This window comes from Macaca fascicularis, chromosome 19, assembly GCF_037993035.2.
Source record: "Macaca fascicularis isolate 582-1 chromosome 19, T2T-MFA8v1.1".
NCBI lineage: Eukaryota > Metazoa > Chordata > Mammalia > Primates > Cercopithecidae > Macaca > Macaca fascicularis.
Window position 1 is genome coordinate 63,955,284 of NC_088393.1, and position 132,030 is coordinate 64,087,313.

A 132,030-nucleotide genomic window follows, 5' to 3' on the forward strand; every position below is an offset into this window, starting at 1 on the left:
TCTGTCTCACACACACTCTCACATGCACACACACTGTCTCACACACATCCTCTCTCACACACTGTCTCTCTCACACTCACACTCACACACAGTCTCTCACACTCTGTCTCACACACACTCTCACATGCACACACACTGTCTCACACACATTCTCTCTCACACACTGTCTCTGTCTTGAACACTCTCACACACACACATGCATTCTCTCTGTCTCTCACACACACACTGTCTCTGTCTTGCACATTCTTTCTCACACACACACTCTCACACACGCACTCTCTCTGTCTCTCACACACACTGTCTCTGTGTTGCACATTCTTTCACACACACACTCTCACACACATGCACTCTCTGTCTCTCTCACACACTGTCTCTGTTTTGCACGTTCTCACACACACTCTCTCACACACATGCACTCTCTCTGTCTCTCTCTCATACACACAGTCTCTGTCTTGCACATTCTTTCTCACACACTCTCTCCCACACACATGCACTCTCTCTGTCTCTCTCTCTCTCACACACACACACACACACATACACTAATTGCTCCGGGACAGCCAGCTGAAGGCTGTTAGCATCCGGGCACCCTGAGCGCAGGTGTGTGGGGGCAAGGCAGCCTCTTGGCAGCAGCAGCACCTGTAAATGGTGCACACAGGTGCAGAAAAGTGCCTGTTCCCTGGGGCTGGTCGTTCAGAGCCGGTTGCTGCCAATAGGCAGCAGCAACATCACGGGCTCAGCGCTCCCCAAGGATTATCGCCTCGTGGGCACGGAGCTGGGCGTGGCCGCCTTTTTTCTGTGATTGCCAGTTGGCCCAGCGCAGGACCTGCTCTTGGAGGCGAGGTGTGAAGTTGGTGAGTATTCCTCTTGTCTTGCTCCTTGTCCTTCCCGCTTTTGTTCTCCACTGCTGATTAGAACTTGCATATTGAGCTTACTAGGCGCCCCCACCCTCTCCCTTTTGGCTGCTCAAAGCCCGGGACCAAAGGGTTCCTCGAAAGAACAAAGTCCAGTTACCCCATTTTGCTGTAAAGATCTTCTCCTAAAACCTCATATTTACTTGGGATATTTAGGTAAGTCTCTCGTCCTTTCCAGACATTTGGTCTAAAATACAGTACAGAGGGCTGGGCACAGTGGCTCATACCTGTAAACCCAGCACTTCAGGAGGCCGAGGCAGGTGGATCATCTGAGGTCAGGAGTTCAAGACCAACCTGGCCAACATGGTGAAATCCTTGTCTCTAATAAAAATACAAAAATGAGCCGGGCGTGGTGGCAGGCGCCTATAATCCCACCTTCTAGGGAGGCTGAGGAAGGAGAATTGCTTGAACCCAGGAGGCAGAGGTTGCAGTGAGCCAGGGTCACGCCACTGCACTCTAGACTGGGTGACAGAGTGAGACTCCATCTCAAAAATAAATAGAATACAGAGTGGGGGTACTGCGACTTGAATGTCAGGGTTAGCAAATGTGTGCATTTAGTAGGAGTCTGGGGTGGGGGGTGTTACGGTGCTAATTGTGCTAATAATATGTTAACTGTAACTTAGTTACTGAAATGCCGTATAATTCTGACAGTGTTGTTTGTCCTGTTTACCAAGGGAGGAAGCTGAGCCCCAGAGAAATTAAATGTCTTGCCTGGGGCAGAAAGCGGCAAATCAATATTCAAAACTGGGTCTGAGACTTCCAGCCCTGTAATCTTAACTGCTTCTTATCATTCAGGACACCTGCGTAGAAAGGTGTGGTGGGAGAGGTCGGTCTGTAGAAAAAGCATAGCGACAAAGTGCGAGCTTAGGGAAGTCACTCATCCTCAGAAAATAACCTCAACCAGCAGCTTTCCTTTACCTCCTTCCGGCTGTAATCCTGCCTGGACTTGAAAAACTTCTCCCCAACTCCTCACCCACCTGACTTCACTCAGGAGAAAGTGACCATGCCTATCCCAAATTAATCCCTACACCATCCAGTCATCTTTCTCTGGGGCTTGATTAATCAGTTCAAGGGAAATACAGGGCGTTATCATCCCGTATGCATTAATGCACCTTCCCCTAAAACAGAGCAACCCAGTCAACATCACAGAACCTCAGCTTCGAACTCTGGAGTGAGGACGGCGATGCCCTTTGTATATTAATACGCCATGTAAGGCCGGGCGTGGTGGCTCACGCCTGTAACCCAGCACTGTGGGAGGTAGAGGCGGGCAGATTACCTGAGGTCAGGAGTTCGAGACCTGCCTGGCCAACATGGTGAAACTCCGCCTCTACTGAAAAAAAAAAAAAATTAGCTGAGTGTGGTGGACACCTGTAATCCCAGCTGCTCGGGAGGCTGAGGCAGGAGAATTGCTTGAACCTGGGAGGTGGAGGTTGCAGTGAGCTGAGATCACGCCACTGCACTTCAGCCTGGGCGACAGAGCAAGACTCCATGTCAAGAAGAAAAACTGTATCTGCTACATAAAGTTGAAATGAAATGCTTTGAGTCACCTAAGGCAGGATATAGACAAGAGTCTTTGTCATCTTGCTGCTTCTACCTTTATTCTCAGCTCTGAACGTATGAACTTGCTCAATCACCTCACCCTAAAAATAAAATCACCGTCCCCAGACCACACTCATTTCCTTACCCGCCCCTGAGGTTTTTGTTGGTTTTGACAGCCCTGGTTCACTTCTTGGTCCTCCAGCCCCTTCAAAGGATTGTGCAGTGTGGTAAGGCAAATGTTTAATTCAAATTATGTATATATAGAAGTGTTGACATATGACAGTCCGAAATTCATTCTCTCTTAAATAACCTTCCCCTCTTAATTTCATTGCCTGCATTGAGAGTCTTTGTCTTGTGTGTTTTGCTTTCAATTTCCATGTATCCAGGTGCTTTTTGTTAACTTAGAAGGGGTAGGAAAACCTAGAAAATGTTAATTGTTCTGTGGTTAGGATGTTAGCTTTTAAACAGGTGCTCAGAAATAAGTATTTTTCCGTTTACCAATGACCAACATGGTCCCTAAATATTTATAGGAATGTGTAGAAAAGCTTATTTTCTTGCTATGGTTCTATTTGGAGCAACACAGCACATAAACTTCAATGTTCTATCAGTGTTCACGTGTACCTAGGTTTTTGGCCTTCCATGAATGGGTACTGGTAAGAATACCTCTATTGTTTTGGTGAAATTCCTTTATGTCTACTTAGCTTCTACTAAAATGATTTTTTAATGGGAGGTACTTTTTAGTATTAATTTGGTGATTTGGGTTTTTTTGTGTGTGTGTGTGTGTGTGTGTGTTTTAAGATGGAGTCTCCGTCTGTCACCCAGGCTGGAGTACAGTTGCACAATCTCGGCTCACTGCAACCTTCACCTCCCGGATTCAAGCGATTCTCCTGCCTCAGCCTCCTGAGTAGCTGGGATTGCAGGTGCCCACAACCAAGCCTGGCTAATTTTTGTATTTTTAGTAGAGACTAGGTTTCACCATGTTGGCAGCGCTGGTCTCGAACTCCTGACCCAGGTGATCCACCCACTTCAGGCTCCCAAAGTTCTGGGATGTCAGGCATGAGCCACCGCGCCCAGCCTTTTTCAGTATTAATTTGAAAGCAGCAATACGAGAAGATGTGGTGTGAAGTGTGTCCTTCCCTGCCCCTCTTAGTGTCTCCTCCCTATTTTCTGCTCCTCACCCAAAGGCGTTGTGCGCGTGTGTGTGGTGTTGAGAGCCTTACAGGTGGGGCACCTTTCTGTGCTGATCCTTGTGCATTTTTAAGGACGCAGGGTACGTTGGTGCTTAAATTAATCCACCTGTTATTAACCGACTCCTAAATGGTCTTCGGTCTTGCTGCTTTACACAAGGCTGGGTCTAATATTTACAATTAAAATGGGTAAAGATTGCCAAAGTACCGTCCAAAAGGATGGCATGCATTTACACTTCCACTAATGTAGGAGCACGTTTTCCTTCACCCATCACAAAGCAGGGTCCAGTCATGCATTGTGGACATTGTCAGCCTCACATGTCAAACGTGGTACATCATTTTGACTATCAGTAATAACATTTTTTTTAAAGTACATTTAAGAGTCATATGCTGTTTTTCTCTTTTTCTTTTTTTTCTTTTATTTTCCTTTTTTTTTTTTTTTGGACAGTGTCTTACTCTATGTCCAGGCTGGAGTGCAGTGGCACGATCTTGGCTCACTGCAACCTCTGCCTCCCGGGTTCAAGCAATTCTCCTGCCTCAGCCTTCTGAGTAGCTAGGATTACAGGCATGTGCCACCACACCCAGCTAATTTTTGTATTTTTAGTAGAGATGGGGTTTCACCATGTTGGCCAGGCTGGTCTCGAATTCCTGACCTAAGGTGATCCACCTGCCTCAGGGTCCCAAAGTGCTGGGATTGCAAAAGTCATATGCAGGTTTTTAACTCTTCAAAATCCTTCTAATAGGCTAGGCACAGTGGCTCATGCCTATAATCCCAGCACTTTGGGAGGCTGAGGCAGGTGGATCATCTGAGGTCAGAGGTTCAAGACCAGCCTGACCAACATGGCGAAACCCCCCCCCCAATAAAAATATACAAATTAGCCGGGCGTGGTTGTGGCTGTCTGTAATCCCAGCTACTGGGGAGGCTGAGGCAGGAGAATCACTTGAACCCAGGAGGGGTGAAGGTTGCAGTGAGCCGAGATCACACCACTGTACTCTAGCCTGGGCAACAAAAGCAAAACTCCATCTCAAAAAAAAAAAAAAAGAAAAATTATTTTAATATACTGAGCTATTCATCATTATCATGGGTCGGAAGAGCTGTTTACATAATGCATTCTTTGTCATAGTCTCAAATTTGCAGCAGTTTTTTCAAGGGGACTTGAAAGATTTGTTTGTTTTTCTGGAGGGAGGAGGGCACTGTATTGAATTAATCTGTCATCTTGTCTCTTTTATACCATTCGATTGAGACCTTCTATTCCATTTGCTCATTATTTGGGGGCTAAATGTAAAGTAGGAATTCATGGACATAAATATTTCAAAATTTAGCACATCTGTGTGCAGCCCCAGGAAATGGTGACCTTCTGTCTTCGATGTTGAAGTCCAGCCTGGACATCAACAGAGTGAATAACATTTTTTAGAGTTCTCTTGTCGGGTTTTGGCTTTTCACAGAAATAGTTTCTTGTCCTGACAAAAATATCGGCAGGACTTCTTGGATGACATTATGCTGATGGAGGATCGTTGGTGTGCTGGGAGTCTGCCTCTGCCTCACCATCAAGCTTTTCATCTAGCAGCAGTATTTTAAGGCCCTCAAAACAGATATGCCACTTTTCTAAATTACGCACGTTTTTTACCTCTATAGTTGCTGTTCATTTGATCTCATGTTTAACTGGTTATTAGATTTTGTGTGAGATTTTTATAGTTATATTTGTTACCAGCCCAGTTTAATAACTGCATATAATTTAAAATTGTTCAAGTAATTTACGAGGCATACATACCTACATACAAATGTTAATTTTCACCCTTGTTCCACTTTTATACCTCTTCTTTAGCTGATTGTTTTCCTAGCAAATATAAATTAGGTAAATATAAATAATAGTGAAATGTCAAATATAAAGAATAGTGGAGAGAATACAAAACTGAAGTGCTGACAGCTAACATTCTTTTTTTACCTTTTAGTTTTGGGGGTATATGTGAAGGTTTGTTACATGTACACTTGTTTGTTACACAGGTAAACTTATGTAATGGGGGTTTGTTGTACAGACTGTTTGATCACCCAGGTATTAAGCCCAGTACCTAATAGTTATTTTTTTTCTGCTGCTCACCCTCCTCCCACCCTCCACCCTCAAGTAGACCCCATTATCTGTTATTCCTCTCTTTGTGTCCAAGTGTTCTGATTGAGCTCCTACTTGTGAGGACATGTAGTATTTGGTTTTCTGTTCCTGTCTTAGTTTGCTCTGCATGATGGCCTCCAGTTCCATCCATGTTCCCACGAAAGACATCTCATTCCTTTTTATGGCTGCATAGTGTTCCATGGTGTACATGTACCACGTTTTCTTTATCCAGTCTGCCCTTGATGGGCATTTAGGTTGACTCCACGTCTTCGCTATTGTGAACAGTGCTGCAGCGAACATTCGCACGCATGTGTGTTGATGATAGAATGCTTTATATTCTTCTTAGTATATATATCCAGTAATGGGATTGCTGGGTCCAATGCTACTTCTGCTTTTAGCTCTTTGAGGAATCTCCACACTGCTTTCCACAATGGCTGAACTGGTTTATACTCCCATCAACACTGTGTAAGCATTACCTTTTTTCCCACAACCTCAGCAGCATCTGTTTTTTGACTTTTTGATAATGACAGCTAACATTCTTACGGGTTTCCCTGTAGGGCTTGTGTGTCAAATCCAGTCCTTTGCAAATAAAGATTTATTGGAACATAGCTTTTCTCCTTTGTTGACAAATTGTCTGCAACTACTTTCATAACACAGGAACAGCTAAGCAGTGGTGGCAGAGAGCAAATGGCCCCCAAATCCTAAGATGCCTGGCTCCTTTCGGGAGATTTGCTGACCCCTGATCTTTGTCAAAAATATGTATTTGCTGCAGTTTTTCCTTTATTTTAGTTGACACATAGCTGTACATATTTTTTTTTTTTTTTTTTTTTGAGATGGATTCTCACTCTTGTTGCCCAGGCTGGGGTGCAGTGGCGCAATCTCGGCTCACCACAACCTCCGCCTCCCAGGTTCAAGCGATTCTCCCGCCTCAGCCTCCAGAGTAACTGGGATTACAGGCGCCTGCCACCATGCTTGGCTAATTGTGTATTTTTAGTAGAAAGGGGGTTTCTCTGTGTTGATCAGGCTGGTCTCGAACTCCCGACCTCAGGTGATTGACCCGCCTCAGCCTCCCAAAGTGCTGGGATTACAGACATGAGCCACCGTGCTCGGCCCGAGAGTGATATTTTGATACCTGTATACAGTGTGTCATGATCAAATCAGGGGACTTAGCATATTCATCACCCAAACATTTGTGGTGTTAACACTCAATCCTCCCTTCTAGCTTCTTGAGGATAGACAATCAGTTATGGTTCACCATATTCACCTGCAGTGCTGCAGAGTGCCTGCACCTGTTTCTCCCGTCTACCTGTAATCTCAGCACCCATGAGCCATCCTCCCCTGCCCCTCCCCTGCCCCTCCCCTGCCCCTCCCCTGCCCCTCCCCTGCCCCTCCCCTGCCCCTCCCCTGCCCCTCCCCTGCCCCTCCCCTGCCCCTCCCCTGCCCCTCCCCTGCCCCTCCCCTGCCCCTCCCCTGCCCAGCCTTAATACACACAATTATATCCCCTACTTCCATGGTCCCATTCGCTCAGTTTAACTCCCACATATGAGTAAAATATATGCAGTATTTAATTTTCCATGCCTGATTTATTTTGCTTCACATAATGAACTACAGACTCATCCATATTTTCACAAATGGCAGGATTTTTTGAAGGCTGAATCGTGTTCCCTTGTGTGTGTACCGCATTCTCTTGATCCGTTTGTCTGTTGATGGACAGGTAGATTGCGTATCTTAGCTATTGTGAATAGTGGGGATGGTAAACGTGGGAGTGCAGACGGGCTTTTGATACACTTCGGGTAAATCACCAGATCACTGGATCATACGGTATTAATGTATTTTCAGGTTTTTGAGACAACTATTTTCCACAAAGGCTGTGCTAATTTACATTTCCACCAACCGTGGAGAGGAGCTGCTTTCTCCGCATCGTTGCCAGCATTTATTTTTGGTCTTTTTTGATAATAGCCATTCTAACTAGAGGGAAATGCAAATCAAAACCACAGTGAGGTTGTGATGATGAGCAATGCTGAATCTTTTTTCATCTGTTGGTCTTTTGAGAGATGTCTGTTCAGGTTTTGGCTCACATTTTTAATGGATTACTTGGAGTTTTGCTATACAGTTGTTTGAGTTCCTCTTATATTCTGGGTATTAGTCCCTTGCCAGATGATTATTTTGCAAATATTTTCTCCCATTCTGCAGGTTTTTTCTTTTTTTTTGGGGGGGGGGGTGGGCAGAGTCTTGCTCTCACCCAGGCTGTAGTGCAGTGGCGCGGTCTCGGCTCACTGCAACCTCTGACCCCCTAGTTCAAGCGATTCTCTTGCCTCAGCCTCCCCAGTAGCTGGAATTTCAGGCACGTACCACCACACCCAGCTAATTTTTGTATTTTTAGTAGAATTGGGGTTTCACCATGTTGGCCAGGATGGTCTCGATCTCATCACCTCATGATCCACCTGCCTGGGCCTCCCAAAGTGCTGGGGTTACAGGCGTGAGCCATCGTGCCCGGCCAGGTTGTCTCTTACTCTTGGACCATTTCCTTTGCTATACAGAAGCTCTTTAGTTGGATGTAGTCCCATTGGTCTATTTTTGCTTTTGTTGCCTGTCCTTTTGAAGTCTTAGCCACAAAATATTCCCCTCTACTAGTATTCAGAAGAGATTTCCCTGTGTTTTCTTCTGCTAGTTTTATTGTTTCAAGTCTTGTGTTTCAGTGCTTAATCTGTCTTGAGTTGATTTTTGTATATGGTGAGAGACGGGGGTCTAGTTTCATTCTGCCTATGGTTATCCAGTTTTCTCAGTACCACTTAATGAACAGAGCATGCTTTCCCTAATCTTGGTGCCTTTGAAAATGAGTTGGATAAGTTCATGTCCTTTGTAGGGACATGGATGAAGCTGGAAACCATCATTGTGAGCAAACTATCGCAAGGACAGAAAACCAAACACCGCATGTTCCCACTCACAGGTGGGAATTGAACAATGAGAACGCTTGGACACATGGCAGGGAACATCACACACTGGGGCCTGTCGTAGGGTAGGGAGATGGGGGAGGGATAGTATTAGGAGAAATACCTAATGCAAATGGTGAGTTAATGGGTGCAGCAAACCAACATGGCACATGTATACATATGTAACAAACCTGCATGTTGTGCACATGTACCCTAGAACTTAAAGTATATTAAAAAATTTAAATATTAAAATATTCTAACAAATCCTGAGCAATATATTAAAGAAATGAGTTGGCTGTAAATACATGGATTTCTGAGTTCTGTATTCCATTGGTCTACATCTGTTTTCATGACAGTGCCACGCTGTTTTGGTTACTATAGCTTTGTGGTAGTATATTTTGAAGTCAGGTAATATACCTCCAACTTTGTTCTTTTGCTCAAAATTGGGCTATTTGGGATCTTTTGTGGTTCTATACAAATCTTAGGATTGTTTTTCTATTTCTGTGAAGAATGTCATTGATGTTTTGATAGGGATTGCATTGAATCTGTAGATTGCTTTGGGTAGGATGGTCATTTTAACAACATTCTTCTAATCCATGAGCAGTAGATGTCTCCATTTTTATGTTCCCTCTTCAATTTTTTTCAGTATTCTGTGGTTTTTTACTATAGATATTTCTTACCTCCTTAGTTAAATGTATTTCTAGGTATTTTTTGCAGCTATTATAAAGGACAATGCTTTCTTTTTCAGCTAGTTCATTATTGGTGTGTAGAAAGGCTACTGTTTTTTATGTTGATTTTTGCATCATACTGAGTTCATTTATTATGCAAAAACTTGCATCATACTGAAAAATTTATCCAAAAATCGGCATTCTTTGTATGTTGATTCTGCAACTTTACTGAATTCATTTATCAGTTCTCGGTCTTTTGGTGAAGTCTGTAGGCTTTTCTAAATGTAAGATTATATTGCCTGCAAACAAGAACAATTTGACTTCTTCTCCAATTTTGATGCCCTTTTTCTTCCCTAATTGCTCCGGCTAGGACTTCCAGTACTGTGTTAAATAGGAGTGGTAGAAGTAGGCACCCTGTGTGCCAGTTCTTAGAGGAAAGGCTTTCTTCTTTTCCACATTCAGTATAATGCTAGCTGTGGGTTTGTCATATATGGCCTTTATTGTTCTGAGTTATGCTGCTTCTGTGTTTTGCCATAAAGGGATGTTGAATTTTTTTTCTTTCTTCATCTTTTTTATATATACTTTAAGTTCTAGGGTACATGTGTGCAACGTGCAGGTTTGTTTCATATGTATACATGTGCCATGTTGGTTTGCTGCACTCATTAACTCATCATTTACATTAGGTGTATCTCCTAGTGCTATCCCTCCCCACTTCCCCCACCCCACGACAGGCCCCAGTGTGTGATGTTTCCCTTCCTGTGTTCAAGTGATCTCATTGTTCAATTCCCATCTATGAGTGAGAACATGCAGTGTTTGGTTTTCTGTTCTTGTGATAGTTTGCTGAGAATGATGGTTTCCAGCTGCATCCATGTCCCTACAAAGGACATGAACTCATCCTTTTTTATGGCTGCATAGTATTCCATGGTGTATATGTGCCACATTTTCTTAATGCACTCTATCATTGATGGACATTTGGGTTGGTTCCAAGTCTTTGCTATTATGAATAGTGCCACAATAAATATACGTGTGCATGTGTCTTTATAGCAGCATGATTTATAATCCTTTGGGTATATACCCAGTAATGGGATGGCTGGATCAAATGGTATTTCTAGTTCTAGATCCTTGAGGAATCGCCACACTGTCTTCCACAGTGGTTGAACTAGTTTACAGTCTCACCAACAGTGTAAAAGTGTTCCTATTTCTCCACATCCTCTCCAGCACCTGTTGTTTCCTGACTTCTTAAATGATCACCATTCTAACTGGTGTGAGATGGTATCTCATTGTGGTTTTGATTAGCATTTCTCTGGCCAGTGATGATGAGCATTTTTTCACGTGTCTGTCGGCTGCATAAATGTCATCTTTTGAGAAGTGTCTGTTCATATTCTTCACCCACTTTTTGATGGGGTTTTTTTCTTGTAAATGTTTTTTTCTTGTAAACATTGAATTTTATCAAATGCTTTCTCTGCATGTCTTGATGATCGTGTGGTTTTTGTCCTTCATTCTGCTGATGAACCATCCTTGAGTCCCTGAGATGAATCCCACTTGATCATGGGGAATGATCTTTTTGATGTGTTCTTAGATTTGGTTAGCTAGAATTTTGTCAAAGATTTTTGCATCTATGTTCATGAGAGATACTGGCCTGTAGTTTTTGTGTGTGTGTCCTTGTCTAGTTTTGGTATCAGGACAGTGCTTGGTTCATAGAATCAGGAAGAATTCCCTTCCCTTCAATTCTCGGAATAGTTTGAGAAGAATTGGTATGAGTTCTGTAAAAGTTTAAAAGATAGCTGGGCAAGGTGGCTCATGCCTGTAATCCCAGCACTCTGGGAGGCCAAGGTGGGCAGATTACTTCAGGACAGGAGTTCGAGACCAGCCTAGCCAAGATGGTAAAAGTCTATCTCTACCAAAAATACCAAAACACCAAAAATTTTGGTTAAAATACCAAAAAATTAGCTGGGTATGGTAGTGGACACCTGTAATTCCAGCTACTTGGGAGGCTGGGGCAGCAGGATCACCTGAGCCCAGAAGGCAGCAGTTGCAGTGAGCTGAGACTGCACCACTGGACTCCAGCCTGGGTGACAGAGTGACGCTCTATCTCAAAAAAAAAAAAAAAAAAAAAAAAAAAAAAAATATATATATATATATATATATATATATATATAAATTTGAAGGATATCTAGTCCTAAGTTGTAAAGTGTTTCTGTTGATACTATTTATACATCCATTGAAGCTATATTGTTTTATTCTCTGAATGTTGGAGGTAGAGGGGCAGGAAGTACTATCTACTCTTACAAACAGTTTTATTATAATCAAAATAGTCAAAACAACCACAGTAGCACACACACACAAAGAAACAAAACATCTTTCCCCGAGGGTAGGTGGGTTAATGAAAACCTTTCCTCTTTTAATGAAATGAAGTAGGAATTACAAAGATTGGATTAGATTTATCTTATCTCAGTCCTGAATTTCAGACATTCTAAAATTAGAAAAATATAAGAAACCAGGTGTGGTGGTATGCACCTGTAGTCCCAGCTACTTGGGAGTCTGAGGCAGGAAGATCACTTGAGCCCAGGAGTTCAAGGCTATGGCGAGCTATGACAGTCACTGCACTCCAGCCTGGGGGACAGAGTTGAGACCCTGTCTCTAAAAGTATATATGAGACCAGGTGTGGTGGCTCATACCTGTAATCCCAGCACTTTGGGAAGCTGAGGTGGGCGAGTCACAGGGTCAGGAGTTTGAGACCAGCCTGGTCAACCTAGTAAAATCCCGTCTCTACTAGAAATACAAAAAATTAGCCTGGCGTAGTGGCAGGTGCCTGTAATCCCAGCTACTTGGGAGACTGAGGCAGGAGAATTGCTTCAACCCAGGAGGCGGAGGTTGCAGTGAGTTGAGATTGTGCCACTGTACTCCAGCCCGGAAAACAATGCGAGACCATCTCAAAACATATATGTGTGTATATATATATATACACACACACTTTAGTCTCACCCGCAGATTGACAAATCGAAGCAATCCTAAATCCACTTTTATTTTTAATTGACAATAATTGTATATATTTGCGGGGAACAATGTGATGTTCTGATATATGTATATACTGCAGAAAAAAAACTAACATGTCCATCGCCTTAGTTACTTTTTGTGGTGAGGATGTTTAAAATCTACTTTTAGCAATTTTGGAGTGTATATTAATACATCTTTTCTTGAATTCCATGGCAGGTTAAATACATCATTATTAACTCTAGTTGCCATGCTGTGCAGGGGATCCCTAAAACTCATTTCTCTGATCTAACTGAAACTTGATTGTATCTTTTCATCAACATTTCCTTTTTCCCCATTTTCCCCCCAGTCTGGCAACCACCATTCTACCCTCTGCTGCTATGAATTTGATTGTTTTAGAATCCGCATAATTGAGATCCTACTAAATCTTTTTTTTTTTTTCTGGGGGTGGGGCGGGGGGAGGCGGACAGAGTTTTGCTCTTGTTGCCTAAGCTGGAGTGCAATGCCACAATCTCGGCTCACTGCAACCTCTGCCTCCCGGGTTCAAGTGATTCTCCTGCCTTAGTCTCCCGAGTAGCTGGGGTTACAGGTGCATGCCACCATGCCTGGCTAATTTTTTGTATTTTTAGTAGAAATGGGGTTTTACCATGTTAGCCAGGCTGGTCTCGAACTCCTGACCTCAGGTGATCTGCCTTCCTCGGCAGTAGCGTCTTAAGCCTAAGTACTTGTGTGCTGTAACATACTGTTCTGCTCAGGACATCTCGGTCTGTCGGGTAGCTTTAGAGCAGGTGGTGGTCAGGGTTCCCATGCATGTTCTGTGCCAGCCCTTCTGCCTCACTTGTTGCTTCACTGAAACCCCACAGTAATCCTTGAAGAGGCAGGTACTCTGATTTCCAGCTTCCAGAGGAGAGCCCAGCCTTAGATGTTCAGGTACTTTCCATGGGGATGTATGATGAAGGTTGCAGAAGGACTTGAACTTGGAGCTGTTGCTCTGCTCTGCGGATCACTACAGGAGGCATCGACAGCCTCTTAGAGTTGAGTTACCTATGAGGAAAGCAACCCTCAGCCTTGGTACCGTGACACGTGGATCTAATTCCCTGCCTTAGCTGCTGTTGGCTGCAATGTTATTAGCAATCCGTTGTGGCAGAACGCTCCCCGCGGTAGAAAGAAAAAGAATTCAGGAAAAAGCCATATTCGCTCCTCCAGGAAGTTGGTCAACCCATGACAGTTGTCCAGGGACTGTCACCTCGCCACTCGTTTCAGTGACAGTTGTCCAGGGACTGCCACCTCTCCACTCTTCAATGACAGTTGTCCAGGCACTGCCACCTCTCCACTCTTCTCAGTGACAGTTGTCCAGGCACTGCCACCTCTCCACTCTTCAATGACAGCTGTCCAGGGACTGCCACCTGTCCACTCTTTTCAGTGACAGTTCTCCAGGGACTGCCACCTCTCCACTCTTTTCAGTGACAGTTGTCCAGGGACTGCCACCTCTCCACTCTTTTCAGTGACAGTTGTCCAGGGACTGCCACCTGTCCACTCATTTCAGTGGCAGTTCTCCAGGGACTGTCACCTCTCCATTCTTTTCAGTGACAGTTCTCCAGGGAATGCCACCTGTCCACTCTTTTCAGTGACACTTGTCCACGGACTGTCACCTCTCCACTCATTTCAGTAACAGTTGTCCAGGGAATACCATGTCTCCACTCTTTTCAGTGACAGTTGTCCAGGGACTGTCACCTCCATTCTTTTCAGAGGCCCTTCCCCTAAAGAGGGTATTTGTGATAACCTGTTTCCTGCGCCTCGGGAAAACGTGTACCCACAGGTATCGCCTCATCTTGTAAAGCAAATTATTAAATCAGAACAGGGTTAGAAATAGTCAAACCTGGTGGGGTGCGGTGGCTCACACCTGTAATCCTAGCACTTTGGGAAGCTAGTGGATCACGAGGTCAAGAGATCTAGACTATCCTGGCCAACATGGTGAACCCTGTCTCTACTAAAAACACAAATTAGCTGGGTGTGGTGGTGCACACCTGTAATCCCAGCTACTCAGGAGGCTGAGGCAGGAGAATCGCTTGAACCTGGGAGGCACAGGTTGCAGTGGGCCGAGATTGCGCAAGTGCACTCCAGCCTGGTGACAGAGCGAGACCCCGTCTAAAAAAAAAAAAAAAAGAAAAGAAAAAATTCAAATTTGGCTGGGTGCAGTAGTTCAAGCCTGCAATCCCAACACTTTGGGAGGCCAGGGCAAGAGGATTGCTTGAACCCAGGAGTTTGAAACCAGTCTGGGCAACATAGTGAGACGTTGTCTCTACTTAAAAAAACAAACAAACAAACAAAAAAAGCTGGTGCAGTGACAGCAAGTCTGTGGTCCCAGCTACTAGAAAGGCTGAGGCAGGAAGATTGCTTTAGCCCAGGAGTTGAAGGCTGCAGTGAGCTCTGTCTGCACCGCTGTACTCCTGCCTGGGCAACAGCAAGACTCAGTCAGGAAAAAAAAAAAGGAAAAAAACCCCTCATTGAATAGATTTTAGCTACCATGACATCTCTAGGCTCTTGTCTCCCATCTCTACCCTCCTTTAAATATTTTCTTCTGTGTGTTTTATAAGTTATCTTCTGACTCTCCTAATTAATTGAAGTAATCTCAGCAAGCCCATCTTAAAACTTTCCCATGGAAAGAACTGTAGGCAGAAGGAAAGACAGGGGCTAACTACTGGGGACGAGTTTGTCCCTGCAGGTGAGGGAGTATAAAGCAGGTGCCCTAAGTGAGCAGAGCAAAAAATCAGTGTTAAGAGAACCTGCCCCCCTGAAGGCTGATTTTTTCCCTTGGTGGATGGTTCCAGGTCCAGGGAGGTGACTTGACAGGACCTTACTGCGTATCTGCAAGTGTAGCTCAAAAACTATAAATGCACAGATGTCAAGCAAGGGTGACCTCACACCAATACTGCCCCTCAGAAAATGACAAGCTGCTGTCTATGTGAGTCTTTAAAATGTTTTACTACGTGGTATTCCTTCGATTGCTTTGTTGTCTACCACAAAGTAATGGTGGGGGCAAACAAGATTTGCTCTAACTGGCCAACCAGTACTGGTTGTCACTATTTATAGAGCTCTTATAATGACAAAGAAATTTGAGAGATTTAGGAATTATTCCTGGGATCTTAAAACTGCTACATTTTGATGTCATCATAGACCAGGCTTCTTGACAACTTAGAGAAGCAATTCATAGCAGAGGTCCTGGATGCTCATCTGTAAAATGAGTTAGCAAATAGGGGTAGAATTGGTCCTGATGGTGACTTACGACGTTAATCTTTCCATGTGCGCGTTAGCCATTTGCGTAGCTTCTTTGGAGAAATGGATATTCAGACCCTTTGCCCATATGAAATTGGATTCTTTGTCTCCCTATTACTGCATGTATATTATCTAGATGTAAATCCCTTATCAGATATGACTTTCAAGTATTTATCAGTTTATTTTTACACCAAGACTGTTTACTGTGTTTATGGAACTCGATGTCAACAGACGTAACAGAAATCAGCTGATGGAAGAATCCTGTAACTGGCTACTAGTAACAGTAGGAATCTATTTGCCAGTGGTTTTTTGTTTGTTTTTTGAGACAGAGTTTGTCTTGTCCAGGCTGGAGTGCCATGGCGCAGTCTCAGCTCACTGCAACCTTCGCCTTCCACATTCAAGCGATTCTTCTGCCTCAGCCTCCTGAGTAGCTGGGGTTACAGGCATATGCCACCACTCCTGGCTAATTTTTTAAAATATATTTTTAATAGAGATGGAGTTTCACCATGTTGGCCAGGCTGGTCTCGAACTCCTGACCTCAAGCGATCCACCTGCCTCGGCCTCCCAAAGTGCTGGCATTTCAGGCGTGAGCCACTGCGCCCGGCCACAGCCAGTGTTTCTGAGTACGACATACTAGCCAAGAGCATCTGTGGCATGCATGTCCAATTTTACTCTAAGATGCTGTTTGGGAACTAAGGGTACAGAAAACAAAATATCCCAGCACTGATGTTCTAGTAACGGGATAAACAGATACTGTGGCAACAAATGCTTCATCCAAGAAGAATTAAAAAGCGAGAAGGCTGCTCATCTAGTGAGGTGACTGACATTAGTTGTATCAACTCTAGGATTTGCTGCAAGATCCTCTTGAATCTTGTCACTCTTTCCACAGGTCCTACTTGCTCCATGTTACCAAAGAATCCACTTTTCCCCCAAAACCTGAGTTCTCAGCCTTGTCTCAAGATGGAAGGAGACAAATCACTCACCTTTTCCAGCTACGGGCTGCAATGGTGTCTCCACGAGCTAGACAAGGAAGAATTTCAGACATTTAAGGAATTACTAAAGAAGAAATCTTCAGAATCGACCACATGCTCTATTCCACAGTTCGAAATCGAGAACGCCAACGTGGAATGCCTGGCACTCCTCTTGCATGAGTATTACGGAGCGTCGCTCGCCTGGGCTACGTCCATTAGCATCTTTGAAAGTATGAACCTACCAACCCTCTCGGAGAAAGCAAGGGATGACATGAAAAGTAAGTGAGACTTGGGGCAAGTCCAGGGCAGGGAAGGTGATTTCAGGTTCTCACGGGAACAGGGGAGGATCATTGTTCAGTAACCGGGTCCACCTCTGCAGTGTGAGTCTGAGCCATGAGAAGGATCTCATTGGTCATTGTCATTGGCTGGAAATTAGTGCAGTCTCTAGCCTGTAAAGTGACGGAGGAGGGAGAAAAATGGGTAGACAACGGCTCCACTCACATGGACTTCCACTGAAGTTAATAGGATTTGAGGTGTAAGTGCTAAGCTTGAGTGGCACTATCACGGGTCTGTCGTGAGACTTTGGGAACGTCTCCTTCTGTTCTAACCCTTGGTTCCCACATCTTGGAACAGGAAATGTGATACTGTGTATGCCATTGCAAAAGTTCAATAATGCAATGAGTTAGAAAGTGGCTAAGAACCTCGTTGGTTGAGAACGCTAATAGTGGTTCGGTGTGAGTTTCACACTTGGCCATGAGATGAAGGACTGAGGTTCCAGGTGCTGATCTAAACCTTGGTCTTTCTTAGACTGTTGGTGTCCATAGTGCAGCAAGAATTCAGATCAGATTCTGTGGTTATTTTAGGGTATTTAGGAGAAAGGTCATTTAGAAAATAGTAGTTCTATGTAACAAACCTGCACGTTATGCACATGTACCCTACAACTTAAAGTATAATAATAATAAATTAAAAAAAAAAAAGACAATAGTAGTTCTTTTTTATCTGGAGAATCCCTTCAACTGTAGACTGAAAACAAATCCCTTGACTGAGCCCCTGAATTGGCCCTACAAATACAGGTGTGGACTGGACGCGGTGGCTCCCAGCTGTAATCCCAGCACTTTGAGAGGCTGAGGTGGGAGGATCACTTGAGGTCAGGAGTTCAAGACCAGCCTGGTCAACATGGCAAAACCCCGTCTCTACTTAAAAATACAAAAAATTAGCCGGGCGTTGTGGCACATGCCTGTCATCCCACCTACTTGGGAGACTGAGGCAGGAGAATCGCTTGAACCCAGAAGGCGGAGGTTGCAGTGAGCTGAGATCATGCCACTGTACTCCAGCCTGGGCAGTGGAGTGAGACTGTCTCAAAAAATGTATATACACATATATACACATATATACGTATATTATATATACACATATACGTATATTATATATACACATATATACGTATATATACACATATATGTATCTATATATACATATATTTATACACACATGTATATGCACATACATATTTATATACATATATTATATATACACACATTTATATGCACACATATACACATATATTTATACACATTTATATACACACATATACATATATTTATACACACATATATACACACATATATACACATATACACATTTGTATATACATATATATTTACATATACACACATACACCCATATATTTATATACAGATATATTTATATACACACATATTTATACACATATATTTATATACACACATATATACACACATATATTTATATACACATATTTATATATACACATACAAATATGCACACATGTATATTTACACACATATATACATATACATGTATATATACATGTATATATATACACATACACACATACACACACATATACACACATACATATATTTATATATACACGTTTATATATACACAGATGTTTATATAGACACACATATATTTATATAGATACACACGTACATTTTTATATATATTTATACACACACAGGTGGCATGCCTGCACATCAGTCACCTGATGCAGCTCAGCAGCGTTCGCTGTAAAGCACTTCAAGAGCTCTGTCTTCTGAACTTGGAAGAGGCCCCGTGTGGAGGGCATGTTGGTATTATTCACAGGAAGAGGGCATAAAAATTAGAGCTGGGGCTTATCAAGTCAGCACTGCAGTGAAACTGTCATGCCCCCCATCTGACTCTCAACCCCACCCAATGAAATGGGTTCCCCGTGGCTGAAGCTGTAGTAGAGGATCTTCCAAGTTACATAACTTGACCAACTTCGTGGGCTAATACGTGACAAAGATGAGATTCGTTGTTAACGTTCATCTACCATGGCATGTGTTTGAATTCTCATATGTCAAGTGTCAGAGAGCTGCAGCTTTCTGTGAGGTAGAGAGAGAAAATGGATGATATAGGCCAGGTAGGGGTGGTTCATGCCTGTAATCCCAGCACTCTGGGAGGCCAAGGTGGGTGGATCATTTGAGGTCAGGAGTTCGAGACCAGCCTGGCCAACATGGTGAAACCCTGTCTCTACTAAAAATATAAAAATTAGCTGGGCATGGTGGCACACTCTAATCCCAGCTCCCTGGGAGGCTGAGGCAGGAGAATCACTTGAACCTGGGGAGGTAGAGATTGCAGTGAGTCAAGATCAAGCCACTGCACTCCAGCCTGGGCAACAGAGTGAGACTCCATATTAAAAAAAAAAAAAAAAAAAAGAAGATGTTATATAAAAATGTCTTATGGCCGGGCAGTGGCTCAGACCTGTAATCCCAGCATTTTGGGAGGCCTAGGTGGGCGGATCACTTGAGGTCAGGATCTTGAGGTCAAGACTAGCCTGGCGAACATGGTGAAATCCCGTCTCTGCTTAAAATACAAAAAATTAGCTGGGCTTGGTGGGCGCCTATAATCCCAGCTACTCAGGCTGAGGCAGGAGAATCGCTTGAACCTGGGAGGTAGAGGTTGCAGTGAGCCAAGATTGTGCTATTGCACTCCAGCCTGGGCGACAGAGTGAGACTCTGTCTTAAAAGGGAGACAGAGAAAACTGTAGTTCCTATTCCAGATTACAGGGAAGTCTAGAGTCACTTCCTAGAAGGAGTGAGCTTTAGGCTTAGACAAAGGAAAAGGAGTTGGCCAAGTTGTCTCAGCACGGGAGAGAAAAACATTCTGAGCATCAAGTAGGGACGTTCCAAAGCCTTTAACGGAGGGCTTGGCTGGGCCACGGAGAAATGAGCAGGAGATAAAGATGGACGGACTAGAAGTCAGATAACATGGCATCTTGAAAATGTTTGCAATAGTAAGTAGAAGCAATTACATAGTTTTAAAGGGGCGGTAGTAGAAATAATCGAACTTTTATTTCAGCACTGTTGCAAAGTGTTGAGTGACCCAGAGGGAGTCGTGGACAGACGTAGGGAGACGAGTCTGAGATCTTTGTCGTGTCCATGAGATAAATAAAGGTGGCTTAGCATAGGGTGATGGCACAGAAAGAAGGAGAAATGGAAGATGCTTCAGAAGTATACAAGACAGTTTTTCAGAACTAAATTCAGAGAGAGAATACAGTGTCCTGGGTGACCCCCAAGTTTCTAGCATGATAAACTGAGTGGATGGGGTTCCATGACCTCACCCCATGGAAGAGATGTTTTGCGAAAAGTAGATTGGGGGGTGGGTAGTCAAGGTTGGATCTTCTATGTTGAAGGCCACCTGTATTTGGGTAACTCATAGTAGACACGTAGTGAGTCATTGACTAAACTGGGTCTGGCATTCAAGACAGGTCTTGAGGCCGGGCGCAGTGGCTCACGCCTGTAATCCCAGCACTTTGGGAGGCCAAGACGGGTGGATCACGAGGTCAGGAGATTGAGACCATCCTGGCTAACACGGTGAAACCCCGTATCTACTAAAAAATACAAAAAAACTAGCCAGGCGTGGTGGCGGGCGCCTGTAGTCCCAGCTACTCAGGAGACTGAGGCAGGAGAATGGCATAAACCCGGGAGGCGGAGCTTACAGTGAGCTGAGATCAGGCCACTGCACTCCAGCCTGGGCGACAGAGCGAGACTCCATCTCAAAAAAAAAAAAAAAAAAAAAAAAAAAAAAAAAAAGACAGGTCTTGAGGACTGAAAAGAAACAATCACTATGATTAACCTCATTGTGTGATTTACCCAAGGCCATCCAGCAAAACTGAGGTCAGAGAATTCTTTATAAACTTCAGCACACTGAAGTGTGCCGCTGCTGGCACAGGAAGGTCTGACTCCGTGGTCTCTGTTATAGGCCAATCATGGAATAAACTGAGATCCTGAGGTTTGGCTTGGTTCCCCTCCATAATTCGGGCACAGGACATTCTTGTTCTTGGCTTGGGTAATTAGAGTGACTTCATTGAGGCCAATCTCCCTTTTTCTTTGTCTTGTAGGACATTCACCAGAAGATCTTGAACCAACAACGACTGGCCAAGGACCAAGCAAGGAAGAAGTGCCAGGTGAGTGGGGTGGAGTTGGGGGAAATAAGATGTGCTTAAAGACACATGGCAGCCAGTTTGCGTCTCTAGGGGTTAGAACCATGACTTCCAGTAGTCCAGTGTCCTTTCTAGTCTCACTACCCTGCCATTAGCTGACCGGATGGGTTCTGAGGACCTGGTAATTCTGGTCTTTCTCTTTCCAAATTCAAGAGTTCTGTGACCTGGGGCCAGGCTCGGTGGCTCATGCCTGTAATCCCAACACTCCGAGGTGGGTGGATCACCTGAGGTCAGGAGTTCCAGACCAGCCTGGCCAACATGGTGAAACCCTGTCTCTACTAAAAATACAAAAAATTTAGCCAGACGTGGTAGCAGGCGCCTGTCATCCCAGCTACTCAGGAGGCTGAGGCAGGAGAATCGCTTGAACCCAGGAGGCAGAGGTTGCGGTGAGCCAAGATCGCACCACTGCACTCCAGCCTGGGTCACAGAACGAGACTCTATCTCAAAAAAAAAAAAAAAAAAAAAGAGTTCTGTGGTCTTAAGGCTTTCTTACAACTTGAGGACTTCCCATCATCTTCAGTTTGGGTAACCTTATGACCCTGCTATGACAAGCTCCTCCCAATAACCCAGTTTGGGGGCTTTGGTGGAAAGAACCAGATAGCATGAAACCAGATTCAATACAATTCCCCAAACATCTGAGCACTGACCACGTGCCAGCCACCACTCTGTGTATTTACAATACATCGTTGGCTGAAGCACACGTGTTCATGAAATTCACACGTTGTGGGACAGGAAAGACAAACCAAAAAACTAAGATGAGATGACACCAGGGAAGGCAAAATACACGGGGAGAAAGGCAGGCTTGTGTAGACAACATACATCCTTCACTGCTACCTGCACCACCACCGTCTTGCTCATCTCCCAGCAGCCAGTGTTGACTGTGAAACCTAATCTGGTTTGGAAGGGGTTGAAACCAACCTCTGTTTGGATGGAGCTTTGCTCAGGCTGTGGGTGGGAAAGATCTATTAAAAGCTAACATCTGAGTAACTGGCATCTGAGTCAGAGGCTCTGAGTCCCAAAGGTTCAGCATTGCTCAGTTTGATGTCAATCCAGGCTTCACAAGGTGAGTGTGACGTGTTATCCTTCATGTGATAAAACTGTGTCTTAGACGGCCGGGTGCGGTGGCTCACGCCTGTAAACCCAGCACTTTGGGAGGCCAAGGCGGGTGGATCGCCCGAGGTTGGGAGTTCAAGACCAGCCTGACCAACATAGAGAAACCCCGTCTCTACTAAAAAAAAAAAAAAAAAAAAAAAGTACAAAATTAGCCGGCATGGTGGCGCATGTTTGTCATCCCAGCTACTCGAGAGGCTGAGGCAGGAGAATCGCTTGAACCCGGGAGGCGGAGGTTGCAGTGAGCTGAGATCGTGCCATTGCACTCCAGCCTGGGCAACCAGAGTGAAACTCCATCTCAAAAACAAAACAAAACAAAACAAAAAACACTGCGTCTTAGGGGTTTTATAAGTTACTGAATGGTGGCTTAGAGATAGCATAAAATAAACACACAGACTAACCTTGACAGTGGGACTGAAACAAACCTGGCAAAAGCCGAGGGTCTTGCTGTCAGCCACATTAAGAAATCCCTCTGAACTCCTCCTGGACACAAGAACTACTGCTTCTCAAGACCCTGTGGATCACGCACTGTGCCAGTGTGTGAGAAGCTCATGCTTCTCAATCCTTTGTGGTAGTGACGGTCATTAGTTGTCCGGTGAGACCCAGAAGCTCAGTGGCACGCTAAAATCTCACATGGTTACATTGAGGCAGGGCGGGCTTGTGCCGGAAAGACCTGACTCCAGGTGTTACCTATGTGCAAAGGTTAAGGCCATCAGAGACAGACACGCTACCCTCAAGAAGCTTACGTCATAGGGGGTCACAAGCTTTCGTCATCACTAATTGGCTGGGTATGGAAAGATGTCCCTCGAAGGTTGGGCACGGTGGCTCATGCCTGTGATCCCAGCACTTTGGGAGGCCGAGGTGGGTGGATCACCGGAGGGTGGGAGTTTGAGACCAGCCTGATCAACATGGGGAAACCCCGTCTCTACTAAAATTACAAAAAGAAAAGAAAATAGTCAGACGTGGTGGCACATGCCTGTAATCCCAGCTACTTGGGAAGTTGAGGCAGGAGAATCACTTGAACCTGGGAGGTAGAGGTTGTGGTGAGCCAAGATTGTGCCACTGCACTCCAGCCTGGGCAACAAGAGGTTAACTCCATCTGGGAGGGAGTTAAAACTAAGCCAACCTAATAAATGCAGCTGTTTATCAAGCTATAGAATCAAATGTATATGCATATAATAGTATATTATTTGGCATAAAAAGGAATGATGTGACTGGACAAGGTGGCTCACACCTGTGATCCCAGCACTTTGGGAGGCTGAGGCAGGCAGATCGCTTGAACCCAGGAGTTTGAGACCAACCTGGGCAATGTAGCAAGACCCCATGTCTACAAAAATTGAAATCGGCCAGGTGTGGGAGTGAGCACCTGTGGTCTCAGCTACTTGGGAGTCTGAGGCAGGAGGATTGCTTGAGTCCAGGGGGCTTTTGAGGCTGCAGTGAGCCATGATTGTGCCACTGTGCTCCAGCCTGGGTGATAAAACGAGACTGTCTTAAAAAAAAGAATATATTAATACATGCTATAAGATGGATGGACCTTGAAGACACTAGGTTAAGTGAAGGAAACCATCACAAAAGGATACGTATTGAATGATTCCATTCATATAAAATGTCTAGAATCAGCAAATCCATTTAAATACTAAAAGTAGATTAGTGGTTGCCTAGGGCTGGGGTGAATGGGGAAACCTAGAGGGTGAGGACTAAGGGCAGGGATTCTCTGAGGGTGATTAAAACATTCTAAAATTGTAGGGATGGTTATAATCTGAATATTCTCAATCACGATTGCACACTTTCAATACATGAATTGTATGGTTTGTGAAATTTGTTTCCATAAATCTATCACAAAACTCTGGAGAAGGCAATAAGATACATCCATCTGAGGTCAGCATTGTACATATGACTCCAAAGCCCAGAGACAGATTTGCCCAAGGGAGATCAGTCGAGAGAAAGTCTGATTTTTTTTTTTCTAGACTGAGATGTCATCTTTGTGTTAGATCTTTTTTCTTTTTCTATTTCTTTCCTTCTCCACCTCCCCACCCCCGCCCACACACACAGTCTCACTCTGTCACTCAGGCTGGAGTGCAATGGTAGGATCTCAGCTCGCTGCAACCTCTGCCTCCTGGGTTCAAGCGATTCTCCTGTCTCAGCCTCCTGAGTAGCTGGGATTACAGGCACCCGCCTCCACGCCCGGCTAATTTTTGTATTTTTAGTAGACAGGGTTTTGCCGTGTTGGCCAGGCTGGTCTCGAACTCCTGACCTCAGGTGATACACCCACCTCAGCCTCCCAAAGTGCTGAGATTACAGGTTTGAGCTACTGCGCCTGGCCTAGATCTTATAAATTCTATATAACTTCAGATTCTTTCATCTCTTATATGACAAATCTATTTAGTCTAATAGATCAAATGTATTATGATGCTCACAACATAGCTCCTAATGGAAATCCACCCCCACAAGGAAAGCTGTTCCTCCCCTAGTGGCTTTTTTTTTTTTTTTTTTTTTGGGACAGTCTTGCTCTGTCACCCAGGCCGGAGTACAGTGGTGTGATCTTGGCTCACTGCAAGCTCCGCCTCTTGGGTTCATGCCATTCTCCTGCCTCAGCCTCCCATGCAGCTGGGACCACAGGCACCTGCCACCACGCCTGACTAATTTTTTTGTATTTTTAGTTTGGGGGGGGGGGGGGCGGGTTCACCGTGTTAGCCAGGATGGTCTCGATCTCCTGACCTCGTGATCCACCCACCTTGGCCTCCCAAAGTGCTGGGATTACAGGCTTGAGCCACCGCACCTGACTTTTTTTTTTCTTTCCAGATAACTAGATGCAGGTTTACATATCATAAAATCTTAAGAATACAGTTCAAGAATTTGTAAACATGAAATAATCACCACAGTCCAGTCTTAGGACTTTTCTATCACCCAAAAAAAATCCTTCAGGAAAGACAAAAGAACAAGGTGGAGAAAATTGTCCTGTTTTATTTTTGCATAATTTGGAATGATCTTAAAATTACTTTCCCTGAACCTGTTACTGTAGTGAATGACACTGACAGACTTCTTTCTAGTGTTAAATCATTCTTGCTTTTCTGGAATACATGTGACATAAGCAGCATTACTTACCTTTGATACACTTCTGGACACAGTTTGCTGATAAATCACTTCGAATTTGGCATCTGTGTTTGAGTGAACCAGTCTGTAATCTCTTCATATACTTTGCTTGCTTTTTTAAAGTTGAGAGAAAACTCACATATCATAAAATTCATCCTAATACAATTCAGTGTTTTATGTATTAACAAGGTTGTGCCACGATCACTGCTATCGAATTTCGGGACATTTTCATCACCCCAGAAAACCACATACCTATTAGCCGTCATCCCCCCACACCCAAGCCCTGGAAATCAGCCATCTACTTGGTGTCTGTGATTTTTGCCTTTTCTGGACCTTCCATATAAATGAAACCGGATGCTTTGTTGTATTTTGCAACTGGCTTCCTTCATTTAACATAATACCTTAAAGATTTGTGAATATCATAGCCTGTTTCAGGACTTCATAACTTTTTATAACTTTTTATGGCTAAACAGTATTCTTGCCAGGCGCAGTGGCTCACGCCTGTAATCCCAGCACTTTGGGAGGCTGAAGTGGGCAGATCAGGAGATCGAGACCATCCTGGCTAACACGGTGAAACTCCATCTCTAATAAAAATACAAAAAATTAGCCTGGTGTGGGGGCAGGCGCCTGTAGTCCCAGCTACTCGGGAGACTGATGCAGGAGAATGGCGTGAACCCGGGACATGGAGCTTGCAGCAAACCCAGATTGTGCCACTGCACTCCAGCCTGGGTGACAGGGTGAGACTCTGCCTAAAAAAAAAAACAGTATTCCATTTATGTATATAAATATACATAAAACACTTCTTGTTTGTTTATCACATGATGGACTGGACATTTGGGGTTTTTTGTTTGTTTGTTTTTGCCATTATGAGTGATGCAGCTATGGATTCTCACGTGTGTGTTTGTGTAGACGTGTTTTCGATTCAGGGAGGTGTATACCTAGGAGTGGAATTGGTGGGTCATATGGCAACTGTGTTTAACTTTTTGAGGAGCTGCCAAACAGTTTTTCTAAAGTGACTGCACCATTTTGCATCCTCACCAACACCTTAATGAAAGCTACAGTAACATTTGCCCCTCTGTTTTTTATTGTAACTATCCTAGTAGGTATGAAATATGCACTGTGGTTTTGATTTGAATCTCCCTAATTATGTTCAGAATCTTTTCATGTGCTAACTGGCCACTTCTGTGTCTTCAGAGAAATGTATATTCAAATCCTTGGTCCATTTTTAACTTTATTATATTGTTGATTTGCAATAATTTACTAAGGTTCTATCCAGATTATATAGAGACATGATTTAAAATATATATTTCCCTGTTCTCTGGATTGTCTTTTCACACTCCTGATGTCCTTTGAAGCATAGCGGGCTTTAATTTTATGAAGATAAATTTATTTCCTTGATTGATTGTGCTTTTGGTGTTATATCTTTAAAAAATTACTTAACCTGGCTGGGCACGGTGGCTCAAGCCTGTAATCCCAGCACTTTGCGAGGCCAAGGCGGTGGATCATGAGGTCAGGATATCCAGACCATCCTGGCCAACATGGTGGAAACCCCATCTCTACAAAAAATTAGCTGGGCATGGTGGCACATGTCTGTAGTCCTAGCTACTTGAGAGGCTGAGGCAGGGGAATCGCTTGAACCTGGGAGGTGGAGGTTGCAGTGAGCTGAGATTACACCATTGCACTCCAGGCTAGTGACAGAGCAACACTCCATCTCAAAAAGAAAAAAAAAAATTGGGCTTAGCCCAAAATCAGAAGGTTTATACCAATATTTCCTCTTAAGGATTTTGTAGTTACAGCTCTTAAAAACATTTAGGTCTTTAAACATTTTGAGCTAATTTTGTATATGGCATGAAGTAGAGGGCTCAACTTCATCCTTTTGTGTGTAGATAACCAGTTCTCCAGCAATATTTATTGAAAACACTATTCTTTCTCATTGTCTATATTCTTGTCTAAAATCATAGATATGTGGGATTACTTTTAAACTTTCAAGTCTATTCCGTTGATCTCTATATCTGACCTTATACCTGAACCACATTGACTTAATTACTGTTGCCTTATAGTTTTGAACTCAAAGTGTGATTCTCCAACTTGACTTCAAGATAGATTGGCTATTCTGGGTCTCTTGAATTTCCATGTGAATTTTAGTATCAATCAGCTTTAAAATTTCTGCAAAAAAGGTAGCTGGGATTTTGATAAGATTGCATTATGTCATGTAGACTAATATTGGGTATATGACACAGTAACAACATTGTCTTCAACCGATGGACACATGGTGGTCTTTCCATTAATTTAGGGTTTTCTTAATTTTTTTTCTGTTATGTTTGGCTTTCAGGATACAAGTCTCTCATTTGTTAAATTTATTCTGAAATATTTTGTTCATGCTATTATAAGTGGAGTTCTTTTTTTTGTTGTTGTTCGTTTGTTTGACAGAGTTTCGCTCTTGTTGCCAAGGATGGAGTGCAGTGGCGTGATCTCGGCTCATTGCAATCTCTTCCTCCTGGGTTCAAGCAAATTTCCTGCCTCGGCCTTCCAGTAGATGGGATTACAGGCACATGCCACTACACCTGGCTAATTTTTTTTGAATGTGTAGTAGAGATGGGGTTTCACCATGTTGGCCAGGCTGGTCTCAAACCCCTGACCTCAAATGATTCACCTGCCTCAGCCTCCCATAGTGCTGGGATTACAGGCATGAGCCACTGTGCCAGGCCAAGTTGTTCATTTTATTTTGTTTACTGCCAGTGTATAGAAATACTTTTGATTTTGAATAGTCTGATCTTGAATCCAGGGCTTATGTTACTGGCACACTCTGCCCTGGCACTGAGCCAGTGGTTCTGTCCTCTAAACTGGTCAGAAAATATGGCAAGGCTAAGTTTATCTGGGGTGACCAACATCTCTGATTTGAATAATATACATAGTATGTTTGTGTTTCTTCTTCTCCCTTCTCTTTTGCAGGAATTTCACAAGCTAAGCGACAAGAGAGTGCCACAGCGGCAGAGACAAAAGAACAAGGTGAAGGAAATAGATTTATTCATTTGTTGCCCTCCTGGAAGAAAGCTGGGTGAGAGAAGTCCATGCAGTTCAAATGACGGGGAAATCTACTTTCCCTTTCTTCATTCTCATTTGTCTCTGGTGTGTCCCTTCCCTAAGAGATCTTGGGATCAGCACCATGGACAGAACCTTGCATGTTCTCTGATTCTTTCCACTACTGTTTTTTGATTTTTAACTGAAAAATAAGAGTTGTGTATATTTATGGGGTCATGAGGTTTCAGTACATGTATATATTGTAGAATGATCAAATCGGAGTAACTAGCGTATCCATCACCTCAAATATTCTTTGTGCTGAGAAAATTTTATTTATTTTGAGATGGAGTTTTGTTCTTGTGGCCCAGGCTGGAGTGCAATGGCGGGATCCTGGCTCATTGCAACATCTGCCTCCCGGGTTCAAGCGATTCTCCTGCCTCAGCCTCACGAGTAGCTGGGGCTACAGGAGTGCACCACCACACCCGGTTAATTTTGTGTTTTTAGTAGACACGGGGTTTCTGCATGTTGGTCAGGCTCGTCTCGAACTCCCGACCTCGTGTGATCTGCCCGCCTCAGCCTCCCAAAGTGCTGGGATTACCAGCTTGAGCCGCCGCACCCAGCCATGCTGAGAACATTTAAAATCCTCTTTTAGCTATTTTGAAATATACATTGTTATTAACCAGTCACCACTGTTGTGCAGTAGAACACCAGAACTTACTCCTCCTGTCTAGCTGTAACTTTGTACCTGTTGACTAATGTTTTCCACCTTTCCCGGTCCACTCTCTGCCCCACCAGCCTCTGGTAACCACCGTTCCACCTTCCAATTCTGAGTTAGATATTTTTAGGTTCCAAATGTCAGATCCTCTGGTACTTCTCTGTGCCTGGCTTACTTCACTTAACATAATGTCCTCTAGGTTCCTCGACGTTGTAGCAAATGACAGAATTTCCTGTGTGTTTGGGCTGAATAACCCATTGTGTATATATACCACATCTTTTTTGTTTTGTTTTGTTTTGAAAGGGATTCTCGCTCTGTCACCCAGGCTGGAATGCAGTGTCACAATCTCAGCTCACCACAACCTCCACCTCCTGGGTTCACACCATGCTCCTGCCTCAGCCTTCTGAGTAGCTGGGACTACAGGCACCCACTACCATGATGCCCGGCTAATTTTTGTATTTTTAGTAGAGACAGGGTTTCACCGTGTTGGCCAGGATGGTCTCAATCTCTTGACCTGGTGATCCACCCACCTCGGCCTCCCAAAATGCTGGCATTACAGGCGTGAGCCACCGTGTCCGGCCAAAATCCTTTTCATTTCTTCAAGGTCGTTAGTTGTGACCCTCTTTCATTCCCGACTGCAGTAATTTTAGCTGTCTGTTTTTTGTTGTTTTTTGTTTGTTTGTTTGTTTGGTCAGTCTGGGTAAAGGTTTGTCAATTTTGTTCTTTTCAAAGAACAAACTGCTGGGTTTGTTTTCTCTATTGTATTTCCATTCTGTATTTTGTTTACTTCTGTTCTTTATTCCCTTTCTCTGTCCATTTTGGGGTTAGTTTGCTGCTCACTAACCCCAAAAGAGGTTCTTTGCTGCTTTAAGGTGGGAAGTTATGTTATATTTCAGATCTTTCTTGGGCATTTATAGCTATAAATTTTCCTTTATGCATGACTCTATACACTGTAAATACTGCTGTGTTTTGTTTCCACTCATTTCAAAGTATTTAATTCCCTTTTGTTTCCCCGCTTTGACCTATTGAGGATCGTATGGCTTCACTTCCATGTATTTGGAAATTTTCAGATTTTTTTACTGATCTCTAATCTTATTTCATTGTGTTAAGAGAGCATACTTTGTATAATTTCAAAGCACATCAACTTGAAACATGTTTTATGCCTGATATGTCTATCTTGGAGAAGGTCTGTTTGCAGTTGAGAAGGGCATATTTTCTGCTTTTGGGTGGAGCGTTCGCTCGATATCTGCCTCCACTGTTTTCCACGTCGGTACATAGCATTACTATATGCCTGGTCATTTACACCAAAAGCTTCAAGTCATTTCTTTTTCTGGTTTGCTTTTGAGATGGAGTCTCACTCTGTCTCCCAGGATGGAGTGCAGTGGCGCAATTTTGGCTCACTGCAACCTCTGCCTCCCAGGTTTAAGCAATTCTGGTGCCTCGACTTCCTAAGTAGCTGTATTTTTTAATATTTCTTTTCTCCACCTTATATCTAGCAAATCAGAAAATCCCATGGTCTCTACCTGTAATATATGACCCATTTGTTCACAGTTCTTCCCATCTGCTGTATTTAAAGGCATTTCATTTGCATCTCAAACGCAATTCATTTGTACATACAATCCATTTTTCATACAATAACCAAGGTGATCTAAAAATTTACATCTGTAACTTTACTCCCATGCTTAAAAATCCTTAAATGGTTTTTATTCTGTTTGTGATTTTTTGAAAAATAGATAATTTTTCTCTAATTTACAAGACAAAGTCCACCCTAATGATTATTCTTTAAAATGGCAAATCTATTCTCATAGATCCTAAGAGGAATTTGTATTTAGCCTCACATGGTAACTATGTCCTGATAAATATATATAGTGGTTATTCTCAGTCAGTGGTAGCTACTATGTGCCAGAGGCTGTGTTATTACTCTACTAAATCATCTCCACAGCAATTCGACAACATAGGTATAATTTCTTTGCTTTTGTAGATGAACATCCAGAAACATGTAACCCCAGTAATTGATGAAGATCTTACAAGTAGTATATGACAATTCACATTTGAATCCTGTGTCTGACTCAAATCCTTAATTCTTTTTTTAAGAGGCAGAGTTTTGCTATATTGCTGAGACTGCAATGCAGTGGCTATCCACAAGCACAACTGTGGCACACTACAGCCTCAAACTGCTGGGCTCGAGTGATCCTCCTGCCTCAGCCTCCCGAGTAGCTGGGACTACAGGCATGTATCACAACATCTGGCTCTAAGATCCTTAATTCTTAACTGTAGGTTTTACCCCTCATTTAATTTTTGTATTCTTATTAATTTTGAGACAGGGTCTTGCTCTGTCACCCAGGCTGGAGTGCAGTGGCATGATCTCAGCTCACTGCAACCTCTGCCTCCCAGGTTCAAGTGATTCTCCTGCCTCAGCCTCCTGAGTAGCTGGGATTACAGGCACATGTCACCATGCCTAGCTAATTTTTGTATTTTTTTTAGTAGAGACTGGGTTTTATCATATTGGTCAGGCTGGTCTTGAACCCCTAACCTCAGGTGATCTGCCCGCCTCGGCCTCCCAAAGTGCTGCGATTACAGGCATGAGCCACCGTGCCCGACCTACCCCTCATTTTAATAACTTGTGCAAGGCTCTCCAAGGAGAAATGAGCCTGGGACTCTCACCCTCAAGCCTTGAGTTAGTACTCATTGTACTAGCACACTCGGTCTTCTAGCTGAGCCAGTGGTTGCCATGCTTTAAACTGGCCAGAAAACTAAATATGGCATGACTGAGCTTATCTTGGGGGTGTCTGACATATCTGATTTGAATAGTAAACACAAGTATGTTGGAATTCATTCTTCTTTTGCAGAAATTTCACAAGCTATGGAACAAGAAGGTGCCACAGCAGCAGAGACAGAAGCACAAGGTGAGGAAAACAGATTTATTCCTTGGTTGCCCTCCTGGAAGAAAGTTGGGTGAAAGAAGTGTAAGTAGTTTAGTTGCAAGGGTATGTAGTTTAGATTGCCTTTCTTCATTCTCATTTGTCTCTGGTGTCAACCCCTTCCCTTCACGCTCTTGATCGGTCCCATGGATAGAGCTACACAAGTTCACTATGGTTATCTACAGTCAGATACTATGAAGCCAAAATTCTAAAGAACCCATAATTCTAGGGGACTCGAGTCAATCACAACTTTGTTTGATGGATGCTAAATATATGGCCAAGAGTAGTCAAGGGCTTTCTTCAAACTTAAGTGGCAGTAATTATTTTCTTAATTCCTTCTATCAACTAATATGTACATGAACACTTGCCTTTGAAGAATTGTGATGGAATTACAGTGGTAAGAAAAACATGTCTTGCCTTCATGACTTTTTTTTTTTTTTTTGAGAAGGAGTCTCGCTCTGTCACCCAAGCTGGAGTGCAGTGGCCTGATCTTGGCTCACTGAAACCTCTGCCTCCCGGGTTCAAGCGATTCTTCTGCCTCAGACTCCCGAGTAGCTGGGATTACAGGTGCACACCACCGTGCCTGGCTGGTTTTTGTATTTTTAGTAGAGATGGGGTTTCACCATATTCGCCAGGCTGGTCTCGAACTCCTGACCTCGTGATCTGCCCGCGTTGGCCTCCCAAAGTGCTGGGATTACATGTGTGAGCCACCGTGCCCGACCTACCCCTCATTTTAATAACTTGTGCAAGGCTCTCCAAGGAGAAATGAGCCTGGGACTCTCACCCTCAAGCCTTGAATTAGTGCTCATTGTACTAGCACACTCGGTCTTCTAGCTGAGCCAGTGGTTGCCATGCTTTAATCTGGCCAGAAAACTAAATATGGCATGACTGAGCTTATCTTGGGGGTGTCTGACATATCTGATTTGAATAATAAACACAAGTATGTTGGAATTCATTCTTCTTTTGCAGAAATTTCACAAGCTATGGAACAAGAAGGTGCCACAGCAGCAGAGACAGAAGCACAAGGTGAGGAAAACAGATTTATTCCTTGGTTGCCCTCCTGGAAGAAAGTTGGGTGAAAGAAGTGTAAGTAGTTTAGTTGCAAGGGTATGTAGTTTAGATTGCCTTTCTTCATTCTCATTTGTCTCTGGTGTCAACCCCTTCCCTTCACGCTTTTGATCAGTCCCATGGATAGAGCTATGCACGTTTACTGTGATTATCTACAGTCAGATACTATGAAGACAAAATTCTAAAGAACCTATAATTCTAGGGGACTCGAGTCAATCACAACTTTGTTTGATGGATGCTAAACATATGGCCAAGAGTAGTCAAGTGCTTTCTTCAAACTGTTTCCTGATTTTCTTTCTACCCTCTCTGACTTCAGAATGTGGAGGTGACAAATGGGACTACAAGAGTCACGTGGTGACCAAATTCGCTGTGAAGGAGGATGTACGTCGTGGTTTTGAAAAAACTGCTGACTGGCCAGAAATGCAAATGTTGGCTGGTGCTTTTAATTCAGACCAATGGGGCTTCCGGCCTCACACAGTGGTTCTACACGGAAAGTCAGGAATTGGGAAATCAGCTCTGGCCAGAAGGATCGTGCTGTGCTGGGCACAAGGTGGACTCTACCAGGGAATGTTCTCCTACGTCTTCTTCCTCCCCGTTAGAGAGATGCAGCAGCAGAAGGAGAGCAGTGTCGCAGAGTTCATCTCCAGGGAATGGCCAGACGCCCAGGCTCCAGTGACGGAGATCATGTCCCGACCGGAAAGGCTGTTGTTCATCATTGATGGTTTCGATGACCTGGGCTCTGTCCTCAACAGTGACACGAAGCTCTGCAAAGACTGGGCTGAGAAGCAGCCCCCATTCATCCTCATCCAGAGTCTGCTGAGGAAAGTCCTGCTCCCTGAGTCCTTCCTGATGGTCACCGTCAGAGACGTGGGCATGGAGAAGCTCAAGTCGGAGGTCGTGTCTCCCCGTTACCTGTTTGTTAGAGGAATCACCACAGAACAAAGAATCCACTTGCTCCTCGAGCGCGGGATCGGTGAGCATCAGAAGACGCAAGGGTTGCGTGCGATAATGAACAACCGTAAGCTGTTCGACCAGTGTCAGGTCCCTGCCGTGGGCTCTCTGATCTGCGTGGCTCTGCAGCTGCAGGACGTGGTGGGGGAGAGCATCGCCCCCTTCGGCCAAACGCTCACAGGCTTGTATGCCGCTTTTGTGTTTCATCAGCTCACCCCTCGAGGCGTGGCCCGGCGCTGCCTCAATCTGGAGGAGAGAGTTGTCCTGAAGCGTTTCTGCCGTATGGCTGTGGAGGGAGTGTGGAACATGAAGTCTGTGTTTGATGGTGACGACCTCATGGTTCACGGACTCGGGGAGTCTGAACTCCGTACTCTGTTTCACATGAATATCCTTCTCCGAGACAGCCACTGCGAGGAGTTCTACACCTTCTTCCACCTCAGTCTCCAGGACTTCTGTGCCGCCTTGTACTACGTGTTAGAGGGGCTGGAGATCGAGCCGGCTCTCTGCCCTCTGTTCGTTGAGAAGACGAAGAGGTCCATGGAGCTTCAACAAGCAGGCTTCCACATCCACTTGCTTTGGATGAAGCGTTTCTTGTTTGGCCTCGTGAGCGAAGACGTAAGGAGGCCACTGGAGGTCCTGCTGGGCTGTCCCGTTCCCCTAGGGGTGAAACAGAAGCTTCTGCACTGGGTGTCTCTGTTGGGTCAGCAGCCCAACGCTGCCGCCCCGGGAGACACCCTGGATGCCTTCCGTTGTCTTTTCGAGACTCAAGACAAAGAGTTTGTTCGCTCGGCATTAAACGGCTTCCAAGAAGTGTGGCTTCCGATTAATCAGAACCTGGACTTGATAGCATCTTCCTTCTGCCTCCAGCACGGTCCGTATCTGCGGAAAATTCGGGTGGATGTCAAAGGGATCTTCCCAAGAGATGAGTTAGCTGAGGCGTGGCCTGTGGTTCCTCAATGGTGAGTACCGCAGGCAATTTTATCCTATGCCTTGTGCTGAGCTCTGTGTCCCTGCTCCTGGGGCTTGACAGGACTTCCAGGGACTTCAAGGTCCCAGATAATTCTTTCAGGATGAATCGCCCAGATGATGTCCAGCTGGCTAAAATGCCAGGACCCGAATCTGGCTCATTGTCCATACCTGGGAAAGGTCTTTCAAAATTCAGGGCCCTGCCGAAGACTCTAAAGGAAAGGATCTGGGGTTGAAACCCAGGAATATGTGGTTTATTTTATTATTTTTGAGACAGAGTCTCACTCTGTTGCCCAGGCTGGAGTGCAGTGGTATGATCTCGGCTCACTGCAAACTCCACCTCCCAGGCTCAAGTGATTCTTCTGCCTCAGCCTCCTGAGTAGCTGGGACTGCAGGCACACACCACCACACCCAGCTAATTTTTGTAATTTTAGTAGAGATGGGATTTTGCCATGTTGGCCAGGCTGGTCTCGAACTCCTGACCTCAGGTGATCCACCGGCCTCAGCCTCCCAAAGTGCTGGGATTACAGGTGTGAGCAAGCTCCTGTCAATGTGATCACTCGGGTTTGTGGACTGCTTGTTTGGTATGGAGTCCAGGGCCGTGCTGTCCAGTAGAGGGTTCTGTGATGGAAATATGCCATGTGCCTTGTCCAGTAAGACAGCCACCAGCCTCATAAGCCTGTTGAGCATCTGAAATGTGGTAAGTGAGACTGTGGAGGTGAAACTTACCTTACACCATTTCAACTCATTTGTATTTTTTTCTTTTTTTGAGACAGAGTCTCACTGTGTTGCCAAGGCCAGAGTACAGTGGCACAATATCAGCTCACTGCAACCTCTGCCTCCCAGGTTCAAGTGATTCTCTTGACTCAGCCTCCCGAGTAGCTGGGATTGTAGGCGGCACCACCACACCTGGCTAACTTTTCTATTTTTTGTACAGATGGGGTTTCACCATGTTGGCCAGTCTGATCTCAAACTCCTGACCTCAGCCTCCCAAAGTGCTGGGATTACAGGCATAAGGCACCGTGCCTGGCCTCGTTTGTATTTAAATAGTCGCACGTAGCTGATGCTTACTGAATAATGCCGGTCTAGAAAACACACTTTTCTGGACCATCTCAACGTCATCCTATGACCCAGAACACAGCAGCGAAGAATGTGGACAGGCTAGGTGGAAGAGGATTGCTCGAGGCCAGGTTTTTGAGACCAGCCTGGGCAACAAAGTAAGACCCTATCCGTGGACAGGCTGGGTGCAGCGGCTCATAAGTGTAATCCCAGCACTTTGGGAGGACGAGGGAAGAGGATTGCTTGAGGCCAGGTTTTTGAGACCAGCCTGGGCAACAAAGTGAGCCCCTGTCTCTATAAGAAAATTTAAAACTAGCCAGGGTGGAGGTGTGTGCCTGTGGTCCCAGCTCATCAGGAGGCTGAGGCAGGGAGATCACTTGAGCCTAGGAACTGAATGCTTCAGTGAGTTATTATCACACCATTTCACTCCAGCTTAGGTGACAGGGTGAGACCCTGTCCCTGGAAAAAAAAAAATGAATAATAAAAAGAATGTGGGGCCGGGCGCAGTGGCTCAAGCCTGTAATCCCAGCACTTTGGGAGGCCGAGACAGGCGGATCATGAGGTCAGGAGATCGAGACCATCCTGGCTAACACGGTGAAACCCCGTCTCTACTAAAAAAATCCAAAAAAAAAATAGCCGGGAGAGGTGGCGGGCGCCTGTAGTCCCAGCTACTTGGGAGGCTGAGGCAGGAGAATGGCGTAAACCCGGGAGGTGGAGCTTGCAGTGAGCTGAGATCGAGCCACTGCACTCCAGCCTGGGAGACAGAGCGAGACTCCGTCTCAAAAAAAATAAATAAAAATTAAAAAAAATAAAAAGAATGTGGACATACGCTGGTGGTCTAGTTGTTAGGAAAGTTTTTTTTTTTAAAGTGAATGTGGCCACCCATCTGCTAATATGTGAAACCCAGGTCTGCTGCTTCCTGGCAGTGTGACCTTGGGCAAGTTACTCTGCTGCTCTGTGCCTCAGTTTCCCCATCTGTAAAACAGGTCATGGCAGCTACCTATCCAGTTGTCAGGAGACGGTATACACAGCCACAGCACTCAGGAACTGGGCCTGGCACTCACTAACAGATGTCAGCTAATGATACTACCAGAGCTAAATGGAGTGCTGGTGTATATGGTACACTGGGCAAACCTGGTTTTGAATTTTAGCTTTGCCACTAACTAGCCCTGTTGCCATTGGCAATATGGCAGAAATGGCATCAGCCTCATGGGTTTAAAACAGCATCAGATTCTCAAGTGGGGCTGGGCATGGTGACTCATGTCTGTAATCCCTGTACTTTGGGAGGCCGAGGCAGGTGGATCCACCTACTACAAAAATTAGCCGGACATGCTGGTAAGTGCCTGTAATGATAGCTACTAGAGAGGCTGAGGCAGGAGAATTGCTGGAACCCAGGAGGAAGAGGTTGCAGTGAGCTGAGATGATGCCACAGCACTCCAGCCTGGGCAACAGAGTCAGACGCTGTCTTAAAAAAAAAAAAAAAAAAAAAAAAAAAAAAAAAAAGGCCGGGTATGGTGGCTCACTCCTGTAATCCCAGCACTTTGGGAGGCCAAGGCAGGTGGATCACCTGAGGTCGGGAGTTCAAGACCAGCCTGACCAACATGGAGAAACCCTGTCTCTACTAAAAATACAAAATTAGCCAGGCATGGTGGCGCATGCCTGTAATCCCAGCTACTCGGGAGGCTGAGGCAGGAGAATCGCTTGAACCCAGGAGGCGGAGGTTGCGGTGAGCCAAGATTATGCCATTGCACTCCAGCCTGGGCAAAAAGAGTGAAACTCCGTCTCAAAAAAAAAAAAAAAACACCTCACATGAAACAGGTCCAGCACAACACCTGGTGTGTGCTAAGGCCTTGATAACATAGCAGCTACCCTTGGTTAGAAAACAATTAAGTACAGATGCTTGCTTTGTGAGAGGAGCTCATGTCAGTGCAGAAAAAGATCAGCTTGGCCGTTATGTTCTTTCCACAATCAGGGGAGTTACAACCTGGGCAATTTGCCTGTAGATTGACTGAAAATGTACACAGCCACAAGGCTAAGCACTGAGATGGGAAATTTACATGTCATAAAAAATCACAGCTACTTGTGTTCACAAACCTCGTGCTACGCTTACCATTCACTTTTTTCTCTTCTTTTTTTTTTTTTTTAAACAGTCTCCCTCTGTTGCCCCAGACTGGAGTGCGGTGGCGTGATCTCAGCTCACTGCAACCTCCATCTCCTGGGTTCAAGCAATTTTCCTGCCTCAACCTCCTGAGTAACTGAGATTACAGATACACACCACCATGCCCCGCTAATTTTTTGCATATTTAGTAGAGACAGGGTTTCACCATGCTGGCCAGGCTGGTCTCAAACGCCTGACCTCAGGTGATCTGTCCACCTTGGCTTCCCAAAGTGCTGGGATTACATGCGTGAGCCATCACGCCTGGCTGTATTCACCTTTTTCTTTGACAAATAATTGTGTGTATTTATGGGGTACACTGTCATAGCTTGGTACATGTATATACACTGTAGAATAATTAAATCAAAATAATACATCTATTATCTTACTCTCTATAAATTTTTGTAGTGAGACTATTTTAAAATTACCCTTTTAGCAATTTTAAGATACACATTATTAATTACAATCACCCTGCTGTGCAGTATGTCACTAAAACTTATTCCTCCTAACTGAAATTTTGTATCCTTTGACCAACATCTCCTGAGTCCCTCCCTCCCAGTCTCTGGTAACCACCATTTCACTGTTTCTGTGAGGTTCATGTTCTTAGATTCTATGTGTAAGGAAGATCAGGCAGTATGTGTCCTTCTGTGTGCCTGGCTTGTTTCACTTAATGTCCTCCAGGGTCATCTATTCACTTTTTTTTTTTTTTTTTGAGACAGAGTCTTGCTCTGTCACCCAGGCTGGAATGCAGTGGCAAGATCTTGGCTCACTGCAATATCTGCCTCCTGGGTTCAAGCAGTTCTGCCTCAGCCTCCTGGGTAGCTGGAATACAGTTGCCCACCACCACACCCGGCTAACTTTTGTATTTTTAGTAGAGACGGGGTTTCACCATGTTGGTCAGGCTGGTCTCAAACTCCTGACCTTGTGATCCTCCCGCCTCAGCCTCCCAAAGTGCTGGGATGACAGGCGTGAGCCACCGCTCCCGGCCTCTGTTTCTTTTATTCTTCAGGGCAAACCCATGAGGTTAGCTCTCTGTTCACACACGTGGGAAGGTACAAACTCAGACAGGAGATGATTGCCAGTGGACGGGAGACTAATGGCTCCAATTTTTAGGTGGACAATACAATATTAACTACAGGCACGACATTGTACAGCAGATCTCTAGAACTTTTTCATCTCACATAACTGACACTTCACAGCCACGGAACAATAATCTCCATCTCCCCGGCTCTCCAGTCACCTGGCAGCCTCCATTCTATTTTCTGTAATTGTAGATATTTCAAAGTAGAATCATGAGCCGAGTGTGGTGGTGGCTCACACCTGTCATCCCAGCACTTTGGGAGGCCGAGGCAGGCAGATCACCTGAGGTCAGGAGTTGGAGACCGGCCTGACCAACATGGTGAAACCCCGTCTCTACTGAAAATACAGAAGTTGGCTGGGCGTGGTGGTGGGCACCTGTAATCTCAGCTACTTGGGAGGCTGAGGCAGGAAAATCACTTGAACTTGGGAGGCAGAGGTTGCAGTGAGCCAAGATCATGCCACTGCATTCCAGCTTGGGCGACAGAGACTCCGTCTCCAAAACAAAGTAGAATCATGCAGTGTTTTTCCTTCTGTGACTGGTATAGCTCACCTAACACAATATCCTCCAGGTTCATCCACGCTGTCAAAAACGGTAGAATGTCTTCCTTTAAGGATCAGTAATACTCTGTTTACGTATGTATAGCATGTTTTTGTTTTTTTGTTTTTGTTTTTTTGAGATGGAGTTTCCCTCTTGTTGCCCAGGCTGGAGTGCAATGGCGCGGTCTCGGCCCACCGCAACCTCTGCCTCCCAGGTGCAAGCGATTCTCCTGCCTCAGCCTCCCGAGGAGCTGGGATTATACACATGAACCACCATGCCTGGCTAATTTTGTATTTTTAGTAGAGACGGGGTTTCTCCACGTTGAGGCTGGTCTCCAACTCCTGACCTCAGGTGATCTGCCCGCCTCGGCCTCACAAAGTGCTGAGATGACAGGCGTGAGCCACCGCGCCTGGCCATATCACATGTTGTTTATCTGTTCATCCATGGATGGACATGTAAGTTTTCCACATCTGAGCTGTTATGAATAATGTCAGAGTGAGCGCGGGAGACCAAATACCTCTTCTGCATCCTGACCTCAGTTCTCCTGGGCTTACACCCAGAGATAGGATTGCTAGGTCCTACAGTAGCTCTATTTTAATATTTTTTAAGGAACCTCTGTGCTGTTTTCCAAAGCTGTTGCACAGTTTTACGTTCAAGTGGAGCTGGAATTGAAGCAAAGACCTGATGTAGGGCCAGGCACGGTGGCTCGCACCTGTAATCTCAGCACTTTGGGAGGCCGAGGCAGGGGCAGGTCATGAGATCAGGAGTTTGAGACCAGTCTGGCCAACATGGTGAAACCCCATCTCTATTAAAAATGCAAAAATTAGCTGCATATGGTGGAGGGCGCCTGTAGTCCCAGCTACTCGGGAGGCTGAGGCAGGAGAATCGCTTGAACCCGGGAGGCAGAAGTTGCAGTGAGCTGAGATCATGCCACTGCACTGCAGCCTGGTGACAGAGTGAGACTCCATCTCAAAAAAAAAAAAAAAAAAGATCTGACTCAGGAGCTGGCAGTTCCTAGTCATGCCTGCATACCCCCTCGGGTATCAATATATCCAGGAGGCAGGGTGGACGCAGGGCTAGTCGTGCAAAGCGTGATGGCAGCCACTAAGTTGCCTCAGAGTCTCTAAAGCTGCCCCGGTCTCACCTCGGTAGCTCAGTCCCTCTCCTCCGACATGTTGCCACGATTGTTCCCCTTAAACTCCATCCCACAAGCCCATATTTCTGTCCCCCCCAACATAGGATGTGCCTTGATAGCTCTGTCCCTCTCTGACATGTTACCACAATTGCTCATATTAAACTCCATCCCACGAGCCCCTGTTTCTATCCCCTGATGTAGGATGCGGGGTAAGACCCTCATGGAGGATCAGTGGGAAGATTTCTGCTCTGTGCTCAGCACCCACCCCAACCTGCGGCAGCTGGACCTGGGCAGCAGCATCCTGACAGAGCGGGCCATGAAGACCCTTTGTGCCAAGCTGAGGCATCCCACCTGCAAGATACAGACCCTGAGGTAAGGCTGCCCACCCCCTGTGAGAGAATCCCTTCCCATGACTCTGTCCCAGCTCTCCCCTACCTCCTGAGAGGAGACCCATCTGAAACCCCTCAAGCTCAGCCTGAGGGCATCAGTGCCACCCAAGGTGTAGGAACCAAGTTCCCAAAAGCACAGAGTGGGGAGTTGCTAAAGACCTTGTGATCGGCCGGGCGCAGTGGCTCACGCCTGTAATCCCAGCATTTTGGGAGGCTGAGGCGGGAGGATCACAAGGTTAGGAGTTCGAGACCAGCCCGGCCAACATGGTGAAACCCCAGCTCTACTAAAAATAAAAAAAAAAATTAGTAGGGCATGGTGGTACGTGCCTGTAATCCCAGCTACTTGAGAGGCTGAGGCAAGGGAATTGCTTGAACCAGTGAGGTGGAGGTTACAGTGAGCCAAAATTGCGCCACTGCGCTCCAGCCTGGGCAACAGAGCAAGACTCTATCTCAAACAAAACAAACAAAAACCTTGTGTTACTGAAGCAGGTTCCTTGACACCAGGTTTGGACGGGTTTGGATGGATTAAGCTCTTCAAGGCAGGGATTGTTAATACTGCTTCATACGCTATTCCCAGTAGCTGGCCCATCACAGGCACTCAGGTATTCGTTGCTTTACAAGGAAATACAATTAGAAATTTGCAAGTTAGAATGGGAGAAGGATGGGAAGGATAAGTGAGGTCACAACAAAACGTCACCAGTGTCACATGCATCTCCCGTTTCCCGTCTCCTGCAGGTTTAGGAACGCACAGATTGCCTCTGGTCTGCAGCACCTCTGGAGAACCCTCATTGCCAACCGTAACCTAAGATCCCTCAATTTGGGAGGCACCCACCTGAAGGAAGAGGATGTAAGGATGGCGTGTGAAGCCTTAAAACACCCAAAATGTTTGTTGGAGTCTTTGAGGTGCGTCTCTGGTAGGGCTTTTGCCTTTTGTTTCTTCGTTTTTGCTTTTGTTGGAAATAATTACAGAAAGAGGCAAAAATTAAAGAGCTGAAAAAGTTTTGGTGGTGGATGGGGGTGATGGTTGCAGGAGTTTAATGCCACTGAATTGCACACCTAAATAATTAAAATAGTCCATTTTCGGTTATAAATACTTTATCACAATAAAAAAAACCCTCAAAGTTTCATTTAAAAATTTTTATGCTTGGGAGGCCGAGGCGGGGACAGATCACAAGGTCAAGAGATCAAGATCATCCTGGCTAACACGGTGAAACCTCGTCTCTACTAAAAATACAAAAAAAAAATTAGCCGGGCGTGGTGGCGGGTGCCTGTAGTCCCAGCTAATCAGGAGGCTAAGGCAGGAGAATGGCCTGAACCTAGGAAGCAGAGCTTGCAGTGAGCCGAGAGGGCACCACTGCACTCCAGCCTGGGTGACAGAGCGAGATTCCATCTCAAAAGAAAAAGAAAAAGAAAAAAATTATGCAGAGGCAAGGTCTCGTTCGGTTGCCCAGTCTGGTCTGTTTTTTTGTTTGTTTGTTTGTTTGTTTGTTTTTGAGACGGAGTCTCGCTCTGTTGCCCAGGCTGGAGTGCAGTGGTGCGATCTCGGCTCACTGCAAGCTCTGCCTACCCGGTTCATGCCATTCTCCTGCCTGAGCCTCCCGAGTAGCTGGGACTACAGGTGCCCGCCACCACGACCGGCTCATTTTTTGTATTTTTCTTTTTTTTTTTTTTTTTAGTAGAGACACAGGGTTTCACCATATTAGCCAGGATGGTCTTGATCTCCTGACCTCATGATCCGTGCACCTCAGCCTCCCAAGGTGCTGGGATTACAGGCGTGAGCCACCATGCCCGGCCTTGACAATGCTCTTACAGTGAAATCAGTGTGGTATGTCGTCGCCTGAGACGGGCTTTGCTCCGTCAGTGCTTGAGATCCACCCAAGCAGTCAAGTGTTCGACATTTTCTTCCTTTCTCTTGGCGACAGCCATTCGATGCTATGAAGTACTGCAGTTGAACCATTCCCCTGTCCAGGGACACGTTGGTTGGTTGGTTGGTTCCGGTTTGGGGCTCTCACTGTGGTTTGCAAGTCCTGGGAAGGTGGTTTGTTCATTAGATTAGCTTGGTCTAGAGATACAACTATTTAATGTTTATGTAGTATTCTTTTCCTTTTTTCTTTTCCTTTTTTTTTTTTTTTTTTTTTGAGACTGAATCTAGCTCAGTTGCTCAGGTTGGTGTGCAGTGGTGTGATCTCAGCTCACTGCAACCTCTGCCTCCCGGGTTCAAGTGATTCTCCTGCCTCAGCCTCCCGAGTAGCTGGGATTACAGGCGTGCCACCACCACACTTGGCTAATTTTTGTATTTTTAGTAGAGATGGGGGTTTTACCATGTTGGCCAGGCTGGACTCGAACTTCTGACCTGAAGTGATCCACCTGCTGCACCCTCCCAAATATTCTGAGACAGACAAGTACAAGCCCTGCTTTGAGCTTTGTTAGTTGGCACATCAACTAACATCAAAGAATAATAAGAATTTGCTTTGCACCGTGTGTGTTTGCCTGGTAGCCAAGGAACTGTACTTTAAAAAGATGTAACCCAGGGAAATTGGCCAAAGCATAGACATCGTCTCAGGACGGAAATGCTGTGCCTGACCTCACGTGGGGTTTATCTGGGAACAGATTGGAGGAAGCTACATGCTCACTCTTTTGCTCACTCTGCACCACAAGTGCAGAGAGCTGGAGCTTGGATTCAAAGAATAAATATACACGTTGTCAGAAAAGATGGATCTAGGCTATTTGGGGCCAAGAAAGGAAAAAGCATTGAAGTCACTTAGGTCCAGTTTCCTGGAAGTCTAATGAATTTCCCTTCTCATAACACACAGGGGCAGGGGTATTGTTCTATTCTCTTCACTCCTGTAGCCCCAGAACCTAGAACTGCTCTATTCCCAACACTTGGCCCGTATTCCCCAAAGTATTTATTGTACAGAGGGATGGGATGATGAGCTAAGTCTCTAAACGGTAGACTTTGACATTGAAAGATGGATTGGGCCACATTGTGAAGGGTTTCCATTCACTGTCACGTTGAGGAGTTGGAACTTTCCTTTATTCAATAATGACAGATGCTTGATTCTGTGTGTAGTACTACGACAAGTTCCTGGGATGTGCTGATGAATGAAACGAGATTCCTGCTCTCCTGATGCTCACAGGCCAGCACAGGGAGAACAAAACAAGACAGAAAGAATGATGTGTGCACACATGGCAGGAGCATGTGTAGGCTTGGAGAGCTCTAAAAGTTCTGCCTAAAATTCAACACAGGCCAGGCACAGTGGTTCACGCCTGTAATCCCAGCACCTTGGGAGGCTGAGGCAGGTGGATCACCTGAGGTCGGGTGTTCAAAACCAGACTTGCCAACATGGTGAAACCCCGTCTCTACTAAAAATACAAAAATTAGCCAGGTGTGGTGGAGGACACCTGTAATCCCAGCTACTCGGGAGGTTGAGGCAGGAGACTTGCTTGAACCCGGGAGGCGGAGGTTACAGTGAGCCAAGACTGAGCCACTGCGCTCCAGCCTGGGTGACGAGAGCAAGACCCTGTCTCAAAAAAAAATAATAATAAAAGGCTGGGGTGCGTTGCTATGAATGTTGAAACAAGGGAGGGAGGTGGGGCAGGCACTGTTTAAGGTGTGGCTTACCCGAAAGGCGACCTTCAAGAGACATGAACGAGAACATGAGCCCCATGAAGACCTGAGGGAGGGGGAAGGAGGGGAGGTTGCAATGGAAGGAATAGCAAATTTTCAGGCCCAGAGGCAGGAGCAGACAGAGTCCGAGGACCAGGAAAATGGCCAGTGCCACTGGCGTGTGCTGAGTAGAGGGGAAATGGGCTGCTTTGGGCGAGAGCTGCGATTGCTTCATGCTGCCTGTCTCTGCAGGCTGGATCGCTGTGGATTGACCCACACCTGTTACCTGAAGATCTCCCAAATCCTTACGGCCTCTCCCAGCCTGAAGTCTCTGAGCCTGGCAGGAAATGAGGTGACAGACCAGGGAGTGACGCCTCTCAGTGATGCCTTGAGGGTCTCCCAGTGCGCCCTGCAGAAGCTGACGTGAGTGCCACTTCCTTTCCACCGGGATTATGGTAACTTCGATTCTCCAGTCATGGTGGGAGGGGAATGAGCAGATGCACAAACAGGGTGAGGAAGGAAGTTGGGACCTCCCGAGACTGCCCCCAGAGTCAGGGCGTAAGAGTGACCTGATAAACATCTGTTCTTGCCGCCAAACTCTAAAGGGGAGATACAAGGTGGAAGCGGGAATCAGTCAGATGGAAATTGAATAATGATCTTCCCTCCTGATAAAGCTCTCTTGGGCGTGAGGCTTATGTGTGCAGCTTACACTGTGGGTTAGTGAGTGCTTGTCCCCATGACTGGAGAGAGATGCCCGCCCACTCAGTCACTCAACGTGGGTGGGGGTCAGGCTCCCCTCTGCCTGGTAAAGTCCAGGCCAGAGCTCATGCATTCTGGGCTTCTGGGCACAGAGAGGCTCAAAAAGGAGGGTCCCAAAATCCCAATCCCACCTCCTCCTCTGGAGACAAGGGAGCCCAGAGCAGGGATGAGCCCAGGCCTGTGGTGTTCTAGCAGAAATGCCTCCAAGTGGAAATGCGAGGGGCGGCAGTTCCGCACCCTGACGCCTAAAGGGATATCACCTTTTTCCTTTTCCGTGTCAGAGTTTTGCTGTTGCCCAGGCTGAGTGCAGTGGTAAGATCCTAGCTCACTGCAGCCTCGACCTCTTGGGCCCAAGCGATCCTCCTGCCTTGTCCTCCCGAAGTTCTAGGACTACAGGTGTGAGTAGTGCCTGGCCCAAAGGACATGACTTGCTTACTGATAACTGATCTAGGGAGGGGGAGGAGAAGCAGCAGCAGAGTTACAGCACCCACTATTCAGTGCTCACTGAGCTGTGCCAAGCACTGCGCTAAAATCCCTCCAACCCTTCCTCGCTGAGTTCTCAGAACAGGTCTACGGAACAGGTGCTGTTGATAACCCAGTTGACAGATGACACAGCTTCGGAAAGGCTGTGTCACTTGTCCCACAGTTGGATGGTGCTTGGATGGTGATGCCGGGAGTCAAGGGTGGGTCTGATTCAGCTGAGCCGCCCAGTGTGGCAGCCAGTATCCACATGTGGCCAGCCAAATCTAAGTTAAATGGGGACGTCAGTTTCCTCATCACACTAGACCCATGTCAAGAACTCAGTACCCATGTGGGGCTAGCAGCTCCCATTCGGGACAGCACAGCTCTAGGTGACCTTTAATCTTAGCTGGATGGCAGTGCTGGTGTCACCAATGAGACATCCAGGCTTAGAGGGTGACGGCGTGAGGCCCCATCACACCCTGAGCTCTCAGTCTTGGGTGTCATATTCTCAACGGGAAGGGGCTTTCACTCCATGTAGCAGACTGTGTCTGGAATCACTTCAGTGCTACATAAAAAGCTGCTTAAATGGCCAGGTGTGGTGGCTCACGCCTGTAATCCCAGTGCTTTGGGAGGCTGAGGCGGGCGGATCACCTGAGGTCAGCAGTTCAAGACCAGCCTGGCCAATGTGGTGAAACCCCATCTCTACTAAAAATACAAAAAAATTAGTTGGGCGTGGTGGAGGGCACCTGTAATCCCAGCTACTCAGGAGGCTGAGGCAGGAGACTGCTTGAACCCAGGAGGCAGAGGTTGCAGTGAGCCAAGGTCATGCCATTGCACTCCAGCCTGGGCAACAAGAGTGAAACTCCGCCTCAAAAAAAAAAAAAAAAAAAAACTTTCTAAGCTTTAAAAAAGCAGACAGAGTATGTAGTTTATGTCTCAGGGTCATGATGTGTTAAATGTACTGTTTTGGGGGGTGGTCTTGCTCTCTGTTTACCCAGCTGGACTACAGTGGCACAATCACAGCTCACTGCAGCCTCTACCTCCCAGGCTCCAGGGATCCTCCTGCCTCAGTTTCCCAAGTAGCTGGGACTACATGCACATCCCACCATGCCCGGCTAATTTTTTTAGAGACAGGGTCTTGCTATGTTGCCCAGGCTGGTCTCAAACTCATGGGCTCAAGCAGTCCTCCCGCCTCAGCCTCTCAAAGTGCTGGGATTACAAACATATAAGCCATGGTGCCTGGCCTAAGTGTACTTTCAAATTGGAAAAATTGGCGCGGTACAGTGGCTCACGACTGTAATCCCAACACTTTGGGAGGCCAAGGCAGGTGGATCACTTGAGGTCAGGAGTGCGAGACCAGCTTCAAGACCAGCATGACCAACACAGTTAAACTCTGTCTCTACTAGAAATACAAAAATTTGCCAGACATGCTGGTGCATGCCTATGATCCCAGCTACTCAGGAGGCTGAGGCAGCAGGAGAATCATTTGAACCTGAGAGGCAGGGATTGCAGTGAGCTGAGATCATGCCACTGCACTCCAGCCTGGGCAACAGAGTGAGATTCTGCCTCAAATAAATAAAAATAAATAAGTAAATAATTGGAAAAATTACTCATTTTGGTAAAGCCTTACATCATGGCCATGTGGGGACCGGAAATGGCCGAGGATCGAGCAGACCCAGGTTGCCCAGCCATTCCCCGTTGTGACTGGCAGATCTAATCACCCACGATACTTAAGAGTATTTTCTTGGGACTGATACACTGGAGTTGAGTTTGCAAGTCGAAGGCACAGAGGATGTGACTTCACCATATTTCTGCAAGGACATGCCAACTGTGGGGGTGATACGTCTTTCCCCTCTTTGCGAAGGAGGGGGAGAGATGGAACTTGAAGAAGGCACCTCATCATGTCCTCTCTGGGGCGCTCTCCTTGCAGACTGGAGGACTGTGGCATCACGGACACGGGTTGCCAGAGTCTGGCCTCAGCCCTCGTCAGCAACCGGAGCTTGACACACCTGTGCCTATCCAACAACGACCTGGGGAACGAAGGTGTGAATCTGCTGTGTCGATCCATGAGGCTTCCCCACTGTAGTCTGCGGAGACTGATGTGAGTCTGGCTTGCTCCCCTGTGAGGACTTCCTAGCTTTCTAACATAGTGTGGTGTAGCTCTCAGCAGAAAGCAGTGGGGTGGGGTGTGGACATCGTCATATGAAGCGACCTAGTATGGGCCGAATTCTGTTCACATCTCCTAGATGTCATCCTTTCTTGGAAAATTCTGTGTCTGCCTTTGTGTTATCTTACAGTGGGAAGTCATTTGTTCAAGGACAGTCAATTCTCATAATTGGAGGTCATCATGTTCTACAAAGTCACCCTTGAGCACTGAACCAGCCAGCACCGAGCCATTGCCCCTGGGAGAGGTACAGGGTTAGCTTCCTGTGAACCTCTACTCACGTTTTCATCAGTCGAAAACTTGGTATTTCTTGTTTCCGTTCAATGGCTTTTACTTGATACACATTGTTCATTCGTTAACATTGAGCGCGTGACCAGCGGCACCGTGACTCGTGCCTGACAAAGCTCACCTGACAGAGGTGATGGAACTCACAGCCTCCCCACCCTCCCCAGCATTGGAGGGTACTTTGGTGCTACGCTAGGTCATTTTAAACAACAGAATTGCAGCGGGGCGCGGTGGCTCACGCTTGTAATCCCAGCACTTTGGGAGGCTGAGGCGGGTGGATCACTTGAGCTCAGGAGTTCAAGACCAGCCTGGCCAACATGGCGAAACCCTGTCTCTACTAAAAATACAAAAAAATTAATCGGGCGTGGTGGTGCATGCCTGTAATCCTAGCTACTCAGGAGGCTGAGGCAGGAGAATCACTTGAACTTGCAAGGTGGAGGTGGTGGTGAGCTGAGATCGCACTATTGAACTCCAGCCTAGGCGACAGCGTGAGATCCCATCACACACAAAAAAAGAAAAGAAAATTGCCCACAAAAAGCACAAAAATCTAACAAACATGGCACTAAAGACCCTCATAAAGGACACTTGTTGACAGTGGAGAGCTGAAATCAGTTCAGCCTCCACTGGGAGCAACATGGGCGCCTGGAGACTCAAGTTCTTTTCTGCTCTGCACACATGCATGTCCAGGAAGGACTGAGCACTCCCGGTGTTGATATGGGGAATTACCAACACATTATAGCAAGTAGGAAAATTCACAAATACAGAATCCATGAATAACGAGGATCAATTGTGTTGATTACTACTGCATTTATTCATTGCTAGTGATAGAGACAAATGCAGTTCTCATTTTATTTTTCCATAAGTTATTGGGGTACAGGTGGTGTTTGGTGACATGAGTCAGTTCTTGTTTTTTGAGACAGACTTGCTCTGTTGTCCAGGTTGGAGTTCAGTGGCACGATCTCAGCTCACTGCAACCTCTGCCTCCCCTCCCAGGTTCAAGCAATTCTCCTGCCTCAGCCTCCCGAGTAAATGAGGATTACAGGCATGCGCCACCATGCCCGGCTAATATTTGTATTTTTAGTTGAGATAGGGTTTTGCCATGTTGTCCAGGCTGGTCTCAAACTCCTGACCTCAGGTGATCTGCCCACCTCGACCTCCCAAAGTGCTGGGATTACAGGCTTGAGACACCATGCCTGGTCAGGTTACATGAGTAAGTTCTTTGTGAGATTTTGGTGCACCCATCACCCGAGCAGTATACACTGCACCCTATTTGTAGTGTTTTATCCCTCATCCCTCTCCCACTCTTCCCCGCCAAGTCCCCAAAGTCCATTGTATCGTTCTTACACTTTTGCATCCTCATAGCTTAGCTCCCACATATCAGTGAAAACATAAAATCTTTGGTTTCCCATTCTTGAGTTACTTCACTTAGAATAATAATCTCCAGTCTCATCCAGGTCACTGCAAATGCTGTTAATTCATTCCTTTTTATGGCTGAGTAGTATTCCATTGTGTGTGTGTGTGTGTGTGTGTGTGTGTGTGTGTGTGTGTGTGAGATATGTATATGTGTGTGTGTGTATATATGTATACACACACACACCATAGTTTCTTTATCCGCTCACTGATATATATGTATACACACACACACACACACACACACACCATAGTTTCTTTATCCACTCATTGATTGATGGGCATTTGGGTTGGTTCCAAGATTTTGCAATTGTAAATTCTGCTACTATAAACGTAAGGGTGCAAGTATCTGTTTCCAATGATGACTTCTTTTTCTCTGGGTGGATACGCAGTAGTGGGATTACTGGATCAAACGGTAGGTCTACTTTTAGTTCTTTTTTTTTTTTTTTTTTTTTTTTTTTTTGAGACGGAGTCTTGCTCTGTCACCCAGGCTGGAGTGCAGTGGCCGGATCTCAGCTCACTGCAAGCTCCGCCTCCCGGGTTTACGCCATTCTCCTGCCTCAGCCTCCCGAGTAGCTGGGACTACAGGCGCCCGCCACCTCGCCCGGCTATTTTTTTGTATTTTTTAGTAGAGACGGGGTTTCACCGTGTTAGCCGGGATCGTCTCTCGATCTCCTGACCTCGTGATCCGCCCATCTCGGCCTCCCAAAGTGCTGGGATTACAGGCTTGAGCCACCGCGCCCGGCCTACTTTTAGTTCTTTAAGGAATCTCCACCCTGTTTTCTACAGCAGCTGGACTAATTTACTTTCCCACCAGCAGTGTAAATGTGTTCCCTGTTCCCCACATCCACCCCAGCATCTGCTGTGTTTTTTTTTATTTTTTGATCATGGCCGTCTTGCAAGGGTGAGGTGGTATCACATTGTGGTTTTGATTTGCATTTCCCTGATTATTAGTGATGTTGAGCATTTTTCATATGTTTGTTGGTCATTTGTCTATCTTGAGAATTGACTATTCATGTCCTTAGCCTACTTTTTGGTGGGATTGTTTTTTTTCTTACTGATTTGAGTTCATTGTAGACTGGATATTAGTCCTTTGTCAGACGTGTAGACTGTGAAGATTTTCTCCCACTCTGTGGGTTGTCTGTTGACTCTGCTGACTGTTCCTTTTGCTGTGCAAAAGCTCTTTAGTTCAATTAAGTCCCAACTACTTATCTTGGTTTTCATTGCATTCACTTTTGGATTCTTGGTCATGAAATCCTTGCCTAAGACAATGTCTCGAAGGGTTTTTCCAATGTTATCCTCTAGAATTTTTAGAGTTTCAGGTCTTAGTTTCAAGTCTTTTTTTTTATTTTTATTTTTTTAAACAGAGTTTTGCTCTTGTCGCCCAGGCTGGAGTGCAATGGCACGATCTCGGCTCACTGCAACCTCTGCCTCCCAGGTTCAAGTGATTCTCCTGCCTCAGCCTCCCCAGTAGCTAGTATTACAGGCACCCATCACCACGCCCAGCTAATTTTCATATTTTTAGTAGAGACGGGGTTTTGCCATGTAGGCCAGGCTGATCTCGAACTCCTGATCTGCCCGCCTCAGCCTCCCAAAGTACTGGGATTACAGCGTGAGCCACCGCACCCGGCCAGGTTTAAGTCTTTAATCCACCTTGAGTTGATTCTTGTATAAGGTGAGAGATGAGGATTCAGTTTCATTCTCCTACATGTGGCTAACCAATTATTTCAGCACCATTTGTCAAAAAGGGTGTCCTTCCCCACTTTAGGTTTTTGTTTGCTTTGTCAAAGATCAGTTGGCTGTAGGTATTTGGGTTTGTTTCTGGGTTCTCTATTCTGTTTCATTGGTCTATGTGCCTATTTTTGTACCAGTACCATGCTGTTTTGGTGACTATGCCTTATAGTTTGAAATCAGGTAGTGTGATACCTCCAGATTTGTTCTTTTTGCTTAGTCTTGCTTTGGCCATGTGGGCTCTTTTTGGTTCCATTTGAATTTTAGAATTGTTTAATTCTGTGAGGAACGATGGTGGTATTGGGATTGCATTGCATTTTGTAGATTGCTTTTGGCAGTATAGTCATTTTCACAATACTGATTCTACCCTTCCACAAGCATGGGCTGTGTTTCCATTTGTTCGTGTTGTCTATTTATTTCAGCAGTGTTTTGTAGTTTTCCTTATAGAGGTCTTTTACCTCCTTGGTTAGGTATATTCCCAAGTTGTGTTGCGTTGTCGTGTTGTGTTTTGTTTTGAAGCTGTTGTAAAAGGGGTTGAGTTCTTGATTTGATTCTCCACTTGGTTGCTGTTGGTATATAGAAGAGCTATTAATTGGTGCACATTAATCTTGTATCCGGAAACTTGAATTCTTTTATCAGTTCTAGGAGCTTTCTGGAGGAGTCCTTAAAGCTTTCAAGGTAAAGGATCATATCGTCAGCCAACAGCGACAGTTTGACTTCACTTTACTGCCTTGGATGCCCTTTCTTTCTCTTGTCTGATTACTCTGGCTAGGACTTCCAGTATTCTGTCGAAGAGGAGTGGTGAGAGTGGGCATCCTTGTCTTTGTTATGCACGTGTCCAAGTGAAGAGACATCCTGAACAGGCTAAGTGTGAGCAGCAGGACTGTTTATTCACTCAGGTGCAAGCGGGCTGAGTCCAAAAAGAGAGTCAGTGAAGGGTGGTGGGATTGGAGCTAGTTTTATAGGTTTAGGGGTAAGCACTGGAAAGTTACAGTTTGGGGCCTTTTATTGTGGGCAGGGGAAGAATGTCACAAGGTACACTGTCACAAGGTGGGAGGGGTCACAGGGCACAATGTCACTAGGTTGATTGATCAGTTAGGGTACAGCATGTTGCAGTGGTAGAATGTTCAAGGCTGGCTAATCGGCTAAGACAGGAGCTAGCTGTTTTTCTTCTTTTGTGGTTTTCCTGTTGTCCTAGACGTTCTGGCTCCAAGAGGCCTTCTGGATGTGTACATGTGGGTCACAGAGGTCACGATGGCTTGACCATGGTACAGCCTGCTCAGAAGACCTCAGTCTTGTTCCGGTTCTCAGAGGGAGTGCTTTCAACTCTTCCCCATTCAGTATTATGTTGCCTGTGGGTTTGTCATAGATGGCTTTTATTACGTTAAGGTACGTCCCTTGTATGCCAACTTGGCTGAGAGTTTTCATCATAAAGGGATGCTGGATTTTGTCGAATGCTTTTTCTGTATCTATTGAAATGATCATGTGATTTTTAATTCTGTTTATGTGGTGTATCACATTTATTGTACATGTTAAACCATCCCTGCTATGAAACCCACTTGATCATGGTGGATTATCTTTTTGATACGTTGTTGGATTCAGTTAGCTAGGATTTTGTTAAGGATTTTAGCATCTGTGTTCATCAAGGATATCAGTTTGTAGTTTTCTTTTTTGGTTATGTCGTTTCCTGGTGTTGGTATTAGGGTGATGCTGACTTCATAGAATGAATTAGGGAGGGTTCTTCCTCTGTCCTGTGGAATAGTGTGAAAAGGATTGGTACCAATTCTGGTACTGATTCTTCTTTGAATGTCTGGTAGAATTCTGTGAATCTGTCTGTTCTTGGACTTTTTTGTTGGTAATTTTTTAATTACCATTTCAATCTCACTGCTTGTTATTGGTCTGTTCAGGATATCTAATTCTTCCTGATGTAAGCTAGGAGGGTTGTATCTTTCTAGGAATTTACCTACTCTTCTAGGTTTTCTAGTTTACATGCATAAAGGTGTTCACAGTAGGCTTGAATTATCTTTTGTATTTCAGTTGTGTCAGTTGTAATATCTCCTGTTTGCTTTCTCAGTGAGGTTATTTGGATTTTCTGTTGTCTTCTTGGTTAATCTTACCAATGGTCTTTGAATTGTATTTATATTTTCGAAGAACCAGCTTTTTGTTTCATTTATCTTTTGTATTTTTTTGTTTCAGTTTCACTTAATTCTGCTCTGATCTTGGTTATTTCCTTTCTTCTGCTGGGTTTGGGTTTGGTTTGTTCTTGTATCTCTAATTCCTTGAGATGTGACCTTCGAGTGTCAGTTTGTGCTCTTTCAGTCTTTTTGATGTAGGTGTTTAGGGCTATGAACTTTCCTGTTAGCACTGCCTTTGCTGTGTCCCAGAGGTTTCAATAGATTGTGTCATCGTTGTTCAGTTTGAAGAATTTTTAAATTTCCATATTTCATTTTTGACCGAATGCTCATTCAGGAGCAGGTTATTTAATTTCCATGTGTTTGCATGGTTTTGAAGGTTCCTTTTGGAGTTGATTTCCAGTTTTATTCCACTGTGGTCTGAGAGAGTGTTTGATATAATTGCAATTTTCTTAAATTTATTGAAGCTCATTCCACGGCCTGTTATGGTCTATCTTGGAGAAAGTTCCATGCACTGTTGATTAGAACGTGTGTCTGCAGTGGTTGGATGAAATGTTCCGTATGAATCTGTTAAGTCCGTTTGTTCCAAAGTATAGTTTAAATCCATTGTTTCTTCGACTTTCTGCCTCATGACCTGTCTAGTGCTGTTAGTGGAGTATTGAAGTCCCCCACTATTATTGTGTTGCTGTCTATCTCACTTTTTAGGTCTATTAGTAATTGTTTTATGAATTTAGGACCTCCAGTGTTGGGCACATATGTTTAAAATTGTGATATTTTCCTGTTGGACAGGCCTTTTAACCGTTATGTAATGTCACTCTTTGTCTCCTTAACTGCTATTGCTTTAAAGTTTGTTTCATCTGATCTAAGAATAGCTACCCCTGCTCGCTTTTGGTGTCCATTTGCATGAAATGCCTTTTTATGTGAGTCTGTATGTGCCAGGTGAGTCTCCTGAAGGCAGCAGATGGTTGGTGAGTTCTTATTTATTCTGCATTCTGTATCTTTTAAGTGGAGCATTTAGGCCGTTTACATTCAATGTTAGGATTGAGATGTGAGGTACTGTTGAAGTCATCGTTCTCTTTGTTGCCTGTGTACCCTGGGTTTTTTTTTTGTTTTTTGTTTCTGCTTTTTAACTTGTATTTTTGTTTTATAGGTCCTGTGTGATTTATGCTTTAAAAGAGGTTCTGTTTTGATGTGTTGCCAGGATTTGTTTCAAGATTTAGAGCTCCTTTTAGTGGAGTCTTGGTAATGACAAATTATCTCAGCATTTGTCTGAAAAAGACTGTATCTTTCCTTCATATAAGATGCTTAGTTTCACTGGATACAAAATTCTTGGCTGATAATTGTTTTGTTTGAGGAGGCTGAAGATAGGGCCCCAATCCCTTCTAGCTTACAGGGTTTCTGTCAAGAAATCTGCTGTTAATCTGATAGGGTTTCCTTCATAGGCTACCTGGTGCTTCTGTCTCACAGCTCTTAAGATTCTTTCCTTCATCTTAGCTTTGGATAACCTGATGACATCGTGCCTAGGTAAAGATCTTTCTGTGATTAATTTCCCGAGTGTTCTTTGTGCTCTTGTATTTGGATGTCTAGGTCTCTAGAAAGGCCAGGGAAGTTTTCCTCAATTATGCACCCAAATATGTTTTCCAGGCCTTTAGAATTCTTTCTGTTCCCAGGAATACCAATTATTCTTAGGTTTGCATTTAACATAATCCCAGACTTCTTGGAGGCTTTGTTCATATTTTCTTATTCTTTTTTTCTTTGTCTTTGTTGGATTGGATTGATTCAAAGACCTTGACTTCAAGCTCTGAATTTTTTTTTTTTTTTTTGAGACAGAGTCTCACTCTGTCACCCAGGCTGGAGTGCAGTGGTAGGATCTCAGCTCACTCCAACCTCTGCCTGCTGGGCTCAAGCGATTCTCCTGCCTCAGCCTCCCAAGTAGCTGGGACTACAGGTGCATGCCACCACATCCAGCTAACTTATTTTTTATTTTATTTATTTATTTATTTTTGAGATGGAGTTTTACTTTTGCTGCCCATGCTGGAGTGCAATGGCGCGATCTCGGCTCACTGCAACCTCCGCCTCCTGGGTTCAAGCAATTCTCCTGCCTCGGCCTCCCGAGTAGCTGGGATTACAGGCATGCACCACCACGCCTGGCTAATTTTTTGTATTTTTAGTAGAGATGGGGTTTCTCCATGTTGGTCAAGCTGGTCTCGAACTTCCAACCTCAGGTGACCCACCTGCCTCAGTCACCCAAAGTGCTGTGATTACAGGCGTGAGCCACCGCGCCCAGCCTGTATTTTTAGTAGAGATAGGGTTTCACCCTGTTGGCCAGGATGGTCTCAATCTCTTGACCTGGTGATCCTCCCGCTTTGGCCTCCCAAAGTGCTGCTGGGATTACAGGTATGAGCCACAGTGCCCAGCCTGAATTTCTTTCTTCTACTTGTTCAATTCTATTGCTGAGACTTTCCAGAGCATTTTGCATTTCTAAAAATGTGTCCAGGCCGGGCGAGGTGGTTCATGCCTGTAATCCCAACACTTTGGGAGGCCGAGGCAGGGGCGGATCACGAGGTCAGGGGATCAAGACCATGGTGAAACCCCGTCTCTACTAAAAATACAAAAAATTAGCCGGGTGCGGTGGTGGGTGCATATAGTCCCAGCTACTCCGGAGGCTGAGGCAGGAGAATGGCATGAACCCAGGAGGTGGAGCTTGCAGTGAGCCGAGATCATGCCACTGCACTCCAGCCTGGGCGACAGAGCAAAACTCTGTCTCAAAAAAAAAAAAAAAATTGTCCAAAGATTCCTGATTTTTTATTGTTTTTTCTTTAAGCTATTTCCTTAAATACTTCTTCCTTCGCCTGTATCATATTTCAGATTTCCTTGCATTGGGCTTCACATTTCTCTAATCCCTCCCTGATTAGCTTAATAACTAACCTCTTGAATTCTTTTTCAGGAAAATCAAGGATGTCGTCTTGGTTTGGATCCATTGCTGGTGAACTAGTGTGATTTTGGGGGGAGGTTAAACAGCCTTGTTTTGTCGTATTACCAGAGTTGGTTTTCCGGTTCCTTCTCATTTGGGTAGGTTCTGTCAGAGGGAAGATCTTAACCTGGCCGGGCGCGGTGGCTCACGCCTGTAATCCCAGCACTTTGGGTAGGCCGAGGTGGGGCGGATCACAAGGTTGGGAGTTCGAGACCATCCTGATCAATATCGTAAAACCCCAACTCTACTAAAAATACAAAAGCTAGCCGGGCGTGGTGGCGCATGCCTGTAATCCCAGCTACTCGGGAGGCTGAGACAGCAGAATTGATTGTGCCCAGGAGGCGGAGGCTGCAGTGAACTGAGAGCTTGCCCCACTGCACTCCAGCCTAGGTAACAGAGCAAGACTCCTCAAAAAAAAAAGAAAGAAAAGAAAAAGAAAACAAATATGACCCCTCCTACACAGAAGCAGACTGGACCTGGGAGCAGAGCAGCAGCTCACTTGAGGTCATGCGGGAGAATGAGTGTCCCGATCTTCTTTCCCGTGTGTGCGCCCACAGGCTGAATCGGTGCAACCTGGACACGGCTGGCTGTGGTTTTCTTGCACTTGCGCTGATGGGTAACGCGTGGCTGACGCACCTGAGCCTTAGCGTGAACCCTGTGGAAGACAACGGCATGAAGCTTCTGTGCGAGGTCATGAGAGAACCATCTTGTCATCTCCAGGACCTGGAGTGAGTTTCCCATGGGTGTTGGGTCAACTCTATCATACGGGGGTCTGGAGTTCCTGAAAGGTCAAGAGATAGGAGCAGGGAGACTGGAACCACAAACTGCTTTCAGGGTGAGCTCTGACACTCGTTCTTCTGACGGCACCCTAGGTAAGTTGAGGTGTGAACACCACGATGAGCACAGGAAGGGCCGATGGAGCCTCATGGGAGGAACCATGAGTTCTGAGTCACCCTTGGTCCCTAAACATTGTCTGTTCCTCAGAGGAAGGCATCTTGCCCTAAGTTCATCTTCAGTTATTTATCTATATGGAGAAGGGAGAGTGCTTGTCTCTTAATCTCCTTCCCTCTGGGGCTCAAATGTCTTCACCCTTTGTGGAAATGTTTCTATTGAAGAGGAATATCCCGTCATTAAACAGACTTTGGAAAAAGTAAAAGAGCTCAGTGAGCAAAAGTCAGTCTTCAGTCTCACAACCATGCAGTCATCCCTGTTAGTGGTTTGAATGTCTTCTGGGGTTCTTTCTTCCTAGATGCAAATGTGCATTTGATGGTTTACAAAGAAAGGATCATAGTAGTCGGCACTTAATGCAACTTAATGCATTCTTTTATTTATTTATTTATTTATTTTATTTATTAATTTATTGACTCCTGCTCTGTTGCCCAGGCTGGAATGCAGTGGCATGATCTCAGCTTACTGCAACCTCCGCATACGGGATTCAAGCAATTCTCCTGCCTCGGCCTCCTGAGTAGCTGGGATTACAGGCATGTGCTGCCATGCCCGGCTAATTTCTGTACTTTTAGTAGAGATAGAGTTTCACCATGTTGGCCAGGCTGGTCTCAAACTCCTGACCTCAGGCAATCCACCTGCTCTGGCCTCCCAAAGTGCTGGGATTACAGGTGTGAGCCACTGCACCCTGCCAAGCACTTAATGCATTCTTAACATGTGGCGGGCAGAGCACTAAATATTTTGTATATCTAACCTCATGTAGTCTCACCACCCCCCATCATATCCAGTGGAGAACTAGAACTCCCAAGAAACCAAAACTTTTGGCACTGGTCTCACATTGCATCTGAGGATATGTCTATTATAATAAACGAAGTATGGTGAGGTATTCCATTGAATGATATATTCTTTAAAAATCTCTGGCCGGATGCAGTGGCTCATGCCTGTAATCTCAGCACTTTGGTAGGCCAAGGTGGGTAGATCACAAGGTCAGGAGATTGAGACAATCCTGGCTAACACGGTGAAACCATGTCTCTACTAAAAATACAAAAAAAATAATAAAAGCCGGGCATGGTGGCAGTCACCTGTAGTCCAGCTACTCAGGAGGCTGAGGCAGGAGAATGGCATGAACCTGGAACCCGGGAGGCGGAGCTTGCAGTGAGCCGAGATGGCACCACTGCACTCCAGCCTGGGCAACAGAGCGAGATTCCGTCTCAAAAAAAAAAAAAAAACCAAAAATCTCCTAAACTTTAAGTCTCCTAAAGCTGGACGCGTACCTTATATCTAGTGTTGCCATCATGAGCATAAATGATTTCATTCTAAACCTTTGCGTACTTGGTGGCATCTGCGTTTTCGTTACAAAGGTAGGATTAATGGTCCATGAGTGAGGTATCGTTTTGAGATCTCTCTCTTCCCAAGAATAAAAGAAAGGACTTTGGTATGGATTCTAGTTCACAAACTTCTGAGTGCCCCCAAGTATTAATTCCACCATTTGTTTGAGTTGTTTCAAGTCCTACTTCTGCATGATGTAGAATCTTAATCTTAGTCAATTAGAGACATTTTTTTTTGAGATGGCATTTAAGTGCTGGAAGGTTATCTGGGTCTCTCCATCACCATTTATCCATGCTGGCACCAAAGACTGGGTCACCCCCACCTGACCTTCAAGGGTTGGCCCTCACAACTGCATCTGGTTTTTTTGTTTTTTTTGTTTTCATTGTTGTTTTGTTTGTTTGGTTTGGTTTTGGTGTGTTTTGTGTTTTGTTTTTGTTTTTTTGAGACAGAGTTTTGCTCTTGTTGCCCAGGCTGGATGCAATGGCATAATCTCAGCTCCCTGCAGCCTCCGTCTCCCGGGTTCAAGCAATTCTCCTGCCTCAGCCTCCCAAGTAGCTTGGATTATAGGCACCTGTCACCATGCCCAACTAATTTTTTGTATTTTTAGTAGAGATGGGGTTTCACCATGTTGGCCAGGCTGGTCTCGAACTCCTGACCTCAGGTGATCCACCCACCTCAGCCTTCCAAAGTGCTGGGATTACAGGTGTGAGTGAGCCACTGCACCCGGCTGCATCCCTCTTTATTCTTGACCCGATGGCTCCTGAAGATGGACCCTCCCAGCCCCAGTGCTATCATTCTACCCTTAGCCTCCCAAGCTAAAGAGACTTGGAGGCCATTTCAGTCAATTCTCCTGCGATAAACCATTCAGATGTTATTTTGGGGGCCACCCACCCATCTTCCCCATTTTCCCCATTTTTCCTAGGAATACAAGCACAAAACTTCCCTTTTTGGATTCTAGACCTATCAGCATTTCAGTAACTTCCGTCCCCTTTTCTCTCTGTCGCGGTTCTGTCAGAGGCTCTCCAATTTCTCCTCCTCCCTGCATTTCCCTCCTCCTCCCCCATGGAGAATCTTGACCTCATCTCCAAGTGGAAGCAAATTGTGATGTGCTCATTTCTTTTAAAGATACCTTCAGCCGGGCCGGATGTGGTGGCGGGCGCCTGTAATCCCAGCTACTCGGGAGGCTGAGGCAGGAGAATCACTTGAACCCAGGAGGTGGAGGTTGCAGTGAGCTGAGATGGTGCCACTGCACTCCAGCCTGGGGGACAGAGTGAGACTTTGTCTTGAAAAAATACAAAATAAGCCAGGCACGGTGGCTCACACCTGTAATCCCAGCACTTTGGGAGGCCGAGGTGAGCAGCTTACCTGAGGTTGGGAGTTTGAGACCAGCATTACCAACATGGAGAAACCCAGTCTCTACTAAAAATACAAAATTTGCCGGGCATAGTGGCGCATGCCTGTAGTCCCAGCTACTCGGGAGGCTGAGGCAGGGAGAATAGCTTGAACCCGGGAGGTGGAGGTTGCAGTGAGCCGAGATCACGCCATTGCCCTCCAGCTTGGGCGACAAGAGCAAAACTCCTTCTCCAAAAAAAAAATAATAATAATTAATTAAAAGAAAAAGATACCTTCAATCACACCAGACACTTCCCCGCCCTCTGCTGTCGTCCCTCTCTGGAGCCAACGGATACCACGTGGTTTAAGCCGTTCACAGGAGTGGACAGAACAGTGGCCCGTCAGGAAGGAATAAAGGAAACTGCAGCTGATGCTGCTGAACCTTCTCCCGCTGCTTCACTTTCCTGGAGAGAAGCAGACCGGCTCTATTTCCCACCTCGTGCAGGTTGGTGAAGTGTCATCTCACCGCCGCGTGCTGTGAGAGTCTGTCCTGTGTGATCTCAAGGAGCAGACACCTGAAGAGCCTGGACCTCACGGACAACGCCCTGGGTGACGGTGGGGTCGCTGCGCTGTGCGAGGGACTGAAGCAGAAGAAGAGCGTTCTGACGAGACTCGGGTAACTTCCTGGGGCGCCTGTTTGCGGGCCGGGCTGGGAGGAGCGGGGGGACCCCAGCGTGAGGTTGCTTGAACAACGATGATGATCTGGTTTCCGTAAGTCCATCAAGTTAGATGGAGGACAACCTTTGCAGCACCACAGATCTGGGTGTGAGTTCCAGCTCGGCTCCTACGGATGAGACGGAGGAAGTGGCAAATGCTTTGGAACAAGGTCTGGAGGTAGAAAATCCTCAGCTGCCCATTGAACGACCCCTGTGTGCTAGTCCTGGTGCTAAGTGGCAGAAGTATGGAAGTGAAAAGACCTTGGTGCTGTAGTGTGAACAGTCTAGAGACAAAGACGGGCAGAAAGCAAGTGATGACCTGAGTGGTCCTTAAAACTTCTTTGAGCATCAGAACCACCCGGGAGCTTGAGACAGAGCTCCAGTATGGTGGACTGTGGTTCAGCCGTAAAAAGGAAAGTGCTGAGGCCGGGCACGGTGGCTCACGCCTGTAACCCCAGCACTTTGGGAGGCTGAGGCGGGTGGATCACTTGAGGTCAGGAGTTCAAGACCAGCTGGACCAACATAGGGAAACCCTGTCTCTACTAAAAATACAAAAATTAGCCGGGCGTGGTGGTATGTGCCTGTAATCCCAGCTACTCAGGAGGCTGAAGTAGGAGAATCGCTTGAACCCGGGAGGTGGAGGTTGCAGTGAGCTGAGACCATGCCACTGCACTCCAGACTGGGTGACAGAGCTAGACTCCGTCTCAAAAAAAAAAAGGAAGTCCTGCTACGTGCCACCACATGGATGAGCCTTGAAAACAAGTCAGCCACGAAAGGTCACATGGTGTATAATTCCATTTGTATAAAATAGTCAAATTCATACAGAAAGTAGAGAGGTTGCCAGGGCTAGAGGGAATGGGAAATAGAAGCGGGGACAGCTAAATGGGTCTGGCGTTTCCTTCTGGGGCGATGGAAATAGTCTGGAAGCTAGTAGAGGTGGCTGCACCGCACTGTGAACTACTCTAAAATGGAATGTTTATTATCACGTGTGAGCACTGACCATCCACTAGTCTTGTATGTATGCTGCTTATAACTCCATGGCACCGGCCAGGGTGGGGCTCACCTTCCTATTGTGTTAAGACGCTTTAATCTGGGCAACCCCCCAACCTTTTTTTTTTTTTTTTTTTTTTTTTTTGCGACAGAGTCTGTCTCTGTCACCCAGGCTGGAGTGCAGTGGCACGATCTCAGCTCACTGCAACCTCCACCTTCCAGGTTCAAGCCTCAGCCTCCTGAGTAGCTGGGGCTACAGGCGCCCGCCACCACGCCCGGCTAATTTTTTTTAATACATGTAGTAGAGACGAGGTTTCACCATGTTAGCCAGGCTGCTTTTAAACTTCTGACCTCAAGTGATCCGCCAGCCTCAGCCTCCCAAGTGCTGGGATGACAGGCGTGAGCCACCGCGCCTGGCCGGGATCCCTTTCCTTCTTGAAGTCACGCATTGTTCGAGGTCACCACGCTTTGATTCTGTCCCCTCAACTTCTTTCTGTGTGGTCATGCCCCTTCTTTTTTTTTTTTTTTTGAGACGGAGTCTAGCTCTGTCGCCCAGGCTGGAGTGCAGTGGCGCGATCTGGGCTCACTGCAAGCTCCACATCCCGGGTTCACGCCATTCTCCTGCCTTAGCCTCCCGAGTAGCTGGGACTACAGGCACCTGCCACCACGCCCGGCTAATGTTTGTATTTTTAGTAGAGATGGGGTTTCACCGTGTTAGCCAGGAAGGTCTCAATCTCCTGACCTCGTGATCCGCCCACCTCAGCCTCCCAAAGTGCTGGGATGACAGGCATGAGCCACCGCGCCCAGCCTGTTTTTCTTTTAAATGTAGTCTCTCCCTTAGCCTTCTGTTCTTGGCTTAGCCTTTTGTTCTTGGGTGTGTCCACCTACAAACACTCCAAGCTTCACTGAACCGCATTCTCCACCCTCTCGGCACCTGCTGTTCGGTAGCTGAGAATCGCAGGATCAAAACAGGCCGTGGCGAGTTGCTGTCCTGTGCAATCGGGTCATGGATATAAACTTGTTTTCCCAGCATTAGTCATCTGGTCCACTCATTTTCCCTACTACCTGAGACAATTTCACAACAATTTCATTCCCTGGAGACGTGTGCACCTACCTTGTTCTTCTGGATGCTTAACAAACGACCCCCACCCCTGCAAATAATATAAAACCATTTACTTTGAAAGCCCTCAACCTTCTCTCAAGAAGCCAACTTTGATCTGCACCAGTACACACAGCTGGGCGTGGTGGCGGGTGCCTGTAGTCCCAGCGACTCGGGAGGCTGAGGCTTGAACCCGGAAGGTGGAGGTTGCAGTGAGCTGAGATCGTGCCACTGTGCTCCAGTCTGGGTGACAGAGACTCTGTCGTGCCAAAAAAAAAAAAAAAAGTTTGGGGGGTGCCCAAATTAAAGCCTCTTAACACAAGAGGAATGTGACCCACCCCCGGTGCCACGGAGAGTTATAAGCAGCATACATACAAGACTAGTGGATGGTCAGTGCTCACACGTAGTAGCAAACATTCCATTCCAGAGCAGTTCACAGTGCGGTGCAGCCACCTCTACTAGCTTCCAGACTATTTCCATCGCCTCAGAAGAATATCCTGTACCCATTTAGCTGTCCCCCTTCTATTTCCCATTCCCTCTAGCCCTGGCAACCTCTCTACTTTCTGTATGAATTTGACTATTTTGGGTATTTTATACAAATGGAATTATATACCATGTGACCTTCTGTGGTTGGCTTCTTCGTTTTCAAGGCTAATCCATGTTGTGGCATATACCAGCACTACTTTTTTTTTTTTTTTTTTTTTTTTTTTTTTTTTTTTTGAGACAGAGTCTAGCTCTGCCACCCAGTCTGGAGTGCAGTGGCATGGTCTCAGCTCACTGCAACCTCCGCCTCCCGGGTTCAAGCGATTCTCCTGCCTCAGCCTCCTGAGTAGCTGGGACTACAGGTACCCACTACCATGCCCGGCTAATTTTTGTATTTTTAGTAGAGACAGGGTTTCCCTATGTCTTTATTTACCCACAATAAATCATGGCCGGGCGTGGTGGTTCATGCTTGTCATCCAAGCACTGTGGGAGGCCAAGGGGGTTGGATCACCTGAAGTCAGGAGTTCGAGACCAGTGTGACCAACATGGCAAAACCCCATGTCTACTAAAAATACAAAAGTTAGCCAGGCTTGGTGGCGGGCACCTGTAATCCCAGCTACTCGGGAGGCTGAGGCAGGAGAATCGCTGGAACCCGGGAGGTAGAGGTTGCAATGAACTGAGATCATACCGCTGCACTCCAGCCTGGGCAACAGAGCGAGACTCCATTTCAAAAAAACAAAAGTATCCCTGCAGTAGTTAGTTTGACCCATGTTAATCAGAGGTTAGTTTCCTCTACGTTGGGAATCCCACAGTCATTTGTGTGCAGCACCTTTCACCATCACGGATATACCTCCCCCTTGCATCTATCCTCAGCCTCCCTACTGGATGTTTTGTCTTTATAAATGCTCAGATATTATTTTAAAAGCAAAATGAAAAACAATCTAATCTCACCATCTAGCCATAGGTGGCTAAAATAACTTGAGCTGCATCTCATTAGCTTTTTACTCTATCATAAGAACTCTGGCTGGGTGCGGTGGCTCATGCCTGTAATCCCAGCACTTTGGGAGGCTGAGGCCGGTGGATCACTTGAGGTCAGGAGTTTGAGAACAGACTGGCCAACATGATGAAACCCCATCTCTACTAAAAACACAGGCGGCCTCCTGTAATCCAGCTACTCAGGAGGCTGAGTCAGGAGAAATGCTTGAACTGAGAAGGTGGAGGTTGCCGTGAGCCGAGATCGTGCCACTGCACCCCAGCCTGAGTGATAGAGCAAGACTCAGTCTCAAAAAAAAAAAAAAAAAAAAAAATCCAAAATGCACAATCTAGAATGATTAGGACGTGTAAAACCTATATAGCTACCACCTAATTTAAACAATGATTAGTATTTTAGTATATCTGGTGAACTATTTTTTTTTTTTTTTTTTTTTTTTTTTTTTTTTTTTTTTTTTTTGAGAAGGAGTCTTGCTCTGTCACCCAGGCTGGAGTGCAGTGGCGTGATCTCAGCTCACTGTAAGCTCCGCCTCCCAGGTTTATGCCATTCTCCTGCCTCAGCCTCCCGAGTAGCTGGGACTACAGGCGCCCGCCACCTCACCCGGCTAGCTTTTTTTTTTGTTTTTTTTTCGTATTTTTTAGTAGAGAACGGGTTTCGCCGTGTTAGCCAGGATGGTCTCAATCTCCTGACCTTGTGATCCGCCCATCTCGGCCTCTCAAAGTGCTGGGATTACAGGCTTGAGCCACCGCGCCTGGCCTCAGGTGAACTATTTCACAGCAACTTACGGATTTTGACATCCTGCCCCAAAATAACCAGCGTGCTCCCCTCAAAATAGGAGAACACTCCTATATAATGCCATTATTTAATGAGGTCCCTTGGCTTTCTGTTGCTCTTAAGGTGAAATTCTAAACCCTTCGTATGACCTACGTGCTCAGCCTCTACTTTCACCACTGTCTGTGGCTCTGCTCTGGCCATCTAGTCATCTTTGTTTCTCAAATGTGTCCCCTTCTTTCCACAAGCACAGTGTAGGGGTGATTTTTTATATCCGTGCATTTGTCAGTGTCTTTCCTGCCTTCTCACCTTTCTTCAGGTGCCGTGTTGCTTTCTCTGCAGGTCTGTGTTCCTTGTTATGTTCCCTCGCAACAGGCACGCTCAGCCTTTCTTTCATTGTCTTCCACAACTATAATTTGAGTTACCCGCCATTTCTCAAAGTGAGAACCAAGCACGGTTGCTTCACCTGGGAACTCGTTAGAAATGCAAATATTTGGCCGGGTGCGGTGGCTCACACCTGTGATTCCAGCACTTTGGGAGGCCGAGGCAGGTGGATCATCTGAGGTCAGGAGTTCAAGACCAGCCTGGCCAACATGATGAAACCCTGTTTCTACTAAAAACACAAAAAAGTAGCCAGGCTTGGTGGCATGTGCCTGTAATCCCAGCTACTCGGGAGGCTGAGGCAGGAGAATCACTTGAACCCCAGAGGTGGAGGTTGCAGGGAGTCGAGATTACACCACTGCACTCCAGCCTGGGCAACAAGAGCGAAACACCATCTCAAAAAAAAAATAAAACAAAAAAACCCCCCAAATATTTGGGTCTTTCATCAGAACAACTAAACCAGAAACTGGGAGGCAGAGCCCACCACTTTGTTTTTTTTCCCAAAGGAAAAGTATCAAGGTGAAATTCGTACGGGTTGAACGAAGGATCCATCATTGATCTTTGGGGTTATTTCCTGGGTGTCCTGACCCTGCAGGTTGAAGGCATGTGGATTGACTTCTGATTGCTGTGAGGCACTCTCCTTGGCCCTTTCTTGCAACCGGCACCTGACCAGTCTAAACCTGGTACAGAATAACTTCAGTCCCGAAGGAATGATGAAGCTGTGTTCGGCCTTTGCCTGTCCCACGTCTAACCTACAAATAATTGGGTAAGTCCCCAGCAATTGCCTTCTGAAACACAGACCTGTTTCTGTTCCAGGCTTGTTAGCTGGTGGAGAAGCAGTTTAGGGGAAAAGTTGAGGTCATGGCTTGAGCAGCCAGATTTTACTCTGTTGGCGAGTGACCAGTACGTTCTGAGTACCATGCTGGATGCTGGAGATACAGGAATACGGGAGATAGAGGCCAGGTTCTAATATCATGGAGCTTCTGGGTGTGTTGGAAAGGGTACAGAACATTATAAATGTTTATGCTGAAAAACTAGAATTGCTGTATGATCCAGCAATCTTCTGAGTATATACCCAAAAGAATTAAAAGCAAGATCTCAGATTTCACACCCATGTTCATAGCGGCATAATTCACAATAACGGCCAAGAGGTGGAAGTAACCCAGGGCATTCATGGATGAAAGGATAAACAGAATGTGGTATACACCTATGATGGAATTGTATTCAGCCTTAAAAGGAAAATTCTGGCTGGGTGCGGTGGCTCAAGCCTGTAATCCCAGCACTTTGGGAGGCTGAGATGGGTGGATCACGAGGTCAGGAGATCGAGACCATCCTGGATAAGATGGTGAAACCCCGTCTCTACTAAAAAATACAAAAAACTAGCCAGGTGAGGTGGCGGGCGCCTGTAATCCCAGCTACTCGGGAGGCTGAGGCAGGAGAATGGCGTAAACCATTTTACTAGCTGAGATCCAGCCACTGCACTCCAGCCTAGGCGACAGAGTGAGACTCTGTTTCAAAAAAAAAAAAAAAAGAAAATTCTGACACATGCTACATGATGGAATCTTGACATGCCAAGTAGAATAAGCCAGTCCTAAAAAGACAAATAATGTAGGATTCTACCTCTATGAGGTATGTAGAAGAGTGAAATTCATAGAAACAGAATGGTGATTTCCAAAGGATTGGGGTGAGAGGTTGGGGAGTTGTGTAACAGGTGCAGAGTTTGTTTTGCAAGATGAAGAATTCTGGTGATAGATGGTTGTGGTGATGGTTGCGGTGATGGTTGCACAGCCATGTGAGTGTACTTAACACCACTGAACAAATTCACCTAGCAGAAAATTTCTTCAGTAGCTCACATACAACATTTCAGCCTCCCCTATTACTCCTTGTACAAGTCTAGAAGGCTGAGTTGATGGAGTTCACAGAAGTTCTTCAGGACCATCTCTTAAGACTAGTAGTTTCTTTCATAAGAAAGTGACAGTTCATTGATGTCTTCAGTGTTTAGTGGTAGAAAACGCATTTGTCATTTAGGACCTCATATTCATAGACAAACAGGAGTTCAGAGATATCCCTGAGCATGAAGGAACACAGTTGTACTTGAAGGGAGTAAAATCTTGAGAAATACATAGCTGGCAGCATTGATAGCCCATTTGAGGTTGGTTGTGGTGTATTTATGTATTTTACTTCAAGTTTTTTGAGATGAAGTCTCACTCTGTTGCCCAGGCTGGAGTGTGGTGATGCGATCTTAGCTCACTGCAACCTCCACCTCCCGGGTTCAAGCAATTCTCCTGCCTCAGCCTCCCGAATGGTGGAGATTATAGTTATGTGCCACCACACCTGGCTAATTTCTACATTTTTAGTAGAGACAGGTTTTCACCATGTTGGCCAGGCTGATCTCAAACTCCTGACCTCATATGATCCACCAGCCTCAGACTCCCAAAGTTCTGAATGACAGGCATGAGCCACCATGCCCGACCTCCTTGTGCTATATTTATAATCAATAGAAAATTTCTCAGTTGAGTAACTGTTTTCCCCAGTATGGTCCAGCTGATGGCAGTTGAGTTTATCCAGGGTTCAAGTTCTAGCACATGGGTATAACCAGGAAGAAGTCAAAAGTGGCTGTGGTAGACCCTGGAATCATAGGAGGAAAGTGAAGACAGGATGGGGAAGATGGATTGAGAAACATGGCTCAATGAATCTGGGAGTCTTGGTGTGGTCAGAACTGTTACAGTGACAAAATGAGCTGAAAAGATGCAGTGCTTTTGAAAGAATGTGTTTGTATCCTTGACTTACAAGGCATGATAGCAGTTGACAAGATCAGTGGTGACTGGGACTTAGTAGTTGAAGTAGGATAGAAGTCAGACCTAGATTTACTGATTGACCTGTTGTGGCTCTGTTTCCCCATCTGTGAAATGGGGGTGGTGCTATGTATCTATTTAAATATGTTTATTTCTCCTCTAGTAGACTGTAAGCTTGGTAAGGGTGGGAACTTTGCCTTGTCCATCCCTATACGGGAAGTCCTCATTTAATGTCATGGATACATTCTTAGAAACTGACTTTAAGCAAAATGACATATAATGAAACCAATGTTTTCTCTTGGTTATGACAATGACTCTGAAGAAAATGACATTCTTTGAGAATCTGCTGTAGTAGTTTTGCTTAAAGTCACTGTTTCCAAGAACCTATCAATGACATTAAGGGAGAACTTACTGTACCTTCCCAAACCCTGTAACAGGACCTGACACAGAGACTCTAAAGAAGGAATTCATGGATGGACTGAAGGATCATGCCTGCATCTTAGGACTGTTGTGAGGAGCAGGTGCCTTTAAAAGCTCAGCGTAGTATCTGACCTGTCCAAGTTTCTTTACAGGCAGAGAATTACTTTTATTCTATAGGGAACATGCTACTGTTATCAAGCAAAAGTGGCTCACTGCCTGATGTGCTAGAGGCCAGTACTGTGACATTGGAGATTTAAGGGGGAGTAAAAGCCCTATACTGCAGGTCAGCTCACAAGGAGACAGGAGTCAAGCTCAAATCTGTCTCCCCATGCTGGCTTCAAGGCAGTATTTCTATTAGAAAAGATTCAGGAAGTAGATTCTGAGATTAGTAGGTGATTAGAAGAAAAGGGGAGGTCTGGAAAGTCCTTGGGCATGTGTAATTATCTATTCATGCTACCTTATGGGTTGCATGTGCCAATTTAGGAAGAGTTAGTATAAAACCTGGTGGAAATTCAGGCTGTGACATCAGCAAGCTCATTCTCTGCAAACTCTAGCCTTGCCATCCTTTTTCTAGCCGATTTCAGCCAGTTCTTTCATAAGTAGAGGGGGGTGGGAGTCTCCATGTTTCAGCAAGCTGTTTCTTTTATTGTCTGCCATCCTGCAAACTCAAGAATTTCTGTTAGTCATTGGTTTCTTTAACTCTTTTAACTACTGTTCCTTAAGAGTACAAGAAAAGGTTTGAGATCCTTGATGAGGCTTCCAGGAATTTTGAGGAAGGGAGAAGAGTCGAAAGCAATGTCTCAGTAGCGAGTCCTCTCTCTGTCTCCCCAGGCTGTGGAAATGGCAGTACCCTGTGCAAATAAAGAAGCTGCTGGAGGAAGTGCAGCTGCTCAAGCCCCAAATTGTAATTGACGGTAGTTGGCATTCTTTTGATGAAGATGACCGGTACTGGTGGAAAAACTGAAGATACGGAAACCTGCCTCACTCACACCCATCTAATGGAGGAACTTTAAATGCTGTTTTCTCAGAGCAAGCCATGCCCCTGGGAGTTCCTTCTCAAAGATGGAGAATGATTTCTGATTCTTATGAAGCCCTCATTGGTAGTGATTCTTTGTTCAATATACCTTGGTTACTGGATTTGAAGGCTGGAGACCTTCAAGTCATAGGACTGAGTATCTGTGAAATGTCAGTCCTACCTCACAGCATACAGAGGGAATGAAATAAACACAGAGCATTTGGAAAAGGTGTCAAGTAGTGGTTTTCTTAACTAGTGAGGATATGGTTTAGGAGCAGAGAGGTTAGGAGGACCTAGATCTTCAAAAGCAGCACCTGAATTTGGGTACCACAACTAGTGGTGTTTTTTTGTTTTTTGTTTTGTTTTGTTTGAGACTGTTTCGCTCTGTCACCCAGGCTGGAGTGCAGTGGGGTGATCTCTGCTCACTGCAAGCTCCACCTCCTGGGTTCATGCCACTCTCCTACCTCAGCCTCCCGAGTAGCTGGGACTACAGGCACCCGCCACCACGCCTGGCTAATTTTCTTGTATTTTTAGTAGAATTGGGGTTTCACGGTGTTAGCCAGGATGGTCTCAATCTCCTGACCTTGTGATCTGCCCACCTCAGCCTCCTGAAGTGCTGGGATTACAGGTGTGAGCCACTGCGCTTGGCCAACTAATTACTGGTTTTTTAAAGCACATACCTGAATACCAAAGGATGGTGTTACTGTCACTCAATATCTGAACGATAAACATAAAGTCTAATTTATTCCTTAGTGTAATGAAAACTTGGTCTATCACAGTCTCTGAGTAAAGCAGACTTCTGATCTTTGTAGGCAGGAATTTGGGGAGGGTACAGAATGAGGCTGAACCTTGAAGGTATAAGGTAGCCTGTGGTTACTCAGGTGAGGCTGATTGGTACAGGTGGGTTCATCAGAGTGCATCCCTTCCTGACTGGATGAATTTCCGATGCAAAGAGCAGCTGTTGGTTGGTTTGTAAAGAAGCATGTTCACTGAGGTAAGTTGTCTTGGATCCATTGAATGGATTTAAACCTGTCTAGGTAGTTACTTATTTACTGTGACTACAGAACCATCAGTCTATTCCTAGAAGAGTGGAAAACTCCTACATTCTTGCCAAAATGTGCTGCTTATTATTTATTGTATTTATTTCTCTCATCCATGATGACGATGATGAATGATGATATCTAACACAGCCCTTACTGTATACCATGCCCTGTCCTAAGCAGTATGAATTACTTATTTGGTCTTTACAACACCTTGGAGGTAAGGATATTTCTTGCTTCCATCTTACAGATGAGGACATTGAGGTACAGAAAATAAACAGTGCACAGCAAGGCCAGGCGCTGTGGCTCACACCTGTAATGCCAGCACTTTGGGAGGCGGAGGCAGGTAGAATACCTGAGGTTGGTGGTTTGAGACCAACTTGGCCAACACGGTGAAACCCCATCTCTACCAAAAATACAAAAATTAGCCCAATGTGGTGGCTCGTGCCTGTAATCTCACCTACTTGGGAGGCTGAGGCAGGAGAATCGCCCAAACCCGGGAGGTAGAGGTTGCAGTGCACCGAGATCATGCCACTGCACTCCAGCCTGAGTGACAGAGTGAGACTCCATCTCAAAAAAAAAAAAAAAAAAAAAAAAAAAACGGATGCACAGCCAGTAAGTAACAGAGCTGCCATTCAGACCCAGGAAATCCGTTTTTGGGGTTCATTCTACTTACTGACATGTTGCCTCTACCATACAACCACCTTCCATGAGCCACTCACTGTACTGTGTGTAAATCTATAACTCCAGCAACCCCTTTCAAACTGGGGAATGTGTTAGCATCATTCCCTGTCAGCATATATTAGACAGGGACTGGCATATGCCCCCTTTTCTGCTCCCATTGCAATGGAGCTGGTAAAGTTTATATCGGTATAGGAGAAACATCAACTCTGCCGTTTGTTCTTGTAAGCATTATTTTCAATGTATGGTTCCTTTGCTGGAATACTTTTTAAATACTTGTGTGTTCTGGGAGTGTTTGTTTAAATACTTAGACATTGGACCAATGTGATGGGGGTTATGAGGTGAATGGGTAGAGTAGTGGGGGAAAAGTTAGCCCTTCAGAATCAGAATATCTGTCTTCAGGATACCTTTTCTCCCACATGGGACACATATCCATCTAACATAAAGACAAGGAGGTCAGGCGGGGTGGCTCACACCTGTAATCCCAGCACTTTGGGAGGCCAAGGTGGGTGGATCCACGAGGTCAGGAGATCAAGATCATCCTGGCTAGCACAGTGAAACCCCATCTCTACTAAAAATACAAAAAATTAGCCAGGCGTGGTGGCGGGCGCCTGTATTCCCAGCTACTTGGGAGGCTGAGGCAGGAGAATGGGGTGAACCTGGGAGGCGGAGCTTGCAGTGAGCTGAGATCATGCTGCTGCACTCCAGCCTGGGCAACAGAGCAAGACTCAGTCTCAAAAAAAAAAAAACCCACCATTAATGTTTGTGTTAACAAAGCATTACTGTGTTAGTCTTGTCTATCACTTTATATATAGCTAAAAATACACAATGTCCTCCTCCTGTGTCTGGTCAACTATCTTGAGCACTGCTGCTACCCCACCCCCAACTGTGACAAATATCCCACTATGTAAAGTTGCAGCCAAAGGGAAGGTCAAAGGGAAAAGCTAAGTTTAGAAACAATGTTTTATTTTTATTTTTTAGAAACATCTCACTATCTTGCTCAGGCTAGTCTTGAACTCTTGGGCTCAAGTGATCCTCCTGCTTCAGCCTCCCAAAGTGCTGCAACTACAGGTGTGAGCCACTGTGCCCAGCTTCAAGTTTTTGATGCTGACCTGTGTTCAAATTCTGGCTGCTTTGAGTGACTTTTGTGACACTATACAAAGATCAACTTCCATGGGCTTTTGATTTATCTGTAAAGTAGGAAAAATTGTACTTACCCTATAGAATTAGTTTCAAGAAGAGCTGAATCTCTGTAAAGCAACTCTAAAGTGGCTGGAGAATTCACTCCATCAATATTTACCTACATGTATTAGTTATCTGTTGCTGTTTACAACATTACCACAAACTCGGCAGTTAAAACTCATGATCTCAGCATTTGAGTCCAGATATGACTCAGCTGGATCCTCTGTCTCAGGGTCTCACAAGGCTGCAGTGAAGGTGTTGACCAGGGCTGTGGTCTCATCTGAGACCCAACCGGGACAAGGACCTCTTCCAAGTTCATGCAGGTCCTGGGAGCATCTATTTTCAGGCTGCTGGACTGAGGGCCTTGGTTTCTCAACTGTCAGCCCCAGGCCATCCCCAGCTCTTTTCTGCTTGGCCTTCTCCATATGACAGATTGCATCTTCAAAGCCAGCAAGACAGTCAGTTGCTCAGCAAGACAGAATCTCATGGCATCACAGAAGTTAGATTCCATCAACCCTGCCGCATCCTGTTTGAATAGAAGTAAGTTATAAGCCCATCCCACACTCGAGGGAAGGGGATCTGGCAAGATGGGAACACCAGGAGGAGGATCATGAAACTGCCTAGAATCTGATGTGCTCCACACTGGCAGAAAGCTGTGTTCTACTCACTGCTGCCTGTTGGAAAAGAGTTTCTTTCTCTTGAGCCTCTTGGCCATCTCCAAAGGTGGAGGACGGAGTTACCCATGTGGTACGACTAGGAGGGAGGAAGTGAACCTTCTAAGTGCTCTTCACAAGCTTCCTGTCTCCAGATGTGTACACACTTTCCTGTTTCATGCAGCAAGCTTTGCTTTGGATGGTATGGGTGGGCAGAAGACTGATTGTAGCAGAGTGCTAGGAAGCTACAGATACAGGCCACCTGCCTCAGTCGTGTGTGTGTGTGGTGGGTTTTTGTTGTTGTTTTTTAAAGGCAGTTTTGCTGTCATCACCCAGGCTGGGGTGCAATGGTAAGATCTAGGTTCACTGCAACCTCTGTCTCCCAGGTTCAAGCAATTCTCATGCCTCAGCCTCCCGAGTAGCTGGGATTACAGGTGCATGCCACCACACCTGGCTAATTTTTGTATTTTTAGTAGCAATGGGGTTTCTCCATGTTGGCCAGGCTGGTCTCAAACTCCTGACCTCAGGCGATCCACCCACCTTATCCTCCCAAAGCACTGGGATTACAGGGGTGAGCGACGATATCCAGCCTGGCCTCAGAACTTTGAAGAATAGGGATGACACCTTGACTTCTACCCAACTCCTTGTTTCTTATTCTAAATTCCAAAAGTAGAGGATGAAGTAATGATTAGTCTGTAGAAACCCTATGTGCTGGCCACTGCCCTCAGGCTGATGGGGCAAGACAAAGATCCCTGTTCTCCTAAAATGTATTACTTTCTAGTGGACAAATATGTGAACTGCAGGTGTCTGACAGCTAAAATGACAGGTTAGCAAGAGACTAGGACTATTCTGTTTTTCTAGACTAGCTATCTTTATGAGGTCTGAGAGAAAAACACTTTTCTGCACTGATGTTTTCTCGTCAAGTTCAGGACATGACATACAATGAGAAAAATGAAAACATCCCCCTTCCTACATAGTTTTTTTAACATTTGTACCACGGGGAGGGAAGAGCGTCAGGAAGGCAAGGGACACGATCCTGGAGGGCAACCGTGGTGAGTCCCAGACCCCACACCGGCCTGGTGCATCACACCATGGGTAGGACAGGTGGCAGCGCTGCCTCCCTGCTGATCTGGGCTCTTGTCATCATCTCTGAAGAAGGACCCTTTCCTCATCCGTGAGTCAATAGAGACTTCACCTCCACCTGCCCGCCACGCTCTGTAGCTGGGGTGTGTGTAGAGCCGCACAAACTCCGATGCTTTAAGCTGCACGGCACAGAACGTCCACCTGAGCTCACTGAGCAGAAGCTTCCTGGGTCGGTGAACCCTGTCGGACACCAACTCCCTGTGCTGCTGGTGAGTTTCCCCTGATGCCCGCTGGGTGGCAGCAGAGCGTCATCTTCCCTGAGACCCTCCTGGGAGCAGGGCGGGCTCCTCCCCACCATCCCCACTGCTGTGGATTTTCTCACGGCAGGCACCGCTGACAGTGGGGTTAGCCACTTCCACATCGGGGTCCCGCCTGTGAGCTGTAGGGTGTTCAGTGACGTCCCTGCTTTTACCTGCTAGGTGCCTTCCCTCCCCCAGTTGTGACAACCAAAAGAGTCTTCAGACACAGCCAGTTGTGACCGGGGCACCTTCCTGAGACCTGCTGGTCCACGTGAAGCATGAAACCCTCCCTCACCAGCACACCCAGTGACTTCCCCTTCCCCTCGCTGGACGCGACTGGTTCGCAGGAAATCCGTGTCAGCAGTGCTCAGAAGGTATCAGCCACGTTTTGGTTCTATTGGAGGTGACCACTGCTTAGCAGACACCCAAGAATGTAGGTTTATTCTTTACCTCTAGCTTTATTCCCCCATTGTCAAAATGGAATCAACCAAGATAATCTGGAGGCCCAGGTGTAAAATGACAATGTGGGTGCTTTGTTCAAAAATTAAGAATTGCAAGATGACTATGAGTCACTATACTGAGCCGGGGCCCTGGATGAAATGCTCAGGCCGCAGACCCAAGCAGCTGGCCTCCATTGCAGCTGATTGGACCAGGAGCCAGCATTTGAAAGACAGCCCGTCTTTAAGCTGCCTAATGACCTGTAGGCCGCCCCTGACCAAGGTAAGAGATGAAGTAGGGTATCCTTGTTCACAACAGCCAAAAGGTCCAGACAACCCACGTGTCTATCAACAGATAAACGGGTAAACAAAATGTGGTCTATCCACACAATGAAATATTATTCGGCCATGAAAAAAGAATGCAGGCTGGGTGCAGTGGCTCATGCCTGTAATCCCAGCACTTAGGGAGGCTGAGTTGGAGGCTCACTTGAGCCCAGGAGTTTGAGACCAGCCTGTGCAACATGGTGAAACCCCATCACTACTAAAAATTAACTAGGTGTGGTGGTACATGCCTGTAGTCCCAGCCCCTTGGGAGGCTGAGGTGGGAGGATCACTTGAGCCTGGTAGGTCAAGGCTGTAGTAAACCGAGATTGTACCACTGTGGTCTCCAGCTTGAGTGACAGAGTGAAACACTGTCTCATTAAAAAAAACCAAACACAAACAAAATATGGGTGCAGTGGCTCATTCCTGTACTTCTAGGACTTCAGGAGGCCGAGGCAGGCAGGTCACCTGAGGTCAGGGGTTCAAGACCAGCCTGGCCAACATGGTGAAACCCCATCTCTACTAAAAATACAAAAATTAGCCCAGGGTGGTAGCATGTGTCTGTAATCCCAGGTACTCAGGAGGCTGAGGCAGCAGAATCACTTGAACTCGGGAGGCGGAGGTTGCAGTGAGCCAAGATCGCACCACTGCACTCCAGCCTGGACAACAGAGTAAGACTCCATCTCAATTTAGAAAAAAGAAAAAAAGGAATATAGTAGAGATACACGCTACAACATGGATCAACCTCGCAAGCATTGTGCTCTGTAAAGAAGCCAGACACAAAAGGCCACTCGTATGATTCCATTGATACGAAATGACCAGAAGAGGCAAATCCACAGAGACACAAGATGAGAGTTTGCCCAGGGCTGGGAGGGGAGGGGGGAATGAGTGAGTGCTCCTGGAGGGGTTTCCTTTTGGAGTGATAGAGGTACAACTATGTGAATATACTAAAGCATCATTTCATTGTACACCTGAAAATGGATGAATTACATGGTTTGTAAAGTATTTTTTAAAAAGCAAAAAAAGATGAATCAGTATAGTTGCCTCCATCCAAGATCTGATTCAGAACTCCTGAGGAAACAAGGAAATAAGGCAGTTAAAAGGCAGGTAATTGGGCTGGAAATTGATCAGACGGTGAAAGTGAAAAAGATGTGGTGTGCGGAGTGGAGAGAGCTCAGGGCTGCACTTTTATGCCGGGGGTGTTATCAGCACAGTATTCAGGGCTTGTGAAGTTTTCATTAACCTGAAAATATAGCAGAAACCTGGCTGGGCGTGGTGGCTCACGCCCATAATCCCAGCAATTTGGGAGGCCAGGGCAGGTGGATGACCTGAGGTCAGGAGTTCAAGATCAGCCTGGCCAATGTGGTGAAACCCCATCTATATCAAAAACAAAAAATCAAGCTGGGTGTGGTAGCAGACGCCTGTAATCCCAGCAGCTTGGGAGACTGAGGCACGAGTGTCACTTGAACCCGGGAGACAGAGGTTGCAGTGAGCCAAGATCATGCCACTGCACTCCAGCCTGGGCAACAGAGTGAGACTGTCTCAACTGGGGAGAGAGCAAACTTCAGGTTCCTGGGCCCCATGGCCAATTCTCATATAGCGGAACCCAGGTGAAGCCTGGGAATATGCATTTTAAAAAGCTTTCCTAAGCCATTCTGATGCAAGTGCTCTTCGGATCACACTCTCAAAGCCAGAACTGCAGAAAGGAAGCTCTGAGTATACCACACGTATTGGTCAGAGAGAATAAGGGCTGGAGGGTGAGGACCAGGAAGCTCTGAGTATACCACACGTATTCGTCAGAGAGAATAAGGGCTGGAGGGTGAGGACCTTGTTTGATGGAGACAGAAAAGAGAAGGAAATTCTGGAGGAGAGGAGCTGAGACAAGTCCTAAGACTCAGGGGTTGGCAATTTTTTTCTGTAAAAGGCCAAATGGGCCAGGTATGGTGGTTCATGCCTATAATCTCAGCACTTTGGGTGGCCAAGGCGGGAGGATCACTTGAGCCCAGGAGTTCAAGACCAGCCTGGGAAATGTAGTGAGACTCTGTCTCTACAAGAAATAAACTTGAAAAAAAATTAGCCAGGCGTGGTAGCGTACACCTATGGTCCCAGCTACTCAGGAGGCTGAGGGGTGAAAATCACTGGACCCCAGGAGGTCAAGACTGCAGTGAACCATGATCGCACCACTGCACTCCAGCCAGGGCAATAGAGTGAGATCCTGTCTCCAAAAAAAAAAAAAAAAAAAAAAGCCAAACAGTAAATATTTTATTGGGGGCCATTTAGTCTCTGTTGTAACTGCTCAACTCTGCTGATGTAAAAGCAAACATAGAAAATACAAAGAAAATTTTGTCACTTGCAACATGGATGAACCTGGAGGATGTTACATTAATGAGCCAGGTATAGTAAGATACAGATGGTCCCTGACTTGTGATGGATTTGACCTTACTTACAATGGTATGAAAGTGACATTCAGTAACAACGGTACTTCGAGTACCCACAGAACCATTCTGTCTTTCAGTATGCAATCAGTCACATGAAATAGTCAACACTTTATTATAAAATGGACTGTGTGTTGGATGAGTTTACCCAACTGGAGGATAATGTAAGCGTTAGGAGCAGGTGCAAGGTAGGCTAGGCTATGTTATGATCTTCTGTGGGTTAAATATATTGAATGCATTTTCCCAGACTGGGCAACATAGATCCCATCTCTTAAAAAAAATTTTTTTTAACTAGCCAGATGTAGTGGTACACACCTGTAGTCCCAGCTACTCGGGAAGCTGAGGCAGGAGGATGGTTTGAGCCCAGGAGATCGAGGTTGCAGTGAGTCATGATTGCACCACTGCACTCCAGTCAGGGCGACAAAGTGAGACACTGTCTCAAAATTTTTTAGGCCAGGTGTGGTGGCTCAAGTCTAATCCCAGCACTTTGGGAGGCAGAGTTGGGTGGATCACTTGAGGTCAGGAGTTTGAGACCAGCCTGGTCAACATGGTGAAACTCTATCAAAACTACAAAAATTAGCCAGGTGTGGTGGCAGGCACCTGTAATCCCAGCTACTCAGGAGGCTGAGGCAGGAGAATTGTTTGAACTCAGGAGGCAGAGGTTGCAGTGAGCCGAGATCACACCACTGCACTCCAGCCTGGGTGACAAGAGTAAGACTCCATCTTAATTTTTTTTTTTTCCAATCTGTATTTTCAACGTATAGTGGGTTTATCAGGACGTAGCCCCATTGTAAGTTGAAAAGCATCTGTATTGTATGATCTCAGTTACATGGAATCTAAAGTCAAACTCACAGAAGCAGAGAGCAGAATGATGGTTTCCAGAGGCTGAAAGTGATGGGGAGGTGGAGCCTGGGGAGGTGTTGGTCAAAGGATATAAATTTTGATGTTACAGGAGGAATAAGTTCAGGAGATCTGTTATTGTACAACATGGTGACTACAGTTACCAGCAAAATGTCATGTACTTGAAACCTGCTAAGTGAGTAGATGTTAAGTGTTTTTTTGTTTTGTTTTGTTGAGACAGGGTCTCCCTATGTTGCCCAGGCTGGTCTTGAACTCCTGGGCTCAAGGGATCCTCCTGCCTCAGCCTCCCAAAGTGCAGGGATTACAGGCATGAGCCACCGCGCCCAGCCCTGATGTTAAATGTTCTTACCACAAAAAAATAAGCATGCAAGGTAATGTACAAATTAATCAGCTCAATTTAGCCATCCCATAATGTATATATATTTCTTTTTTTTATTTTTTTTTTTTTACGGAGTTTCTCTGTCACCCAGGCTGGAGTGCAGTGGCAAGATCTGGGTTCACTGCAACCTCTGCCTCCCAGGTTCAAGTGATTCTCCTGCCTCAGCCTCCTAAGTAGCTGGGATTTCAGGTATTTTTAGTTGAGATGGGGTTTCATCATGTTGGCCAGGCTGGCTGGTCTTGAACTCCTGACCTCAGGTGATCCACCTGCCTCAGCCTCCCAAAGCGCTAGGATTACAGGCGTGAGCCACCGCACCTGGCTGTAAACATATTTCAAAACAGCAGATTGCACACCATAAATATATATAATTTTGTCCATTTAAATTTTTTTTAATTAAAAAAATATAAACGTTTTGAAGAAAACACAAAAGCAAATGGGCTTGGCTGTGTTCTCATGAAATTTTATTCGCAGAAAGAGGCAGCTGGCACAGTTTGGCCTTTGGGGCATTTTGCTGACCCCTGCTGGATATGAGGATCTTGCAGACCGGCTTGTCTGTGTTCCCTGTTTGTCCTGGACTGACTGTGCCACTGTTACCTGCGTTTCTGTAAGGGTTATGAGCTGGGTGCCAGGGATCAGTGGTGCAATTCTGGAAGGGGGCCTCCTGGCAGCTTGAATGGTTGAAGGTACACAGGACTGCTCAGGTTAAGGCCCTAGCCCATCCCCTGGCCAAACCCACCACATTGGACCTGCTTGTCTGTGATGGTAGGTTTTATGTGTCAGCGTGCCTGAGCCACGGGGTTCCCAGATTAAGCATTGTTTCTGGGTGTATCTGGGAGGGTATTTCCAGTTGAGTTTAGGGTCTGAATTTGTGGATTTAGTAATGCAGATTGCCCTCCCTTCTGTGAGTGGACTCATCTCATTTGAGTGTCTGAACAGAACAAAAAGGTGGAGAGGAGGGAGTCATTCACCTTGTTTGCTTCCTGACCGCCTGCCTGTTGGAGTGGGGACACCTATCTTCTCCTTCCCTGGAACTGGGATATGGCACCCTCGGCTCCCCTGGTTCTCAGGCCTTTGGACTCGGACTGGAACCACCCCACAGGCGTTCCTGGTTCTCCAGCTTGCAGACGGCAGATCGTGAGACGACTCAGCCTCCACGATCGTGGGAGCCAAATCTTGTAATAAACCCCCGTCTCTGTTCTGAGAACTGCGTCATCAGTCGTGTGCAAATATCAAGTGTATTTACACACAACTAGATAATACAGCCTACCATACACCTAGCCTATATGGAGAGCGGTGGCATAATCACAGCTCACTGGCAGCCTGGAACTACAGGGCTCAAGCCATCCTCCCACCTCAGCCTCCCAAGCAGCTGGGACTACAGGCGTGTGCCACCATGCCCAGCTAATTAAAAAATAATTATTTTCTAGGCCGGGTGTGGTGGCTCATGCCTGTAATCCCAGCACTTTAGGAGGCCGAGGCAGGTGGATCACCTGAGGTCACAAGTTCGAGACCAGCCTGGCCAACATGGAGAAAACCCTGTCTCGACTATAAATACAAAAAGTAGCTGGGCATGGTGGCACACGCCTGTAGTCCCAGCTACTTCGAAAGCTGAGGGAGGAGAATTGCTTGAACCCGGGAGGCAGAGGTTGCAGTGAGCCGAGATCACACCACTGCACTCCAGCCTGGGTGACAGAGCAAGACTGTGTCTCAAGAAATAATTCTTGGCCGGGCGCGGTGGCTCAAGCCTGTAATCCCAGCACTTTGGGAGGCCGAGACGGGCGGATCACGAAGTCAGGAGATCAAGACCATCCTGGCTAACACGGTGAAACCCCGTCTCTACTAAAAAATATGAAAAACTAGCCGGGCGAGGTGGCGGGCGCCTGTAGTCCCAGCTACTCCAGAGGCTGAGGCAGGAGAATGGCATAAACCCGGGAGGCGGAGCTTGCAGTGAGCCGAGATCATGCCACTGCACTCCAGCCTGGGCGACAGAGCAAGACTCCGTCTCAAAAAAAAAAAAAAAAAATATTATTTTCTGTAGAGATGGGCTCTCGCTATGTTGCACAGGTTGGAGCCTATTTGCTCTTAGAGCCTATTGCTTTTAGGCTACAAACTTCAACAATGTGTTACTGTGCTGAATACTGTAGCAACGGTAACATGACTGTAAGTATTTGTGTATTTAAACATAGAAAAGTTACAACAAAATACAGAAGAAAATATTTTAAGATGGTACACTTATATAGGGCACTTACTGTGAATGAAGTTTGCAGAACTGGAAGCTGCTCTGGGTGAGTCAGTGTGTGAGTGGTGGGTGACGTGAAGGCTGGGATGTTAGTCTACACTGCTGTAGACTTTATAAACACTGCACGCTTAGACTACAATAATCTATAAAATATTTTTCTTTCTTCAAGAATAAATTAGCCTTAGCTTACTGTAACATTTTTACTTTATCAACTTTCATTTATTTATTTTTGAGACAAAGTCTCACTCTGTTGCCCAGGCTGGAGTGCAATGGTGTCATCTCGGCTCACTGAAACCTCCGCCTCCTGGGTTCAAGCGAGATTCTTCTGCCTCAGCAGGTATAGGTGGGTCTACACGCACCTGCCACCATGCCCAGCCAATCTTTGTATTTTTAGTAGAGATGGGGTTTCACCATGTTGGTCAGGCTGGTATGTGCTAGACTTTTATACAACTGGCAGCATAGTTAGCCTGTTGACAGCATCACCACAAACATGTGAGTTGTGCATTGTACTGTGATGTTATAAGGCCTATGACAGCACCAGGTCAAAGACACTTTTCAGCAGCATAGTCTTATGCAACCATCGTGGTCCGTGCAGCCCACTGGAATGTCATGTAGCACGTGACTACACGCACACATACAGAATATTGGTTCTGCTTCTCTGAAGAATCCTGAGGCATTTTTTACACTGGCAGATTGTCATCTAAGCTATAGCAGCAACCAAACATCATGAATGCTTTTTGGGTTCCTAACTGTAGTTGGGAGTCACAAGTGACTTACTGTGGTTAAGCCCCCGAATAAGCTGTCAAGGTTCAGGCTTTGTCGATGATGAGGAGGAAGACCCAGAGCCATCTACCAGTTACCTCTATTTGACAGTCACTTGGCTCAGTTCTTTGGCTTGGGGTGTGTGTGTGAGACAGGCTTGCTCTGTCACCCAGGCTAGAGTGCAGTGGCATGATCTCGGCTCACTGCAACCTCCGCCTCCCAGGTTCAAGCGATTCTCCTGCCTCAGCCTCCCAAGTACCTGTGATTACAGATGCACACCACCACGCCTGGCTAACTTTTGTGTTTTTAGTAAAGACAGGGTTTTGCTGTGTTGGCCAGGCTGGTCTGGAACTCCTGACCTCAGGTGACCTGCCCACCTTGACCTCCCAAAGTGCTGGGATTACAGGCGTGAGCCACCACGCCCGGCCTTTGCTCAGTTCTTTGCGTAAGTTATCTCCTTCAATCTTCAAAGTAAATATGCAAGATAAACATCATTTACCCTCTTTAAAGGACGAAAAGCTGGAGCTCAGAAAAGCTGGTCTGTTGAACAGGATGGTAAGACTAGTACGTTGCTGACTAGGACCCTAAAGTTTTTCCCCTACCACCACCATATACTCTTCATGAGCCATCCTTTCCCAAATAACCCAAACACACACACGTAAAGAAAAAGTGCTTGCTATACAAGCAAGTCCAGCTTCAAGACAAGCCCCAGGCTCCACTCACCGTGCAGAATGCTGGGCCTAAGCTCCTCCTGCGTGGATTGCTGAAGCAATCACCGCACTGGATGCAAAACGAGGCCCGTCTCAAATCAGCTCGTGGTGACTGAGGCAAAGGTGGGAATGGGGAGTGACTGTCTAATGGGTACAAGGTCTCCTTTTCGGATGACAAAAATGTTTTGGAACTAGACAAGAGTGATGGTTCTACAACATTGTGAATGTACCAAAGGCTACTCAATTGTGCACTTTAAAATGGGTTGATTTTGTTATGTGACTTTTACCAGATGAACAAAAGCACTGTCTACATGACACAGACCATGCCTTTACGTGGTATGTTATATAATACACTCTACCACTCTCTATCCAGGACCACGACTTTTCATTATTTCACAGACACTGCAGTTGTCAAGAATCCAGGCGGTGGCAGCAGAAAGCTGACAGACCAGCACTTCCCTACCGGCCCTAAGGAAGGTCCAGAATAAGAAGATTGACCTTGGCCGGGCGCGGTGGCTCAACCCTGTAATCCCAGCACTTTGGGAGGCCGAGACGGGCGGATCATGAGGTCAGGAGATCGAGACCATCCTGGCTAACACAGTGAAACCCCGTCTCTACTAAAAAATACAAAAAAAAAAAACTAGCCGGGCGAGGTGGCGGCGCCTGTAGTCCCAGCTACTCGGGAGGCTGAGGCAGGAGAATGGCGTAGACCTGGGAGGCGGAGCTTGCAGTGAGCTGAGATCTGGCCACTGCACTCCAGCCTGGGCGACAGAGCGAGACTCCGTCTCCAAAAAAAAAAAAAAAAAAAAAAAAAGATTGACCTTGCCCAGTTACAGTGAGCATTTCTGTGTTGCACCAGTCACAGTGGCGAATGCGGCTAAAGAGAGGTGGGAAGATAGAGCCACAGAACCAGATGTGGTCCAGGCAGTGCTTCATCCCACCAGGAATGACAATGCATCTGCAGCTCCCAGAGGGCTGACACCCCAGATCCAACTGCGAGCAATCATCTTTACCCACTCATCCAGAGGAAGGAGGCCAGCGGGGTGCAGAGCCTCAGTGGCTTCAGCCCAGGCTCAGGGCTGAAGTGGAGAAGCATCCAGGCCAGTCCTGGCATTGGTGGAACCAGCTGGGCTGGGGCTTGCCCCTGGGTAAAAGGAACAGGACCTGTCACTGAGACCAGAGAACATAGAACACAGATTCAGGTGAGATGCACAATTGAGGCTCACTTGGTTTCTGAGAACCAGCATGTTGGATAACATCCAGAATCATTATAATCCTTTACCCAATTTTCCCATTTCCCTCCCCAGACACATAATAGGACTGTACTTCCCAGCTCCCTGAAAGTCGGGCATGGCCATGTGCCTTGCTGTGGGGGATGAACTGTGAGCGGAAGAAGCGTGTGTCACTTCTGACTGGGGACTTCAAGAGCAGCACACGATTTGCCAAGTCCCTCTGCTTGGCCATGGCAAACGGCGAGTCCCAGAGAGTTGACAACGTGGAGCAGAGCTCCCCACAACCCACGGCAGGCACGGAACACAAGACAAAATGTTGAGTGCTGTGAGCCCCTGACATGTGGGGGCTGTTTGCTTGCAGCATAACCTGTCCTATCCTGACACGTACTTGGGGATGGGGAACACAAACTCAGATGCCAGGCAGGTGATGTGAGACACAGCATGGGAGAGTGGGTGAGGGCTTGTTCAAACACAGGTGACGGGCTGGGTGTAGCAGCTCATGCCTGTGATCCCAGCCCTCTGGGAGGCTGAGGCGGGACAGATCACCTGAGGTTAGGAGTTCGAGACCAGCCTGGCCAACATGGTGAAACCCCATCTAAAATACAAAACCCCATCTAAAATACTAAAAATACAAAAATCAGGCCAGACGCAGTGACTCACACCTATAATCCTAGCACTTTGGGAGGCCGAGGTGGGTGGGCTACCTGAGGTCAGGAGTTCCAAGACCAGCCTGGCCAACAAGGTGAAACCCTATCTCTACTAAAAATACAAAAAATTACCCGGGCATGGTGGTGGGCGCCTGTAATCCCAGCAACTCGGGAGGCTGAGGCAAGAGAATCGCTTGAACCTGGGAGGCGGAGGTTGCAGTGACCCGAGGTTGCATCACTGCACTCCAGCCTGGGCAAAAGAGAGAAACTCCATTTCAAAAATAAAAATTAAAATGAAATAAGGCAAATACTGAGCTGTTTACCAATCGAGCTGTTCTGTACCTCACTTCCAATTTCTGTACATCTTTCCCTTTTTCATGTCTACAAATCTTCCACCACATGGTTGCACTGGAGTCTCTGAATCAGCTGTGATTCTGGGGGCTGCGTGATTCGTGAATCATTCATTGCTCCATTAAACTCCTTTAAATTTAATTCAGCTATAATTTTTCTTTTATCAGAGAGGAGACGTGTGAGAAACCTTCTCTCTGCCTAATTTTCCTTCCCAGGAAGACGTAGGGAGAAGGCCACCGTCCACACGCTGGGAAGCAACCCTCACCAGACCTACCAGCACCGTGATCTTGGACTTCCAGCCTCCAGAACTGTGAGGAGTGAGTGTCTGTGGTTTAAGACACCCACACTACGGGTATTCTCTTAGAGCAGCCTGAACGGACTAAGCAGGGGTGTCCAAGGGAGAGAATACAGTCATGGGTTCTCAGTTTCTGTTTGTGGTTGGACTAGTAAAGACCCTTCTTCATCCCTCTTTTTCACTTATCACTAGAGACAGAAACTAAAATCCACGGCTTCAGGCTGCTAAAAACCTTAAAACACACAGAACAACAACAAAATAAGGTGGATTGGACAAGCTTGGTCTGTAGCAATATGTTTTATTTGGTTCTCGTGGAGGTATTCCACTGTTTTTCTTTCAACATACTGTTGCTGGCTTGAATCATGGAGGTATTAAGGAATAAAGTCTAATAATCAGGATGTTACATGTTAATAAAACCATCTTGCCAGCTTCTCTATTGGGGGAAAAAAAAAAAAGGCCGGGCACGGTGGTTCAAGCCTGTAATCCCAGCACTTTGGGAGGCCGAGACGGGCGGATCACAAGGTCAGGAGATCGAGACCATCCTGGCTAATCCGGTGAAACCCCGTCTCTACTAAAAAATACAAAAAAACTAGCCGGGCGAGGTGGCGGGCGCCTGTAATCCCAGCTACTCCGGAGGCTGAGGCAGGAGAATGGCGGGAACCTGGGAGGCGGAGCTTGCAGTGAGCTGAGATCCGGCCACTGTACTCCAGCCTGGGCGACAGAGTAAGACTCTGTCTCAAAAAAAAAAAAAAAAAAAGAATCAGGCCAGGTGCAGTAGCTCACGCCTATAATCCCAGCACTTTGGGAGACTGAGGGGGGTGGATCACTTGAGGCCAAGAGTTTGAGACCAGCCTGGCCAACATGGCAAAACCCCATCTCCAAGAAAAATACAAAAAATTAGCCAGGGGTGGTGGCGCACAGGTGTGGTCCCAGCTACTCAGGAGGCTGAGGCACTAGAATTACTTGAACCCGGGAGGCAGACTTTGCAGTGAGCTGAGATCATGCCACTGCACTGCAGCCTGGGTGACAGAGCGATACTCTGCCTCAAGAAATAAATAATGAAAGCTCTGGCATCATTAGGTCTGACTTCTTATGTGACCACAATCAAAGTAAGCTGGAAACGGAGCTCCTTTCTCCTGGGCTACAGTGCTCTGGTTTCCCCACTCTACCATCTCACACTGGCTCCTCTTACTAGCCTGGTGCTCTCTCTGGCCCCGTGGGATGCACTTGTAAACCCAAATTAACCCCATGCACAGAGCTGGGCGCTTGCAGCACAACTCCCTCTTTTGGCTTTAGTTGAAACACTCATTCCAGGCTCCTTGTTTTACAAATGAGGAAATGGGGTTTAGCAAAGAGAAATGAGTTTCCAAACCAGAGGCCAGTGGTTAGGCTGTGCAGCCACCTCTCCTCTCCTCCCTGTGTCAGCAGGGATATTCCAGAGCCTGGTCTGAAACTGCTGAGCTCGAAGGGCTTGGATCCAACAATGCTGATAATGACCACGGTGTGTGGCCTCGTCACTAGGGAACGGCCGAGCTCGGGGGGCTTGGGTCTAACAGTGCTGATGACCACGGCGGTGTGGAATGGTCACTAGGGAACGGTTGGGCTTAGGGGGCTTGGGTCTAACAGTGTTTATCATGACCACGGCGGTGTGGAGTGGTCACTAGGGAGAGAGGCTGGGCTCGAGGGGCTTTGGGGGGCTTGGGTCTAACAATGCTGATGACCGCATTGGTGTAGAATGGTTGGTTACTAGGGAGCAGCTGAGCTTGGGTGGGGGGCTTGGGTCTAACAATGCTGATGACCACAGCGGTGTAGAATGGTTGGTTACTAGGGAGCGGCTGAGCTTGGGGGTGGGGGCCTTGGGTCTAACAATGCTGGTGACCACGTTGGTGTAGAATGGTTGGTTACTAGGGAGCGGCTGAGCTTGGGTGGGGGGCTTGAGTCTATCAATGCTGGTGACCACGTTGGTGTAGAATGGTTGGTTACTAGGGAGCGGCTGAGCTTGGGTGGGGGGCTTGGGTCTATCAATGCTGGTGACCACATTGGTGTAGAATGGTTGGTTACTAGGGAGCGGCTGAGCTTGGGGGTGGGGGGCTTGGGTCTAACAATGCTGGTGACCACAGTGGCGTAGAATGGTTGGTTACTAGGAAGCGGCTGAGCTTGGGGGTGGGGGACTTGGGTCTAACAATGCTGGTGACCACAGTGGTGTAGAATGGTTGGTTACTAGGAAGCGGCTGAGCTTGGGGGTGGGGGACTTGGGTCTATCAATGCTGACCATGACCACGGCTGTGACATGGTCAGTAGGGGGCGCCACATCCCGCTTTCCTACCCTAACCGCCTCCTTCCAGCTCAACTTTCTTCCAGCTGCGGAGCTTTGCATTTGTGGCTGCGTTTGAACAAGTGCTCCTTGCGCCCCGCCCCACAGGGCCTCTCCCCTGCTGGGGCCCCGCCTGCATCGCGCTTCCTGAACTGCCCTTGGAAGTTCCCCTGGTGGCTCAGCTTCTCCCGCCCAGTCGCCAACCACTTACTCGCCCATGTTTATGAGGCACGGACTTGCTGCCAGTGGCTCTGCAAGGCAAGGGGACACGGCGGGGACCTCGACGGGCACAATCTCTGCCCTCACGGGGGGTGGGAGTGGCTGGGAGGGGACACACACAGATGAGGACTCAAGAGACAGAGACTCCAGGGGGTGAGACATGGAGGAAGTCCTGGGCATGGGCAGGTGTGACAGGCAGCTGTGTGGGGGTGGGTCCCAGGGGAGGGAGATCTAGACAGACGTGGGCGAGAGGAAGGGGACCCTCCACCCAGCTCACTTCCTGGTCTGAAGGCCACAGTCTGCATCCCTAAGGGCAGGGACTTGCGTGTCCGCCCTGCTGCATCCCCAGTGCCTGGGGCCCAGTGGGAGGGCGGCTCTGCCAGGTAGCGGACGGTGTCAAAGGAGCTCGGCCTGGGGTCCGACTGTCCTGAGTTTGAATCTGGTTTCTCACTTAGCGTGTGATCTAAAGCGAGTGGCTTCACTTCTCTGAGCTGGCTTGCTTCTCTGTGACTAGCGAGATCCAGCCATGTCTAAACAGTGTGGGTAAAGCCAGGCGGCTGAAACCAGCTTTGCTGTGTCTCGTTTTAAGTCCTGGATAAGTCCCTTCCCCCTGAGCCTACCTCCCCCTCTGTAGAGTGGAGGGTTACGCGAGGTTGTTTTGTTCTGAGACGGAGTCTCACTCTTTTGCCCAGGCTGGAGTACGATGGCGTGATCTCGACTCACTGCAACATGTGCCTCCCAGGTTCAAGTGATTCTCCTGCCTCAGCCTCTAGAGTAGCTGGGATTACAGGTGCCCGCCCCCATGCCCAGCTAATTTTCATATTTGTAGTAGAGACAGGGTTTCACCATGTTGGCCAGGCTGGTCTCAAACTCCTGACCTCAGGTGATCCGCCCACCTTGGCCTCCCAAAGTGCTGGGATTACAGGCATAAGCCACCGTGCCCGGTTTAAAGAGGTATTAATGAAGCACCCAGCACACACTAGCACACGTTAAATCATCACCTTGCTCCCAGGGTCTCGGCTATCAGCCATATCCAAGCCCTCACTGCGGAGAGTAAGTAGGAGACAGTCACTTCATACATTCTTGGGGACGTGGTAAGTGACCTCTGGGGAGGGTGATACAGCCAGATCTGTTGGGATCCAAATGCACATTCCCCTTCCGCCCGCAGTTCCTGCCAGGACAAGCAGCACAAGGTGTGGGTCGGATCGGATTCTTCCTGCTGCATTGCTACAGTAGCAGAAGACTAGAAACAGACAGACTGCACATCACTCAGGAATTAAACACTGTATCTGCACAAAGGAATGCTTTGAAAGCGTTTTTTAAAATAAGAAATGTAGATAGGCAGCCAGGGGCGGTGACTCAGGCCTGTAATCCCAGCACTTTGGGAGGCCAAGGCGAGTGGATCACAAGGTCAGGAGATGGAGACCATGCTGGCTAACACGGTGAAATCCCATCTCTACTAAAAATACAAAAAATTAGCCGGGTGCGATGGCAGGCGCCTGTAGTCCCAGCTACTCGGGAGGCTGAGGCAGGAGAATGGCATGAACCCGGGAGGTGGAGGTTGCAGTGAGCCAAGATCGCGCCACCACACTGCAGCCTGGGTGACAGAGCGAGACTCCATCTCAAAAAAAAAAAAAAACATAGGCCTCTCTCTGGAACAATCATAGGTAGATACATAAACAGGTATAGTTGATAGATACATAGATGATAGCTAAAGATAGATAACAGATACAGTATACAAATAGATTACTGGTAATAGGCGGTGAAGATAGGAAGATCACAGATATGTAATACGGAGGTAGATGATAAATTGTTACATATCTATGTAAGTAGATAATAGATGATACATGATATAGGTAGATAACAGATTATAGATGATTGATAAACATGGATAGATGGTGCAAAGATAGATAATAGATGACTAATACATAAATGATAGCTACATATAGATGACAGATATAGATAATTGATGCATAGATAGAATGACAATAGAAGATAATGGATTGGTATATAAATGATAACATGTAGATAGATAATATAGTTGATATATACATGATACATAAAACATGACGATAGAGATTGATACGTATGCAAGGGGCAGAATAATATGCAATGAATGCTTTCATTTGATAAATTTATTTTATTTATTGAGACAGTTTCGCTCTTGATGCCCAGGCTGGAGTGCAATGGTGCGATCTCAGCTCACCGCAACCTCTGCCTCCCAGGTTCAAGCAATTCTCCTGCCTCAGCCTCCCGAGTAGATGGGATTACAGGCATGTACCATCGTACTTGGCTAATTTTATGTTTTTATTAGGGATGGGGTTTCTCCATGTTGGTCAGGCTGGTCTCGAACTCCCAGCCTCAGGTGATCTCTCCACCTTGGCCTCCCAAAGTGCTGGGATTACAGGCGTGAGCTACCGTGCCCAGCTTGATGAATTTATTTTTAAAACCCACTTGTAGATTCACTGAGTATTTCAAGGGATAATGCAGGGAGAGGAATGAGGAATCTGGGAGTTGAGATTTGGTAAGTAATCTCTTCCTCCAAGTATCCATTACTTTTTTTAAAAAAATCTTATTTGTGACCAGACATCAATCGCTGATCCAAATACCCCTGGCAGAGTCCCCACCAGCCTGAATGAGGCTGTCCGTCCACAGTCTACTTACTGTCATGGCTAGTGGCCACCCCACTTCACAAGCATCCCATAAGGTACAGACAGACTGATATAAATGTTGGCATTAGATTCTATTAAGCTCTGCTACTTAGCTGTGAGAGCCTGGAGAAACATTTAACCTCCCCAAAGCCTCTGTTCCCTTATATGTAAAATGGGAACAATACCCTCTTCGAAGTGGTCAGGAGGCTTTAAAAGGGAATGCGGATGGATTAAACTGAGCTCCATCATCCGAGACCCAGCTGGGGGGCGGGGGAGGGGGAAATGGGGGGATTCTCTGTCCATGGTGCTGAAAGACCGGCACCAGAAGATAGGGCATTTCTGGATAGACTTGTCCATCAAGGCAGGAGAGGAGGCAAAATCAGTGGTGCCAGAGGCAACTCCGTCCCCACCCACAGCCTCTTTGAGCGGTAGATATGAGGATGGGTGGATATATACCAGACACACATACATACCCCCATGCACACAGACATACATATGCACAAAGATACACAGACACACCATCCACACGGAGACATACAAGCACTCATACATGCAGAGAGACACACACAATTCACATGCATGCACTTCTCTAAGGATGGCCTGGAGAACACTAGCCCCAAGATGCTCTATAAATGGAAGGTTTTCTGACAGAACAAGTTCAGAAAATGCTGCATGTTATCACCTACCCCTGCCCTGGCCCCCAGCCCCACCCAGTTATACAGAATCATAGTGAAAAGCTCTGGGCCGGGTGGGTGTGGGGAGCTAGTTTTATAATTCATCCAGTCAACTGAATCTTGGCTCAGCACCTTCCACCTGCCAAGTACTGGTCTGTGTATGAGAAAACTTCAATCCGGCGGGGCGTGGTGGCTCCCAGCACTTTGGGAGGCCGACGTGGGTGGACTACCTGAGGGCAGGAGTTCAAGATAAGCCTGACCAATATGGTGAAACCCCATCTCTTCTAAAAATACAAAAATGAGCCGGGTGTGGTGGCGGGTGCCTGTAATCCCAGCTACTATGGGAGGCTGAAACAGAATTGCTTGAACCCAGGAGGCAGACATTGCAGTGAGTCAAGATCATACCACTGCACTCCTGCCTGGGTGACAAGAGTGAAACTCTGTCTTAAAAAAAAAAAAAAAAAAAAAAAACTGAATCCAGTCTTTTCTCAGGTTATTTGAACACAAGATCCTGTTTTCTCCAAACATCTTGTCAATATTCCCTGGAACACTCTCTAGGCTACCCTTAGGGAAACAGGGATATACGGAGTAAACATTTCCAGATAAACTCTGCCTTCAGGCTGGGGAGTAAGCTGGGTGGAGGTCCCTTTCTACTCACCCGTCTGGCCCCCACTCCCCTGGAATTGCCTGTCACACCTGCTCCATGCCCAGGACTCCTTCACTTCCTGCCTCCTGGGAGTCTCTTTGTCCCTTCAGCCCTTAGCTGTGTGTGTCCCCTCCTAGCCACTCCCAGCCCCCATGACAGCAGAGATTGTGCCTGTTGAGGTCACTGCTGTGCCCCCATGCTTAGTAGAGTCCCTCGCAGGAAAGAAGTGCCTGAGAAACATCTAAGATTAAGTGGATCATCAACTCAGCAGGGGGCTGGGGTGGGGGGCATGGGTGTCGGGACTTTAGATCCAGATTCAGGTTCTACCACTTGACAAACCAGTAGCCTGGGCAGACTGCTTCCTCTCCTTACACCAGCTTCAGCAGCAGCAGCCGAGGAATGAGGCCGACCACACAGGGCCTTTGCGAGGACTGGACTCCATAAGGGGCGTGAATGAGTCTGCGCATGCCCTCCACCAAAGTGAGCAGGAGAGGAGTGGGGGCCAAAGGAACTTCTGCGGTCACTGCCACAGTGGATTCGTGACATGAAGCCGCTGCCCAGCCTCACATTGCCGTGGGTGAGCAGCTCCAATGCAGGTGCGGTACAGGGCTGATGCAAGTGCCACGGGAACCCACATTCCTTTAACTTGGACCCGTGCCACGCTCACTGGGCACGGAGCTGCTGCCCTGAACACATTTGTGGAATGAGTGAGGGGTGGGCAATGACTACCTGAGTGCATGAATCGGTGGCAGATGGCGTGTGACACCAAAGCACAGGTCTAGCGCTGGGTCCGGTGCAGTCTGGTGTCATGGCGGTCATGTGAACTCGCTGAGTTCTGTATTATGAAGGGGGATGAGTAGTGCAGAGCCGGGATTTGAGCCTGGCTCCTCGCCCCTGCATCTCTGCTCACGCCTGGGAGGGCAGCTCTAGTGACTTAACACATGGCTTGGGGATCCCCCCCCTCCACAAACAGGCACACAAGGCAGGCAAGCTCTTCTTTCCACAGGGCAAGGAAGCCAAGGGTCAGAGAGGTTAGTCCACTTGCCCAGGGTCACACAGCCTTAAGAGGCAGGGTTAAAACTGGCCCTGAATCTTTCTTGCTTTAGGTGTCAGCTCCTGCCACCATATCCTGGGGCAGGTAGAGGAGGAGGCTGGCCCAAGACTGTGTGCCCAACTTAACAAGGCACCGAGCTGCCAGTTCTACTAGACAGGGCGCCTCCCATCCTCCCAGGCCTCGAGAAGTGCCCAAGGCCAGAGCTCCACAGAAGGACCCTAGGAGCGCTGAGCAATGCTTCCTCAGTCTTTGCTAACCCAGCCCACTCTGAACCACCAAGGTTCACCCCCTCCTTTTAAGTGACCTGAAATTTCAAAGTAAACTGACATGCAGTACCAATTACCTAAGCAAGGCAGTGTGGCCACTTGAGAGCATGCTTATCTCACCCATGACCCCTCCCTCGTCCTCTAACAAATCCTCCAGGATCTGTACACCATCAGCGGCCCTGGTTTCTGAGCCCCTATCCTCCAGGTGAGGCTCTGCTCAAGCACATCAGGGTGTGAAAGGGTAGATCAAGAGCTCTAACTGGAAATCCACATTTCTCCTTCGAGTCCCCCTCTGCTATGAAACCCCCAAGTCAAAGATGCCTGCAGCTTGCCGCCTCCAATCGCTCCTGAGTAATTGCAGCCTTCAGCCAGGTTGAAAATACCCCGTTGGGACCCTCCCTGTGGCCTCCCAAGCCCCCAGGAACATGGGTCCTCAGGACTGGGGCTATGGGTCTGGGAAACCAGTCGCCGTGGTAGAGCCCCCTTCTGATAATGAACAGCAGCCCTCATCTGGCAGGGCGGCTGCAGCGGCTCTATGGGACCAGGTCCGTCAGGCTGGCGCGCTGTCTGAATTGCCCTAAGCACTCAGCTGGACTGTGGCATTCCTGCCCTCTCCCCCAGCCACTTTTGGGGTCAGCGGCGGCAGCCGCCACACGATAGGAGTGGAGGAAGCCAGCTACCCCTGTTAGAGGGCAGCTGAGGCCGCGGGGCTCCTTCCACTGCAGTGAGCAGGCCTGGCCCCGACCAGTCCACCCTGCCCCATCTACAAGGGGCTCCCAGGCCCTGTGAGCGCCCTTATTGCAGTGAGGCGATCTCAGGACAGGTCACCCTGCCCAGGGCCCTCCGCGGGTGACCCAACTGGCCACTCCCCGGGCGCAGCTGACACTCTGCTGCTGCCCCAGCGGAAGCCTCTGTTTACCCCTGTTGCCCTTCTCCCGGACTCAAGAACCACGCAGAGGGACGTTTGGATAGTGCTATTTATTGTTCTAGCACCCCTTCCTCCACCACGCCCAGGCCTGGGATAAATGGGCACCCGCCTCCTGCGGGGCTCTGCGGGGCACAGGGGCCACCTCTGCTACCCGGAATCCAGGAGGGGAAGGAACGACTCGAGCTCTAAGAAAGGACGGGACCCGGAAGCCGGAAAAAAAAAATGGATTGGGGTGGGCGGGGAGAGTCAAAAGGTGGGCTGAATAAAAGAAAACTCTAAAAGAGAAAAGGGCCCCTATTTCCCTTCCCTCTCTGGGACCCTCTAAACAAGGGCCTGGTTTCTCCATTCCTCGCAGCACCCCCACCCAGGACAACTGAGGAAGAGGAGGGAAAATGGCCTTCCACTTGAGGCCTGGTAGCCGCTCGGCCTCTCCAATTCTCTCCATTGTCTGTCTCCGGCTCGCAGGCCGAGAACCTAGGAAGGGCGGGCCAGGCTGAGGGGGGCAGAGTCGAGGCGGAGAAGTGAACTGGCCCTAATGCCCCCCAGTGCCCCACGTGGACGGCACGGGGACAGAGGAGGGCGTGGGGCTCGGGACGCCGCGGGGTCCATCGCACCCCATCCGCTTCTCCCTGGGTCTCTTGGTCTTGCACATGGTCGTTCCCGCCAAGCCCGAGGGGCCCTGCCCCCCCCCCCGGGCCCCTCCCCTACCGGCCCTCCCCAGCGCGGCACTCGGGGCACCGCCCGCCCGCGGCCTCGTCGTCGTCGTCCTCCTCCTCCTCCCCCCCGGCCCGGTAGTAGCTCTGTCCGCAGCTGCTGCAGACCGAGGGCGCGCCCACGGCGTGGATCTTCTTGTGTCTCCGGAGCGCGGCGCCCTGCACGAAGCCCTCCCCGCACTCCACGCAGATGTGGGCCGGCTCCTCGCCCCCCGCCGCCCCGAGCCCGTCCCCGTGCTGGGCCCGCTGGTGCGCCAGGAGCCCGGCCCCGTGCCCGAAGCCCTTCCCGCACTCCAGACACACATACGGCTTGGGGGCTGGGGCGCGTCGCGACCGGGGCCCCGCGGCCTTGGCCCCTGCTCCCGCCATGGCTGCCGCGGCTGCCGCCCCCTCGCCCGGCGCGCCCACCACGATGATGCCCTCGCCGTCGCCCACCGGGATGGCGATCTCGCCGTCCGCCGCCACCGCTTCTTCAGGCCCCTTGGCCCGCCGGACGCTGGCCGCCAGCACCTTGGCCGCCACGCCGGGCCCCGACAGCTCCGGGTGCAGCCGCAGGTGACGCGCGAGGCTCTTAGGCTGGCTGAAGCCGCGGCCGCAGCGCGGGCACACGAAGGGCTTGAGGCCGCTGTGCGAGCGCCGGTGCTTGGCCAAGCTCTTGCTCTGCGTGAAGCTGCGGCCGCAGTCGGGGCAGGTGTAGGGCTTCTCGCCCGTGTGGATGCGCTGGTGCTGCATGAGGTTGGAGCTCCAGCTGAAGCGCTTGCCGCACTCCAGGCAGGCGTAGGGCTTCTCGCCCGTGTGGATGCGCCGGTGTTGCACCAGGTGTGAGCTCTGCGAGAAGGTCTTGCCGCAGTCGGCGCAGGCGTTGGGCCGCTCACCGGTGTGCGTGCGCTGGTGCCGCGTCAGCTTGGACCAGTGGCTAAAGCTCTTGCCACACTCGTTGCAGATGTAGGGGGCGGGCGGCCGCGGCCGGGGAGGGGGGCCGGCTGGGGGCGCAGACTGGGGCGGGGACAGCTTGGTGGGAGGCCAGCTGGGGACGTCGTCGTCATCCATGATAAGGATGTCCACTGGAAGGCAAGAGGGTAGGGGGACGTGAGTCAGAGAGGCAAGGTCTCCACTCCTGCCTCCGCTGCTACGCTGGCCTCCAGTGCCTCGCTCACCAGGGAGCCTTTCCAGGCTCCCCCTGGCGCGGGACCTGCCCTGGTGTCCTTAGAGCGTGCATCACTCCCTGCATTTTACTAAGTAGTTATTACCCGTCTCCCCAGCTAAAACCTCTGCTCTGTGAGAGTTAAGACCCTCGGTTTACCCCCAATCTCCAGAACAATGACTGCAGACACAGAAGGTCTGATCTGTAAACAACCAGTCAACATAAGAGGCATGGGCGAGAGGCGGGATCCACGGAAGGCTCCCAGGAAAGGACCCCTGAAACCCAAAACACCAGCCTGGACGCCGAGGACAGAGCATGAGGAAGGCCCACGGGCAAAGGCTCCACTGGGCAGAGAGGCCGCAGGGCTGGGATGCAGCCCTGGACACCTGGACCTGAGCCAGGGAGTGGGTTTGGCACCCTGAAGACATGCCTGCCAGGGAGTGATGTGTCACATTCCGGCTCCAGGAGGACAATGCTGGCTGCCGACAGGGGGGAGCAGACAGGTAATGGGATTGGAGAGGAGCATGAAAGCCCCGCCTTCCAACCTGGAAGTAAAACCTGGCTCAACATGGCCTCCATTACAGAGGCTCTCGCCAGCCCCTGGGTGTGGGGGCTCCTGTCTGCTCAGTGAGGACAATTCGGGCACACAGGGCTTTGCCTACTCATCTTTACACTGAGGACACCCTTCCAGCAGCCAATGAGGCCGTTCACGCATCTGCACCAGGCCTGCCCTGGGGGATCTCCCAGGAGGGATGGGCTTGCCTCCTCCCGAGCTCATGCACTCCTGAGAAGGGTCCGTGTGCAGCTTCTACCTTTGCTCTCCCTTGGGGCCTGGTCCAGAGCAACAGAAGCAGGTGGGAAGGACTCAGCAGGTGCATCTCTGACCCCCGTGAGCACCCCAGGTGCACCCTACAGGATTTTTTCAAAGCGTGAATCACAATTACAACATTCTCACTCCTGACCTTACTAGACTGTAAACTCCTAAGTCTCTATCCCAACACCTGGCATGGTGCCCAGCACACAGAGCCCAAACACCATCCCAGATGCCACACTGGCAAACACGCAAGGAAGGGCCATGACGCCCCCCTGCGCTACACACTTCAGCGTCAGGTCCTCATAAGGTGGGAGCACGAAACTGAACCTTTACAAGGGAGAAACTGAGGCACTAGGGAGTCGAGTCACGGCCCACAGCTACACAATTGCAAAGTGGCAATGCCCAGAAGCACATCAGTAGTCTGGGTCCAACAAACAGCCATCTACTGATAACTGCAGCCGCCCACCGCTAAATCTCCCACCCCACGTACAGCACACCCTACACGCTAAGGGAGTGCTCCACTAAGGGGGATCCTGCAACCAGTAGCATCGGCACCACACAGAACATATTAAAAACATTTATGCACGGCCGGGAGCAGTGGCTCACGCCTGTAATCCCAGCACTTTGGGAGGCCGAGGCGGGTGGATCACTTTAGGTCAGGAGTTCAAGACTAAACTGGCCAACATGGCGAAACCCCGTCTCTATTAAAAATACAAAAATTAGCCAGGCGTGGTGGCGCATGCCTTTAGTTCCAGCTACTTGGAAGGCTGAGGCAGGAGAATGGCTTGAACCCGAGACGCAGAGGTTGCAGTGAGCCGAGATCACACCACTGCACTCCAGCCTGGGCGACAGAGAGAGACTCCATCTAAAAACAAAGCAAAACAAAAACGCTATGCTCAGGCCTCCCTCCAGATCCACTATATGAGAAAGTCCTGGGCCAGGGCCTGTGCTTCAGCAAGCCCTCCAGGTGATTCTGATGCCAGCTCCAGTGTGAGAATCACTATTCCAAGGCAGAGTATTTGAATATGGCTCTTGAATCACCTTCGGCAGAAGAAAAAACTCCAGGTGAAGTCAGGAAGGGGGGAACCTTTTGGAGAGATGGCATGGAGCCCACTGCATTGTCAACATTTTAAAATGTTGTACGTTATAAACTCATTACTTAAAGATATAGAGAGAATTAAAAACAAACATCAAAGCTATTTGCCTCGAGGCGGTGTGACTGAAGGGGACAGAAAGGGACGGATAGGAAAGAGATTTGCTTGTCACCATAAACCGAGCCATACTATCTGAACCTTACAAGTGCTTCTCCCCCTTTAATTAAAATAATTGCTTTGTTTCCGAGGTTGTGAAGAAATAAAGTATAGCAATGCTGCCTGTGACTCAGCTATGAACAGCATTTACAGTCATGACGACATGAATTCTGAACACAAAATTTGTGACAGTGGCAGCTAAGATGGGGCACTGGGGCGGGCGTGCAGTGCGCAGAGAGTGGGGAGAGGATGTGGGAGCCATGTCCTCAACTCCCATTAGATTCGCAACTAGCAAAGCAATTGCGTGAGCTCTTTACCTAGAACCAGGGAGATCCCCAAAGAGTGCATGGAGGCGCTCCTTCCTCTAGAGGCAAACTGGGAGTGGGGGAGGGCAGGAGGTGGGAGCTGCTTTCCGCTTTAGGCCGTAGGCGATTTGGCTTCTCTACAGGCATCTCTGCACTACTTTTTCTAAGTATGAGTTAAGCACTGTTAAATGGACAGGGTTTAATTACTTAAAAAGCAGGGCTCTTTTACATCCTGCAGATTCCTGGGCTCTGCGCAAACATTCCCGTGCTGCATCTCAGTAAGGCCCAGGAAACCGCCTTCACAGGCACAGACTGGTTCTGACAAGACTTTCTGTCTGCACCACGCATGGGCCAAGATGGGCCCCTCCGCTTGCCGCAGCCGCAGCCAAAGCCGCAGCCAAAGCCGCAGCCGCAAAGCCAAAACCGAAGCCAAAGCCGAAACCGACGCCAAAGCCGAAGCCTCGCAGGAGCGATGAGGCTAACAGTTGTCTCCACCTCACAGCACCATCTTTAAAGGGATTCAGCGAATTCCCAGACAGAGAAGAGCACAGTGAGGAAGCATAAGGGTTCTCATTCAATTAAGAAAGTAAGAAACAATGAGGGCCGGGGCCACTCCGATGGTGGCAGCAGTTACCCTTGGGGGAGGGCAGTGTCCCCAGACGCCTGGCCCTGGGCTAAATGTGTTCTGTGGATTACCACATTTAATCCATGGCCAACACTATCACTGTCCTTCTCTAACTGAAGAACTCGGCTGAGGCCCCGAGGGCATGGGGGCGAAGGCGACCAACCCCTACGCCCCAGGCTCTAACCCTACGCCTCCTGCCCCATCTGCAGCACCACTACTCCAGGGAGTCCAGGTTTCTCTCCACCGGAGACAGTGTTTCTAGAGCAAAATCCGGAAATACTTTTTTTTTTTTAAGATAAAATTCCTGAGTTCACGCTGATACTTCCCATAAAAATTCAGGACTACGGTGTTTAAAAGCATTTAGCCTTTTCTTTGTGACATCTGCACCTCCCTTCTGCCCCACGAAGAATCCTGGTTCTCAAGGACACACGGGATGACAGAACTGGAATATCCCACAGACACAAGGGGTGGCGGAACTGGGATACCCCACAGACCTAAGGGATGACGTAAGTGGAATATTCCATAGACCCAGGGGATGACGGGAGTGGGATACCCCATAGACACAGGGGATGACAGAGCTGGAATATCCTATAGACATGGGATGACGCAACTGGGATACCCCATAGACGCAGGGGGTGGCGGAAGTGGGATCCCCATAGACACGGGATAGCAGAACTGGAATCTATGGGGTGGCGGAAGTGAGATATTCCATACACAGGGGATGGCGGAAGTGGGCTATTCCACAGACACAGGGGATGGCGGAAGTGGGATATACCATAGACACAGGGGATAGCGGAAGTGGGCTATTCCACAGACACAGGGGATGGCGGAAGTGGTATATACCATTGACACAGGGGATGGCGGAAATGGGATAGCCCATAGACACAGGGGATGGCGGAAGTGGGATATTCCATAGACGCAGGAGATGGCGGAACTGGGATACCCTACATTGTGACCCTCTTGCTGGGTGCACACGCGATCTCAGGGTAACAATGCTACTGCTACCACTGCCAGGCACGGCTCCTGGATTGTGCTACACGAACCGTCCTCCTCCCCCTGTTTTCTCGGCTGCATCCCCTCCGTCATGTGCAGATCTTGGCCGACTGAGACGTGATCGGTGCTCAGTGAGACTGACCTGCTCACACCCTCCTCCCATCCCTCCTCTCTCTGGTCAGTTGTCTGAGGCTCATTCGCTTTTAGGTTCCTCGGAGGGCACAGAGGAATGGGGTTCACCGGGCTCTTGCTGGGTAGCCTGTCTGTGCCCTTCCCATCTGAAGGTCCCTTTTCCGTGAGTCATAATGCCATTTTCTCCTGGCATAAAGTGCTAAGTCCGAGCACAGTCGTGTTGACTTTCCAAGTCATCCACGCTTTCTGCCAGGAAGGATCGGTGACTTCCTTTGGAGTCCAGCGATTCTAACGCAACCGTGATTTGCTCTTTCAATGCGCAGCTTCCATGCGTTAAGGGGTGTTTCCTTGGCCGTGCGCGGTGGCTCAAGCCTGTAATCCCAGCACTTTGGGAGGCCGAGACGGGCGGATCACGAGGTCAGGAGATAGAGACCATCCTGGCTAACACGGTGAAACCCCGTCTCTACTAAAAAAATACAAAAAACTAGCCGGGCGAGGTGGCGGGCGTCTGTGGTCCCAGCTACTTGGGAGGCTGAGGCAGGAGAATGGCTAGACCCCGGGAGGCGGAGCTTGCAGTGAGCTGAGACCCAGCCACTGCACTCCAGCCTGGGCGACAGAGCAAGACTCCCTCTCAAAAAAAAGGGGGGGGGGGGTGTTTCCTTGAATGAGTTTTTAGTATCCACTCTGTTCTTTTGCTTTGGGTCTCTTCTTCAGGGACTCTGCCTATCCATATGTTGGATTTTCTTTTCTTAACCTGTTTCCTTTACTCTGTTTTAATCTTTTTTCATTTTATTTGAGGTGGAGTCTCACTTTGTCACCCAGACTGGAGTGCAGTGACATGATCTCGGCTCAATGCAACCTCTGCCTCCCAGGTTCAAGTGATTCTCATGCCTCAGCCTCCTGAGTAGCTGGGATTCCAGACGTGAGCCATCATACCCGTTTTTGTTTTGTTTTGTTTTTTGCATTTTCAGTAGAGGCAAGGTTTCATGTTGACCAGGCTGGTCTTGAACTCCTGCCCTCAAGTGATCCACCCGCCTTGGCCTCCCAAAGTGCTGGGATTACAGGCATGAGCCACAATACCTGGCTAATTTTGTGTGTGTGTGTGTGCTTTTAGTAGAGACAGGGTTTCTCCATGTTAGCCAGGCTGGTCTCAAGCTCCTGGCCTCAAGTGATCCACCAGCCCTGGCCTCCCAAAGTGCTGGGATTACAAGCGTGAGCCACCATGCCCAGCTTTTTTTTTTTCTCATTTTTAAATGATCCTCCTTTTTGCCTTCAATTTTTTAAGGAACGATGTTTTTATTCTTGAGTTCCTTCTACATTAGTCTTCATTTTGAAAGGTTTTTGTTCTTATTTCCAAATCTTTGCCAAGGCTGCCCCCTGGTTTCTGAGTTTGTGATTATTTTGTTCTTTCACATGTTGCACTGTCTCAGCCTGTCCAAAATCAGCGGCCCCCAACCTTTTTGGCACCAGGGACCGGTTTTGTGGAAGACAATTTTTCCACGGACAGGGTGGGGACGTAGTGGGAGATGGTTCAGGGATGAAACTGTTCCACCTCAGATCACCAGGCATTAGATTCTCATAAGGGACCAGGCTTGGTGGCTCACACCTATAATCCCAGCACTTTGGGAGGCCAAGGCAGGCAGATGACCTGAGGTCAGGAGTTTGAGACCAGCCTGGCCAATGTGGTGAAACCCCATCTTAACTTAAAAAAAAATACAAAAATTAGCTGAATGTGGTATTGTGTGCCTGTAATCCCAACTAATTGGGAGGTTAAGGAAGGAGAATCACTTGAACCCGGGAGGTGGAGGTTGCAGAGAGCTGAGATCACACCATCACACTCCAGCCTGGGTGACAGAGCGAGACTCTGTCTCAAAAAATAAGATTCTCGTAAGAAGCACACAAGCTAGACCCCTCACGTGTGCAGTTCCCGCTCCTGTGAGAATCTCATGCCGCCGATGACCTGGCAGGAGGTGGAGTTCAGGCAGTAATGCTCGCTCGTGCTCCACTCACCTCCCCAAGTGTGGTCTGGTTCCTAACTGGCCACGGAGCAGTACCGGTACCAGGGACTGGGGACCCTGTACTAAATGATCTTGATCCCGTTAGGATGCACTTCTGGCCTGCCTGTCTGTAGAAATGCTATCCTGCTCCTTTTCTTTGTTATTATAATCACTTTTGGGAAGGCTGAACTCAATATTTTTTTCTGTTGCTCTATTTTATGTGTAAGTTTCCTTGAATTTCTGGGAGGAGGCTCGGTTCAGGGTAGCTGCTCTAACTTCTCAGAGGTTCTCACACAGCAGGTAAAAAAACGCAGCAACCAGCCTGCGCAGAGGCACATGCTACAGCCGCTGTCCCCGCTGTCATCAGCACCTTCTCCTGTCTTCCTCTGTTGCCAAGGAAGGGGGCCCTGCTCGATTCTGATTCCTCACATGAGGTTCTGCCCTGCACAGCACTTCACCTGGTTGCTTCGAGAGCTGCAGGACCTGCGCTGCCCCAGCCCCTTTTGGGCCTTCCCACCAGCCTCTCTCCCCACTACCCTGGTTTGGACAAAACAGTTCCTACTTCAGCTGCTGGTCCTAAAGTGACCCCGACTCCCCTGCCCAGCTTGGCAGTGAAGACCTGGAGGCTGTTTGTGGCTCTCCTGTGCTTCCCTCCTCCCGGTCAGATGCTAATACCACAGGGGCCTCTATGGTTTATCGTCATCCTACTGTATTTTGGAACTCATGGGGGTACCTTAGGACCTCGTAACTTTGCAACTGTGGTCCAGGGGACTTGAGTTTTGCTACCTGGTTGCTGTGTTTTTATGTAGCGATACAGGAGACTCAAGGGCCATGCTGCGGCTGCTCTGCCGTCACCCAAGACTCGGAAGTGTCGTCTGGCCGGGCATGGTGGCTCACACCTGTAGTCCCAACTACTCAGGAGGCCAAAGCAGGAGGTTAACTTGAGCCCAGGAAATTGAGACCAGCCTGGGCAACATAGTGAGATCCCATCTCTTAAAAAAAAAAAAAAAAAAACTAGCTGGGTGGGGTAGTGTGTGCCTGGAGTCCCCAGGTACGCAGGAGGCTGAGGTGGGAGGACAGCCTGAGCCCAGAGCGTCAAGGCTGCAGTGAGCAGAGATGGCACCACTGCACTCCAGCCTCAGTGACAGAGTAAGGCTGTCTCCAAAAAATAAAAAGACATAGGCTGAGCACGATGGCTCACGCCTGTAATCCCAACACTTTGGAAGGCCAAGGTGGGCAGATCACGAGGTCAAGAGTTTAAGACCAGCCTGACCAACATGGTGAAACCCCGTTTCTACTAAAAATACAAAAATTAGCCGGGCATGTTGGCAGGTGCCTGTAATCCCAGCTACTCAGGAGGCTGAGGCAGGAGAATCACTTGAATCCTGGAGGCAGAGGTTGCAGTGAGCCGAGATCGTGCCACTGCACTCCAGCCTAGGCAATAGAGTGAGACTCTGTCTCAAAAAATAAATAAATAAATAAAAATAAAATGAAATGAAAAGAGAAAAGGGCGTGCTGAAACATGGAGCCCGTGCTCACCCGAGGGCGGCCAGAACCCCAGCTCCCAGACACCGGCTGAGGCTTTCCTGCCGGCACTGCTCCCACCTCAGAAGCAGAATGTCTACTTTGTTATCTGAATAGCTCTGAGGCTGCCTGAGCTGTCGCTGCCCGGTCCCACACCCCTCACCCACTCAACATCAGGAACTCAATCAAGGGTCATCAGGAGAAAAGGCCCCAGGAAGCAGGTTGGAAAGTGCCGCTCAGCCTAGAGCCATAGGTCTCACCCTCCTGAGATCTTCAGGAGACCCCGGCCTCAGCCTGCAGGAGGCTGCACGCCACCCACCAGCCCCCAGCTCTACGGCCCAGGCAGGTGTCTCGGCCCCTCTTTCCCCAGCACCCAGACCTCATGGGGGTTTGTGCAAATTCAACAAGATAACCACCTAAGGAGGCTGCGCTGACTGCGGACACACAGGACGCGATTACGAAGCACTGGCTGACTGCGGACACACAGGACGCGATTGCGAAGCACTGGCTGACTGCGGACACACAGGATGCGGGCACACAGGACGCGATTACGAAGCACTGGCTGACTGCGGACACACAGGATGCGGGCACACAGGACGCGATTACGAAGCACTGGCTGACTGCGGGCACGCAGGACGCGATTACGAAGCACTGGCTGACTGCGGACACACAGGATGCGGGCACACAGGACGCGATTATGAAGCACTGGCTGACTGCGGACACACAGGATGCGGGCACACAGGACGCGATTATGAAGCACTGGCTGACTGCGGGCACACAGACTGCGGGCACACAGGACGCGATTACGAAGCACTGGTTGACTGCGGGCACACAGGACGCGATTATGAAGCACTGGCTGACTGCGGGCACACAGGACGCAATTATGAAGCACTGGTCGTTATTCCTAACAGTATTAGCTCAGAGGATCTGAACACACACCCAGAAATATCCAAATACAGAAAAAAATCACAAAATTTCTACGGTTTCAAAAATGCCCCCATTCAATCTATCTAACCAGAAAGAACACTGGCTTTGTGGCTCTTTCCAATCTCACATGCAGTTCTTCACCACGCCGTATGTGGGAAACGCCGTGCCGTGGACTTCGCACCCAACCACAGGCCACGACTCGCGTCTCCACTGCGGGCCTCAGCCCAGCAGGCAGTCGGATGGACTGCGTGGACGGCGGCCAGCATGTAAATGAAACAGAATGGAGGCAGGAGGAGGAAACACCGCACGTGCTGCTAGCACAGGAAGAACTGTCCTGTGGCACTTTCATTTTGGTCCCCTATAAATTCATGTTTCTTTTTATCTGGCTGTGTTCCTGCGTGCAGGCACGGGGCGAGGGGTCAACTACTCCTGGCCTCGACTGCAAAGGCACTGCAGAGCCAGTTTAGTAAAACGGAGGAAGCCGAGTTCCCAGGGGCAAAGCCACCGGGCGCAGGGGACACACAGCACCCTGCTGTGCCTCTCAGGGGCCTTCCGGTCATGAGCAGGGGCAACCCTAATGCAGTGACCTCCAGTAAGAGATGGGGTAGGGAGGTTCAAACCTTCGGAATTTCGGGGGGTTTGGGGGAGAAGGGGCGTGGAGACTTCTGTTCAGACAACCTCATGCTGAAGCCCAGCGCGCTGAGCCCAGCAAGGGCACCCCCAGTCAGCACCCGAGGCCACACCCCCTGACCCAGGTCTCCAGAGACACTGAGGCAAAGCCATGGGCCTGGAGGAAGGAGCCCGGGGCCCAAACAGCTCCATGGAAGGAACACGTGCCAGGGGTTCCAGGCCGCCGCTCTCCCCACAACAGCCACAGAAAGCCTCCCACAGGGACACCTCCTCTGAACAGGGCACACGGCCGGGGGTACCCACAGTCCAATTCCTTTCCCTCTCACGAGAAGGTCGCGAGTGTGGGCTGCCTGGGATTCCTGTGGGTCGTGGGGACTCACCTGCCCGGGCCAGTGAGGCCTGCCTGGGAGCTTCAGAACCCACTCTCTTCTCACACTCCTCAGAAGGAGAGGCCCAAGGACAGGCAACCCCATGCCGCAGGGTGATGCTGCCTGGGTGATATGGGGGTGCCAGAGAGAAGAGGCACAGCAGGACACTGCCGGAGCTTCCTGGGGACCCACCGCCTGGGGTTGAGGCACTGCCTTGCTGTGGCCAGGATATCACAGTGATGGGCCTGGGGCCCTGAGCCCAGAGATAAGCGGCTCTCAGGAGAGAGGCCGCCCTGGATCTGTCCGGCCTACAGGCTGGCTGCCTGAGAACATATCGAGTCCTTCCGGGCTAGGGCCAGTGCTGTCTGGGTTCCCTGTTAACAGCAGCTGAGAGCGTCCCCACTGCCCCGTGGCTTCCCAGGGCTCTCGGGCCACACTACCACATCCCCTGCAATGCAGCCCAAAGCCCCTTCCTCCGTGAACGAAGCTTCACCTGGCCCCCGAGACAGGACCCTCCGGTTAAACAGTCTGCACCCTGAGCGGCCTGCACACCCCGGGGAGTGATCTCCAGGAAGCTGAAGGACAAGCACACAGGGGAGGGGACATGGGGACACTTCTGCTGAGACGGCACCTCATGGAGCAGAGAGCTGGTGCAAGGGGACAGAAAAGGGGAGTCATGCCAGGCACAGTGGCTCACGTCTGTAATCCCAGCACTGGGAGGCCGAGGCAGGCAGATCACCTAAGGTCAGGAGTTCGAGACCAGCCTAGGCAGCACGGTGAAACCCGTCTCTACTAAAAATACAAAAATTAGGCAGGCATGGTGGCGGGTGCCTATAATCCCAGCTACTCAGGAGACTGAGGGCAGGCGAGTCGCTTGAACCAAGGAGGTGGAGGTTGCAGTGAGCCGAGATCACACCACTGCACTCCAGCCTGGGTGACAGAGCGAGATTCTGTCTCAAAAAAAAAAAAAAGAGAAAGTGCGAGTCACACAACACCGTCTGGGGAAGAAAACTGTGGCAGGGCCACGCGGGCTGGGGGCCGTGTCGGGGGCCGCATCAGGGGCCCGAGACCAGCTGGGAGGCGGACGGGGCGATGGCACACAGGGCTGCAAGGCTGGGCAGGCGGCGGGTTCTCAGTCCCATCAGGCCAGGACACCTTCACAGGGTTCTGGGCATGGCACCGGGATCTCGCCTCCTCCCCAAGAGGCTCAGGAGGGGACAAGGGTAGGGACAGAGGTCGCGGGAAGGCCAGCGCTGTGACTGTAAGGCCACAGGGCTGGGGTCACAGTGGGGAGAAGCGACCACACTTGGGATGTATTCCCAGAGCAGGTGCCAGGACACACGGAAGTCAGGAGCTGAGGAAGGGTCCACACGGCGTCTACCCGAAGGCCTGCAGCCCGGCTCGGGGGGCAACCCCCTCTTTGGCACTCCAACCAGCATCTCCCGTCTCCAGCACAGGACATGGACGCCCTGCCCCACGCCCCAGCACTGCAGGGTTGGGGTCGGCATGGGGCAGCCACGCTGGACACCTCTTGCCGCTGGTTCTCTCTGCCTCCTTCTCAACCTTCCCTAGGCCACTCCTCACATGCAAGACAGTGAAGTTGCGCTGGTTACCTCCTCCCTATCCAAGGACCCCACAAGGTAGGCTGAGGGCCTGGACACTGATTCCGCAGAAGAGGCTGGGGCCAGGTGGGCTGGAAGCCCTGCTGGTTCCCTTCTCTCTGCCTGCCGGGCACGCTCCCCTGCCTCTCCAGGGCACACTCCTCTCCAGATGCCTGCCCCATGGGCCCCCATATCCCTCAGCAAGAGGCCAGAGAAAAAGGGCCCACATACACTGTGGCCAGGCCAACCCCCGCCATTCCCCCCGACAACGTCCGTCACTGTCACATCGTAGGAGGGACACGTGTAGGTGGGACCCCACACGGGAGTTACCCGGACGCCAGAGCAGCTTGGGAGCGTGCGCAGCCCATCCTGGATGAGCGAGGGCGTCACACGGTGGTGATGCTCCAGAGACGGCACCAAGCGCAGGCCCTCCCCGGAGCCAGCTGCCCAGTGGGGAACAGCACTCCCACAGACACAGGGCCGGTGGGGAGCGGGACAGCGGGCTGGACAAGGGGACCTGAGACCTACTCTCTACAAAGAGAAGGAGTTTACGAGTGACTTGTAAAATTAAAGATGAACTTACTCAAAGACAAGCATTCTGGAGACCACAGGCTATTTTAACAAGGACTGGGGGCTAGATTAGACAATGGTCCTAAAAAATGACATGTTGTTAGGTGAGATCAGCTTCCTGTAGGGTTTTTTTTTTTTAAGGAGTCCTTACATGTTGGAGAATTTACAGACACAATGACGTGATGGATACGTTCTCTATGACACTGTGGAAAAAGAATCACAGTGGGCAGAAAGGGACTGGCAGTGCCCTTCGCTGGCACAGGAAGAGGGACTCATCACACTACGTCCACACGCTCGAGATTTCCACAAAATTTTCAAAAAGGTTCAAAGGCCCAGGGCGTATGCGAGGGAGAAGGCGGGGGCAGGCCTGGAGGGCTGTGGCGGTACAGGACGGCGCCCACCCACTGAGGCGCGGGGCAGCCTGGGGCCGGGGTGTGTGCCCCCCGGGCATGCCGTCCTGCCAACACACTCAAAACCCCCATCCCAGTTTCTCCCCCGGAACCAGGGCTGCCACAGCCCCCACGCAGAGGGAGCTTCTGCTCATACTCCATCCACGGATCTCAGAAATCACTGAAAAAAGGGCTGAGGTGCTTTACAAAATCGATCCCACACTTCACCCCGGTCCTTCTCTGGGACGACTCGGCTACGCTGGCCTGGGCTGGCGAGCTCTGCCACATTTCTACATCGAGCCTCACTGGTGCGCCCGTGCATTCCCGTGTGGACTGTGGCTCTGTGGTATCTGTGAGGCCTGCAGCCTGCTAGACGCACAGCATTTCCTCTCTGGCCCTCTGCAGAAAAGGTCTGCTGAGCCTGGGCCAGCGTGGGGCCAGCGGGGGGCCAGCGGGAGGCCTGGGACCTGGGGCCTGGCATGCAGACACAGCAATGAGAGAAGCTGCCGCACCTTATTCCTCAGGTCTGAGGCAGGCACGCAGCCTCCAGGAGGGGAGGGAGGCCGTGAGGTGTCAGGGGCCACTGTGGGGTCACCATGGGGCCTCGGCAACCAAACCCAGGCCCCACGTAGCCCACAAATGAGTTTTGCTCAACCCCAATAATGCTTTTTAAACAAACGAAATACGTTGTCAGTGTCCAAAGAGTGAAGGATTTCACCTAAAAACCCACACTGACAGCTCTCCCTGAAAAGTCAGCGTCAGCCTGTGGGCTCCCTGCGCTCCTGTGCCACCCTAAGGAGTTTCTGCCAGGGAGGGTCACAGGGCCGCCTGGAATCACAGCAGAGAGTCCAGGATGTGGAGGCGGGGCTGTGGGGAGAGCAACGGGGCACCCTCAACAGACGGGGGTGCTGCCCAGGCTGGAAGGGCAAGGACAGAGGAAGTCAGGCAGAGAAGGCGGCCCCCGGGGTCCCCAAAATCGTTCAGCAGAAAGGAAACTTGGAGCCACAACCCCAGCCCCTCCCTCTACAGCCAGGAGTGCAGAGCCCGGGGGGGGGGGAGGCCAGGGTCGGGCATCCCAGGGCCCCAGGAAGGGAAAACAGGAAAGGGGGGTTTCCTCCCACCCAAAGGCAAAGGAAGCCAGTGTCAGGTGGGAGGCAGTGGGGCCCGAAGCCAGCGTCAGGTGGGAGGCAGTGAGGCCGGAAGCCAGGGTCACGTGGGAGGCAGTGGGGCCGGAAGCCAGGGTCAGGTGGGAGGCAGTGGGGCCGGAAGCCAGGGTCACGTGGGAGGCAGTGGGGCCGGAAGCCAGGGTCAGGTGGGAGGCAGTGGGGCCGGAAGCCAGGGTCACGTGGGAGGCAGTGGGGCCGGAAGCCAGGGTCAGGTGGGAGGCAGTGGGGCCGGAAGCCAGGGTCAGGTGGCAGTGGGGCCGGAAGCCAGGGTCAGGTGGGCGGCAGTGGGGCCGGAAGCCAGGGTCAGGTGGGAGGCAGTGGGGCGGGAAGCCAGGGTCAGGTGGGAGGCAGTGGGGCCGGAAGCCAGGGTCAGGTGGCAGTGGGGCCGGAAGCCAGCCGTCAGGTGGGAGGCGGTGGGGCCAGAAGCCAGGGTCAGGTGGGAGGCGGTGGGGCCGGAAGCCAGCGTCAGGTGGGAGGCAGTGGGGCCGGCCGGGACGGACTCGGGCCACTCACCTGGGTTCTCGTGACTCGCCATCTGCTGGTCTTCAGAATCCAGCGGCCCCGGAGACCAGGCTTCTTCCCGCAGCTCCATGTCCGGGTCCCTGTTAGAAGGGACAAGACAGAAGGACCGAGTTTATGGGGTGCCAGGCTGCACGGAGGGCCCTGCAGGGACCGGCGTGGCAGGTACAGCGCCCGGCAGACAAGGCACATGGCACCTACCCCGGGACACCAAGAACTGGCCTGGAACTAGCCTGGCTGCTCCCCACTGCAGGGGCCGGCCAAGGCCACACACAGCTGCAGGAAGAACTCCAGGACCCACACGGGCTACAACCACCACCGGCGCCCATTGCAGCCCCACCACTCCCCAGCTGGACCCGGGGTGAACATCCCCACCTCCACGCCGCAGCTTCCTCACTGGCAAGACGGAGAACATGTTACTGTCAAGTGTGCACAAGACAGTGTACGTGTGATGCTTGTGCCAAACGGACTGGAGTCCCCACACCCCTGGCAGACACTGACCCATCACATCAGAAACAGGGCAGCAGGTGCCTGAGGGTCCCCACACGTGACACTCCCAACCCGTGCCACACCCACCATCAGGGTCTCCACACACCACCAACCCATGCCACGCACTGTGAGGGGCTCTACACACACCACCAACCCGTGCCACACGCACTGTCAGGGTCTGTACGCACGACACCAACCCGTGCCACGCACTGTGAGGGTCTCTACACACACCACCGACCCATGCCACACGCACTGTCAGGGTCTCTACGCACACCACCAACCCGTGCCACACACCAGGAGGGTCTCTACACACACCACCGACCTGTGCCACGCACACACGCAGCTAAAGCGGACACCAGAGCCTTTGCCACGCGCCCGAGTTGTTGAAGGGTTCATACCCTGATCTCTTTTTTAAAACATGCTCCCTCGCTGGTTGCGGTGGCTCCACCTGTAATCCCAGCACTGAGAGGCCAAAGCAGGTGGATCACTGGAGGTCGGGAGTTCGAGACCAGCATGGCCAACATGGTGAAACCCCATCTCTACTAAAACACAAAAATTAGCCGGGCGTGGTGGCAGGGGTCTGTAATCCCAGCTACTCGGGAGGCTAAGGCAGGGGAATTGCTTAAACCCGGGAGGCAGAGGTTGCAGTGACCAGAGATCACACTCCAGCCTGGGCGACAGAGCAAGACTTTGTCTCAAAAATTAAATTTAAAATAAAATAAAATAAAAAAAGAAAATGAAGCAGGCTCTGAGGCAGCCCTCCCAGCCCTCCCCCACCCTCCTGCAGGCGCGGCGGGCACCTGAACCCTCACACAGATCAGGGAAGGGCAGGGCCGCCAGGTGGAGCTGTGGCAAACGTGCCCTCCCTGCTTTCCGCGCGCTGGGGTTTCATAAACCAGGAGCGGCTCAGCTAAACTCCATGGGGCGGACACAGGGCTGCCAACTTCCACAGCCAAATAAGGGCAATTTAAAAAAAGTCCTGCCGGCGGAGTACAGCGGTGTTTACAACCAACCGCCAGTTACGGATCTCTTTGTTCCTTCTCCACGCCAACGGCTTCACTCGACGAGCCTTAAAACAAAAAAACCTCCTACCTTCCACAGTAGAGATTTGGGGCTGGGCTCCCCGAATCCCCCGGCACCTGCAGGAGGCACGGGCTGTAGCCACCTGGCTTCTTGGGGGAAGCCTCCAGCAGGAGCCACAAGAAACCTGCCAGAGGAGGCACGGCCTCCCACCGCCGGACCAGCGCTCACACCCCAGGGCCCACATTTTTATTAAAACAGCTTCACTGAGACGCGATTCCCCCTCCCACAACATTTCCCATGTAAAGTGTACGACGCAATGATATTTAGTATAATCAGTTTCGCAACCATCACCACAATCAACTTTACAACCACCTCAAAAAGCCCACGAGCCCACGACAGCCACCACGCATTCCCCCGGCCGGGCCCTGCAGCCTCTCAACTCCTTTCTGTCCCTCGGGACTCGCTGCCGCATGCTCTGCCCGGAGAGGGGCCGCATCTGTCCTGCGTTTGGCTCTTCCACACAGTATGGTGCGGCGGCGCGCCGCTCCTCTCTCGGGCTGAACCCACTCCACTGTACGGCGGCCACAGTGGTCCACACACCCACCCATCGCTGGCAGACAACTGTGGGCTGCGTCCACGTCAGGCCTTGTGAATACTCCAGCTTCAATGCCAGCGTCCTTCCATTTATTCCTGTGGACGTTCGCGTTCCTCTCGCTCGGAAGGAGAGGCCTGCCGCGGGCCCCAGCTCCTCCTCGAGCCTTCAATTCTGTGTCTCATCGGAGCTGCATACTGAGGTGGAGGCGGGCACAACGCTCGTCCAACCATTAGCAAGCCCATTCCCCAGCCATCTGGCCCCAGTCCCTGGTGTGACCTCACTCCCAGGTGGGGAGGACTCCTGGTGAGGCACAGTAGCCACCTGCCCTGTCTACCAACAACCTCAACACTGGAAGAGAAACCCAGGCCAGGCCCCCTTGGGCTGAATGCGCTCCGCTCTGAAGAAACCTCCTCTGGTTTCTTCCAGCACCTCATTCCAGGCCGGGGTCTGCAGGCCAGCAGGCGGGAACAAAGTACCTCCTTGGCACAACCCACCTGAACCAATTTTCCCGAGTCCCTCCAGTGACAAGAAGTTCACCACTATCCAGGCACAGAAGGGAGCCAGCCCCACGGCAGGGTGCTGTCAACCCACCCTCAGGAAGGGCACGAGAGTGAGGAGAACTCAGGATGTGCCTGTTTAAATAAACTCACGTGCACAGATATGCCGTGCGGGTCACTTGGCGGCCCCTGGCCACCCCACCCCACAGTTCCAGGTACTGCTCTAAACGGCTCACGAACTGTGAGTGGACTGGGGTCCATGACAGCCCTCTGGGTAGGTCTGACTGCTGTCGCCATTATGCAGATGAGGAAACAGAGGCCCAAGGTCTGTCTGCGGGGAAGGGGAGAAAGGAAAGGCTGGAGGGGGGTACAGAGACACAGTTTACATACAGACCATCAGGCCCCACGTCTATGTCCAGAACCACCCACCACTACGCTCGCCTCGGACACTGTGTATTCAAATCCCACACGGGAACACACAGGCCGCGCTCTCCAGGGTCCTCATTACTGAGCACCTGTGAGGACCAGCAGACACAGGGTCACCGGGAGACACGGGGTCACCTGAAGACACGAGGGTCACCGGGAGACAATGGGGTCACTGGGAGAAACAAGAGTCACCAGGAGGGACGAGGGTCACCGGGAGAAATGGGGTCACCGGGAGACACAGGGTCACCGGGAGACACAGGGTCACCGGGAGACAATGGGGTCACCGGGAGACAATGGGGTCACTGGGAGACAATGGGGTCACTGGGAGAAACAAGAGTCACCAGGAGACATGGGGTCACCGGGAGGGACGAGGGTCACCAGGAGACACGGGGTCACCAGGAGACACAGGGTCACTGGGAGACAATGGGGTCACTGGGAGAAACAAGAGTCACCAGGAGACATGGGGTCACCGGGAGACAATGGGGTCACCGGGAGACATGGGGTCACCGGGAGAAACAAGAGTCACCAGGAGACAATGGGGTCACTGGGAGAAACAAGAGTCACCAGGAGACACGGGGTCACCGGGAGACACAGGGTCACTGGGAGACAATGGGGTCACTGGGAGAAACAAGAGTCACCAGGAGACATGGGGTCACCGGGAGGGACGAGAGTCACCGGGAGACATGGGGTCACCGGGAGACACAGGGTCACTGGGAGACAATGGGGTCACTGGGAGAAACAAGAGTCACCAGGAGACACGGGGTCACCAGGAGAAATAAGGGTCACCAGGAGGGCCGAGGTCTGGCCCCCAAGGTTCACAGACAGCAGGAAGGAAGCACACGAGGAGGGGGTTCTGGGGGGAGAAAGGGACAGGCAGCTCTGCTGGGGAGGCTGGGGTGGGCCCTCAGAAAGAAGGCACCCCAAGAGCAGGCCCTGGATGGGCAGCGTGGAGGGGAGGGGGCAGGCAGCCGCTCGAAGGCTGGGCATGCTGGGGGCTGCGGGAGAGGCTGCAGGGGTGTGGGGCGGTTCCTGCCGGGAGGACTGCGGGTCATCTGAAGCACAGGGGTCCCTTAGAGGTGGACACTGTTCTGACGCTTGTCTTATGGATGCGGAACACGAGGCCGGCAGGGCCAGACCCTTGGGTCCCCCACAACACGTGAAGGGCAGCACCGGCAGCGGCAGCCAGCAGTGTCTGTGCCGGGCATGGAGCCACGGGGACTCCCAGGAGACTCAGCTCCAGAAGTGGGAGGCACTGAAGGCAGCCCTGCCAGGAGCTGCCACTCCCTGCTCTCTCCACCCCACCTCTGCCCAGTGCTCCCTCCACCCCACCTCTGCCCAGCGCTCCCCGGCTCCCTCCACCCGGCCCCTGCCCAGCGCTCCCCGGCTCCCTCCACCGGGCCCCTGCCCAGTGCCTCCAGCTCCCTCCACTCAGCCCCTGCCCAGTGCCTCCAGCTCCCTCCACCCGGCCCCTGCCCAGTGCCTCCAGCTCCCTCCACCTAGCCCCTGCCCAGTGCCTCCAGCTCCCTCCACCTAGCCCCTGCCCAGTGCCTCCAGCTCCCTCCACCTAGCCCCTGCCCAGTGCCTCCAGCTCCCTCCACCTAGCCCCTGCCCAATGCCTCCAGCTCCCTCCACCTAGCCCCTGCCCAGTGCCTCCAGCTCCCTCCACCAGGCCCCTGCCCAGTGCCTCCAGCTCCCTCCACTCAGCCCCTGCCCAGCGCTCCCCGGCTCCCTTCACCCTGACCCTGCCCACAGCTCCCCGGCTCCTACCACCCCGCCCCTGCCCAGCGCTCCCCGGCTCCCTCTACCCCGCCCCTGCCCAGCGCTCCCCGGCTCCCTCCACCCCGCCCCTGCCCAGAGCTCTCCTCTGGTCCTCCCAGCTGCCTCCTCTGGACTCCAGGTGAGGGCCACCTCCTCAGGGTCCCCACCTGCTCCACCCGCCTGCCTTTCTCTTCCTAATGCCTGCTACTCTGCCACTCTCTGTCTCTGCTTAGCTGGCCTGTCCTCCCAGCACCCATGTCCCTAGCACCCAGGGCAGCACCAGGCACAGGTGGGTGTGCACCCAAACAGATGGGTCCGGGCAAAGCACAGGCTTGAGACCAGACAGCAAATCCCAACACTCAGACCCTCCCCAGACCCGTCTCAGGAAGAGGCGAGACCCACGCGGAAGGACAGGCAGACCTCCCCTCAGACAGACCCCCTTGGGCTTTGGGTCCCTCGGATGGAAGAGTTCAGGCTAAACTGCCGTGAACGTGCTTGCAGCCCGACCAGGCTAGCTCTACCTCTCCACAGGCGACCGACAGGAAAGCCCAAATCTCAGGAAACGCTTCTTGCAGAGACAGCCTCCAGCACAGCGAGGTTCCGAATGGGGAGGAACCTATGAGAACCATGCCGGGGACCCCTCCTCCACGGAGCCGGCCAGGGAATGAAGGCTGGCACCCCTCCCACACCCAGCATCAAGAGTGAGAGTGATCTCAACGTTTTTCTTATATTCGTTTTCCTAATATTTTAATAACAGGTAATTATGCCTGTATTAAGGGAAAAGCCTAAAGGGGTGTTTTGGACAGTGGCTGGGGTGACGCGTCGGAACTGGTAGATGGCTGGGTGCTGGGGGGCCGGCGGTGAAGGCCACGGCACAGAACAGGCCGCCCCAGTGCAGCCCCAAAGGCACGGGGGCAGCAGCAGACACAAGAAGGGTGCTCTGGCCTCCCCTGTTCCCCCTGAAAGCAGATGAAACCCCACATGAAGCACGACTTCCCCGTAGACGGAGAGGACGTCCTTGTCACCAGCACCAGGGGCTGAGGCTGAGCGACAGCTGCACACACCAACCCTTATCTCCCTCAGCCTCCCCAAGGATTTCAGTGACTTTTTCACAGTCGCTGTTCTTTGGCATAGAAGCCCTCAGGCCTAACCGCTTCGAGAGGCCTTCCCTTTCTCAAGTCTCCCATGTACCCGTAAAAATAACATTCCTGGCCGGGCGCGGGGGCTCACGCCTGTAATCCCGGCACTCTGGGAGGCCGAGGCGGGCGGATCATGAAGTCAGGAGATCGGGACCATCCTGGCTAACACGGTGAAACCCCATCTCCACTAAAAATACAAAAAACTAGCCGGGCGAGGTGGCGGGCGCCTGTAGTCCCAGCTACCCGAGAGGGTGAGGCAGGAGAATGGCGGGAACCCGGGAGGCGGAGCTTGCAGCGAGCCGAGATTGCGCCACTGCACTGCAGCCTGGGCGACAGAGCGAGACTCCGTCTCAAAAAAATAAATAAAATAAAATAACATTCGTAAGCTTTTCTCCTGTTTTTCTGTTTTATGTCAACCTGATTCTGACTCTGCCAGAGACCCAGGGAGGGAAGCCACTGCGCCCAGCCTAATGTTCAGGAATTACATACTGGTGATGATTTAATATAGTCACAACTTTGTGAATATATTAAAAACCAGTGAATTGTACACCGTAAAAAAGCAAATGTTGGCCGGGCACAGTGGCTCATGCCTGTAATCCTAACACTTTGGGAGGCCGAGGCAGGCAGATCACAAGGTCAGAAGTTCGAGACCAGCCTGGCCAATATGGTGAAATCCTGTCTCTACTAATAATACAAAACTTAGCCGGGTGTGGTGGCTGGTGCCTGTAGTCCCAGCTACCCGGGGGGGCTGAGGCAGGAGAATCGCTTGAACCCTGGAGGCAGAGGATGCGGTGAGCTGAGATCACGCCACTGCACTCCGGCCTGGGTGACAGAGCGAGACTCCGTCTCAAAAATAAAAAAGAAAAAAAGAAATGAAATGTTGTAATACGTTAATTGTACCTCTATTAGAAAGTAAACAAACTTAAAAATTGTACAGGCTTTCTAATTACAACACTCTAAACATTAAAAATGCATAAGAATCAGCACTGTAGCAAAAGTTAAAACAAAAAAACAAAAAGTACAAGAAAAAAAGGGAAGAGAGCAGTTTGCAACCAGGGGCCGAGGAGGTGGCGGAGCTGCTCCTCACCTCCTCTTCTCGGCTGAAACCTGTTTGCCAAGCGGTGATAACGTCCTTCCAGTGAAGCTCTATCGCATAACTCAATAAAAGCAGGGACTTCCCAGCTCAGCGCCTTCCCCTGGCCTCCACCTCGGGCCAGCTTCCTGCAGGGCCAAGGCCTTGACCAGGCTGTACATGGGGGAGGTGGGAGAGTCCGCCCGCCACACCCCTCCTCTCCACCGCGCAGTGGCCCGCCCAGAGGCCAGCAGAGATCACCTCTCATTCAGCAGGGATCTGCTGCCAGCCAGGCCCACGCTGCCCAGAACGGGCACTGCAGCCCTAGGCACATGGCATGAGTCCTGCCATGGTGATAGCTGGACGGGGGGGCGGAGGTGAGGCAGCCTACAGACGTGGAGGGGCTGACCCTGCGTGGGGGGCGCTAGCCCTTAAACTGCCCTCCAGATACTAATGCCTTTTACAAGTTCCAATGGTCACACTTCAAACAGCCAGCCATACACCTACATCGAGAGTAGCCTTCATTTCCCCTCTTGGTTCACAAAGCCTAAAGTATTTACTATCTGGCCCACTGCAGAGAAAGTTTGCTGACCCCGACGTAAAGGAATGAGGGTGCAAGGGTTTGGGGCACACTTTCCAGGCCACGGCCGGGCCACGGAGCCGCAGCAGGGGGGCTGAGCACCTGGAATGGCGCCAGGAGGGAGGGGCAGGCAGGGACCTGGGGCACGGCCTGGGCAGCTGGGACAGAGGCCCAGCCTGGGGCTCTGTGCTCAGCAGCTGCTGCCCTGGAATTCCTGGTCACTTCACCTTTGACCTGTGTTTTGTAAGTGGGGTCCAAGAGCACAAGGGCTCAGTGCTGGGGGCTCACAGCCTGGGCTTGGGGGCCTCTGCACTCACCTGTGGGTGAAATGCCAAACACAAAACACCCTGGCCGACCCAGAGGCCTCCAGGAAAGGAAGACGCTTTCTTCCTGCCTTTTTGCATAAGGGTCCACAAATTCCACAGCCAGAGGGGCTGGGGGCAGCAGAGGAGGGGTAAGCGGTGAGGGGCCAGAGCTCAGGGTCCGGAGGCTCTTCTAAGAGGGAGGCGGGAAGGAAGGCCGCACCGTGGCGACCTGGGACGGGGCCCACACTGCTCTGCATCCCAACTTCCTCTCCGAGGAGAGGGAGCGGCCCACACCTACCAGGGAGATGTGAAACAAACAGTCTGGGCGACAGCGCTGTGCCCCTGTGAGCAACGGGCAGCCGCGGTGCCAGTCCCTGGCGTCATCACCAGCTCTGCCACCCTCAGAAATGGCTGAGCCTCAGCTGCCTCCTCTGCAAAGCAGGGACGGGAAGGGCAGGTGCCTGTGTGGGGACTGAGTGGAGGCTTCTGAGGACTCATCAGGGTTAAGACGGATGTTCACTCAATGCTCCCCAGTTCTCTTCCTCTCCTGTCCCTCCAGGCATGCTCTCAGCCCCTGCTATCGGGCCCTACCCCCAGGACCTCATGGCGCGAGCATGGGACCCTCATCCTCAGAGGGGAGCGATGGGAGAGGTGGGGGCACCAGGAGCTGCGGGGGCCTGAGGCAGCTCCTGACCCAGCTCTCAGGGTCCAGGCCAGCTCCCTAGGAGAAGGCCCCCCACTTGCTCTCAAGAAAACCCTGGGCTATTCAAGGGATCTACCAGAAGGCTGGGAATTTCACATCTTCTGAAATGAGGGTCCCGGCCTCCCTGCCCGCCTCTGTTTCTCAGCCGGGGTCTCAGCTCTCCCAGCCTCTGCTGGTGCTCACTCACCTGGCTCTGACCTCCGCTCCAGAGAGGAAGCACCTGCAGCACGGGCAGGGGTGCCTTCCCCTCGCCCCCGGCCCTCGAGAGATCCAATTAGCACAAATGATTGTTATTATTGTTGTTATGAAGTCCCACCCACCCCTTTGGAGGCCTGCCTGCCAATTATCCCCTTTCTTCTGCTGCCAATCTCACCTCCTTCTCCCCTGCGCTCTCGGAAGCAGCAACTCCTGGCCGTCCACGGCCCTCCCTGCCCAGAAACTTCTCTGGCACCCACCCGCTTTCTCCCTCGCCTCAGTCTCTTATTCCTTCCCATCTACTTGCGGCCTGGAGCAGCCACCTCCTTTCCTTCCCGACAGTCATCCTGTAACCACTCGGCTAACAAACTACCCTCCCTGACTTTTCACCAAATCCTGTGACCCCTTCTCAGCCTGACTCCACGGCCTCTTCAGAGCCACCGTGCACCCCATGTGGCCCTGCCTTTGCGGACCAGGGGAGGAGCCCGGGGGTGCCCAGACCAGCCATCTCCCCCCCGACCCCACCCCCTCCAGCACGGAGGGCTGCGGCCCTTTCCTCCCTCCCACCCGTCCACCCTCACTCTCTTCTCCCCAGTCCCCCCCCTTAGGGCTTTCGCTTCCTCCCACCATGATCCTGGCTCCCACCCTGCCTCTTGGAAGTGCCCTCCCCACACCACACACCAATTCATCTTCCCAAAGTCACTCAGTTCAAACAACCCAATTAGAACCTGGGCAAAGCATCTGAGCAGGCATTCCTCCAACGAAGAAAGACAAATATCTGACAGGCACGAGCAAGGATGTCCTCATGAGCCGTCAGGGAGAGGCAGACCAAACCCACAGGGAGCCAGCACCTCACACCCACTGTGCCGGCCTCAGAAAACAAGTGCTGGTGACGACCAGGAGAAGCGGGGAGCCCTCCACTGCTGGTGCCAGGGCACCACAGGTGGGGCCGCTGTGGGAAACAGCTGGCAGTTCCTCAAAAGGTTAAGCCAAGAACTCCTGTAAGAACCAGCAAGTCCACTCCTAAGCATAAACCCAAGAGAAAACATACGTCTGTCCATGCAAACAGCGGCACACAAACGTTCACAGAAGCATTAGGTATAACCGCCAAAATGTAGAGACGACCCAGATGTCCATATGGATGAACTAATTGTGGTCCATCCATGACCGTAACGGAACACGACTCAGCCATAACTAGGCGTGAAGTTCAGCCGCGACAGGGATGACCCTCAAACACTGCACACGTGGTGAAACACGCCTGATGCAGAACAGCGCGTGATTCTATTTACACACCTGCCCACAAGAGGCACACCCCGGGAAAGAAAGCAGATCAGGACTTCCCAGGAACTTGGACGCAGAGAGGGAGGGAAGGAGGGAGGGAGGGACGGCTGAAGACGCACTGCATTTCTTTAGGGATGAAGAACAGGTTCTAAAATTGACTGTGGTGATGGCTGCATAAATCAGTGAATACACTAAAAACCGCTGAACTGTATACTTCATTTTGTATTTATTTATTGAAACAGTCTCACTCTCTCGCCCAGGCTGGAGTGCAACTGCACGATCTCCGCTCACTGCAACCTTCGCCTCCTGGGTTCAAGGGATTATCCTGCCTCTGCCTCCCAAGTAGCTGGGATTACAGGTGCTGAACTGTGCACTTTAAAAGGGAGAATTGTACTCTGTGGGAGTCATAAAAAAACTGTTCTCATCAACAAAAAGCAACTCAGTTCATCACCTCCTTGTCCAAACTGCCACCACTGCACGTGCCTGCTGCCCCTCAATCCAAAATCCAGGTTCCTCCCCAGGCACCACAGGGCCCAATCTGGCTCCAGCACCTCTGCAAGCCCCCTCCTTCCAGCTGGCCTGGATCTTCGCTGTGCACTGCGCTGCTCCTGACTCACCGACAGGCTCAGGCCCGGCCAGGCCTGGTCTTTCTCCCCGAGGGACCGGCCCCACTCCTCCATCTGGCTGGCCAGGCCTGGTCTTTCTCCCTGAGGGACCGGCCCCACTCCTCCACCTGCCCCGGCCAGGCCTGGTCTTTCTATCTGAGGGGCCGTGCTCACTCCCCACCTGCCCTGGCCAGGCCTGGTCTTTCTGTCTGAGGGGCCGTGCTCACTCCCCACCTGCCCTGGCCAGGCCTGTTCTTTCTCTCTGAGGGGCCGTGCTCACTCCCCACCTGCCCTGGCCAGGCCTGGTCTTTCTGTCTGAGGGGCCGTGCTCACTCCCCACCTGCCCTGGCCAGGCCTGTTCTTTCTCTCTGAGGGGCCGTGCTCACTCCCCACCTGCCCCGGCCAGGCCTGTTCTTTCTCTCTGAGGGGCCGTGCTCACTCCCCACCTGCCCTGGCCAGGCCTGGTCTTTCTGTCTGAGGGGCCGTGCTCACTCCCCACCTGCCCCGGCCAGGCCTGGTCTTTCTGTCTGAGGGGCCGTGCTCACTCCTCCACCTGCCCCAGCCAAGCCTGGTCTCTCTCTGAGGGGCCGTGCTCACTCCTCCACCTGCCCCGGCCAAGCCTGGTCTCTCTCTGAGGGGCTGGGCTCACTCCTCCACCTGCCTGGCTCGGTCTCACCTTTCAAGGGTTTGCTCAAATGTCAGCTTCTCCCTGAGGCCCACACCCCACCTTTCCCACGGCAGGGCTGACTTCCTGGCCGGTCAGCACCTTCTGTCACCACGTGACGAGCATGGTGATATCACTTCTGGTATTTCCTTCCTGGGGCTCTGCATCTGCTCCTGGGCACAACGCTGCCTGAGGGCAGGTGCCAGGGGTACCCAGCACCTGCTGCCCCGGTGCCCATGGCTGCTTCCGGAACCAGCACCGCCACCCGGCCCCACTGCAGAGCCGTCTCCTGCTCGCCTTCCTGCTCTGCTCCCGGCTCGAGACGCCCACAGCGCCAACCCCTTCACTCCTCCACCAGCTCCTTCACTGCCCTTTCCTGTGGCCGCTTCACCCCTCACTCTTGGCCTGAAAACCTCATTCTTGTTCCCTCCTGCACCTCCGCCTGGATCTCCAGGCTAGGTGGGGTGACGTCTACGAGGGATTCCGCATCAGGCCCTCATTTCCTCAGCCCTGGGACATCTCTGTGACACCACTGAGATCCCAGGCCTGCCCTCCCTGAGGGTGGTGGGGAAAGCCCCACGGACCCTTTCCTGTTCATTCTACGGTGACTGGTCTGCGGATACCTTCCCTCTCGTCTCAGCCGGTTTTGGCAGGTCACATTCTCCTACAGCACAGCCTGCACGTCCCTCGGGCGGGGTGAAGGATGCAGAGGTGAGCCGTCCCCTGCTCTGGCCCCCTCTCCCTCTCCTCTCCTCTCGACGCTGGCCACGGTGCATCGATTTCACTGCTCTATTTTTTTTTTTTTTTTTTTTGAGACTGAGTCTCGTTCTGTCGCCCAGGCTGGAGTGCAGTGGCGCGATCTCAGCTCACTGGAAGCTCCGCCTCCCAGGTTCACAGCATTCTCCTGCCTCAGCCTCCCGAGTAACTGGGACTACAGGCGCCCGCCACCTCGCCCGGCTAATGTTTTGCCTGGAGACGGGGTTTCACCGTGTTAGCCAGGATGGTCGCTGCTCTCTTCTTTTCCAGCTACTTCACACCTGGACTTGTGCGGCAGCCTCCCAGAGGCTTCCCGCAGGTCTCTCACCCGCACCACCCACACCCTCCTTGTCAGAGCCGGATTCCTTGGAGGCACCAGCACAGCCTCGGCAGAGACAGCTCACGGCTCCAGTCACCACGCTCAACTTTCCGAGGGGGTGAGAGAGAGGGACTGCGTCTACTGTCAGGGTGCGGTGTGTTGTGGGGACTTTGTCTACTGTCAGGGTGCGGTGTGTTGTGGGGACCGCGGTGTGTTGTGGGGACTACAGTATATTGTGGGGACCGCGGGGCACAGCCAGCAGGACTTGGTGCCTTGAACATCTTCAGATCCTTATGCAAAGGCTTCTGGGTCTTAGGGCAGCCGAGTAACTGAGAATCGTATAAAAGACAAACGAAAACAGTCTTCTGGCCAAAAGCCCCACACACCTACAGAGTACACTATGGACTCTGGGTGACAATCAGATGTCCGTGTAGCTTCATCCACTGTCACAAAACGCCCGCTCTGGAGTGGGAGTTGATAATGGGGGAGGCTGTGGGGGGGTGCGGGGGGGATACGGGAAATCTCTGCACTTTCCTCTCAAATTTGTTGCAAACCTAAAACTGCTCTAAAAAAAAATAAAGCCCCAGGCCGGGCACGGTGGCTCATGCCTGTAATCTCTGCACTTTGGGAGGCCGAGGAGGGTGGATCAGGACGTCAGGAGATCGAGACCATCCTGGCTAACACGGTGAAACCCCGTCTCTACTAAAACATACAAAAAATTAGCTGGGCGAGGTGGCGGGCGCCTGTAGTCCCAGCTACTCGGGAGGCTGAGGCGGGACAATGATGAGAACCCAGGAGGCAGAGCTTGGAGTGAGCCGAGATCGCGCCACTGCACTCCAGCCTGGGCCATGGAGCAAGACTCCGTCTCAAAAAAATAAATAAATAAATAAAGCCCCTGGTCACTACTTAAGTGGCTGAGGAGGCAGGATCAATTAAGCCCAGGAGTTTGAGACCAGCCTGGACAAACACGGCAAGACCCTATCTCTTAAAATTTATACATATAAAACATTAAAAACAAAGCCTTTATATGGAAAAAAAAAAAAAAAAGACACACACAAAACCACACCCGTGGACCACCTTACATTCTGTGACTCCTCTGTTGGGCCAACAGGGCAGGCTGGCCATTTTCCAGAAGGTGTGGATTCTCCCCCCAGGGCCTTTGCACCAGACGGTGTGGATCCTCCCTCTGCGCCTCCCCTCCACCAGGCCTTTGCACCAGACCTGTGGATCCTCCCTCTGCACACCCCCTCCCCGGGCCTTTGCACCAGACCTGTGGATCCTCCCTCTGCACACCCCCTCCCCGGGCCTTTGCACCAGACCTGTGGATCCTCCCTCTGCACACCCCCTCCCCGGGCCTTTGCACCAGACCTGTGGATCCTCCCTCTGCACACCCCCTCCCCGGGCCTTTGCACCAGATGGTGTGGATTCTCCCTCTGCACACCCCCTCCCCGGGCCTTTGCACCAGACCTGTGGATCCTCCCTCTGCACACCCCCTCCCCGGGCCTTTGCACCAGACCTGTGGATCCTCCCTCTGCGCCTCCCCTCCCTGGGCCTTTGCACCAGACCTGTGGATCCTCCCTCTGCACACCCCCTCCCCGGGCCTTTGCACCAGATGGTGTGGATTCTCCCCCCGGGCCTTTGCACAGCCCCTTCCTCCCATCTCACCTGCCCTCTCTGTGTACATCTGCTTGGTCCATCTGCCAAGGCTCAGCATCGACAGCACCTCCCCCAGGAAGCTTTCCCAGACTGCTCCCTTCCCTCAGCTCCATCCTCTCTCATCCAATGACAAAAGATCACACTCATCAAGCATGGATTAAATCCCAGGTCCTGGGTGCAGGGTGCCCTAAGCACATAAGCTCTGATCCTGGGCCCCGCCATCAGGGAGAGACAGTTTGAGGCCATGAGGCCAGCGCAGGGGCAAGAGGACAACCACCCTGGGCAGGCCCGGGTGTGATCTGGCCCCACCAGGAACGAGCCGCATGGCCTGGGCCAGGTGCTTGGGCTACCCGTCCCTCCTGATAAAATGAGATGTGTGCGCCAAGTGCTCACCCAAAAGCCACGGGGCGCCCAGTAAACGTGGCCTATCACTGGGGTCCTTGTTGTACAGACAAGGAAACTGAGGCTTCCACAAGGCGAGTGGCTGGAGCAATGTCACACAGCCACGGCGAGGCTTCGACAAACGGAGTGGCTAGGACAATGTCACACGGCCACGGCGAGGCTTCGACAAACGGAGTGGCTAGGACAATGTCACACAGCCACAGCGAGGCTTCGACAAACGGAGTGGCTAGGACAATGTCACACAGCCACGGCGAGGCTTCGACAGGCGGAGTGGCTGGGAGCAACGTCACACAGCCACAGCGAGGCTTCGACAGGCGGAGTGGCTGGGAGCAACGTCACAGAGCCACGGCGTAGGAAGCTGGAGTCACACCTGAGTCGGCAGGCTGCCAAAGGCAGCTTGTTTCCTTCTAACTCTTGGACACTGGCATTTGTTCCCTTTAACGTCCACCACTGAGGATGGTCCTGTGTCCCCCAAGGGGATCCGTGTCTTACTCACCTCTGCGACACCTACCACAGGTCCCCGTCAGCCCCACAGTGCATCCAGCAGACTGTGCACTTGAGGGCGGGGCTGTTTCCAGCAAGGACCGCATGCACAGCAGCCTCAGGAATCCGTGGCTCTGACCGGCCAGACCCTGGGCTGAGGCCAGGACAACTTTTTTTTTTTTTTTTTTTTTTTGAGACGGAGTCTCGCTATGTCGCCCAGGGTGGAGTGCAGTGGCCGGATCTCAGCTCACTGCAAGCTCCGCCTCCCGGGTTTTTACGCCATTCTCCTGCCTCAGCCTCCCAAGTAGCCGGGACTACAGGCGCCCGCCACCTTGCCCGGCTAGTTTTTTGTATTTTTTAGTAGAGACGGGGTTTCAACATGTTAGCCAGGATGGTCTCGAACTCCTGACCTCGTGATCCGCCCGTCTCGGCCTCCCAAAGTGCTGGGATTACAGGCTTGAGCTACCGTGCCCGGCCGAGGCCAGGACAACTTCTGATGCCAGCGTTATCCACTGCAAGGCCTGGCACCACGGAGGCCTCGAAACAGGGGGGCCAGATGGGACCCCCATTTAGCACAAGAGAGACGTCCATACTCTATGAGCCCAAAGGGAGAAGGCTCAGGCCAAGGCAGAGACAGAACCAGGAAAGCTTCACCAAGGACAGCCCCAGGTTGCCAGGTCCCCTGCAGGAACACACGGGCCCCGGGCCGTCCCACCTGGGCCCAGAGCTTCGGCTGGGTTCTCCGCAGCTGTAAGGTGACAGCTCTGGGCTCCTGGGACAGGGCCACTGACACTGGTGGTGTGACTGCTCCAACTCCACACCTCCCTTGCTCTCCCTGATGCTGGGTGCGTGAGGCCTCCCTGGGGGTTGCATGGATCTCAGCACTCAACTTCCGAGCCACTTCTGCTTCTCCTACTATGCTGGGGTTCCCCTGAACCAGCCAGCAGCCCTGCATGGAGGAGTCCTCATGGACAGTACACCCCACTGGGCAGGGAGTCCAGCCATCTCCAAGCCAACAACTAACACCTAGAGGACTTCGGAACAGCCTTTGTCCCCCCAGACCCCAACCTCGGGGCGGAAGGGGGCGGTCATGACGGTCAAGGGTCTGGGCTCTGGAATCACACATAGACTTGGGTTCTGAAGCTGCTGGGGGCCTTGGGCCAAGTGCCAACCAGAGCCTCCAACCCGAGCCTCCATCCCATCCCCCTAAAATGGGGGTGACCACCTCCATCCCAGAGCCTTGAGAATTTAGGACTGTGAGGACCAGGCACGAGGCCAGGTTCCTGCAAAGTGTGCACCAGCAAGTGTTGTCGAATCTGCAGTTTCTCACACCACAGAGGCCCCAGCGCCCGGCACAGTCCTCACTAGGCTGAGGGCCTCAGGATGCACCAGAGGATGCATGAACGAGGTTCGGAAAGGCCTGTGAGACATGTCTGAGGATGGGTATCCTGAGAGCTGTGTAGACCTAGTAACAAAAGACCTCCCAGGCGGCCAGGCAGTTGTGGGTGGCCTTGAGCTGTGACCCCTGCCATTCCCTGCCCAGAGCCCACTGTCATCCTCCCTTAAGTAACAGGCTTCTGATAGCCAATCCCTCCTCTTTATCTTTCAAGACACACAACCTCCCCTGCACCACACACTCCTCCCTCAAGGTCAGAGCTCCCAGGACCACTCTGACAAATCTCCCCACCCCTCTCCCCAGTGCGAATGGGTCTCAGCTGCTCTGGCACAGGGTCTGTACGATTCCTGCCAGGCTGCCCAGCACACAGCACCACTCTACCTCGCGCCTGCACAGAGGCAGGCTGGGCCAGGCACCTCGTCTGGGCCCTCACAGGACAGTGCTGTGCCAAGACCATGCGTGACCTCATGCCCAGCACAGGGCCTGGCCTGTGCCGTCGCCTGGATGGATTACGTTGACTCAGGGAATTATGAACTTGCTCTCCTTTTTAGGCAACTGAAGGGAAACTGAACCTGGGAAAAGGGAAGTGACATGTCCAAGGTCACGGAAGTGCAAGAGACAGTGCCAAGGCCAGGGCCCAGGAACGCCTGGCTCCAGAACCCTTTCCATCTACTTTACACCCATCTGTTGAGGTCTGCGCTGGCTCTAAAACGCAAGCATTAAGAGCCTTCCTGCTGAGGTCAATACTATTATTACCACTTCCACTCTGTCCCGGTGGAAAGTAAGGCACTGAAGTTACTCGTCTAAGGCCACAAAGGTGAGTGGTGGGGCTGGGACTTGAACCCAGGCCTGCCTGGTCCCAGAGCTCTTGGGGAATACAACCCAATTCCTGCATGCACTCTGGCAGGGCACCAGTGAGGGGCCAGGCTGGGTGATGAGCCCTTCCCATCCCTCAGCTTTGCTGAAGCCTGGATGGATGGATAAGACGTGAGATAAGCAAGCAGGAATCTGATCTGGATGTCCTCTGGGGCCGTGGCCGGAGGAGCACAGGGACTGCGCAGAGCCAGGCAGGTGAATGTCAGCAGCGTTTAGCCAAAGAGGCTTACAGTCTTACAGAGGAGCTAAGCCAGGATCAACGCAACTGTGCTTCCCGGCGCTGGGGCCAATCGGATCCCCAGACGGTTCCTGAGCACTGCCCAACATGGGGGCCTGGGACCAGGTAACCGCAAAAAGCAGACCAAGTCATTCCTTCCCTAAAGCCCTGACCATCCCCCGGACCGGGCTAGGTCAAGATGCCTTCCCTGGCTCCCAGAGTCCCCAGACCTCTGGATTAGGGGTCCGATCACCCTGGGTGGCGACTCTGTCGCCGGGGTCTCAGTCTCTGCCTTCCACTCAGACTCCAGGCCCTCGTTCATCTCCCTGCTCCCTGCCTAGTGCACGGCGCAGGGCCTGGCACTGAAAAAGCTTCTGCCTCAACTCACTCGTGCCTTCTGTGTCTGTGGGTCCCTTTTCTGTCCGACTCTGCAGGTCCCAGGGGCACTCATCCACATGAATTGGGGTCAGCTCCCTGGACCGGAGGTCGGGGTGGGGTGTCGGGGGGCGGGGCTCCACTCTGAACCACTCGGCATGGGGGAGGGAGGCCTCAGGAATCGCCACCGGGTCCAGACCCCGCCTTCGCCCTGCCCCGTGGGCCACGCGGTGGCTGACCTTGGCCCAGTCACTTCCCCCCTGGGGACGCGCTTCCTCCCCGCCTGCCGCGCAAGGGCGAATGAATGGGCCTCCTGCCGGCCACAATCCCCGTAATTACCCGCCTGATCAAAGGCCACGCACAGCCCGCCCGGGGCAGCAACGGGACCCACACTGACTCGAAAAAGGGAAGGAAGGGCTGGGGGGGCCGAGGGCTGAGACCGTGCCCTCGGGGCCGCAGTATCCGGCCAGGCCAGCCCGGCCCGCGCGGCCCCTTCCCCCAACTGGGCCTCAACTTCCCCCTGGAGTCGCCACCACTTCCGGCCACGACCGGCGGAGTTGGAACTTCGAGGGGGACCGGACAGCGGCCTCATCCCCGAGGGCCCGCAGGAGAGGGACCCCCACCGAGGCCCCGGCTCCCGCCCCCGCCACGCGCACTCGCGCGCCCCGGCCCCGTGCACGCGCACCCCCCTCCAGCCCCGCTCGCTGCCCGCGGGCCGCCCGGGCGCGCGTCCCCTCCCACCGCCCTTCGGCGCGCACGCGCACTCCCCCCGCCCGCGTCACCCCGGCCGCGCGCCCACTCACGCCCCCCCAGCAGCGCGCACGCGCGCCCGCCGCCCAGTCGCGCTAGCCCTCCCGTCTCCCCACCCACCCCCAGCCCAAGTCCAGCTTCCCGAAGCGCGCGCCCCCCTGGCCCCCAGCGCACGGCACCCGCCCCCGCCCCTCACCTCCTTGGTCCCGGGGCCGCCGCGCCGCACTCCTCCTCCTCTCTCCTGCCTCGCGGATGGTGGCAGCGGCGGCAGCGGCGACTCAGACCCTGGGGTCAGGGGGACGGGCGCCCAGGCCGGAAGTGACCTTCCCGGCCGCTTCCGCCCGCGCCGCTCCCCCCTTCTCCCTGCTCCCTCCCCCCGGGCCGCCACCCTGTCCTCGCCGCTCTAGGAAGGCGAGCCCGCTACCCCGGCCGCCGCCCCCAGCTCTATGGTGCCGGGCGGGCGCCTGAGGGAGCCACTTCCGGAAGTGTCTAGGACGCAGGTCCTCCGTCCATGCTCTATGGCTCCCCGCGCCGAGGGGCTTCGGCCCCGCCCCCTTCCCGGACAGGAGGTGCGGGCTGGGCCCGTTAGGCGGAGACTTCCGGGTGTCTAGGGCGGCGCCCCCCGCCCCCAACCCGGGCTCCTCGCGCCTGCGCGGCCGGCTCCCCGCGGCCGCCGTGGGGAGAGAGTGAAGTGGCGTAGAGGGACGCTCGTGCCACCCCGGGTCCTCCTGCCATCTCTATCATGGTAACCCCTTCTTTGCCGCGGCTTCTCCCAGTGGCCCGAGTCCTGATGCTCAAAGGGCTCCGCCCCCTGCGGCACCGGGTTCCTTAGTTACTGGACAGAGAGTGCCGCGCTTCAGGTGCCATAGCCTCAGTTTCCTCCTTTCTGGAGTAATAAAAATACACTGTGCGCCTCCAAGTGCTTCACATGCTCTAGGTCCTAGTCCTAACTAGAGCCTCATGATGGGTCCTATCCCCATGTTGCAGGTGAGGGATCAAATCACCTACCAAAAGTCACAAACCCGGAATGCCAGAACCTGGGCCCGAACCCGTGGAACTTGGCTCCAAATTCGTGTATTTAACCCTTGAGTGTACAAACTGCCTCCTGTTATAGCCCTGAGAATACGCTACTTCCCCTGCGCTAGGTAGGCCCCTAGTAAGCACGCACTGGGTGTTAGCTGTTTCTGTTAGTATTCTTGCAAAAAACACATATTTTAAAATAATTGTCCAAACCGTAGTGTCCTTGCAGGCTGGTCCTTCTGGTCCCTCCCCTGTTCTGTACTTGGCTGACTCTCACCTAAGTGGCAGATGACTTATCGTTTTTAATTGTTTTATTATCATCCTTACTGGGAGTCAGAAAGATAGGAAGCTATAATTCACTTGTGGAATAACACCTTTCTCAGCCTCAATGTATCATCTGTGGAATGGGAAAAAATATATATGTGTAAGAGCTGCTTAGTTCAATACCTGGATCATAGTAAGCTCACAAAAATGATGGTGGTTATTGTTACTTATTAGCAGTGTTATATATAAGTCTATTGCTGTGGCCACTGTATACCCTCAAATCTCAGTCAGCATCAATCATAAGAAGTGCATTATTGATTTAATAGCATCTTTCCATGGGGTGGGGGGAACAGTGCTGTGTTAAGTGTGTGTGTCAATAGGAGGATGTCTGTGTTCCTCTTTCAGAAATATCACAAAGGTAAATTTTTAAATATATCTTAGAACAGAAGGCAGTGTGGCCAGGCGTGGTGGCTGATGCCTGTAATCTCGACGCTTTGGGAGGCAGAGGCGGACGTCAGAAGGTCAGGAGTTCAAGACCAACCTGGCCAACATGGTGAAACCCCATCTGTACTGAAAGTACAAAAATTAGCTGGGCGTGGTGGCGGACACCTGTAAACCCAGCTACTCAGGAGGCTGGGGCAGGAGAATGGCTTGAACCTGGGAGGCAAAGGTTGCAGTGAGCTGAGATCACGCCACTGCACTCCTGCCTGGGTGACAGAATGGGACTCCATCTCAAAAAAAAAAAGAAGAGAGGGAAGTGCTATTATAATAGCAATAGAAACAAATTATTAAGGGTACGAACTCTACACGAGGAAACCTGTTTATAAGAAAAGTCACGTGCTTGTGCTCCTCTGAATCAGATCATTAAGTGGGTGTCCTGCAGGGACCCGGTTGTTGGTAGGGACAGCCTCCTTCCTCTCCAGCCCATTCCCCTTCTTCGCTGGCCAAATTAACAACTTAACGGCGAGATCTGGAACAGCTACATTGGCACACCAGATGGAAGCCAACACTGAGGATGGAGGAGAAACAAGACCCAAGGAGCCAGCTAGACCCTGGATGGCTTCATGAAAGAGGCTCCATGCCAGGTGAGATTTTACGTGAGAGAAATCACCTTCGAACTCACTGAAACCACTGGTAATTCTGAGTCTCTCCCTTAAGACAACCCAACCAATACCGGGATGTTTCCCAAACATGGGATGGGTTGCAGCAGACATGGCTAATGCACAATCAACATCTGTTCTTCCCTTCTGCAGTACAAAGTCACTCCTGGGATGCTGCTTCCCGTCCCTGGATTCTGTTCTCCACTCCTGTTGGCATCTAAGTGTGGCCTTGTGATTGGTTCTCACCAATGGGATGGGATGGAAGCAATACAGGTCTCTTCCGGGCCAATGCTCTTAAGAAACATGTATGTTGGCCGGGCGCGGTGGCTCACGCCTGTAATCCCAGCACTTTGGGGGCCGAGACGGGCAGATCAGCTGAGGCCAGGAGTTCGAGACCAGCCTGGCCAACATGGCGAAAACCCATCTCTACTAAAAGTACAAAAATTAGCCTGGCATGGTGGGCGCCTGTACTCACAGCTACTCCGGAGGCTAAGGCAAGAGAATTGCTTGAACCCAGGAGGCAGAGGTTGCAGTGAGCCGAGATCGCACCCCTGCACTCCAGCCAGGGCGAAAGAGTGAGACTCCGTCTCAAAAAAAAAAAAAAGAAACATGTATGCCTGCTTCCTGCTCTTTCAAGGTCCTAAAGAAAGAGGGGAGCCCCCAAGAAACCTGGGTCCCTGAATGACCACCTTGTGGAACCATCTCCTGTCACCTAACACCTATCCCAGATTGCTACATGATCAAGAAATACACATCTAACTTGTACACCCAGTGCTCACAGCAGCAGCATTCACAATAGCCGAGAGGCAGAAGCAACTGAGTGTCCGTTGTCAGACGGGCAGATAAACAAAATGTGGCACATAAATGCAATGGAATAGACCAGGTGCGGTGGCTCAGGCCTGTAAGCCCAGCACTTCAGGAGGGCAAGGCAGTCGAATCACCTGAGGTCAAGAGTTTAAGACCAGCCTGGCC

The 132,030-nt window shown here is 49.9% G+C and overlaps 2 protein-coding genes and 1 pseudogene across 5 annotated transcripts; 1 reads left to right on the top strand and 2 right to left on the bottom strand.

Annotated features, from left to right (window-relative positions):
• Positions 1–818: 818 nt before the first annotated feature.
• Positions 819–70,314, top strand: NLRP5 (NLR family pyrin domain containing 5). Of its 2 annotated transcripts, XM_074024834.1 has the most exons (16): positions 819–851; positions 16,506–16,865; positions 20,993–21,058; positions 28,250–28,306; positions 31,128–31,262; positions 31,883–31,939; positions 32,924–32,980; positions 33,339–34,932; positions 41,108–41,278; positions 42,031–42,198; positions 45,155–45,325; positions 48,054–48,224; positions 57,377–57,547; positions 60,931–61,101; positions 66,452–66,622; positions 69,903–70,314. In XM_074024834.1, the coding sequence occupies exons 2-16, from the start codon at positions 16,520–16,522 to the stop codon at positions 70,033–70,035; spliced, it is 3,639 nt and encodes a 1,212-aa protein (XP_073880935.1). In that variant the 5' UTR covers positions 819–851; positions 16,506–16,519; the 3' UTR covers positions 70,036–70,314. The 2 variants fall into 2 exon arrangements, with proteins under 2 accessions (XP_073880935.1, XP_045236288.2); XM_045380353.3 differs by lacking the exon at positions 31,128–31,262.
• A 24,166-nt stretch (positions 70,315–94,480) lies between these two features.
• Positions 94,481–128,994, bottom strand: LOC102125204 (zinc finger protein 787). 3 transcript variants are annotated; one of them, XM_045378390.3, is made up of 3 exons: positions 128,871–128,994; positions 110,107–110,195; positions 94,481–96,222 (listed from the first exon to the last, which is right to left on the bottom strand). In XM_045378390.3, exons 2-3 carry the CDS (start codon positions 110,183–110,185, stop codon positions 95,150–95,152), a joined length of 1,152 nt encoding a protein of 383 aa, XP_045234325.1. In that variant the 5' UTR covers positions 110,186–110,195; positions 128,871–128,994; the 3' UTR covers positions 94,481–95,149. The 3 variants fall into 3 exon arrangements, with proteins under 3 accessions (XP_045234325.1, XP_045234326.1, XP_065391044.1); XM_045378391.3 differs by lacking the exon at positions 128,871–128,994 and adding an exon at positions 127,938–128,042; XM_065534972.2 differs by lacking the exon at positions 128,871–128,994 and adding an exon at positions 111,000–112,378.
• On the bottom strand, positions 105,241–110,102 carry LOC135968619 (uncharacterized; annotated as a pseudogene).
• Positions 128,995–132,030: the final 3,036 nt, after the last annotated feature.

Bases quoted from the DNA above. Each gene is read 5' to 3' on its own strand.
- NLRP5 (XM_074024834.1), top strand. From the start codon at position 16,520: ATGTTACCAAAGAATCCACTTTTCCCCCAAAACCTGAGTTCTCAGCCT. The intron at 42,199-45,154 runs GTGCGTCTCTGG...CTGTCTCTGCAG, and splicing joins TGTTTGTTGGAGTCTTTGAG to GCTGGATCGCTGTGGATTGA. The intron at 48,225-57,376 runs GTGAGTCTGGCT...GTGCGCCCACAG, and splicing joins TGTAGTCTGCGGAGACTGAT to GCTGAATCGGTGCAACCTGG.
- LOC102125204 (XM_045378390.3), bottom strand. From the start codon at position 110,185: ATGGAGCTGCGGGAAGAAGCCTGGTCTCCGGGGCCGCTGGATTCTGAA. The intron at 96,223-110,106 runs GTGAGTGGCCCG...CTTGCCTTCCAG, and splicing joins GGCGAGTCACGAGAACCCAG to TGGACATCCTTATCATGGAT.